This window comes from Molothrus ater, chromosome 6 (genome assembly GCF_012460135.2).
Source record: "Molothrus ater isolate BHLD 08-10-18 breed brown headed cowbird chromosome 6, BPBGC_Mater_1.1, whole genome shotgun sequence".
Lineage (NCBI taxonomy): Eukaryota > Metazoa > Chordata > Aves > Passeriformes > Icteridae > Molothrus > Molothrus ater.
Genome location: NC_050483.2, coordinates 27,081,771 through 27,202,250, shown reverse-complemented (window position 1 = coordinate 27,202,250; position 120,480 = coordinate 27,081,771). Strand labels below are relative to the sequence as shown.

General features: G+C 41.7%; 2 protein-coding genes across 2 annotated transcripts; one reads left to right on the top strand and one right to left on the bottom strand.

Moving 5' to 3' along the window:
- The first annotated feature begins 22,946 nt into the window (after positions 1-22,946).
- PAPLN (papilin, proteoglycan like sulfated glycoprotein) lies at positions 22,947-66,290 on the top strand. The gene is made up of 28 exons (XM_054515312.1): positions 22,947-23,066; positions 28,666-28,728; positions 36,884-36,999; positions 38,362-38,422; positions 38,676-38,778; positions 39,679-39,809; positions 40,131-40,254; positions 40,980-41,060; positions 42,006-42,178; positions 42,719-42,842; positions 43,960-44,086; positions 44,758-44,823; positions 46,776-46,983; positions 48,675-48,851; positions 50,143-50,299; positions 50,927-51,013; positions 51,517-51,817; positions 51,944-52,061; positions 52,752-52,881; positions 54,094-54,721; positions 55,490-55,627; positions 56,989-57,116; positions 57,864-58,002; positions 59,392-59,529; positions 60,181-60,308; positions 60,856-60,964; positions 62,263-62,438; positions 62,959-66,290. Exons 1-28 carry the CDS (start codon positions 22,947-22,949, stop codon positions 63,132-63,134), a joined length of 4,227 nt encoding a protein of 1,408 aa, XP_054371287.1. The 3' UTR covers positions 63,135-66,290.
- Positions 66,291-66,541: 251 nt separating this feature from the next.
- NUMB (NUMB endocytic adaptor protein) lies at positions 66,542-118,524 on the bottom strand. The gene is given in 11 exon segments (XM_036384934.1): positions 66,542-67,896; positions 67,898-68,496; positions 70,491-70,640; positions 72,678-72,980; positions 75,138-75,339; positions 76,787-76,927; positions 78,828-78,902; positions 84,256-84,288; positions 89,491-89,565; positions 101,440-101,583; positions 118,443-118,524. Coding segments are annotated over 10 exon segments (1,827 nt in total). The 5' UTR covers positions 101,566-101,583; positions 118,443-118,524; the 3' UTR covers positions 66,542-67,773.
- Positions 118,525-120,480: the final 1,956 nt, after the last annotated feature.

Below are 120,480 nucleotides of genomic sequence, written 5' to 3'. Positions count from 1 at the left end.
TTGTTTTCTGATCTTGCAGGGATAGTGTTAAGATAGGCCCCTCTAGAATTGCACCTGGCTGGAGATGTAAAAGGCAAGAAGGGAGACTTTTTACAATTATATAATGGGAAAAGGAAGACTTGGGAAATAAAGGTGCTCCTCTCCCCCACCCCTGCTGAGTGGGGCAGGATACCTTGTGACAAAGGACATGGAGAAGGCTGTGGTACTTGTTGCCTTCTTTGCTTCAGTCTTTATTGGTGGGATGGGCTTTTAAGAATCCCATGTTACTGAGACCAGAGGGAAAATCTGGAACAAGGTAGGTCTTGATGGAAGAGGTCAGCTTAGGGAGCTTGCAGACAAACTGGATGTACTTAAGGGTGTGAAGCCTGACAGGTTGCATCCATAAGTGCTAAGGGAGATAAGTGATGTCATTGCAAGGCCACTCTCGATTGTCTTTAAATGGTCATGACAGCTGGAAGAGCCTCCTGGAAACTGGAAGAGAGCCAAATTAAGTCCTATCCTCAAGAGGAGCAGTAAAGAAGAGGGGTAAGCTACAGGTCATTCAGCCTTGCCCCAGTCCCAGGGAAGCTGACATGGAAAATCATGCTGGAAAGCACTTCCAAGTACCTGAAGGACAAGAGGATGATTGGGAGTAACTAGCAGGAATTTATAAAGTGAAAATCATGCTTGACCAACCTCTTTGCCTTCCACAATGTCTTGCTCAATGAGGGGAGAGCAGCTGATGTTGTTTACTTGGACTTGTAAAGATTTTCACACCATTTCCCATAACCTCACCATAGACAAGCAGATGGAAGTATGGGTTAGATAAAGGGATAGTGAAGTGGACTGAAAACTGCCCAGAGGGTTGTGATCAGCAGGACAGAGTCCAGTTGGAGGCAAATAATTTGTGATATATCACAGGGCTCAGTACTGAGGTCAGTGCTGTTCAGTTAATTTATGATTTGAATGATGAAAAGGAGTGTTCCCTCAGCAAGTTTGCAGATAACACAAAAATTGGAAGCAGTGGCTGACAATCCAGGTGACTCTGCAATGATTTAGAGGGACTTCAAAAGGCTGGAGAACTGGATGGAAAGCAATCTCATGAAGTTTAACAAGGGAAATACAAAACCCTCCACCTGGGGAAGAATAGCCTCAGGCATCAGTACCTGCTGGGGTCTGACCAGGATTTATCTTAGGCTAAATGCTCAACTTGGAGCTACAATCTAATATGCTAATTTAATTACCCCTGTGTTTTCTTACTTCTGTTTTTTAATATAATCTTCTGGGAATAGGTAAATAAGATTCCTTTATTGACAGTGTCAGCTCTCATAAAGAGCTCAGCTTGATGTGTAGCAGTTACTGCTAGATTTTTTTTCATTACCAAAAATCTCAAAGTTATATTTAAGGCCACATTCTGGACTGAAATGTCAGGAGTTTGTGGACGCTGTAGAGAAAAGCATCTGCCTTCATTGGCAGGAACTAACAGAACTGAGAACTGGGTAAGGAAACAATCAATGGCTTCCTGAGTTTTACAACCTGTATTTGTTTCTCTTCTCTTTAAATCATGATATGTTGCAGGAAAGATGATTTTAGCTTGGCATCAAGTGACGGTGGTGGTTAGTACCAATGTAATTGGATTCTATTTGATTTTTCTTGGGTTTAAAATATGTTTTTACTCTAAACTGACTGGAATAATGAATAGACTTCTGTGTTCATATTAATTTTCTGATTTCAGTAGTGTTAGATAGGGGTTACCCACTTTGATCTGGGGTAATGCTGCTGTCAGAATTAAACATTGTACTTCTCGCTGGCTTTGTTATACAAGTCAGCATGAATGTACTTGGAGAATGCCTCAGAGCACAGCTGGATGTTCATCGAGTGCAGCAGCTCTATATTTGATTGAATCAATGGTTTATTTAACCATCCTCAGTAACAAAATGCTAATCACTGATTCAATTCATACTCAAGTGAAGAGGTCCAGCAACCATGTAGTTATTGGCACACTTACATCCCGGCCTGGGCCTCACTGATACAGTCTGGTAATGAGATGCGTGACAAATTCTACTTCCAGTAGCTCCTATGAGGGAGGAATTAATTCAGCCTTAGACATAACAGCATACCCGTGGGCATCAAGGGGAACATTTGTAAGGACAAAAATGGCAGCATGGAGCAGATAGAGGCCTGATGAGACTCCACGGTGCAGAGGTGCTGCAAGGGGGTGATTATTGTTTGGTGGCAGTGCCTGTCCTGGTGTCTGCAGCCAGCACCCAGCAATAATCACTTCTAAAGCTGTAATCACGGCCACATGGCAGCACTGTGCCTTTTTTACTGCTTTCTATTCATAGTGCTCGTAACAAGGGATTAAAGAGCACGATAAAAATATATACTTGAAAAAAGTAGACTGTTATAAAATTATTTCTTTTTGGAGGACTGTATTTAGTACATGATGAATCCTGTAGGGGAGGCATGTATGCATTTCCAGTCACTGCTAAGGTTTTGAAACTATTTTAAGAACAGCAGAACCTGGCTGTTGTCATAGTAGCAATAAACCCTTTAATCCCACTTCCTCTGGAGATGAAGCTGTTGTGTACATAATCTGCTTAAAGATTGTCAAGGCTGTTTATGTGACAGGGAGCTAGGGATACAGTACTGAGAAGATGCTACTTGTTGCCCTGGAAAATTTAGTACTTTTTGTCTGCTTTGATAGTGTTTGAGATTTGCTGAGAGATTGATCTTATGACAAGCTGGTAGGAGAACAGTCATCTGGGAAGCCAGCCTTCATCTATACCAGTGTTTTGGCATTGACAACTTGTTATGGTTAAATGAAACTGTTCCTAGGTAGTTCCTCAGCAAGAGCTTGCTGATATCATGCTTCTCCCATAGTTTAAAAGCATCCTCTTTGAGGAAGTCCTTTCATCATTAATGCTTCCATTCCTTCCAGAAGTCTCTGAGGCTTCTGCATCAACATTGAGTCATATTTTTATGTTGCTGAATAGTGAACACAACTAACACTTCCTTGATGTATTTGGATAATGCAGACTGACTTATTCTTAAATGTACAGCAGGTAGTCAAGGCAAATCTGCAGACAACTGAGAAGTTCTTCAGCTGTGTTTTGGAGATTGGTTTAGCTGGGTAACGAGTTTTAAATGTCATGTCATAATAATCATTATAATAGAATTTGTCATCCTGAACCAAAAATGACGTGTTTGTTCACATGTATCTAGAACTAAAAGAGGCCTTTCTTCTCACCAGATCAAGTTTCTCAGTAATTACCAACATCTGCACCACTGCCAGTTTATTTGGTGTAGTCTGGTTACAGGACCAGATTGCATAACCCCCATGTCCTGCAAATAATCAGTGGGCATCTTTTCTTTTATTTGAACCAGTATTTCAGTTCATATGTACTGAATAATTATAAATAAAAGCAACAGTTAGGGAATTTTTACTAGTTTGTTTCCCTGTTTGGGTATCAGTACTTGTTTGTTTTCCTGAAGTCTGCATATTCTGTCAGGATGGACATTCAGTCTTCAGGAAAAAATCACACTGCAGAATAAATGAAAGAATGTTTCTAAGATTATTTATTTGCAAATTAAAAAATATATTTGCCCCTCTATAAAGTTTTGAATATGGATAATTGTTTTTCTGCTCATTCTCCTCCTTTCCAGCAACCCTTAATTCAACATGACATGGAAAGATGTATTAGGCAAACCATTGACTGTTGTGTTGTCATCAGATCTAATTACTCCTCGGGGTGCATTGCTCACTGGTTTACTGAGACCATCATTTGAATCCTGTGCATCTGACCTGCCCTTGCAGGCTCTGGAGATGCTGGCAGGCCCCAGTCTGCTCTAAGGGACAGGGAAGATGTTTCCTTCTTCCTCTTTCCTTCTCACAGCATTGACCTGAGTTTTATGACATGTGGGAACTGTTTCTTCCTCTTCTTAGATGACATCCTAGTAAAGGATTGAAGGGGTTTTTTTTTATTTCAGTTTATATAAAAGTTACATGTCACTACTTGGTATTTTTCTTACCTAGTTGATATCTTGAGGAGAAATCAACCCAGTTTGGGATAATTCTGTTAAAGGTATCGGTTTTTATTTTACTGAGCTGTATTATGCTGAATTGTTTTGATCTGGCTGATGAGCAGACAGAAGCAGAATGGAAAAAGGTACCTCTGTATCCATTAATACCTCTCTCGACACCTACACTATTGAGACATGTTATACTCAGTTGTGTCAAGGATTTTGATCACAATTTTGGTAGGTATCCTTTTGGTGCAGTATTTTAGATCAAAACCTGTAAATCATTTAGTTTTATGTGCAGCTAAATTCGAGCTCTGCCAAATTGCATGAGATATGGCTAATGCTTATAATAGTGGCAAAAATTAAATCTCTTGTTTTTAAGAAGAGCAGATTTTATAAATAGTCTCTAAACTCTACAGGATGAGATCATCATTACATCAATGTCTTACACAGTGCTGAGTATTTGGACACATGGAACAATGGTGTTTGTCTTTGGTTATTAGAAACAAATTGAATAGCTGGGGACAAATGTTTCCCACTCTGGTGTGGGAATGGTCAGTGTCTCCAGGTGCTGCTTCGTCTTTAGAGGGTTTTTATGTTGGTTTAGTTTGGTTTTGTTTTTTCAGGTTTTACTATGAATATAAAGATTAATATAAAGATGAGAGCTCTTAATACTTCATCTTGTAATGATTTTGTGTAAAATGCATTTACCCTAGTAGACTTCCTAGATGGAGGTTGCAAATGCTGCACTGGCTGCTAAACATACCATTGGGGATAAATCAGGGATAAGTGAAATGGCTGCAAGAAAAAACAGATTGGAGGGCTCACTACAGTTAGTGGCATACTATCTGTCTTTTTAAAAAATCAATTGTTAAAATATTTGCCATTGTTAACTGGGGATGATAACCTTAAGCTATCTACTAAGAAACTACAGTGCTGTCTCCCATAAGTGTTGTGTGAACTCTGCATTGTACTTTTGTGTCTGTGACTGGAAAAACTAGTAGATACAGGAATCTAAGTATTTACCTGAGAAGATCAGGTATGTGAAGCTTTATTTTGCAGGGTTTGTACCAAGTGGCTTGGTTTTTCACTCTGAGCAGTTATTTAAAAGCCATTCTTTCAATTTGAAATTCTAGGATAGTGAATTGTCCCTCTTGTGTTGCTGGGAAAACTTCAAAGAGAGAGTGAGGTAGCTTAATAATTTTCTTCTCAAATGTTCCCAGGGCCCCTGTTAAATATACCAGAAGCTGGAACACTCGTGGTCTGCTTTCAGACAGATCCTGAACGAGTATGAGTTTTGTGTCCCCTCCTCAGACTCTCAGAGGTATGAACGTGATGAGAAAGCTGCATTTCTGGCTTGTGTGTGCCTCTGAGTGAGAGAGGAGTAGGTGAATCTCTGGCTCAGAGACCTGTGAAGAAGCACAAGTATGTCTCACATGAACCATCCTTAGCTTGGCAGCCTGATACTGCCATTTGCTTCTAATGCTAAAACCAGCATCGCTGAGTGTGGTGATGTAGTCAGATACTGTAGCTCCCACCCATTATGGAAAAGCACAAGAAGTTTCACTTCTACCAGTGTCACTTTCTACAATTTTCCTGCCATCCACAAGAGCAGGAGAGGGTGTTTCCAGTGGTTGCTCCCCTGTTTTGTTCTTAACTAGTTCTGTGTTTCCTTCTTTCATATATCTCAAACCCATATACAGAGTGAAAGGTGGAATAGAGAAAGAACATGCACAAAAGAGCTGATAAATTTGGCAATGGTGTCTCTCAATGTAGCATGTACTGTAGTGAGAAGTTTAACACTAATTTTTCCTGATTTAATATGGCTATGAAATAACAAGAGAAGCACCATTTGGCTGAGACCACAGAAATCACTGGTGTTTTCAAAATTACAATTGCAGTTAGGCCCTTAGTAATTACAGAAATATTCTTCCAGCTGAGCTGTCTTTCCTAGAACATGTAGAGGATCTGGACATGATTGCAAAACAGTCCTAGAAATACCTTGCCATGTAGTTTTCAATCCTTCTCCTTAAACCTGGTTCACAGAGTTCACATTTTTTGATATTGGCATCTTCTCTGAACACCTGTCTTAAGTTTCAAACTCCTTCTTGGTCCCTTTATGACAAATGTCCAGAACAAAACATTACATTTTCCCTCCAGCAGGGTGGAGGGAGAATCTGGAGCTACCTCATTCCCTTACAGAGCACTGCTTCTACATAATACAATCTAGCAGTGCTTTATTATTTTCCTCTGTTATGTTTTCACTAATTTCTGTCTTAACATGCTATTTCCCCAACACTCCTAAGACTGCTGTTTGCTGTGTGTCCATGTGCACTGAATTCTTGTGGTTTGAATTGTTTTTCTCAGGTATGCTGTTCTGCATTTTTCCCCAACTGAATTCACTATTGGTGTTTGCTTCTTTCTCCAGTTTGTCTGTAACAGTGGAGTCCAGCAGTGACTAAAGGTAAGAAGCTACAGTTCAAGTTAGTCTTGTTGCAGTAGGTCTAGTGATTTTTGCATCATTCTCCCACTGCAATTTTCATGAGCTTTTAATTCCTACTCCTTGCCTCACCAAATAATATTTTAAATCAAACCAAGCAGTAACCAAATAGTAACAATTCCCATATCTTTGTAGAAACTCTTCTCATGCTACTCCTTGTTTTCATTTTACATTGTTATTTCAGTAGTGTCTCTTACCCCCTTTCTGTTGCCAAGATTCTGTCTGTATCCAAGGCAACTTAAATAATTTTGAGAGTAAGACAGTGAGAGATGATGTATCAATTACTAATATCCAAGTAGACGACCTCTGTGGCACTCCCTTTGTACATCATTGTAATTTTGCTTGATTTAAACTGTTTGGGTGCAGCGTGTACAGTTGTGGAGACAGGGAAGATTCCTCACTAATGAAGACCTGCTGTTTTGTAATGCTGCAGCATGTTCCAGCCTATTCCAGTGCCATGTGCATCACGTGGGATCTGGGCTGACAGCCAGTGCAAATGTTTCTTCAAGGACTTTAGGACATATTCTAATTATGTTTAGATTCTCCCACTCTCTTTTCATCTGAAGGATGTCACTCTGCTCATTTCAAAGTGTGGTGCAAAGTGCTCCATCTGCCAGGATGAGAAGGGTCTGCTTGTGCACTTGTGTGAGAGGCAGTAGGATGGCTGGCTTTGTGAGCAACTCTTTAACCTCCAGCTGTGAGAAGTCCCAGGCCTTTGAACACTGTCAGGGCTTGGCCAGCATCCAGCAGTGTTTTCACCAAGTGCTGGAGGAGATGTAAAACTTCCTGGAAGAAAGAGCTTTATTTCTCTGAGCCTAGCAGAGAAAAAGGGGCAATGGGTGGTGGGATGAAGCATCTGAAACTCTCCATAGCTGAAAAAAGCGACATTTTGTGGAGAAAAGTGAAGAAAATATGTATTTGGGGGAGGTCTGCACATGAACACATGTATTCTCTCTCAATCTGGTATTGAATGTATGTGATGGTACCACAGGATCCTTTTAAGGGGAGCTGGAATTGCAAAACAGCGTGCAAGAGTAAAGGCCATTATGCAATACTGTGTACTGGAATGTAATTCTGTGAGGTGAATACAGCGAGCACAGATCCATGCCTATGTGCTGTATGGCAGATGAGAGTCTGCTGTTCTCTGGGTGTGTAGAACAGTTTGAAGGCTTCTGAAAAGTTGCAGACTCAGCCTGAAGGAAATGTTCCTGATGTGGGGAGGAAGGAGAGACACACGCTCTCCTGTCCTTAGTTTGCAAATTCCCCAGGAGCAAACCTGCTTTCTTGCCTCTGCCCTGGTCTGTGCCCCCTGGCCAGACAATCAATGCTAAATAGCATGGGTTCTTTCCTGGAGAGCCACGTGTGATATCACCTCAGACAAATTAATTTCTCAAGGGTGATGTTGTTACATCAGATACTTGGCTAATTAATGATTCTTATTGTCTAGGCAAGTGCATTAATTAACTGGATACATAAGAAAGTCTGGGTCAAACTTCAGAAAGTCGGCCAGACTCACTTAATCCCTTGTGGCTGCTGGGATCACCCTGCTCTGTGATGACCTGAGTAATCAGGGTGTTGAGACTGGCAGATCTCAGTCTGATTCTCACAAGTTCAGTAGTGCTCAGCAGCCATTTGTCACCCTGTTGTGGGTGGCAGGTGTGTACAGGAGTAAATTTTTGTTTGAATTCTGGGGCCAGTGTTACTGATGAAGCTGAAGGGAGGGAAGGGGTACCAGGGTGTAAAATTTCTAGCCTGCATGTTCCTAACAGAGCAGAAGCCACCTTCAAGTGGTACATGGCCCAGTAAATGTGCTTGCCTCTGATATAGATAACCATTGTGACAGCTTTCAAGGGAAGATGAGACTGTTGCAGCATTGAATTTTATATTTTGTTCCTTCCGTCTTGCTGAAATGTAAGATTAAGAGAGAGGAGGAGAAGCTGAGGTTAACTCTCTTTGCCTATACATGATTTGTATTGCTGTAAGCTTGCTTACCTCAATATATGTAAGATCAAAGTCAAGCTGTGCTCTTGGGACTGGGTGCACAGGACTGCACTAGGCATCTGGCTTGAAGAGGTTTCTTTGTACTTTAATGGGTCTTGCAAGGGGCTCCCAAGAGAATTCTTCAGATGAAAGCTGTTTTTCTGTGGATGGGCTGCACAGTCTCATTATTGCTCTGGCTTTTGCTGCACAGCACATATGTTACTGCAGGGCTGTCAGCCCTTCAGTCGATTTCTACAACGCAATAAAAATAAGTAGATTAACCAAGCAAAGAAGATTAGAGACACTTTGGGGAAGGAAAGGGAAGGGAGGAGGATGAGCAGCAGGGAGTATAAAAAGAGACCACAAGAATGTGATTGCCAGACATCCTGGTGCATGTTGCACAGGGTGGCTTTCTTTGTCCCTTTTGGGTTTGGGTTGGGCAGACTGAATAGAACTGATCCTGACACCATGTCCAAAGAGAAGCTGGAGTCACTGGTCAAGAACATGGAGATCATGCTCTCTGAGGTAGAGCAGCTGAAGATCCACTGCACCAAGCAGACGGAGGAGGTGAACCAGGTGGTACAGGAGCTGCGCCGAGAGAACAGGGAGCTGACAGAGAAGTATGAGCTCATCTGTCAGGACCTGAAGGAGGCCAAGGAGGCCATTGCCCAGCTGCAGGACACAAAGTTTGCCTTTGAGGCAAAGGAGCGGCAAGCACAGAAGCTCAACCGGCAGCTGTGAAATGGCAGGAAGGAAAAGCAAGAGATTTCTTACCCCTGATCTAAGAGTAAACAGAAACCTTCAACTGCTGCAACTGGAAATCCCTGGATTGGTAAAAGCAACCCTTTCCCTTTCTCCTCAGACTAAACCTGTGTGCTGGAAAAAAAATCATCTCTGTGGAGGCAAGGTCTCAGGCGCAGCTGGAATTCTACCCCAGAAGGCTCCTTTGTTAGTGACTAAAACCTCATTATGCTGGGAGAGAAATCTCATTCCAGAATCCCTTGTCAGAGATCTGAGCCATGGGCATATGGAAACAGCTGCCAGGATCTGGGCACCTTCTCATGCCCCATAGGGGTTACACAAGGACAGAGCCTGGGAAAAGAACTGTCACTGCCTTGAGCCACTTGAGAGAGCTGTGCCGGGAGGGTCTGCTGAGATGGAGAGAAGGATCATCATCTTGACAGCCCCTGTTGCTCTGGTTTTTTGCTGACTTTTCTCTGCTGGGCAGCAAGGCTGTAATGCTGTCCTTAGTAGGGTGTCAGCTTCCTTGCTGTCTGATCCTGGAAGACATTAGCAGGAGCTTATGTCGTGCCTCATGCTTCCAAGTACTTTCTATCAAGGGCATGTTGTTCCAGAGGATCTGTTAATGCAATTACAGTCGGTGTTGTCCTCTTCCAAGTCCAAAGTAAAGTATAAGAACTGGAAAGGTTTCTGTCTCCATTTCCATTTCAATAGCATTAAATCCTAATGACTCTGTGTTTAGTATGCTAGAGTTAAAACCTCTGCTGAATGTAACAATTTTTTAACCAAAGGGCTATGTTTTGGCACCGGATTTACTTTCCTTTAGCGGAAGTAATGTATATAAATGGACTGGGAATTACAACGGATAAATGTATATGGGCGTGGGGGTGAGAATTGCTTGTCAGAGGTTTTGCTTTCAACTTTTCTCTCTGCTCCTGTATCTTCTAAGCAGCATTTGTGGTAGGCAGTGCCAAGCCCAGCAAAAAGCAGGTGACTTTAGACTCCACAGTGAATAGCATGAAGTCTCTGGGGGGAGTGTGGAAAGAGTGCTGAGAGAAAAAGCCTGAATGTTTAAATGGAGAATAGCTGGAATAGATCCAGGAGGATCTTTCTTCATGTTGGCTGTGATGTAGCCAGCTTCTTTCTTCCATCCAAAGCTTTGCTGTATTGTTATCTCTGCCTGGCAAGCTCCCTGTTTCCAGCAAGGGCTGATGCTTGTGAGAAGCTGTTTCAATTGCCAAGGGCCTCAGGGTGTGTGTGGCACCAGGAGCCCAGGTGCACTCTGTGGGGGGAAGGGAGGGAAGGGAAACCTGCCTGCTTCGGTTTCCCTAAAGGTTTGGACAGGGCAGAATAGTTCAGCAAGACTTTCTCCTAGGACTCAGTCCAATCATGGTGAAAATAACTGTAGTTTTGTCAATCATTACAAAATACTGAGATCAGGCCTAGAATTAGCTGGTTGTTGTTCCTTCTTTGCCCTCCTCTCTGCCACATCAGTCTGTGCCCAGTCCAAAGCCTTTGGAAATTCAGATTTTGACTGAGCTCTGGGCAAGACCTTCTGAGCAAAGAGCTGATGTTTGTGTGGCATCCATGGGGAACAGGTTTTTCGGGTTTTGTTTCATGTGATAACATGTTTTGTTAAATATGCGTGATATAGACGTTCATCTTTTTGCTATTTTGGGTGGAGCAGATTGGATTATCCAGAAAACATTTGGGAGTTTGGAGACTGTCCTTTATGTTTTCAAATGTTATCTGAATACAAATAGCCAGCCTTGACCCTTTGCTCCTTGCTCACCAGTGATAACTTGGGGGGCACAAGAAATCAACATTAATCACTATATTTGTTTGTATAAGAACTAAAAATGTTTTCCCTTGAAATCAGTTCTCTAGCTCAAATCTGCTTACCACCTGTGATTTCATCTACTTTTTATATATCATTAAAATGTAAAACAAAAATAAAAGGAAAACAAACAGCTGAGAGAGTGTCTGCTCTGGATAAGGCATTGCCTCATTTAATGCATGTATATGTTACTTTTTGAGTGTGTGTGTTTATGCTTGCTGAATATAATTATTCCTGTTTAAATCCTGTCTATCAAGGAGTGGACAGAGACCCTCCAGATCTCTCTGTGTTCACATGTTAATCTCACTAAATGAGATTCTCTGTGTGGCTGCCAAGTTTGCCCTACGCAATATTTAAATCCATGGTACAGAAAAAGAAAATGGGATCACGATGTCCTTACGATCAGTTTCTTAATAATTAGCAGGACTCAAAGTGTCTGCTTATAAGGAAAGCTGTTAGAATGATTTCCTGTAAATAACCTAAGATTGGGTTGGGACATCAGAAAAACTAGATGTGCTATTCAATGCTAGAAAAAATTAACACCACTTCCATTCCAATAGACTCAGTTGTGTCCTGGTTTTGCTTTACATGACTTAAAATCAGGAGTAGTAGGGCTGGTTTAAAAACAATGTTCATTCCATTACATGTAGTTTCTCTGGTTTTTTACAGGCAAATCTTTGTGAATCCAAGTATAGTCTTAGCAATGGAATAGTGCCTCCACTTGTATCCTGAGGTGCAGTGTACTGGAGTGCCTTTCACAACAAAGTTTGCACAGAATTAGTCACAGCACTTTGAAGTTGTTTTTTGCTATTTGAACACTGACATTATCATTACATGCTGCTGCTTTTCTTCTTTAAACGGCCTAAGGATGAAGAGCTGAAGCTTGGTGTAGCGCTATCAGCTTGTTTAGAAAGCCGGCCTGAGTAAAAGTCTCGCCTGATTTGGTTGAGAATCAAAATAAATATGAAGTGACAGGCTTGCCATTTCACTCATCTTGGAAATGGATGAAGAGAGGTATCTAATTCTTTGAATACAAAGAATAAATTTATTTGAAGGCTCTCTTGGAGAGCACAGCACAGGAATTGGCTCAGCTGTCAAGAAGGACTAAGAGAAGAGAATCCTGCCAGACCAAGTGCCTGTGAGTTGCTCTGTTCCTGGAGCAGATTATAGCAAAATACTGATGACTGCATTGGTTTCCACAGTTCTGAGCCACATTATGTGAAAGTGTTCAAGAAGGGAGACTAGGTAAGAATGAAGATGATACCTCTTTGTTCTCTTTCATTGCTGACTTCAGTGGCTGCATGCTGGCAAACCACAATAAAATCAGCTCTGCTTGTAGCTGTATCTATACAAAAGTTGGACAGGTCAGCTCCTCTGCAGCAGTCCTCAGCACATGAAAAGGTCCATGTATGGCCAGGCCTCTACAGCAGAGATAAACAAGTGCAAGAGACACTGCAAGAGGATAGCAGGCTTTGGTGCAGTTAACTTGTACAGCAGAATCCATTGGTATGTAATACAATTTCCAGCCTTCCTCGAAGGACTTTGTAATGTCTCCTGAACGTGGAATTGAGCTGCTTTTCCTGAAGGGTTGACAGGATTCATTCTGTATGCTGAGAAGCTGTCATTCAGAGGGCTAAATGACATGCCTAACTTGCAAAGGTAAGAGTCTGGGAAGAATGCAGTTACTGGTGCACTATTCAAGTCTGGAAAAAGCTCAGTTCAGGTTGAATCAAAACTTACTTTACTGTCATTTCTTTAAAAAATCATAAGTTAAAAAATCAGTATGTCAAAAGTCTTATTGTTTTCAGAGTAAGCTGAAGCCTACCATTTTCAGACCCTTGTGCAGCTGATGGAAAGAGAGACATGCCATAATGTCCCCAGTAGCAGTGGACTTGATTTGACTTCCCAGAGGCCCTTATTTCTTTACCTTCTCCCTCAGCCATCAACACACTTGCCTAGGATGTAAGATTACTGTTCAGTATTATCCTGTTCTTGGAAATATTTGAGCATATCCTCTGGGTAAAATGCAAGTAGTAGGCTAAATGTAATGGCTGTCCATTTCCCTTGATTAGGCCATTGCTCTTATCTAAGAAACTGAAAGCAAAGCAAGATACACATCCCATTTTTTATCAATGCGACCCAGCCATAATCACAGCACCCCAGATCCTTGCTCTTTGCCTAAATGGCAAAGTGAGCAATCAAGAACACCAGTTTGTAATGTGACTATGCCACAGTTTCCTGATCACAGCCGCTCCTGGGAGTTCAAATTCTGAAACCAAACTGAACACAGATTCTCCTTTTCCTTGCATGAATGCCCAAGCTTCTCTTCCGGAGGCTTTGTGAGTCTTGCCTGAATTTTTTGGTTGCTGCTCAGCAGGAGAGGACAGGAGGTAGAAGAGTTAGGTGTTAAGTAGCCCCTGAGGAAGAAGCAGGGTGCTTTGGTTTTATTTCTCAGTAACTAATTTCTCTGAAGTCAAGTCTGTTTTGCCCATGACAGCAACCAGTGAGTAATCTTCCTGTATTTATCATGTTTGACAAGTTTTTCCACCAGTTTTTCTCTCACTGTTGTGTTGAGGATGAGGAGTAATAGGGCACCATGGTGAGCATCTGGTGACCAGCTAAGTGCTACAGTGCTGTGTTGGCCATAACTAGTTAGACTGGAGCCCTGTCCAGTAAACATGCAGACCTTTAGACAGTCTTTGGACACAGCCTCTAGCAATAAGGAATCCTGGTAGTTTATTCCCATGAAAAGTATAACAAAAGAGAAGGCAGAAGCCTTACTGCTGACCTCTGGCCATGTAACTGTTGAAATCCCAGTGCTCCTGGGAGGTTGCTCCTTGCCAAAAGCACTGCAGTGATCAGGCTAGAAGGGATATTGTACTCAGCAGTATCCATTCACTGTTTCTTCTTGACCTCATCTGGGACACCCAGATGGCCAGCTAGCCACTGGATAGACCTAGTGGCAAGAGGCAAATGCCTGTGGTCCTGCTGTGTTCATTTCACAGTGACCCGGCAGTGTCTTACCAAGAGATCAGAATGGTCTTGAATTAGTGGATTATCTTGTTTTCACTAAAGGGTAAGTGGTGAAAATAATTTCAACACAAGGATCATGTCCTTTCTCCCAGAGGAAAGGTACATATGCAAAACTTTCTGTGAAACCACAGGGCAAAGGTTTACTTCATATTTGCATTGCCTTTTTCTAGGTAAGCAGAATCCTACTCCAATGGCTCAAATCCTACACTAGCAGCTTCTGATTTTGTCACATCACTGCTGGAACCAGGAAGCATGAGCAGATTATTCTTTCCTTTTTTTAAAATAAAATAAATTTAAGTGATGTTTCATGTTGGTTAGTTTTGGTAAAAGTCTGCTCAGTTCTTTTTTTTTATTTCAGCATCTCAGGAGCTCATCTATTAAGTCTGTATGGGGTTAAAATTAATCCAGATGTGTTTACACAGTATCTGCTTTAATGCAGTAGGCACAGCTGTTTTTTGGATGTATCCTGGCTAGATTCCAACGTGAGCAGTCATATTTTCCCTGTCTCTGTACTCCCTTGTAGCTTATCAACAAGAACACAAGAACTACAAGAACATTATTAAACTTGGTGTTCAAAAAAGAAACATTAATTGAGGATCCCACTGCTATGAGAGGCATTTTAATGATTGGGTATTTATAAATTCATTTGAAGTTGGGGGTGGGGGGGACAGGGTGGGGTTTGCCTTCTAGTTTTTTAACCTTTGGGATTGGATTTCCAGCTTTTTCTTACCAATGGGCTAAAAGCTTTAAACTGATCTGAAAGTTTGGTTTATTCATAGAAAGCCAAGGCTTCAGGTATTGGTTTGACCAAATATCATGAAGGGTTAGGACATAAGGTGACACCTAGCAGCATAGTATTAGCCAGTGGCTAATTGAGAGTACAGGTGGAAAAAGTGCTCACATGCTTATGTAACCACTTTCTGATGCAAAGGGAGGGATCGCAGCTTGGCCCAAAACCCAAACGTATTTTTCTTTAAAGACAACTTGAATCTAAGGAGGCAGGACAATCACTTCTCTATTGTTAATTAAGCATTAACATGTCCAATTTTTGTTTCTCCTGGCAAGGATAACATAGGTAGCCATACACCTGCACCACCATTAGATGTTCTTCTGGTGTGTATTGTGTCACTCATTATCTTGTGGTTCCCCTGCTTGGTGGAGGTGTTGCCATTTTGTGTTGAGTTTCCTGTTAGGGCTTATCCTTGTTTATTGTGGCAGAGTTAGCTTTGACAGGAAAGTACAGGATTGCTTTTGCTTGTGGAAAAGATGTGACTTCTATTTGAACTCTGTCCCCTGTGGGATGAGTAATGGTAGGATTTGAGCACTGTGTACCTTTCATGGCTAGCTGCTAGACAGGGGTTGAGCAGCAGGGAGAAGAGAGCCGTGTCCCTGGAATAAAATTGCTTCTGTGTCTGATGCATTTATGAGTCTGCTAGAAACTTCCATTTGGAGCTGTGCACATCTAGGCTTGTCAACAGTTGGCAAGGATATTGTCCCTTCTGACTATCGAAAGCAGCAGCATGGCCAAGAGGACAGTAGTGATGCCAGTTCTAGAGAATTCATTGCACATCTTGATGTCTTCCATGGAAGATTCAACATGAGGAGTCACCTAAAAGTAGAAGTTTCATCTTTCCTTTGGAAAGCAAGGTTGTCTCTCTTATAGTTACAAATGAACTACTGATGAAAAAGGACTCTAAAATTGGAAGGCAAAACATAAAATACCAACACAAACTTAAAACTTTAAAGCTGTTCTCATAATCTAGGAAATCTCAGTCATAATACTAAATAGGGTTGAAATGCTGATAGCTGTTTTAATAGCTGGACCAGAATCTATTTTTCTCTCTATGGTCCCTGTATTTCATTATTTATTTGTTTTATACTAAGCAGAGGACAAAATCAATGGGGGGGCAGATTTATCTGTTTGCAAAATAAAACAACAGCAACACATAAGTTGTTATGCAATGTTTTCTCTAGTATCCACATGATTAAAACCACAAGTTTTTCCTTGTAATGCATCCAACTAGATTCCTTTTCCTTTAACAGTTTTTATGTTGTTAATTTGTTCCTTCACAGGAGTTTTCAGGGGGTTTCTGAATTGCATGGCATCTGTTAGAGGAAAAAAATAGAGAAACCTGTGCTGCCATTGTCTTTGATTAAATTCAGGTCCGTATCCAAATTACTGCTATTTTCGGCTTTTAAGAGTCTGCTTAACTTTGCCTAGACCCAAATCTAGCTGTGAATTGCATTTAAGTTCAAAGTTTCTTTTGTCAAAAACTTATTTGTGAACTGTGATTCAGGCTGTAGTTTTAAAGTAAATGTGAAGATAAATACTTTTTTTTCAGAGTTAAGAACTTACTGAAAATTAATACTGAATGGATCTGTGGATAGCTGTCTCTCTTTTGATATGGTATGATGCCTACAGCTAAAATAAAACTAGTTACAAAGGGCTCCACCCCTGCAACAATTTTAGGCACAGTTTGGAGCTCGTGTGTGCTCACACACAGACTACAGAAGCTACAGAAACAATTCCATGGCAGGCGTGCCTGTGTGCATGCTTATGGTGCTGGCTCCCCAAAGCAAAAGTGAAAACTTTTGAGAGGAAACTGAGAGGCTGAAGGGGTTAAATGAAACACAACTCTGCTTTTCCTGTGCAGTAAGGATTAGTAACCAAACAGAAGCAGGGGAGAAGAGCACTGAAGTGCCACTGTTTCAACAAGAACGATTGGAAAGGGAGTTCTGGTGCTTGAGTGCAGAGTGTCTCCAACTTTTGTGCTCACCTGTCACAGACACATGCAGAAGGTAGGAGCTGACTTTGTGTTCTGGGCTGCCTCCTGATCCCTCTACCTGGATATCTATTCTCTATTAGTCATTTCAGTGCTGTTCCTGTCCTTTAAACTATTTTTCATTTCCCATAATTTTTCCTTTCAGTTAAAAGAGTACAGGGTAGAGGAGAGACCAGAGTCCTTATGACTGCAGAATTTTATTTCTCAGAAGGGAGGGAAGAAGATGCTCCGTGAGCTTTGTGAACGCGCGTACCTTTGGCACGCAGTTAATCCCGGTGGGACTTCAGCGCTGTTCCTGACGTTGCGGCTGGGGGGAGCAGGAGGTGCCCGGGCGGTGCCGGTGTGGCAGGATGTGGCAGCGTGCGGGGATGCGAGCCCGCCGGGGTCACACACACGCTCCCTTGGCACGGGCTGCGAGGCAAAGGCAGCGGGGCTATTGACGGCAGAAACGGAGCTCTGGCACGCAGGATCAAAGCCTGCCTGGGTGCTACGGCCCCTCTAGCCCCCGGCTGTCAGCCCTGCAGAGCTCCGCTCCTGCTCGGGGGCCAGCAGGTGCTGAGGGCAGGCTGTGGCCCCGCGTCACCCCGTGCTGCCTCAGCGGCGTGAGGGGAGCCGGGAGGGAGGCCCGGCCAGACCGCGCCGCCGGAGACACCAGACCTGTCTGTGAAAGGGGACCGGGTCTCATCCCTGAGGGAGTCTGAGGTGTGAGGCAGGCCAAGGTGGCAGCTCCAGGGATGCAGGGACCTGTCCTGGCACGGAGGTAATGGTCTGGAAGCGATGTGGGAGGGCAGTAGGTTTGCCTGGTGCGCTGGGTGCTCCTTGTGCGTGGGTGGTCAGGTGGAAGTAGAAGAGCGGGTGATTTGAAACTGAGTTTCAAACTTTGATGAAGGAAATGTTAGCTTTGAATGGAGTCTCTAGGACGAGGAATAGCTAGTATTAGTACAGGAGCTTAGGGAGATGGTGTGCTTCTTTAGGTCTCCCTGTAGAGACCTTAAAATGAGTTTGTAAACGCCTTTGTTTGTTACTTTGGAAAGTGTCTACGCAAACACACGTTTACCCTTCCTACATTGTACTTATGAGGCCTTTCAACCGTTCCATTGTAAACTGGCCTGCAGCTTACATTTTTTATCCTGGCTTCCCAGAGATGTACCACACACTTTAATGCCAGAGCATTCCCAGTCTCTGCAGCCATGAAAAGCCATTCTTTCCCAGGTGCAGTGGGAGGATGGGCCAATGTGCTACAAGCCATGTGTGTATTGGGTAGCCTCACTCTGGGCTTGCAGGACAGATGCTCTACCCTTACAGGGAGCAAAGGGAGGTGTTTGTGATGGGCAACAAAGGTGGATAAAGTCCCGAGGTGTCTTTGATATGGCACTAACTTAAACTAATATTTGCTCATGTCAGTGAATTAATTGGTTGGTAAAATGAAAAAAAAATTCAAAAAATTCAAAAAAAATTTAAATTAATTTAAATTAATTAAATTTAATTAATTTTAATTTTTTTTTTTTAATTAAAGCTTCTGTCTCTGGAAGCTTTGTGCTTTTTTTCTGTCCAGTGTGAGATAACTGAGACTTGTATTTTGGGTCTATTTTTAGGTTCTTATACAGTGTGAAGTGTCCTGACACCTTAGGGGTGTTTGGTTTTGAAATATTTTTCTCCATGAGTTTAAGCACTTGATGGAAGCCCAGAAATGCTGGGCTTGGGATAGTTTATTTGTAGCATTTGCCTATTCCAAATCTGGTTGCTAGTAAACAATCCATTCTGAATGTAGTATTTGATAGAACATATGTGATGAGTGATTTGAGGTGATTTTCAAGCAAGGATGTAGAGCTTTGTTTGCTGGTCTCTGTATGCATTTATGTTTAAAAGAATATTAGGCAAAACCCCAAATTGTCTCAATTTTAAGGGAAAGTAGCCATCACTGTATAAAGAACTTAGGGAATGGATGATCTCAAATGTTGCTCTGTTCAGTAAGTGCAGCAACTTCTGATGCAGATCACTCCCCTTTGGCTTTGGGATGGGCTCTCTCAGATCCAGCTGCTTACCAGCTTGGTAAAGAAGAGTGCAGGTAGATCTCACCTAATCTAGCTGCTTCAGGGATTAATTGCTTCTCAAATTAGGCACCAAAATTCTTTTGGAGTCTAGGTGAATGGCCATGTCCAGACTTGCTAAAAGGGTTGAGAAAACTGGAAAGCAGCTATGTTGTTGCCACTGGTTTTCTTGGTAGCACCTTTTGAGTCAAAGGTGCAAAGTTTATTCTTTTTGTTCTGTTGAATAGGAAACCCAAAAAGGGAAAAAAAAAACAAAAAAAGAAACTACCCCAACCTTGATTGTGAACTCTTTCTTCTGAATAGAGAGTAAATAAGGCAAAATACTGTTCTGTGCCTCAGGACATGTAGAGCTTAGGCTACCAGAAGGCTTTCTGTTTGTTCACTGGGGACCTTAAACGTTAATAAGAGGTTCACCATTTTGTTCATTTGTGTATGTACCTAGTGATTTATAATTCGCAGCAAACAAACAGGTTTTTTTTTGTAAGAGGATAGGTGCTCTGTTTTGTAGGATAACAGCACCTAGAAAAGACATGATGCAATTACAGCAGTCCTCACAATTAGCATTACAGGCTCATCATTAGCTGAATAAAGGGGAAGCATTTTCCCAGTGGCATATTGATGTTCAGTGAGCACCAGAGGAAATAGGTTGCTTTGCTCTTAGGTCTGTGGGAAAGATGATGCAGAAGTGCTGTGAGCCCTGCAGTGTACCTGGCACAGCTGCTGAGCCCAGACAGTGACAGATGATTGCTTGGATTCAGAACAGTCATTTGCAGTTATGCCCACTGTATGATGGACTTGTCAAAGGGACTTATTTCTCTCAGAATGATGCTCTGCTGGATGCAGCTTCACAGGCTCATTTTTCAGCACTCCTGGATCTGAACTGTGATTTGTTGTGGTCCAGTCTTGTCTTGGACAAGGAATAATAAGGGTTGCTAGGTATTTGGGAAGGGACTTTTATATTAAAGTACTTGAGTTGGTGTCTACTCATATGCATAGCCTATGATCAAATAATTTGTTTATGCTTTCTCACACAGTAACAAGCTCACCTTCCTGACATGCAGATGTGGTGTATAGAAAACAGGTGCCATCCACAGATTGTTTATTTCTCTGCCTAGCCCTTAAAGCAATAATTGGAGGCTCTGGATTGGGCATCTGTGGGAGAAACCAGCTTCAGAGCAGAGAACCAATTTATTTTTAGATCACACTGTTGTCATTTCGCTGTGATCACACCGTCGAGCATGTGCTTCCTTTGAGAGCTCTCCAGGCACTGCAGTGTGATCACACCCTCCTAAGATCATTTTTTATGAAGTTAATTTTTAGTGACAGATGAAAGATGCTAGGGCCAGTATTCTCAGAGATAGCAGCCCCAATTCCACTAGCACATATTCTCCCTCCTAAATTTGTCAATCTAAAGTTCTGGTTTAGATTGTGATTTTGTTCCATTTTTGTTTCTTTTAGTTCACCTCATGTTACTCATCTTTCTCTTGCACAGTAATGTAAGCAAGCCCACAGATTTCTCTGGGGGAATTTCTGCCTCATACCACTGAAGGTGTGTCTGCATCACAGTCTGTAGGAGCAATTCCTTAGGGAAGAGATGTACCTGTACAAGTGTGGTGTGTTTGGCATGTTTACATATACATATATACAACTGAGTTAGCTTTAAATGAACAATACTATCTTGGCTTCCAGAAACAATGTAGAGGCATCAGCAATCAAAACCCACATGAGGTTCAGGGTAAATAGTCTTGTGTTTCCCTGTCTATTATTAGTCCTCCAGCAAATTTATTTAAAGGTTTTACAGGTGTTCCCTGTGCATATATACTACAAGCATACTGTTGAATGTAGTGCTAACATCCTCTCAGTGAACACAGATGTGAATCTTGCAAAGAGAGGCAGAGAAAAATTTACATGGTTTTAAAATCTCCTCTTGAAATAACCCTCTATTTTTATTTTTAACCCATTGCACAGCACAGAAATTACTGTTTATATTTAGGATGGAATAAATTTAAATAAATTTGAAGCAATCTTCTAGCATGAAAACCCTTTATTTTCCTAAAGAATTCTCAACATTTTGAATTGTAAGAGATTAGTGTCAGCTGGGTAACATGCTCAGGTGGGGGTTGGCAAGTGAAGTCCCTCCCACTGTAAATGAAGAGCAGGTTTGAGACCATCTGTGAAAACTGAATAGGCACAGGTCTGTGGGGCCTGATGAGATGCATGCCAGGGTCCTGAGGGAACTGACTGATCTGGTTGTCAAGCCACTCTCCATAATATTTGAAAAGTCATGGCAGTTAGGCAAACTCCCCAGTGACTGGACAAAGGGAAACATTTTTCCTATTTTTAAAAAGAGGATAAAGGAAGGCCCAGGGAACTAAACACTAGTGCCTGGTGCCCAGAGGGGAGGTTGTGGAGCAGATCCTCCTGGACACAGTGTGGAAACATGCAAGACAAGGAGGTAATGCAAGATAGGCCAGTGTGGCTTCACTAAAGAGCAAATTCTGCCTGCCCACCCTGGTGCCCTTCTGTGGTGGAGTGACTGCAGTGGCTGACTAGGGAGGACTGATGTCAGCTACCTAGAATTCTGTAAGGCTTTTGATGTGGTCCCATATGAAGAACTTGGCAATTCTCCTGGATTAAAAGCTGGACATGAACTGCCAGGATGTTCTCACAACCCAGAAAACCAACCACATCCTGGGCTGCATCCAGAGCAGCATGGCCAGCAGGGGAAGGGAGGGGATTCTCCCCTTCTGCCCTTGTGAGAACCCACCTGGAATAATGTGTCCAGGTCTGGGCACCATAAGAAAGACATGGAGCTGCTGGAGTAGGTCCATAGGAGGCCACAAGATGCTCAGAGGGTTGGAGCACCTCTTCTGTGAAGAAAGGCTGAGAGAGTTGGTTGTTCAGGCTGGAGAAGAGAAGGTTCCAGAGAGACCTTATTGCTGCCTTCTGGTATTGAAAGAGGACTTAAAGATGGTGAGTCACTTTTTATGTCGATGGGTAGTGATAGCACAAGGGGTAATGGTTCTAAACTAAAAGTGGGCAGATTTAGACTAGATATTAGGAGGAAAATCTTTATTCATAAATTGGTAAGGCATGAAACAGGTTGGCCAGGAAAACTGGCAATGTCCCATCCTTGGAAGTGTTCAAGACCAGGTCAGATTGGGCTTTGAACAACCTGTTCTAGCAGAGGTGTCCCTGTCAGGGGGGTTGAACTAAATGATCTTTAAGGTTCCTTCCAACCCAACCCATTCTATTATTTATAAACAGCACCAGTGCTCAGTGTCAGGTGATATTTCAGGTCAGGCTAAATAACTCATAGAAATGAAGCTTAAGCTGTGACAGGACAGTAGTAAAAGACTGTTAGAAATTCCTCTTCAATTATGCTAATGTTTGGAGTATTATATCCTTGTCATGTATTTTCCATAGGCAGTGCGTGGCTTCTTTTAGCAGTGTCTAAATCAGTCTGTGTGCTTGTCATTATCCCTACATGCTCCCAGATTTAATTAACAGCTAAGCACAGAGAGACTACCAAAATAGAAGTCAGAATCCTATCTTTACTCCTTATAATAAATCCCTTGCTGCAAACCTAATAGTGGGAGGCTAGTTGCATAAAATTGAATCTGAGCTGATATTAATAGGTAGACAGAAAATTGCCCTCATGAAATACTGTATTAGCTCCTGCAAAGGGCTGGTATAGTGATTACATTTGCTTGGAAGATGGTGCTTTACTGACCCAAGCCTGAGATACATCACTGTGGATTTTAAAGAGCCAGAAGGAGGCAGGTCTGCATCTTCCCCACCTACTGATAGGGTATGGTGTGAGGCCTTACTAGAATCTCTGTGTGTTGATCTTGCTCTTGAGCCTAATGATTTTTCAGCTACTGTTTTGTGTGATTTCAGTGTTCAGACATTGCTGTGGCTTCCCCAGGTGTTGCTGAACTTTCTTTTGCTGTACAAGTCCTCTGTAAAAAAATGTCAGTCTTTGTCAGCCACATGAAGTGATGGCCTGGTGCAGATTCATGTTAGGAATCAGCCCGAAGGCTGAGTTGAAAGCCATTGATAGAGCAGGCTCAAGGATGATGCTGTGTTACCACTACTCAGTTCTCCAGCCAGCTGGTGCTCTGCTGCTGTGCTTGTTAGTAAGTTTTTAAAACTTTTTTTTAATTTAACAAGGTGAATTTTAAAGATATTCTAGCTGAAAGTTTGTCTTCCATAATATGCATAACATGGCTGAAAGTGTATCCCAGTGGGATTACTTTCTTGATGAGGATTCTTCAACTTCTAACATGTATTTAGAATGAATTATTAAATCTGGACACCAATGGTAAAGACACCACCATAAAACTTATGCTCGGACAACTTGTGTTTTCTTTGTTTTTTGTCTCCTTTCCCATTAAGCCCTTTCAGACAGACCTGTGTTTGCATTCATTTATAAACATTTATCCTTTGCTTTGTATACAAGCAGCTCTTCATGGATGTGGTTCATGGCATGGCCAAGACAAAGGAAGTCCATCATCCTTCTGTTTTAATGGGCACATAGACATTATTTGGCTTATCTGCCCTAACCCAAAGGACATAAGACACATGATTTTCTTTGAAAATTTGTCCAAAAAAGGGATGATTTACTGTGTTTGGGGAAGAAAAGAGGCATATTAAGAAGTATCTTGAATGTGATACCATCTGCCTAAAGTGGTGATTTGTCTCCTGGTTCCTCTAGGCTGTGTGATGTGGTCCTTGTGCTCTCCTCACTCAGCTCACATCCTAAGCAAAGGGACTTTTTTCCCTATCCTTGATTCCTGTTCCATGGAGCCCCTTTGTCTCCCCACCTTCATCTTAGCTTCTTTTTCTGTGTGTATGTTTTTCCTTTTTAATTCTTCCAGCAAAAACTTAAAAGGTGCTTCTCAGTTGTCAAGGCAAACAAAAGCAAGCTGGAACAAAGATATGCTGGATGGTTTTTAGAGCAAAGCAAAAATCATAATGTCTTTAGAAAATGTAGTGACTCTAAAAGCTCAAAGACTGCTCTCAGTCAATGACTCAAAAATTTCTGTCAGTGAATAACAGGATGATGATATGTTGCCCATTCTGGCTTCCCACCTCCTTCAACCAAATTTCTAAAAATAAAACATCAAAGTGAGATCTGATGTGTTAAAGGGGAGTGAGTGCAGGAAAGGGAAGGAATTTCTGAAAACCTGTGAGTAGTGGGATCCCTGTGGCGACATCTGTTTTTGTGCTGCATGTGCTAAGCTTTACAATAAGCCATTTCTGTTGATATTGCAGCAGGTAAATATTTATTGCCAGGGTGGCCAACCTGTATCTCAGAAGCTGTGCATGCAAAGGCAGCATCTGTGTCAAGGTTGCTTCAAACTGAGTAATTCAAATTCCCAAAAGGGAGATGAAATTACTTGTAAGGACCTGCCAAAGTCAGTAATGCTGGGTGGCTTTGCCACTTACCTGCATGTCCAGCTAAATCTCATCTAGATTACACAAGGAGGAACCCTGAAGGGATCTTTTTGCCTTCTGCCTATGAACCACTCCTAGAACAATCCCTGACTCACACATATGATCACGCATGTGATATGTGTTTTTGGCCAAAGATGATTTAGAAATGTGGTTCACAGGCCAAAGAAGGTTGATCTGTCTTGTGTGCTAAACAGAGAATAACACTGGCTGTCCAATTATTTTCAAAAAGAATAGAGAAAACCTGATACATGTGTGAGCAATGGAGCTCATGAAACTTGTTTTATTCTGACTTTGTGATCTGATTCTGTAGTGCCTAAACAGCTTAAGTTCTTGCTTACACAAGGCTAAGTTATTCATAACATTACTTTTAAGTTTGGATTTCCTTCCTGTTGAAAAAGTCATCATCTAAATAGATTAAAAGTTCAACACTTCTCTTCATCCTGGTCCAGTATCTTTTCCTTCAAAATGTAATTTTATTGCTTTTGAGACCCTGAAATTAGACAACTGATTCAAAGTTATTTTTTCATATATACACATATTTTTTCATCTATATACAGGCAATGTATATATGTTTCCCCAAGAACATGGATGTTAAGAGGTGGTTTGAAAAAGTGGCCAAGTTTAAGTAAGCAATTTTATTTGTGCATTGGAAGGCAGGATTTACACACATAAAGTAAATATAGGAGTCATTAAAACTGTCCTTGATTCTAAAACATACTCCTGGTCTTCATGAAGATTTGACTGATCTTGCTAAGCCTGCCTGGCCCTAGATAAGAGTTTCAAACTAAATAAAATATTTTTACAGCAGCACACTGCTGGCTCCACTATAGAGAATTCTCCAAGTCTGCCCATCTGTCTTTTCTAGAACTTCTGTTTGTAAAGGCAGAATCTTCTTTCCTAAGTGGGTTCAGTGTTAAGCCCTGAAACAAGGTGCTTATCCCAGTTTCCAGTGGTAATGGTGTTCTTGTGTTCTGTTCAGTTAGGAAATTCCAGTTATCTCCTCTGTGGTTCTCTCACCCTCCTGTTTTGGAATAGAAGGTTCCTGAGCTGTTAAAGTTAGATCCCAGTTTGAATTTCTCCCAGTGTTTGGAGAAGCTTGGGTCAGCATCTCCTCAAGAAAACAGTCTAGAGCTCAACTCTGAAGCTGATTCTTTCTGACCAAGCTCACAGATGGCTGGAACCACTCCCCACTTCAAGCCTTTTATTCATCTCACCTGAGCACTTATGTCAGATGTGACTGCCTAGACAATTTGAATTTCTTCTGGTGTATGGGCAGAGGTTTCAGCTGGGCACACCTCTATTTCTGGTCAAAGATTCTGCTTGTTCCTTTCTTGTTGTGATCTCATAAACCCTCTCCCTGAGATAACTTCATATTTTAGCACTATGGCAGGAATTCCTCCTTGTGAGCTTTCCAGCAGCTGTTCCATAGCTTGAGCATAAAGTCACCATTTCCCCTCAGGCTCTGCTGCTGTTTCTGGGTGGAGGAGGGGTGGAGAGGCTGTTCTAGCACACAGTGGGAAAAGGGAGCTGGGGAGGGTTGAAGAAAACTGGAGAAGGGCAGGAGGCTCAGGGAGCAGCAGCTGCTGTTGTTACAAGTGAAAGAACTGCAAAACACTGTCCTTTTCATTCCTTCCCCCGCATACTCAGCCTGCAGTGAGAAGAATGGCGAGCAAGCAGAATAAACATAGGCTGCTGTACCCCAGGTCCTACAAGGACTTAAAGGGCCTTGAAATCCAGAAACAGAACTTGACCTTTCTTTAAGGTTTCAGACAGATTCTTCAATCCCATCTATTGTGGTTGAAACTAAGGTGAAAGGAATCAATGCTGAATCCTTCGTCTGAGGAAGCTTTTAAAATAACAAGTTTGTTGATACTCAGTAATCAAATACAGGATCTTTTTTCCAGTGGGGAATTTCACAGGATACAGATGGTCCTGTTCTTCCTTCTGCCAATCCTTCTGGGAATCTCTTGACCAGTTTAATAGGTCTGGATGGTCTAAATATTTTAATGCTAAATTTGGGACATATGATAGAAATTTCCATGCAAGTGCAATGGCACAAAAGTACAAACAAGCATCAGAGCTGTAACCTCTTGCTGCTTTGGTGCACAGGGTTGTCCCATACATTGAGTTCTGACTCTACTTGTCTCCTCAGAGAATCTTTTTCTGCTGCCTGGCTGAAAACATCCAAAATTCTAACTACCTGGAGAATGGAGCACTGCTAGCCCTGGTAACCTGCTCCTCTAGCCTCTTATCACGAGCCTCATGTGGTTTGGTCCCAGCTCCCTCTCTGCCTCTTGGCTCAGATGGTAGAAAGAGCTGAGCAGACAGTTCATTAGCTGCAGAACAAGGATTTGATTTTCAAGGCCATATCTGTGGACCTGAGAGGTGGCTGGAAATGGAATATGTGAGAGAGGAGTGCTGGGGAAAAGGTGATTTTTTTTCCCTCCAGGTAGTAGGAATAGGAGCTGATCTCAAATATTTACCTCTGATGGCAACACCATTCAAGGAAGATGCTGCTTTCACAATGCCTTTTCCTAGTGCTGTGGGTGTTCAGGAGAACTTTGCTGCTTGTGTCCACAGATCTTGTAGCAAAAGGGTGTCTTCTTGCCTGTGTTTCCTCCGAGAAAGGCTAGGATGCTTGGTACAGTTGTTACAGAGATCCAGCCTGACCTGGTCACTGGCCTCTAGAGCACAGAGAGCATTCTTTACATCTTCTGGAAGGTATCCCCAGGTTGTGTCTTCCTTTATTTGAATAGCAAGAGTAGTAGTACCTGTGGGTGATAGAGGATACACAGTCTTCCCTCAGTTTCCTAAGAATTAGTAAACCAAAATTAATGATAGTCTTTTCATATTAAAAAACTCCTATATCTTCATTTTCTTATGAATCTTATGACTCAGTGTTTAGGGAGAGAAGTTTATCAGTGTTTGTTTTCCCAATTCCATTTTCTCTGCTTACTATTATTTTGTACACAGACAGGTGTAACTGATTTTTTTTTTTTTGTAGCTTTTACATCTGAAAGATAAAGTATTTAGGAACAAGCTTTTTATTCTCAGCATGGTGAATGTTGGCAGTGTTAAAATCCATCGTATATACGGACTTGGAGAGTTGTTATGGAATCTGTTCGTTGAGGCCTAAGACTATAAGAAAACTGGTTGCCTATCATAAAGTAACCTGAAATACTCAAATACCAGATGAACTAAATTTCATTTTGGGTATTTCTTGGTTCTGATGTCATATCCTCATGCAACAATGATTTTTTATCAATGTTATCATTGTTAATAGTGATACATATGCTGTATTTTATCTGAATTTAATAGGCCAGGCTAAAGAAGCTATATATGAAGTTTTAATATTAATACAGATATTGTTACAAGGACTGATTAAATAACCATTTCTTCCTTGATGCCTTTGTGTACTGTGAAAGGAAAATTTCTCCTTTTACCTTTCCTTTTTCCAAGTTAGAAAGAAGCCCAAACTAGATAAAACTGTGGTAGGAGCATCTACTCTCTCTTTTTTTTTTTCCCCTGGGCTTAGCTGGTCTCAAGGTCATGAGAAAAGGGTGATGAGAAAGAATCAGTCTGTAGAGGCTGAAGTGTCCCTGTCACAGCTGTGAGCTCTGGTGAGTGGTGGTTGGTGTCACTGCAACTCAAAAAAGAAGGATTAAGTAGCAACAGGGAATGTACCAACAAAGTTTTGTGGTCCCAAGTGTGGGCAATGTCCCAAATTCAGGAACTGTTGTATGCTGCCATACCAGCCTACATGACCTGATTTCCTTTCTAGCTCTGCAGAGGGGATGTAACTGCTCATGGTGGAATCTAGCTATAGCTGTCCATGATGAATTATGGGATTTTAAACAAGCACAACTACACAAGATGAATGGAGGGTACAGAAATCTTAACTGTGGAATTTTTTACCTTGGGTTGGTTGAAGTCATTGCAATCCTCAAGTATTTTATCAGGTGTATACGTAAAGGGGTGGGAGGGCAGACATGCAACAGCATGCACCTTCCACTGTGCCTGGGGATGGTGTTCTCATAATACCAGAGGAAAGTTCAGGGAATTAAGCACTCTCAGTAATTATATCTTGGCTTTATGTGCAGGGTGTTTTCAATCTTTGCAGATGCCTTCATCTCTTCAGGGAGTTTAGTGGTAAAACTGCTTTTCTCCTCTCCTCTTAATTTTACTTCCACCTCCATTTTTACTTCGTGGTATTGTAGCTTTTCCACCAAACAGCAAAGAAGCAAGCAATCTTGATGAGTAATTTTTCTGTTCCCACAGACAGAGATGAAGAACCTGTTCCTTCTGCTCATGCTAGCAACAACGTCACCTTCTGCATTTTCAGTAAGTAAATGCTCTTCTGAGCACTGTTACAAGAAATGAAAGATACTTCTGTTAAGAACTGTCAACATCTGTAATTCAAGTGCTTTGTAGAAAGTATTTCTGAAAGAGCTAATAGGGTCAAGTCATCAGGCCTATTGTGGCACATCTTATGGAAAGTCTAACATGGCAATTAAATAATCGAATTCTGGTAGTGCCTTTGGTTCTAAGGATGTTATCTGCAAAGCAGTAATTGCTGTCTTCTGCTTCAAAGCTAGAGAGAGTTATCACTTGAAATAAAGAGAATGGATTTTTGGTTATTTCATTATTCTCTTTTCTTTGGTCTTAGAAGTATTAGCCATGTGGTTTAGCTTTGCTGGGAGAGGTTGCTTTATGGTAAGCCAATAAGAGATATTATCAGAAAAATAATGCAGCAATTATGAACCGGGATTCATGTTCCTTTCTGAGTGAGAAGCAGGATCTTTCTGAAGTAAATGCAGCTTGAAAACAGTTTGCCTGACTTGAAGTTAAACTTTATTAGTGAGTTGGTCATCTAAGGTAAAAGATGACCTACAGAGTAGAGTGGAAGTATTAACAAAGGAAGACATTACATGGTTGTTAGGTGTAAAGTAAAAGAGAGTGGGGAAAAAAAGAGGCAATTATCACTTGGAGCAAGTGTTTTGCTTTCTAGGCCACCTTTGAAGATCGGGGATGAGACCAGAAATCAAGCCGAGTTTGTTAGTTTCCCTTGCAGATGGAAATTTGCTTAAATGAGTGCCTGCTGTCTCAAAACTAATAAAAAAATCATATTGTATGTTAAAAGAACCAGAAATTGAATTTATTCTATTCAGTTCATCTGTTCACCTGCCTATCTCTAATTTGGAGATATTGGTGATTTTTTTGGGAAGGGATATCACTGAAGTACCCTGAGACTGTGAAGGCTGACATTTCTCTGTAGCATTAGACTCTACCTCCTGCATGCATTCGATAGTTCCTCTTGAAGCCATGCTGAATGAAAGGAGAAATTTTGCTTGGCCACCACTTAAGTTCAGTATGTCAGTTTCCCTGCCATACTGCATCTGTCCAAGTCATACATTTCCTCTGAACACTGTTTCTTCATATGGATCTGCATTTCTAGGTTGAAATGCTGTTTTTTAATTTATTCTGAATAACTCAACATTGTTATTGTTTAAAGTGCTAATCTATTGAATAAACTTTTAGATGCCTTACCCAGCTTTAACAAAGGGCAGAAGGTACACAAGGACATAAAAGTTAAGGTCATACAGAAACAGTAAAAATTACTGTGAGTGCAGAGAAAGAAGAGATTTTACTGTTATTCCTATGGAGGGAAAGGGAGAAAACATGAACAAGAACAATTTTACCAGGTAGAACCAGTTTGTTTTGGCCTATAACCTGTCTACAGCTATGTCACAAACATGTGTCTAGAAAAAAACATTAAAAGGTAGGCAGATACAATTTCCCCCAATAAACTCCAGTTTATGAACCCTTTGAGCTTGAGATATCTCTCTCTCTCTTCCCTGAATTTGGTCAAAGCCTCCTTGAAGCCATAATATCAACATCCTGCTCTTGAGAGCTAAATATCAGCTACAATGTAATGATTTATTAATATTAATTAATAATTAATAAAAAATAGCAATTTGGGACAGGATTTGTGTTTCCCCTGTGTCACTTAAGTTGCCTACATTAAATCTCCACTGTCATTTTAGTGATAAATCGCTAATGCTATAATGCTTTCCCGTGGTTCTTTGCAGTAAGTCTCTGGTTTTCTGTTGTCCTTTATTACCCTGTATTACCCTTATCATCTGCTTTCATTACTTCTGTGGTTTTGGCATTGCTCATAAATGTGCTGAGGCATTCTGGTTCCTTATGGAATTCTGCTGCTAATGTCAGTTCTTGCAGTGGGTGGAGATTTTATTCCTGCTTTTGTCTTTGGACCACCTGCTCATCATCCATTGAAGAATTGTCCTTCTGACTGCTTAACTTCCTTCAGAGCTTTAGGTGAAGGATTTTTTGGAAGTGTTGTGCTAAATCTGAGTGTATCTGGCAGGTTACCTTTGTTGATGTGTTTGTGAATTGAAGAACTGCAATATTCTTAGAAGAATTTGCTTTTAAAAGTCCTATTGACTTTTTCCCAAACATCCTGTATTTATGCAGGTGCCTGCTAGCTCTGTTCTTTGTTATAACTTCTATTAATTTATCAGCTGACATCAGTTTTATGCTCTGTGAATGTACAGTTCCATGGGTTCCCCTGGGATCATTTTGTAAACTGGTGTCAGATTTTCCACTTTCCAATAATCACATATTGAAGTAGATTTAGCTGAGAGGGTTGTTTGCTAGTATGTAACAGTTTATCCATTTCAACCTTGAGTTCCTGTTAGGCCCCTTGGATAAACAACTTCTAGTGACTTCATACTGTGTGATTTGTCCACTTTTCCAAATAAGTTTGGGGTCATAAAGTTTACTTACAATCATCTTCTTTGTAGAGTTTTCTGAATGTGCTCCATTTCCTCCACAAGGATTCCAAGAATTAATTTGACTTCTCTGCAATGGCTGTGTCTTTTAAATTCCCTTCTCATCTCCAGGCCACCTGGAATTTCTGGAAGCCTTTCCATTTCCAAAAAGCAACTGGTACCTGCTCTGCCCACTGCCCCATGGGGCAGCACCTCCCTGGCTGTGCAACGCACCAGGCATGCACCATGTTCTCCCCAGCTGACAGAAAATCAGTGGGTGTGGAAGGAGCTAGCTGTAGGGTGGGACAGCCCAAAGAGAGGTAGCACAGTGAGGAGTGTTGAAGAGTTGAACAGGGAACATGGAAAAGAGCTGGGAACCACAAGGGAGAGGGCTCAGTGATGAAGTGTTTTGAGAAAATGAAGGTGTGGGGGAACTGCTGGATTTTACTGTATTTGTTAGAGGGCATATGCTAACGAGCCATGGCTAGGATGAGAGTGGAATGAAAGGAGATGTACACAGTGAGTGTAAACCACAAGCCATTAAAGCTAACAAAGCCTGGGTTTTTTTCCTCATCTTCGTAGAGCAGCTTGTCTTAATAAGATACTTCTTCTGCATCACTTTGTATTTTGCTTCCTGCTGTCACCATCTTGTTCACTTTCAGTCTTGTTTTTCTAGTTTTACTCAAATACAATTCTTTGATTGCTTATTCATTATTCATAGAAATGGTACTTGGCACTATTCACCTTCAAAGCTCTTCACAAGCCTGCTGAGTCTGAGCAAAGATCAATGGTTAAGACAGAATTATAAAAAAAAATGCTTTGCTGATGTGGTTTGGATTAATTAGCTCATTTTTGGTAACATTTTTGGCTAATATCCTAGCTGGTTGCAGATGGAGCCATCTTGAAAATGCATATTGGCATAGCAGCAGATGTCTAAGTTATAAACATGTAACATATACTGAATGTTTTCAGCTCCCTTTCAATTAAATTTGAGGGTTGGATACTACATGTCATGCAGAGCTTAGCTATGTGAAAATATATTATTGGTGGTCATCATTGTAGTATTGGGTAATTCTTCTGGATATAGAAAGAAGAAGGAAATGGTTCATATACCAAAGAGCACATGGTCTAAGGACACAGTCCATGTGGGTTATTTTGTTAGGGCTCTGAGGGCACTACTAGGCTTTACAGGCCCTGACTGGACTCTCCACACCCAGCCCACTGCCCAGGACACCCTTGTAGGCTCTCCTGCCCCAGTGAGGATCTGCACAACTCTGCTTGGCCAGCCATGGACCCTGATGAGTCAGGCCCACCTGCAGTCCCAACTCCTAGCCTAGTTTCTTGTGGAGGTGCCCAATTCCCAGGGCTGGGGCTGCTCCCTGGCCCGCTATGCTGTCCTGGGACAGTCTCTCACTACTGGCCCACAGTGAGCAGCCAATCTTTGGGGCACCTTGACACTTTTCTTTCTTTTCCCCTTTCTGTTATAAAATTTTCTCTGATCAATTAACTTCTCCCTAAGCACTTATTATTCAATGTTAATGAAGCCTCATTTTTTCACTGAAGAGTTCTTACTTGCCAAGACTTTGGCAATGAAACAATTACAGAAGTGATAGTGGTGATAGTTTTCTTTTGTAAGGTATTTGGTTTTCACCCTTCTCTCCTACATCATGTTTCCTAAATGATGCTACAGTTCAGGGTGTGTCAAAATAAACATTAACCATATTTCAGAAACTATAAACACCAGAAAGTAGATATTTATCCAATAAAATGACGCAGTGTTATTTCAAAAATACTAAGAAAGGTTAAAGAGAGAGAGTCTGATTTTGACTGTAGTTTTATGCCATGGAAACACTATATAAGTGTGACACCACATTACTCATTTTATCATTGTGAGCAATATCTGTTTTCAGTGGGTAACAGCTGGACAGGGCTTTGTCGTCAGCCTCTATTTCTCACCACCTTCTCCCTGTCGGTGCTGAGATTTGTGTCTGATTCCAATGGAACCTAGTAAGCAAGTGAAACAGCCCCAGAAATCACAGTAAGGACGTTTCAGTGTCCAAAACAATGCTTCAGTTGCATCTCAACAGCCAAAGCTGTACAACCTTCTGGGCATAGTGTGGTTATCAGTAACCACATGCTTTGAGCAGCAACTGTTGGGGTGGTGCAACAGGACGTTTTGTTCCTGCTCATCAGTCTGGAAAAGCAGCACCAAACAAACATCACAAAATAATTCAGGGTGACTATCTCTGAGTCCTGAAAGGTGCCCAAGGAGCAAGGGGTAAGAATTTACCTGGGATGTAGGTTGTTTGGATGTGTGACTGCAGAACTTCACTGCTCACTTGGGATTGTATAGTAAATTGATGTTCTCTTTGATAGCTTGCTGGTATTTGAGTTGCAACAAGGCACTAGGAAATTGTTCCCACTGAATCACTTCTCCACAGTTGGTGATATGAACTTTGTGGATCACTGCATGCCTGCAATGCATTTGTCTGGGAAGCACAGCCCTCTTCCCATGCATAGTTTTCTATCCATCTCATCAAACTGACTGGAAAGTCTTTCAAGGACCCCTTTTAAAGTGCTCCTACATAGTGCAAGCATTTTCTGTTTTTCTGAGTCAAGTCCCATTCATAGCTTCTCTTCCAGTGCATGTGTCATACACAAAAATAAACATTACATGGTACATAATAAGCTATCTAGGACACTTTTCCATAATTCTTTTGTTTGCCTGTGATGCATACTGGAATTGTCTTTGCAGATGAGGTCTGGAGGTCTAATGACTCAGAGGCATAGCTCTTTGCTTGCTGATGATATCAGATACAGTTGGCCTGGTAACAGCAGATGCTGCCACTACATCAGCAGTTCGTCTGTCTAGGAACTGATGAAAGCAATGCAGTGTTCATAAAAATGAAATCCCTGGCCTTCTAAACTTGTATACCACAGCTGCCTGTATGTGAATGAGCCCTGAGAGTCCACAGTGCCAGGTCATGGGCAATATCAATATTCCCAGAAAGGATGCATTGCTGGTGTCTCAACTGGTGATAAAACTGGACAGAGCAGTTGGGCACTAACTGTCTGCTCTTTGGGGAGTTTTTACAGGTCAGGAAAGATGGTTGTATGCATTTTCTCACTTCTCTTGAAACATTAAAATATATACTTTATGCAGATAAAGAAACTACATTCTTGTATGAATGTCAGGCTGAAGCAAGAGAAGAACGGAACCGAATGAATTTGTTACAGTAATGAAGACTGTAGATTTTTCATTCTGAAATCCATGAGGGAATGGAATTTAGTTGTCCTGGCTGACATAAGATAAAAGCATTCCAGAGTCTGAAGAGAGGAGAAAGAGGCTTTTGGAGGAGAAACTGGCTGACAGCATCTAAAAATGTCCTGTTATCAGGTTATGTAATAATATATTTATTATTTATTATAAACATGCTGCTTTATCTTTGTCTGCCTACACATGTGCAGTTACTGAAGTAATGAGGACTGTACACAGATTTCCAAATATGGGAGTTGGGCCCCTATTAAAATCTTTCTCTGACACTGTACAGCTTTGGGAGGATTCTTTTGTCTGATGCTCCTTTTGGGGTGTACATAAATGGAGTGATACTGAGAAAAATGATTGTTCCTGAACTCTGTGGATGCATAAGCCTTACAACAAAGAGTCCCTGCAGATTTTACTCTCTATAGAAGGAATAAATAATGCTAGTTCTGTAGGAGGGATATTGGAATATTTATCAGGGTGGTGTGTGTGTGTCAAGGAAGGGCTTTCTATCCTAATTGCCTTCCAGTAATCTGACTTTCAAATGCTCCTCCTTTGGATTTTTATCTACACGTTTCCTTCTCCCTTATGCTGACTGAAAGGTCCCTTGTTTCCAGGGTGAGCTAATACTGCACCTAAATCAGTCAGTTGATACAGAGGAATAAGACTGCCAAGAAAAAATGGTAGCGTATTTTATTCTTTTGAGGGTGAGGGAGGAGGGATTACAGGGGGAGGAATTAGGTGTCTGAAAGAAAAACTTGGGAAAATAAGATTGCTGAAAAAGCCTTGCTGAAAGCTAAAACACTATTGTTGGGATTATGCCCAGAAAGGCAAATGAGAATGCAGAAGACACACAGTGACCTGAATATCTGAAGTGAAAGAATGGGAGAAGGGTTTGGCACAGGATCGGGGAGATGTTGACTTGGCCAAGAGGAGCTATGTAGAAGTGGCTGTAACCTGGGCAGTGCCACCGAACGAGCAGGATGAAGACAAACAGAGTTAGTCTGAACCAGAGGTATTAGAAAAAATTGTGTGAAGAAAAGTAAGTAGCCGAGCTAGGAAGAAAGTGTTTCTCATTAGAGAAATACAGGTGGTAATTTGGGGGTGACTCTACAGCTAGACAGTTGTGGGTAATTCTGTAGTAAATGCATAGATATGATTGGCTAATATTTCTGACTGTTGCTCTGCCAGCAGCAGGAAATTATTTCCTTAAAAAAGGGTGAAGTAAAGAAACAAGACTAACTTGGACATACAGTAAGGCAGAGAGTGTGTGTGAAAAACTATAAAGCCTGTCTAAATGACAAGGGAGGATTAACCCATGCATCTTGCCTGAGTTGGACTCACTGGATGATTTATTAGACTAGCTCCTATTTCTAGCAGAGGTTTGGATGTTTGTGTGTGGAGGCAAGTTAGGTCACATCACAATAATTTTTTTCCTTTTTTTTCTCTGCCTGCCCACTCTTCACTACAGCAAATGTCTCAGTGCCCAAATGACCTGCACTACCTTCTCAGTGGTACAATTGTATACATAAACTGCCCTTCAGTTTGCAGCTGCCCTGCAAACCCTGTTTTTACAGTGTCATTCACCAGGTAACCCTGCACTTACCTTCTTTTTTCAAGCAGAATTAGTCCTACTGCATCTTGCAAATATTACTTTTTTCCTTAAGATATTGCCATTCTTCCCACTAACCACACATGTCCTGCTGTATGTGGATCCCATCAGCTTGCAGAAGGCCTTTTTTTTTTGAAAGTATGATATTTCATGCATTTCCAAGACAATGTATTTTGGTTAGTTCCATCTCACTTGTAAATTTCTGTCTATATTATCATAGTTATTTCTCTTAATGTCAGTAATCAAACTTTCTAAATACAAAATTAATAAGGGTTTTGCTAATGATGGCCCAGACCTTGACACTGTCATTGGACACATTTGGGTAAGGGGAATGAAGCTCCATATATGGAACTCTGTTGCAGTAAAAAGTGTGTTCTGGGGCATTTCTTTCTGCTTCCTTTACTTCTCTTAAGTATTGTACTTAGAGCCAAGGATTTGGGTTTAAGTGGCTGTATTGATCTGGTGTGGAGTGACAGTGCTTAGAGTCCCTGAAGTAATTATTTGCCTTTGCTGCCTTGCTGAGAGGAAGATGTTATCTTCTTTTAGATCGTTATTCAAAAGTGCTGAAATTCTATGAATAGAAAAACAGTAGCTGTTAAGAGAGATTATGAGGCTGGATGTGCTATGTGGCTTCAGCAAGCTAATACTCCTGGATACTAGAGACCTGATCTTTCTGTTGTACTACTGTGTGCCACTTTTCATGTTAGGAATACAGCACAGCAAGACAGCCTTTTTTTGCAAGGGAGCACATAGGATCTCTGCTTCATTTTCTTTTTTTTTTTTTCCCTGTGTTGCCATGTCTTTTTGCTATGTCTGTGGGGTTTTTATTCCCAGGGCAGCCGGATGAAAAGGCAGGTTGATGTCTGGGGGAGCTGGGGTGAATGGAGCAAGTGCAGTCGGAGCTGTGGCGGTGGAGTCAGCTTTCGGCAGCGGCGCTGCTATTCCCAAAGGTGAGGGCTAACCCTTTTTTTTTTTTTTTTCCTTTCTTTTCTTTAAATGTGTTGTACTGTTACTGAGCTCGTGCAGTTATGTTCCAATATACATCCAGAAAAAAACACTTAGTGTTTGATCCCAGGGGAATGAGTCCACTTTGAGATGAACCTCAGTTTCAGTCTTGTCACTGCTGTTTTGTGTAGTCCCCTCTTCAACATGCGCTTGCTTTGGCTCCTTTGATAGATCATAGCAGTTTCTCTGTGAGATCTGAGGCTGTGCAATCAGGGGATTGGCATGGTAGCAGCTGCTCAATCAGGTCTAGTGTGGCAAGCCCTGAGGGAGATGGAGAAGAAGCCAGAGCAGTTGGTTTCTCTCCTGAGAGCTGGTGACAGCACTGAGGTTTCCTCAGGTTTATGATTCCCAGGACAGTAAATTGCCCCAGAAGAAATGGAAGAGTGAATTTGGCTCAAGCAGCGGTAGCGCTGTGCCACCTCATTTGCAGCTGGGTCAGCTGCATCCTAATGAGGATGATGACTGGTACTGCACCTTTTGGGAATGATGGACTGTAGAGATCTTGTTGTGGATGAAAACAAAGCAAAGGAGGGAAAAAAAGCCAGACTCTCAATAATATCCTGAGAAAAACAGGCCTCTCTCTGTTTAGAGAAATGAGAGGAGGTTTTGTAATAGAAGAAAGACAGAGTTATGAAGCTGCTGCTTCCCACAGAGAATAAAGAAAGGTCTCTTTTGAAGGCTGCCCATTATGGTTTATACCTGCCAGAATCCCTGAAGGCCTGTCTCTCCATTTTAGGAACACTGAAGTGTTAGGCATTGATTGGTGTTTTAGATCAATTTCCTCCATAATTTTTACTCTCCATAATTCTCAGCTAGGGTCATTTGACTGGACTAAGGCTATTGCACACTCTCCATAGGCATGTTTCGCTCTTCCTAATAAGGGACCTATTGGGCACAAAAAAATCAAGATAAATGATGCACAAAGATATTCTGAATTGGCCACTATCCTCGTGCTGCACATAACATGTTTCTGTTTCTTGTATGGACAACTGGACTGTTTGCTGGTGGATGATGGACTAAAATCTCAGCTTCCATTATTTAGTTGAAACGTGACCCTGAAGAGCTGTACTGCAGTTTTTCATGATGCATGTCTCATTCATGCCAGAACATAAACCATAGCATAAAATGCCACTAGAAAATGCCAGCTGGCTTTAATGGTGAAGAAGTGCATATTAGTTATTTTGCTATTTCAGGGAACTCTGTGAGGGTGATATGCTTGGTGTGAAGGTGATTTGTAACGTCTGCTATGAGATGACTTTTGCATGCGTATTCTTCAGAGAGCTCCATGTATTTTTTCTGTCTTCCAGGACAGAAGGTCCTTCTAGTTGTGTTGGACCAACACGAAGCTATCGGTCATGTAATGTTCAGGTATGGTTGCTCTGGTTTTAGTTTTTCTTTCCTGCTGCTCCTTTTCCCCAGACAAACATCATTCTTATTCAGAAATAAGATGTGATTATTAGTTCCTGTTTCTGTGATGTTACTAGTGGATGCAGTTCATTACCAGTATCCATTCAAAAGTATGTAGAAATTATGCCCCAGTTTGAAGGGGCATTTTTATTGTACACTTTATTTTCCTCCTTTTTTATAATACTCCAATACAAACACTTTCTCTTCCAAACAGAACTGCCCGGAAGGTTCCCGGGATTTCCGGGCAGAGCAGTGTGCAGAGTTTGATGGGACAGAATTCCAAGGCAAGAAATATAAGTGGCTTCCATATTATGGAGGTAATGATAGACCTGTGGGGTTACAGTTCATCACTCCCTATCAACAATATGTTTTGAAGTGAGTGTAATGATTTTTACTGTAGTATCCTTGCAGGGTACTTCTTTAGTTGGAGTGGGGGGCAGGAGTTGGCATGGAAAAAAATCCTTTTGCCAGCAGCAAAACATTGCTGTCCTGAAGACACTGTATGGGCCAAGAGACAGTATTGCAGCAATATGTACTTGTTTCTTGTAACAACCATTCCTTCAGAAACATTGCTCAAGGAAATCTGGAACTGGTTGCACCTAAGTTCCAAAGTATTAGAGGGGCAGAAGTTCTGCTGTATTTTCCAATATGGTCAAAAGAAAATTAGCAGGGCACAAGAGCAGCAAATGTATGTAATTAATGAGTGCTTCAGAAAATACAACATCTCTTTCATCAGACCACAGCTTTCTTGAGGAACCAGCTCAGAAGACAGTTGTGGGAACCAGGGGTCCTTGCTCTGAGCTTTGATATGGTATCATTCACAGTTGGTTAACAAATTATGAGGGATTTTAATTATGAGGAATTTTAAGATAGATTTAAAAGGGTTTTTTGTTGCTTGTTAAAATAACAGTTCTGTATCAGCACTTGGTCTCATTCTAGAAAGCCCTGTACTCCAAGGGAGTATAAGAGCAATCCTACTAAGGAATAACCAAATATCCACTTAGACCAATGTCCTCTGAGGAAATATTTGTGTACAGTGAGATTTTACTAGAATATTTTTCCAGCCTCCAGCAGTTTGTGACCGAGAAAATAATTTAATATCTGCCACTTAGTATCAGTAGACCCCTCTGTTTCTGCTCCTGTGATCTAGAACTAGGCTCCTGATCCAGTATCAAGTTATTATATTATATAATGTTTCTTTTTTTTTCTCCTGCCAGCAACTAATAAGTGTGAGTTAAACTGTATTCCCAAGGGAGAAAACTTCTACTACAGGCACAAGGAAGCAGTGGTAGATGGGACTACCTGTGAACCTGGCAAGCGAGATATCTGTGTAGAGGGAGTTTGTCAGGTTAGTCATCTCAGTACTTCCTTCATTCTTCATTGGGTCTGTCAGTCTTTCTGTTGTCTCCCTTTGTTCTACTTGACCTTTCATCATAGCATCAGAAAAGGTGAATCACTCAGTTTCAAGGTGCTAAGGAGCATCTGGATAGCATTTATCTGGCTCTGGCTGTGAAATAGTAGATAACAGCTTTGTTGTTTTCTCTGCCCTATCCTGTCTTTCCAGGCTCCCTAGATTCAGGCTTTCTCAAAAGATCTGTCCAGCATTTGGCCTTTTTTCCCCCTTCTGTCATCACATTTTATTCCTACTAATGCTCCTGTGCTCTGATAGGCCGTTGGCTGTGATAATATGCTGGAATCTGCCAAGAAGGAGGACAAGTGCCTGCAGTGTGGAGGAGATGGCAGCACCTGCTATGGTGTGAAGGGCACTTTTGATGTGGCCAGCCTCCCTAAAGGTACAGATGATCCTAGGTAGTCTGGGCAGGTGAGAAGGAGAGAGTTAAACCAAAAATCAACTGCTACAAGGGCTAGTTGGGACACCTGCTCCCATGATTGTTATAGGCATGCTTGGATGGTCACTTGAAATATCTGTACAGTGTGTGGCCTTAGCATCAGAAAAGATACTCTTGGCCTTATCCTGGGAATCACTTTGTTAATCTGTATCCACACTGGAGTACTTGCCATGATGCTGATGGCTTTCCCCACTGCCTCTCCAGCAGGTGCTATAAATGCACCACAATAACATCACCACACACCGCCTTTGTAAGGCTGTCCAGTGTTTTGATAGCCCCACCAGGACATGTGCAGGGCTAGAAACAGGGACTGCATCTTCTGCATTTGGCCGATTTTGAAAAATTCCAAGATGTCATCTGCACTTGTGGTCACATCTCTCTATGTTGAACTCCAGTATGATTCTTGCTGAAATTCCAAAGACTTCAAAATGTAGCAAATGGACTTTTCTGAGGTGTCATTGGAATTTTTTATGCATGGACTGATCTGTGGATAATGTAGGGTGAGGTTATTCAGCATGCAGTTAAAGGGATGATGGAAATGCTTCATGTCACCATCAAAAACTCACCTAGTTGTTCAGGCACAAATGAAGCCATGAGCATCTTTGGCACAGGGGAGTGGCTGTATGGCACCCACAGTCAGATATTGAATAATCCCCTTTTTTTTTCAGGTTACAATCAAATCTTTATTATCCCTGTGGGAGCCACAAGCATCCAAATTAAGGAGGTTAAGCCTAGCAGGAACTTCCTAGGTATGATTGATGTCAGAATCTCTGTATCAGTCCATTTGGATTTCAGCCATTACGCTAAAATCTGGTTTTAATGTATGGGTTTACCTTGAGGGCTTGGTATGGCAGAGTGAAAAAATGAATATCAGGATATTGAGTATCCTTGAAATGTGAGTGATGCACAAACAACTCTGGGCTCCACATTTAGTTCATTTTTTGTCCTATGGAGATCTTGCTGTTCACACTGAGACTTCCTGCCTGTAACTTACAAGGAATCTAGCTGATCTAGCCAAATTTGGCTGTGAGCTCTGTTTAGTGAATGCAAACCCTACCTACTCCTGCCATCTAGAAGTTTGGAGTGGGCATCTTTTCTCCATAGATTTCTTTGGAGCATTTGTACAGCCTAAAACTCTGGTCATTCTGCAGAGGGGGAAAAGGAGGGAGAAAAGGCCTTGCCTAGATGTCTGGACAGGGCTGAGGAAATTCCAGTGGAGAAAGCAAATGCTCTTCTGCTTTCTGAGTGCTCTATCATTGAGTGCTTAGGACAAATCAGTCTGGTCACATTTTCCTTTGTAGAAAACTGGATTCAGAACATATCTTGCTTTCTGAATAGAGTATCTAATGAACCAGATAGTGGTGTAAAGTCAGTGGAGTGTGAATCCCACATCTTAGTGGTAAGAAGGACAGAGGCTGGCATTGGCTGTGCTCCAGCAACTAACAGTGGGGAATGCAGAGGCAGGGCAGGAATATGCTGGAGGCATTTGGCTGTGCAGCAAAAGTTCTTGATCTGCAGCAAAGCTGGCATGAACTACTGTTTGAATGTGGTTTAGCAGCTTCTGCTAAAAAAGCCATACAGGGAGGACAGCACTGATGGAGGATGGGCGGTCAGTCTCATTTGCCTGTGACACAGTATTGCGTGGAAACAGGAGCAACCTTGTGATCCTTTCTCTGGCATGTGGGTTTGTCCAGCTGTCAAGAATGTGCGAGGGGAGTATTACCTGAACGGGCACTGGACGATTGACTTCAGCCGGGCACTGCAGGTGGCCAGCACGGTGCTGCATTATGACCGCGGCTCCGAGGGTGATGTGGCCCCAGAGCTCCTCCATGCCCGGGGTCCCACCACAGAACCCCTCGTCATTGAGGTGAGAGGCTGTGCCTTCCCCTGCTGACACTCTGCTCTTGCTTTTCATGGTGGGAGTACGCTGGGAAAAACTGGAGACGAGATGGGAACCCCAGGAATCTTATAAGGCTGTGGGCCTTCAAGCTAGACCACAGAAACAGCTCTTTTTGCTGCTCTGGTCCTATTGCCCAGAAATAAGCAATGTTGGTTTCCTGCCTATTCCTTTGGACACTGACTTTAGGGGAGGTAAGAGTCAGCACCAAATGGTGTTGGGGCAGGGACAGGCTCCAGGACACTGCTTGTTATGCTGTGCTGTAGGGTGGGCTCTACTTGCTATGACAGGAACAGCTGGATCTTCTAAAGCCAAGAGGGATGAATGCACCCTTCTTTGAAAAATAATGCTCTCCAGAACATGATAGAAGGCAAGGAGAAAATCCAGTGCAGAGAATTAGTGCTTCTTGAATAGGAGGGGTGCAAGTCAGCTGGAACCCTCAGACATGGTGGGGAAATGCTGTGAAGATGAAAAGTGTAATTTCCTTGATTTCCTCCCATTCTTTTGCAGCTCATCAGCCAGGAGCCAAACACCGGGGTACAGTATGAGTATTACGTGCCCCTGCAAGGACAGACCTTGGGTTATAGCTGGAGCTACAGTTCCTGGAGTGAGTGCAGCTCCGAATGTGGAGGAGGTAAGGGGAGAGGACCTGATCCCTGGTGGCTGGTGGGGGGTTTATATCCACCTGCAGGCAGTGTGACAGTGTGCTGCCCTCTGCAGCAGCTTCCCAGCAGTCTCCTTCTGGAAGGCAGCACAGGGATCCACAGGGTGTTGCTCAAGTTTTGTCAAGAGAGGGTCATGCATGGAGTCACAACAGGATTAGCCCATGCCAACGTGTGGCCTATGCCTTGTTCTTATTTTCCATTCCTTAGCCCTCAGTCTTATTTCTAAGACCTGTTAAGAATCTTCATAGATGGCCTTTGTTTTGATTTGCTTCAGGTCTTCATAGTCTTTTCAACCACTTGAGAAGTCCTCTCCAGAGAGACCTGGCCTACATAAGTGAATCGCATCATTCTCCTCTGCCACAGCCTGGAAGATTCCCCCTCTCCAAGAGGACTGTCAGATCTCCTAGGGTGTCCCATTATATTCAGTTTACAGATTCCTCCATGAGCAATATCTTGGATTTTAAGCTTAAAAGAAAAACAAACCAAAAAACTTCAGTCACTCAAACAAAAAAACCCTCACCAACTGATTAGTATATAGAGTTCTTATCAGCCTCTTCTGGGCTTCCATCCTGATGGCCATTTTGGCAACTTTTGCCATATTGTGATGGTAGGTGCTAAAATGGTCTTTGGCTGGGCACTCATAACCTGTAGGAAGCATGAAGAGTTGCAAGTTTTACTCCCATATCCAGTCCTCACAAGACTGACCTTTTGAGTCTAACAGGAGACCCCCAGCTCTGCTGTACACTGCACAAATCTTGCAGGGCTCCTTCATGAGCAACTTACGGGTAGGGCACTCCCCTCATGAGTCTCGATCCATGATATAACAGGAAAGTTCCCTTCAGCTACACAGAACTGTACTGTCTCGCTTGCTCTTCCAGCAGACTCCTATACTGTGGGAAGGCATCATTTGTCCATGTAGTGAGAGACAGAGACCTGCCCCTGTCTCTTTTCTGGAATGGTTGGGACAGGTGTGGATTCTACACAACTTCTTGACAGACAAGAAACTTGTCTTGCCAACCCCAGTGTATTGCTAACTTAGTGCTGGGTGGCTTGTGTTGATCAGATACTCTCTTGCTTGTCCCCCAGGTTTCCAGTCCCGCTTGGTGTTTTGTACCATAGACAATGAAATTTATCCAGACTATATGTGCAGGAATAAGCCACAACCAGACAACAACCGGACGTGTGGCCATCAGCCTTGTCCCCAGACAAAACGGTGCGATTTCTTTCCTTCTTCTGGGGTCTGACTTCTTCCTGAAGTGCTTTTGGAACTGAGAAAAAAGTGACACTCTCACATCAGCCCTCCAGCATGGTTCTCTCCAAGGAGGTGCTTCACTTCTAAGAGAAAACCAAAGACAAAAGATTGGGATGATAACACAGTGATGAGTGAGGACATTTGTGTGTGCACAAGGAAAGGGCTTAATACAACCTGTGTTCATTTTATTGACCAATTAAATTTGCCTTCCAAAATAGCATTGTGGAAGACAGTTGCCTAGCCCATGTAGGAGATATGAAACAGATTCTCTCATTTTTCTTCTCTTGAGCTGGAGCCTACAGAGTAGAAGATCTGAGTTGGTGTCATTTTATGTCATTTCTGCATTCCCAGTGTGTTCCTTTAGAAGGGATGAATCCTGGAGTCTTTTCATTCTCCAGCATTTTCAAACCCCTTCACCCAGCCATTTCCACCTTGTTCCTTACAGCTGGCTTGACTTGGCTCTTATGGGCATCCAGGGCTGTAACATGAGCATTAGCTCCGTGTGTCTGTGTACCAGTGGAGGCCTCTGAGAGCACTTGTGTGTGAGAGGGCACCTGGGAACATTTCTGAATACATGTTAGCCTGTAGCTACTTGTTTTAAGTTCTTTAAAACCTTTGTTCTGTACATAAAGGACTTCTTACATCTACCTGCCACAAGCCTGGAGTCACAGCAGTGCACGGAGCTCTCAGATGAAGAGGTAACAAGCAGAAGGAAGTTACAGAAAGCACAGGAAGGCAGCTGCTCTCTTCTGCTCTGCACCTAGTTGTTCGCTGAAATCACGGGGGCTTTCCTCTTTGGCACAGGTGGTAGAAGTGGGTGTTGCTTTGCTTTTGATGCTTGCCAGTGAAAATGGCGGTGGAGGGTGCTGGCTGGCAGCTTTGCTTAGGTGGCTGCACGTGCCTCTGGTAACTTGATTCTTAGAGATTGAGAAGGGGATGATTTCTTCATAGCTTCTGGCTGCTTATTCTCAGGTTCTCTCTGGAAACAGGGTAAAGAAGTTCTGGAAGATTCGTTTTTTTAATTTACTTATCAAGATAAAGAAAAGAACACAAAAGAAAAGAGAGCGTGATTGTTTGGGCAATTGTAACTTTGGCCAGCATGGCATAGAGAAAGATTTGGAGTTTCTTAAAAGCTCTTCTTTTTGGCATGGGCCCTATAGCAGGCATAAAACAACATGTAAGATGTGAGAGATACAATAATGTACACTAAGATAGGAGAAGTTAAAAGTATCAAAAGCAAAACAATTGTCCCCCAGCAAGCTGCTAATAGCTTAGGACTGGCAATTTTTGTCCTCTGATGAGGGTCCCAGCCTTATGGCTGACCTTGTCTTACAAAGGAAATGAACCAAGGGTCAGAGAAGTCTTGATCCACAACTGAAGGAAGCTCTAAGTGATCCCATCTGGTTGATACAGCCTTTCCAAAACAGTACATTTGCTTTACAGGAGGCAGAATACAGTATTTGGGGGGGGGGGGGGGGGAGTTATTCCCTTTGGAGCTTTTGAAAAAACTTGATTAATAATTTGTTATAAGCCCTGCAACCACACCACTGTAAATGGCTAAGGAGTGGGAAGAGCCAGGCTAGGGAAGTAGCTGGAATGCTGGGAGAGAAAACATGAACAGTTTTCATTCCCTGGCTGGGCCTTACCTGGCCAAAAGGGTACATAGCAGATGGCAAGCAGATCACCATGATGCTCCCCCTCCACAACTAGTGCCTTTGGACTACACTGCATGCTGGATTTGGGGATGAAACATTATATTGTCACTGAAGCCAGGCCATGCAAGGTGTGGTTTGAGCTACCCAGCTAGTTCTGAGAAGCTGGGGTGGCCAAGGGCAGAGATTTTAGTATCTGGACAGATTGTTTTGTGGATACATTCCCCTACTTAGCAAGGGTGTATCATTTCTGCAGCAGCTTTAGCAACAAAAGACAGGAAAAGATCTATTTACATTTTTGTGGGCTTTTTGTATGTGTGCTGCAGTTAGAGAATTTGACTGATGGGAGGAATAAACCAGCTTTCTACTGGCCGTCAGTGAAAAGTTAAGCACTTCTGAGAGTGCCTGGCATGGTTTGTGGGCAGAATGAGGACTTGGCTTGGTTTTACTGTTTCTGATAATATCTGGAGTGTAATGTGTGGATTAGGCTCTTGTGGTAGTTTTTTTTTGTTTGTTTGGTTGGTTGGTTGATTTTTTGTTTTGTTTTGTTTTTTTTTTTTGTTGTTGTTGTTGTTTGGGTTTTTTGGGTTTTTTGGTGTTTTTTTTTTATTTTATTTTTTTCTGATCTGGATTGTTTTCTTTGAGCTTTTTCTTTCCTTTTTTTTTTTTTTTTTCTGATGTTCTGTTCCAGGCATGACATTTTTACAGACATTAGGAGACCAAAAGCCATGGAGAGGGATCTTCCCCTTCTGGAGGGGCTTTGCATTTCCAGAGAAACAAGTGTTTTTTAGCTGGAGATATGTCTCTGGAGTAGGACTAATGCTCTGCATTGCCAATTAAGCTGGGCACGCTTGGTCAAATGGGAACTCGCCTCTGATTCTATTCTGCAAAGGGACATCATCTCTTTTGATTTCTACAGGGATGTGGCACTGACTCCTCTGTGCCTCCAAGCAGTTTGGCTTACTTTTTTTTTTTGTGCTTGATTCTGTGACTTGCAGGTGGAAAACGGGGGAGTGGGGACCCTGCTCAGCCACCTGTGGCAGGGGCACCCAGACCCGCTCGGTGTACTGTGTGGCGTTTGACGGGCAGAGCCTGCAGGGCGTGGTGGATGACACCGAGTGCATGGCCTTCGCCCAGCAGCCGCGCCACAGCCAGCCCTGCAACCTCCGGCAGTGTGCCACCTGGAGCACGGGGCCCTGGTCCCAGGTCAGTGCCCCCAGGCAGACAATGGCCTCCTGGCACCTCCAGGAGGAGCATCTGCCAAAGCTTAGGGAGAAAGAGCCAGGCTCCTCTTCTGGGACTACAAAAAGCACGTGTCCCTGGACAGGAGGCGTGCAGAGGTGTAGAACTTCTCCCTGCAGCCCTCCGATGCCCTCCTATGAACATATCCCTGTTCCTCAAAGCTGTGCATGTCCCTGCACCTCTGCTCTTCTCATGCATGTCCACTCTTCCCTGGTCTGCCAATCCTTTCTCCACATCTGTGTTTTTATCAGACCCCCCCCCCCCACCTGGCACTGACTTGGTTTCTGAGCCAGGCCTAGTGAAGTCGGAGCACTGGCAGGAGAGCCTCTGTCCATCAGCTGAGGACAGCCTCTGTGAAACAGGAGCTCATGGCTTCTGCCTGTGCTAGTTATTTCTATGTATTTTCTACCTTGCATCACCAGCCAGGACAGCAAAACTCTTGAAATACTGGTGACCTGCTGTTTGCTGTATGTCTGCACAGGGCTTCTCCAAACACAGCCATGTGGTGCATTTTTGATGCTTGTGTGCATTTATGTCTGCAGGAGTGGAAACAGCTCAAACTGTACACACTCAGTTCAGCCAGACAGCTTTTAGAAGGCATCTTACATTCCAAGGACTTAGAAAGTAAAGAGAATGTCTACTCAGTCCCTAAAGTACAAGTGAATTTTCCTCTATTAGAAGAAGTGCACACATGCTTGCAACACTTGATTTACAATCTTGTGGTTGCACTTAGCCTGAGTTGTGCAACAGCACAAAATGCAACTTTGAGGCATGATCACCCAGACTGGAGAGTCCTTCCACCCACTCTTTCCCCCCACTTTGTGAGATGTGAGGTGTGAACTTTGGGGTTGTGGAGTAAGAGTGCTGTTTGGGCACCAAGGGTCATGTTCTTACAAACTGATGCCTGAGTAATTCATTCCAGTGTTCTCAGAAGCAACTGTGTTTTGTGTACTCTGAGTTAAAAGGTTACTCCGGTAAATGAATGGCTGAAGCTCAGCTGGGAAGCTCATCTGAAGTGATTCAGACTGTCCCCAAGTTAATGCTCTCTGTAAGACACCTTGGTAATTCACGTAGAAGTAGGTTGGATTCCAGGAAACACCACTGTGAATTTAAGAGGGTGTTGAAAATGTCACAAACTAGTTACTGGTATAGAAGTTGTCACAGCTCCAGGCTGTAAAAATAGAGCACAAGTCTTCAAACAAAAGACATAAGTAATATAAGAACCTAACCGTTTACTTTCCCTAAAATTCTTTACCTTGCATTGATTTTAATCAGATGTAAATAACATGAGTTTACAGATATTTTCTACCATGCCTTGTTCTCAATGTATTTTGCAGTGTCTGGCTTTTTTCTGATATTTTTCTAAATTCATCCTCCACATCTCCTTTCGGGAGACATCAAGAGTAAGTATATGAATAGGCCAAAATCATCCAGTGACCTCCAGATCTTCTAGACCCTATCCCATGCTCCCATGCCTTATTTTCTACTCTGCAGCATAAACAGCTACTCTGCTAAATCCCACCCCAGAAAATTATTTTAATGATAGCTGGTTGTTCCAGGCAGTCTCAAAATGGTGCTCTGCTCTAATGATAGGGAGCTCAGCCTGCAAGAGGAAACCAGGTGCTTCTTTGTAATTGTTGGGTCCCTTTCTGCAGTGCTCAGCCAGCTGTGGAGAAGGAGTGCAGACCCGGACTGTCACCTGCAGGACACAGCAGGGCTCCCAGGCTCAGGACTTCGCTTGTCTAATGGAGCCAAAGCCATCGGCCACCCGGCCCTGCCTTAAGGAAAACTGCATCCAGGAAATCGGCTGGCACGTTGGAGACTGGGGTCTGGTGAGCACCTCGCTGTCATGGCTCCAAAATTACTGATTGTATTGCTGTGCTCCTCACAAACAAGCTTTGATCCATGCAGTCTGCACATAGACTGAGGCTGGGAGCAAGGACTGCTTCATTACCAGCCTCTTGGCTCACAGTTGTGTTGTAACTGGCACTAGTAATGCTCCAGTTAATCTGATGCCCGCTTTGTGTGCAGCTGCTACAAAAATAAATCCTTCTGAGGGGAGATTATCGTTTCAGTGACAGTGGCAAAATGCAGCCAATAAGCTGAAACAATCCACTCTTGCTGCTTATTCTCAATTCTTTGCTCCATCGCTGTGATCAGCAGAACAGCTCTTAGCCCAAGTTTGGCTCAGAGCTGGAGGCTTCAGAACTGGTAATTGCACTTTGTGATATGCTTTAATCTATCTGAAGCACAGTTTATCTGAATAATTTTAAAAAATGTACTTTAATCTTGTCTTTATGATGGAAGCCAGACTGTCTTCAACCTGGGAAAAGTGTCAGGGGGTAGAGATATGGGTATATCAATTGCATCAGGTAACTTCCAAACACACTTTTTCACTTCTGTGCTTGTCAGACCAGCTTGTTCTGGGCTAAAACATGTTACATATGCTTCTTCATGAGATGTGGGCCAAGTTTTAGTTACAGCTAAAGAAGTTTCATATCTTAATCTGATCTTTCTCCTGACTTTCTGATATCAGAAGGTCTCCTATCTGCCTCTCTAAATTAGAGGGAAATACTCTCCAAATGTTTATAGAACTTGCCATGAGCCGTGTGGGTTGCAAAGACACCTCATCCTATCCCCTCCTCTGAGCCTCTGGTCCCTCTCATCCACAGCTTCCAGTAAGGCAAACTCCAGTTAGCTGCTTACAAGAAAGCCCCTCATTTGCTTTCCAGTTGTAATTTGTTGTTCTTGAATGCAAACTGACCCACCCACAGCTGGTGGATCCCCAGAGAATTGAGGTGCCTTTCTGCCTTCAGGCTGAAATGATTCTCTCCTGCCCCCTGAAACACCGCTGTGGGTAACAGCAGCTCATCTGGATGTTACAGGCTGAGTGTGGCACAGAGCCTAATGCTTCAGGGCTGGGTGGAACATCTGGTAAAATAGTTTAAAGTATGGTTTTCTAATTGTTCAGATGATTCCAGCTGAAATATTATTTGCTTTGTCTTGGTGGAGGAAGCTGTGCTCAGCCTGCAGCTAATCATGCAGCTGTTCCCCACTTGTGATCCGTGGGGTTTCTGCATTCAGCCTTTGCTGCCTGCTCAGTGCCTTGTCTCTGTGCCCAAGTGTTCCAAGAGCTGCGATTCAGGCATCCGGACACGCCAGGTCATCTGTGCTGACGGCGACTCCAAAGTCTACAGTGCTGAGACATGCAGAGCCATCCAGCCACAAAAACCAGCCACCCTGGGCAGCTGCAACACACAGCCCTGCTACCTGCCACAGCGTGAGTGGTATTGCTGCACACCCAGCTTTTCCCAGCATGCTTTTGCTTAGGAGTAGAAACTCCCAGCTCTGCACCAACTTATGTTCTCAGCTTTTTGCCTGGCTATCTCCATCCTGTGATTTTGCCAAGGTTATGTGCACAAAGCATCTTTAGAGTCCCAGTACCTGTGCTGTTTGAAATATATGCAACAGGCTTGGGAACAACATTGGTGTGTGTCCGTTTTGAATCCAGTGTTCTATGATCCAGTGTGTGTGTGCTGCAGATGGATCCCAGACATCCCAGTCCAGAAGGATGATAGCTTGGGCAGGCTCAGTAGCAAAAACTATAGCCAACTCTCATCCCTCTGTGGACTGGCTCTAAAGGAGTCACAAGTTTTCAGAACATTTTGCTTCTTGTCTGTGTCTATTCCCCATGTCAGAGCTGCAAGGCTGACTTTTGCCTGCCTGTTGTAGGTCGCTTGTCCTGACAATCCAATTGAATCCAATTGCTGCTCAGCAGCTATTGCACAAGAGGAACAGGAACATTTTCATCAACTGTTGTCTCCTGCTGACTGCTAGATGTATTTGCAATTATTAGAGCACAGTGCTGGACTAACTGCATCCATTTTGTGTATGTGTCTCTTTGCAGAGGTCCCCAGCATGCAGGACACTATGGGATACAATGTCACTCGCCAGTCCTTGCTGACACGTTACAATCCAAACAGCCCTGCCCCAGGTTTGGAAGAATTTTTTTAATTTGGGGGTTGATGATGGGATACTTGGAATAGGCTGTGATAGGGACTGGGATCATTCTTTTCTTCATTTCTCTCATTTTTTTTCATGGGCTCCTATAAACTCAAGGAGCCAGGGACAAAATGCAGATCCTTTACACCAACAGTGAGCAGTATTTGAATCTATCCATGCAGAAGACTGTACAGGAGATGGATCCCAGGTTCTGTCAGCATGACTTAAGTGCTGGCTGGAAGAAATTATGCCCAAAGCAGATCATAGGAACAAGAAAGGATGATGTGAAGGGACCACAGCAATGTGGTTTCTCATGGAACAGCAGGAAGAATGGTCAAGGCAATGAGCAAAGTACCTCAGCCAGATGAGAAGGGTGGGCCAGATGACACCCCTAGATGTGATTCAGAAAATCCTGCCAGGTAGCCTTGGGCAGGTGAAAGAGAGCAGAGAGGAGGAAAGTTGGCCAGATTTTCATGCTCACCTTCATACCTTGAGTTCTCTCCCCAGATTCTGATGATGCAAGAATGCACCCTGGGAACATCATGACCCATAGTGCTTCAGGGAACCAGCACATTCCATCCACCAAAGACCAGGGCATCAACTTGTTTGCTGTGCACTGGGAGCCCCAGTCCCGCTCCCCAGGTTCCCATCGGCTCAGCTTCTCTCAGGACCCCCCTGCAGGGACTGGCTCCCAGGACTGCCACCAGAGCCCACATGGCTGCTGTCCAGATGGGCGCACTCTGGCATCGGGCCCTCTCGGGAGAGGTTGCCCTTTCAGCACCTGCCACCAAAACAGGTAGCTGGAAGTAGATAGGCCTGAGCAGGGAGGCATTGCCTTTCCTGGCAATGCCCTTCCTGAATCTTGTAGCCCATGTCTGTTGACCAGGCAGGTCAGGTGTCACTGCAGCCCTTCTGTCTGCAGGTATGGCTGCTGCCCCGATGGAGTATCAGCTGCCCAGGGTCCAAACAACACTGGATGCCCACAATATTACCATGACATTCAAACGAGACAAAATCATCCCACTACAACCACTCCAGCAGTAAGTACAAGAGCTTTTTGCATTTTAGGAGAAGATCAGATACAAAGAATCAGATTTGACCCTGCTGACTCACGTTGTGGATTCCATTGGGCTTCATCTCCACCAGTAATGCTGAGGAACCAATACTTGAGGCATGGCATCAAGCCCTTTGGCTCCCCTTGCTCCTGCTCAGTCTGGAGTGTTCACCTGCAATCCTCTACAAGCAGGGCACAGAGCAGGTGGTGGGGAGATGTCTGAGAAGTAGAAAGCCATCCTATGTAGACCTGATTGAATAATCCTGAGTAATTAAATTTCTGTTGGTCAGAAGATTGCTATCCAGTTTCTAGGGGAAAATAAAGGGAAAAGCATGGCTTCTATTAATTGCTTTTGTTTGTCAACTCTGCAGATTATTTCAAGGTGGGGAGGTGATCCCTCCTATAGGTTGGGGTGCATGTTAGTGGCAGCAATAAGAGCTGGCCTGCTGTTGGGCTGCTTAGCTGTGCCTTGCAGAGAAGTGCAGCCCTGGCTCCATGGCTGACAGCCAAGTTTCCCACCCCTTCCCAGGACAAAAGCCTCTAGGAGGCAAACAAGCAAACAGTGGTGCCTCTAGCAGCTGGCTGTGTGCAGCTGACAGCTTGCACACTGTGCTTTGCATGTGCTGCTGTCCTCATGCGTGAGGATAACTCTTGACTTTCCATTCCTGTCCCCAAGGCAAGCCAAGCCTTGTCCCAGCAGCAGCCCTCGGGCGAGTGCCGCGGCTCCATGTACGGCTGCTGTTTTGACAACATCGCCTCAGCCAAAGGTCCTCGAGGGGAAGGATGTCTCAATAGGCCCAACTACCGTAAGTGATGCTTTGCCTTATTGGTTTAGATACACAAAAAGAGTCCAGTAGCATATAGAAGTTTCCTGTGTCTGCTCTCTGTAAAATGTAGTAAATAATCTCTCTGAAGAGAATCTCTACCTGGCAGTTGGGGCAGCAGAAGCTTGGAGTGTAGAAAAGCAGCTTGAGGATTCAGTTCTACCAGCTGCCGCAAAAATTATTGTTGTCCTCTGCTGATAGTTGGACAGAAGTGTGTTTGTGTGATCTTTGTCAGTCTGTAGGACTACTCAGGAGTTGTTTGTCCCTGAGAAGACGCTTTGATGCAGCCTGGAGTGCTCTGAACTAATTACCCACGTCAAAGTAGGGATCTCCTGTGGAATCAGGATAGTACTCGGTCTTCAGACAGCCTGTGGACAGGGGAGAAATGAGAACTACGTGGGGAAGGAGGGATTGCTTAGGGCTGCATGGATGCCCTTAGCCAGCAAAGTTCAATCAAGTGCCTGCTGTGCTATGAGGACACTAGGGCTGGTGGGCAAAAGCATCTTTGCTCCTTTAGTGCCCAGCTGTACCCTCTGCAGGCACATTGCTGCTGCAGGGCCTTGCCCTCCTGCTGCAGCACAGAGATTGCTCAGTGGCTGTCCCTGTGGTGCAGCCTTGGGGAAGGGGAAAACTCTCTGGATTCTCTCAGCTGAGCCACAGCTTGACAAAGCACCTTGCAGCCAGAGCTCTGCATCCAGTGTTTGTCAGCATGTGGCTGATACCCATGGCTCTGGGTTTGTAAACACCTTGGGCCATGCTCCTCTTTATATCAGTGTGTAGGGGTATTCTGTAATGCATGAGTCTTCTTCACAGCTGGGTCTAAGCCACTTGCTTTGTGAGCTGGAAATGTACAAGTGGCAGCCACGTGTCCCTTGCAGGAGAGGAAGCTCCAGAGCCTGCTTTGCAGTTGCGGAATTCTCCAAGCAAGGCTGTAAAGCATCTGTCTAGTATCTAGATTCAGAAATGTCTCTGAGAATGGTTCTTCCATCAGAGGCAAAACTGAGGCAAAAAGAAACATATGAGCAGTTTCTCAGTTTCAAAGCACAGCTGGGTAGAACACCTAGGTGTCCTACTTTCCCACCTGCCCTTTGCCCACAGGGCCATCAGATAACTCATCTAGGTGGTGGTGTGAAGCCCCTGGACCTTTGTGCTTTGTGACCCTCACATCTCCCTCTGTTCCACTCTTTTTGGTAGCATACCCTGTCATGTGCCTGCTGCCCAGTGCCCACGGCCCCTGCACCAACTGGACCACTCGCTGGTACTTTGTGGGAGTTGTTGGCAAGTGCAACCGGTTTTGGTATGGTGGCTGTCATGGTAATAAAAACAGCTTTGCCTCGGAGGAGGAGTGCATGAGAGCGTGCCACAGCTCTGTGGGGGCCAGCCATCTGGAGCTCCAGCCCTCTTCTGGCACAGAAGCCCTGCAACACCAGCAGACTGCCTCCAGTTCTCACATAGGACGTGCTCAGGGTCAGCAGCAGTCACCCACAAGAGAGACTGCAAGTCACGGCCAAGAAGGAAGAACCTATGGGGCTTCACTCCCCAGGCAAGACAGCCGCAGCTGGAGGAGGGACGTGCTGCCAGAGGCCTTGCCAAGGACTGGGGTGCTGGAGAGCCAGAGAAGCAGACTGGATAGGCTGGGCCAGCTGCGCTCCTGGGACACGGCCCTGCCTGGGTCCTCGGATAGGCAGAGCAGCGGTGGCCAGCAGGGCCTGTCCCGGGAAGGCAAGCAGTGGCGTGAAGCTTTCGGAGCAGATGTTTCTGTGACAGAGGGATTTGGGCACCAGGAGTCTGCAGACCTGTTCCCAGCACAGGCTCTGCACAGGTGATGATTTCCATCTATCCCTCCCCCCTGTTCTGCCAGCTCATTATGAAGCATCAGTGGAACTTTCTCTGGAGTGAAAATGTTGCCTCAGCTGGGACTAGCTAACTGGGGATACCGTGTGATGGATTAGCTACACATGTGGCCCCTTGGTTAATCAAGTTACTGGTATTCAGGCCCTGGCATTACCTGCGGTCTCTTTCCTCACATACTCCCTGGTCTCTGACAGAACTGAAGTATCATGTATGAAAAGACTGCAGAATCCTGAGGTCTCTGTCTGGGAGGCCTTCTAACACTGTAAATGAGAATCCATAGGTGTTGTTCTTGTTCTGACCAACAAATTTAGCTGGCACTCTGACTTCAGAGCCTTTATCTCAGCACTGCATGGAGCAGGGTTGTTCTAGGGAAGACTTGTAAGATGCAGACTTTGGGTCAAGATCCGGACAGTGTTACTCTGAAAATCAGGAGTGTGTAGAGCTAGATCTAAACATATCTGCACTGGATCTATCTGTCAGCTGAGCTATACCTTGTTCCTTCAGAAGAGAGGGGTTACAGGGCTTTCTTCCAGGAGATATTGTAGCATTCACTCTGTCCACAGCAGCCTTTGCTGTACAGGAGAGGGCTCCCCATGCTGCCCAGTGCATCTGCTCAAAGCTGCATTGGCAGCTGGTCCTGCTTTGCCTTGTGGTTGTAACTCATCCAGAGTCACATGAGAGGACACAGAGGTGAGGAGGGCAGCAGAAGTGCCAATGGAATCACTTTCTCTTTCAGAACAATCCTGGAGGAAGGCAAGCCCCATCTTGTGACAGCAGCTGTGGGACAAAACATCCAGCTGCTCTGCAAGACAGGCGTGTCCCCACTCTCCAGAGTGGAGTGGATGAAGAACAGCCGACCCATCTCCTCTGACAGGTGAGCTCAGATCCCTTCATTGTAGAGCAGATGGGCTCCTTGCTGGGCAGAGTGCCAAATATGCAGTCCAAAAAAGACTGTTGTGGTTTCACCCCAGCTGGCAACTCAGCCCCACAGAGCTGCTCACTCACCCCTGATGGGATGGGAGAGAGAATCAGAAGGGTAAAACTGAGAAAATCCAGGGACTGAGATAAAGACAGTTGAAAAGCTAAAACAAAAGCCGTGGGTGCAAGCAAAACAAAACAAGGGATTCATTCATCACTTCCCATGGGCAGGCAGGTGTTCAGCTGTCTCCAGAAGAGCAGGGCCCCATCACATGTAATAGTGACTTGGGAAGACAAATGCCATCACTCTGAACTCCCCCCTGCTCCTCTTCCTTTCCCCAGCTTTACATGCTGAGCATGATGCCATATGGTATGGAATATCCCTGTGGTCTGTCAGGGTCAGCTGTCCCAGCTGTGTCCCCTCCAGCTTCTTGTGCACCCGCAGCCCGCTGGTGGGTGGGGTGAGTAGCAGAAAAGGCCTTGACTTGGTGTAAACACTTCTCAGCAGTAGTGAAAATATCAACACTGTTTTCAGCACAAATCCAAAGCACAGCCACATACCAGCTAGTGTGAAAAAATATTAACACTACACCAGCCACAACCAGCGCACTTTTTTTTTTTAAAGAAATAAAGAAACTCCCATATTCATCTACTGTCCACCTGCTCTGTGCATAGCAGAAACAGGTACGGTCTGCACCATAATGAGGTGTTGGCTAGAATTATGGGGCAGAGCAAGTGTTATGCTGTCCCATAACACTGGTGGAAGCTGACGTGGGTAATGATGCAGAAAAATATTGCTTGTCTTGGGTTCATCTTGGGGCAGCACAAAGCCAGTAGCTGGGGGTGAAACTTGCAGCCTAATAACCCAGAATTCCTCTGGCTGAAAATCTCTAGCACAATTGTTTTTTAAACTACTTTAAACCTGTTTTTCCTGGGAAGTCTGTTTCCAGCAAGTCTGTCCGGAGCCAGCCAGTCCTTTTGTGTTATGAAAATCACAGTTATGCTTTTCTGTTTGCAGTTGACTGCTGGGACTCAATCTCCCCCCTGGAAGGGCAGTTTGCCCCCTTATGGGAGAGTTACTGAAAGCAGTTCCCTGTTTTCCATCTCAGTTTTCCTCTCTGTTCCTGACCTCCTTTCTGCTGCAGTTTTTCCCCCTGCCTGTGACCCGTCTGTGGTCAGCAGGGTTTTGTTTCTTTCTGAGCCAGGGAGGGCCCCACATGGGGATGGTTTGTGTAACACCAGCCCGGGCTGGCCGCTGTGCCCTGGCGGGTTGCTGTGGGTGCCCGGGCAGGCGGCAGCGCTCCCCCCGTGTTGCAGGCACACCTACCAGTCCGACAGCTCCCTGGTGATCAGCCACGTCGGGCCCGAGGACGCTGGCACCTACACGTGCCTCACTTCTGACGGGAGGAGGACCGAGAGCCGACAGATTCAGCTGCAGATAACAGGTGAATTATCTTCTACTCGGGGCTCCTCATTAATGGTTACTGAGCACAGGCTCAATAAAGCGGGCTGGAGGAGGAAACTTCCTCTGCTGCCAAGAGGGAGTGTGGAGGCAGCAGGGCCTCTTTTGGTGTTACCTCATGATCAAGCCTTAGCCCTAAAATACTTTCTCCCCTGCAGTGTCACCCCATTAATGGAGTTGTGTCTTGCCTGTAACCCACCCGGTTTCTATCACGGCAAGTATGTCTTCCTCCCTGAGAGCCATCAGCTGCCTCCTGATCCAAAACAAAACTGCTGGTGCATTTTTATGTTTTGTGTTTTGCCCAAAAAGGTCCTGCTGGGTAACAAATAATTTCCTGTTCTGAAAAATATGCCTTATTTCAGAAACAAAACCAAAAAAATGAAAGACTAATCTCAAAAGATGGGCCAGAAAGGCACCCTGTAGCCTTCAATCTCTGAAGTGTGCTTTGTCACAGCAATGGCACATGGGGCAGAAGGCACTGTGGCCTAAGGGATGTTGCAACATGTTCACGGACAGAGGAGGAAAAGGAGTCTAAAATTGCTTGCCTGCAGGTCTATGAGTCTCATTAGTAGACAGCGCAGGTTTACTGCACTAGTCAGCCAAAAAGCAGATGGCTGAAGGGCTCTTTGGCTCTGGTTCAGCAAGCTCTCCCAGGCTCACAGAAACCCTATGCAATAGGTCACAGTAAGAACTGTCCTTTTATTCACATATGGCATTTTGTTTTGAATAGAGTACAAGAGCAGTGTTGTGGCTGAGGGTGAGAGAGGCCAGGTCCTTCAGGAGGCAGATCAGCAGCGCCGAGCATTATCCAGAGGCAGGCAGCTTGGGCAGGCAGCTGGCTCCTCCATGCCTCAGCAGCTCATATACAGGTACGTTCACCTACAGCAACAGTTTGTCCATGGAGCCCAGGTGATGAACCATATGGCATCTCTTCATGTAGAAAAGCCAAAGACTGGAAAGGTCCTGGGTCAACTGTTCCAGGGCACAGTTGGGAAGCTTGCAGTACTGAACTGCTGACAACGGGAACGGGAGAAGATCCCAGTCGCAAGCTGTCTTCTGTCCTCCCCAAGGATCTCTTGAAAGAAGCATGCTCTGAGCAAAGATGCACAGGCAAGCTGGCAGCAAAGCAGCTGGGCTCAAACAAAAGAAGTCTTGAGGCAGCATCCTTAGCTGTTCATGTTAGTGCAGGCAGAAAGAGAAACCTGTTCTGAAAAAAAGCAAAGCAAATAGGAGCTGCTTAACTAGCACAAAATAGACATATGTGCATTGAAGAAAACTTCAGCTCCTCCAGCCTCCACTAACTAATTTAAAATGTTTTGAGAACAAATCAGTTTGAGCCAAAACTGTCTCATCATATACTGGTATTTTTGTTGCTTCTTGCATAGTTTTTTATTGCTTCTAGGCCCCACAGAAATAAAGGGGGACAAATTATTTTTGCCTTAAATGAAGCATGTTGGGATTCCAGATTAAATAGGGCCATGATCTGATCTCTCTCTTTTTTTGAGTTTACAGCCTAAAACCCAGCCAATTTGCTGAACTCTGCAGCAATCTCCTTAGCTGCTTCTGCTAAAGGCAGTAATAAGTGATTCATTGAATTAAGGCTCTTTGGTTTTATTTTTTGAGATCAAGAATTCAGGTCACAGAATGGGGGTAGGGTAGATGACGTTTTGTTTAAGTGTGGGAACACATGGTTTAGTTCCCTTCTAAGACAGTGTTTAGCTGTAGTTATAAGAGAGCAAAGAACATGAGATGAGTGATGTGAGGACATGACCTCAACCTTTCTGCTGCATGAAGTGGACGAGCAGCTCCTGGACCTGGTGCAGTCAGGTGATTGCAATAGGCTCTTCACACCCTAAAAAGGCTCATTTTTGCATGCCAGAGAAGCACCTAAGGGGAATCTTGCTCAGTGTCCTCTTTAGGACTTTGTACTGTTTGCCATGTGTTCACATTGTTAATGCATCTTCAGCTGTTATCCACAGAGTTGTTATAAGGGTTGCTGTCTGTAAATTAAGCTGGCTGACAGGAGCGCAGCACCATGCTGTACTGAACTAGAGCGGGATTTTATAGAGGCTGCTCTTTTCTGAATGTTCGGAGTGAATGTTGGTAATGGCAAGCATCAGAGCTCTCATGGGAGTAGAGGCCTCCCTTTGCCATTGGAGGCAAAAAATAAGGCCTGTGATTGCTAAAGCCTTGTGCTGAAGGTCAAATGCTGAGCAAGGAAGTTTCTACCTCTTTTGCTGTGCTTGTGAACTTTGCAGGTTGAAAATGGATAAGAGCGAGCCCACAGTAGTGGAGGCCAATGTGGGTGAGAGAGTCAGACTTCCCTGCACAGTGGAAGCATCACCAGCTCTCACCATTGAGTGGCAGAAAGATGGGCAGCCCCTCTCCTCTCCCAGGTGAGCTCCCAGGTGGTTCCAGCTGTTCATGAGAAGAGCCTCCTCCTTGCTTTTCCTTCCCTGTCTCCTCTCTGAGAGAACAGAGCTGTTGGCCATGCAGTGAGGGCCTGTCTGGCTTTATGCTGTCCAGCCTCCTCCATCAGGGCCAGGCCATACTGCTGACCTGTCCTGTCCTCCCTCCCTCACAGATGGAAGTTTGAATGTTGAACCCTTGAGGGAACAGCTGTGACACAGGGTCTATGAGTGAACCAGGGTTCAAATTTATTCAGTTATAAGGTTAGCAGAAAAAGAACACATGGCTAGCAAATTTACCAAAAACCAGCTGGTCAGTGAGCAAGGGCAGAGGTTCTCAGCCGAGAGACATCAGAGCATCTTCAGTGAACTTCCACAGCTACTTCTACAGCTGCTCTCCCCTCTCTCTGCTCCCAGAAATCTGCTCTAGCAGCAAGTTTTTCCAGACTGTTACAGCATCAGTGCTGGGATTTGAGGACTAAGGGTTGCATTACAACCCCTGCAGCATCTGAGCTGCTAAGTCTTTGCTCAGTGGTACTACAAAGTTGTACACGAGGCTTAGCTTCACCTCTGCTGGCTCCCAGGAGTGCCATCCTGACCCAAGCACAGGCTGAGGGACACGCTGGCTTTGTTCCCCAGGCACAGGCAGCAGTCGGACGGGGCCCTGCTGATCAGCAGGGTCAGCTCTGAGGACATTGGCTTCTTCACCTGCCTTGCCTCCAATGGACGTGACCGCGACCAGCGCCAGGTCCTGCTCCGGCCTCTAGGTATGGGGTGGGTAGCAGCACACCCAGCTCATGGGCACAGGAGGGGGAAACAGGGCCCTGTGCAGGGCCAGCGTGGGTTCCATTGCTGGCTGTGCCTCTTTGCTTCACACCTAGAGTTTGCCAGGCATCCTTAGGGCAAGGGAAGAATGAGTTGTTTTACCCAGCAGTCATCTGCATGTGTCCAGTGCTCCAGGCAGCTGGGAAAAGGGGATTGACAGCACAGTAAGAGTGACTCTCAGGGCCTTGTTTCTGGGACACTGGTGTGGGATAAGAGCAAGAGAAACTAAAGAGATAGTTCTTCTGTGTATGTGACATGCATGTGTCCAGCTTTGAGACCTCTGTTACTTGTCCTTTCTTGGGCCAAAGTCCTAGGAAATCCACATTCCCCAGAGCAACAACAGCACAGCCTCAAACATGCTGTTTCAAGGCCCAGGGGCTTGTAGCTCGTTATGGGATGTGTTGGACTTTTCCCATGAGGGAATGCTCCTACTCCCAGGGAGAGGGTGGCATTGTCCCCCTGCTAGTGATGATTTCCCTTCTGGTCCAGGAGAGTTGAGGATCACTGGTCTTCTGCCAAGCATCACGGTACCTGAAGGAGGGACTGCTCAGCTTCATTGTACAGTGACTGGCAACAATGTGAATATAAGGTGGTCAAGGTAAGCAAAAATGAGATGGAACTTCTCTTTCCTTCTCTTCCTAAACCTCATCATTTACCCTCCAAATGTTAATGCAGGGTGCTTGCCAGGTATGGCAGAGACCACAGTTATCAGCCCCAACTAGTATCACCTACCCTTTCTTAAAACAACTTGGATATTACCCAAAAATCCTGAACAAGATCCCTGTGGAGTGTGGGGGTCATCAAGTTCATGTTCCACCCAAATAAGGAGAAAATCAGACATTAAACTAAGATTTTATGGAGTTCAGAAGGGCTCTGTGCTGGAAAACTAGTGACATGAAAATAACATGAATGAAAATAAGTAATCAGAGAAAAAGCTTTAGTTGCTTTTCAAAAAACCCTCTCTGCCTAATTGTGACAGACATTTTGGACCCTCTTCTCCCAGCTTCCTGTTGCAACAGTTCTATTTACTGTCTGGGAGCAAAGGAGATTTAGAAGCATTTAAAAGTGAAAAGCTGTGTCCTCTTATCCTGATAGTTTACCAGGAAACTGAATTTGTGCAAGTGTTTAGTGAGGATTGTTTTTCCTGTTTGAAAATAATCAGTTCTGCTTTGGAGCGTTCTTACAAACTATCCAAAGAGATGGATGTGTAAATGTTGAAATTCCAAGGGTTCGGACTGAAGTTGAAGTGGGCCATCTCACACACAGAGCTTTTCTTCTATACATAAGTTTGGTATTTGACCTAACAAAAAAATGCATGTTTCAGAGTTGGAACGAAGCCCTTTTCAGTGAAACCAATTTCATTTCATTGGTAACCAGGAGTTCACAATTCAGACAGTTTTCCTGCTGGGCACAGATTATTCTAGGAAGAACTGAACAGAGACACAATATTGCTGGTTTTTTTAACAAATTTTTAAAAAGGGAGAGGAAAGAGGGCACATTGTTCACTACCCTATATGCTCATCAAGCAATATGTGCTGCTATCAATGCCAGCCAAACAAGTACTGACAGACCACAACCTGGAGAGAGGGAAAGGCACACTGGATTTTCTCTTAGTTCCTCAAACCTCAAGAATGTGTGCTAGCAGAAAGGGCAATATCTTTGCACAGAGCACACAGACTCAGCTACCTCCCACGCAGACACTGGGCAACGGATACAGACTGACTCAGGCTCATGTTACCACCCAACTGCAGGGGCAGGTTGTGCAAAAGATTTCTTCCTTCCTGCTGAACTTGTAAAAAATCACCCCTTTCACAGAACATCATTTTCCAAAGAGCACAGGAAGCTCCTTTAGCACCCAAGGGTGGCAATAGTGAAATATTTTGTTTTTCACCACAGGAATGGAGTTCCCATGTGGGGGGATGGCCACCACATCCACCTGTCCCAGGATGGAAGCCTGACTATCATCAACGTCCAAGAGGCTGATGAGGGATCCTACACATGCAGTGCCTACAGAGGCAGCAGCTCAGTCAGCGCCAGCTCGGAGGTGAAGATGCTGAGGAGCCGGCCTAGCAGTGAGTCCAGCCCAGCCTTCCTGCTTCTCCCAGCACAGTGCCCGGCCCCTGGCCACTATCACACCCATTGTGTGTGCCAGTCCAGCACCAGCCTCGGGCTTTGGGAGCAGCAGGAGCCTCTGGGTCATGCTGCCTCAGGAGCCCATGGACGGAAAAGCAGGATGCTGGAAACACCCCCTGACCAGGGCACTGGGAGCCTAATTAACTTCCTGAAGCCAAAATGCCATAGTTGCTTGACCAAATAGTTGGTTGCATGATTTGTAGTTGGACTTTAGACACCATCCAGCTATCTTTATATAGAGGGTAGATAGAGTGGTCTCTCCTCTCCCTGGAAACTGCATTTTCCTCCTGTATCTCACCAGAGGTATCTGTTTCATCTTGAAACTCATCTCTCCTTCTTGATGTTGGACTAAATTTAGAGCTGGTGGGGTGGAGGAAGCAGGAACATGCTGTGTCTTTTGGGATGGAATAGCAATCTGAGGATAAATTTACAGCCGGTTCACCCTTTGTTTGGCTGCAGCTACTGTGAATCATGTTGTGGACCTGAGCAGAGAGTGCGTGGACCAGCCCCACCTTGCCAACTGTGACCTGATCCTGCAGGCCCAGCTCTGTGGTAACGAGTACTATTCCAGCTTCTGCTGCGCCAGCTGTGCCCGCCACCGCCCCCAGGGCAGCCCCCCGCACCCCCGCGGGTGACAGCCACTACCACAGTGACCGATGACAAGACTGGAGGTCTCAACTCTGTTCTTTTACTGCATGGGACAGTTCTAGGAACTCTGCCCTGCTGGAAAGCCCACGAGGGTGAACTGAACAGCGTGTAGTGAGTGTAAATGTTCAAAGGTGGGAGACCCACCACCCTCAGGTGTATTGTAAACTCCTTTTCCCCTGTATGCCTTGCTGTACCTAATCCATCTCTTAAGAGTAGTTGCTGTCATTCACAGAAACCAGATGATAATAGGGATGTAAGGATGATGTGACTAGAGAAGGCAGATGACCAGCATGAAAGAGGGAGACTTCATACAAGCAAGAGAGAAGTGCCCTTAAAAACATAATCTCTGAAGTGTTTGAAGATGGGCCTGAACCATTTCAACTGAAGCACTAATGAGCCATGAACCTTTGTTCCTCCAATGAGTTTTGCTGAACAAGTGCTCCTGGGGAGCACTTTCCATCTAAATGCAAAGGACTCTGGCCATGAGAAACAGCTTGATGCATACAAAATTAGTGTTCAGGTCCTAGGAGATTACTGGCTCTGGGGATGCAGCTGTAATGTCATGACACTGTAACTGTTTTATTCCAGCAGACCTTAGACAAATTTCTAATAGGGTGACTTTGGTTTCTTCTTGACTGCAATCAGCTTTGGAGTGAAATGCAGAAGCAAGGCTTCACAGAAAGCTTAAGACAAAACAGAAAACTACTTTTAGCCCTTCCTGAATGCTAGGGGTAATTTAGATGAATATACCAACACTGTTACCTGTTCTGAGATGCTGCAGTTTAAATAGCACTCATTCTAGGAAGGCTTAGCAGGTAATCTTTTTCCCCTGAGCTGGAACTGTGCTGTTCTGACGTTGTGCTGAGTTTGGGCAGGGGCTAATAATAAACACATAGAAATACGTGTGTAGGGGTATTTCACTTGCCAGAACACACCTCCCAAGAATCTGCTCTAGTCTCAGTTAAATTCAGGAAAGCCTGGCTCTGCATGTGGCCTGAGCTGATGCCTGCTGCTACAGGCTAACAAGTTAGGACTTCCAGATGCAGAGCAGCTGTAGCTGAAAAGCATCCTTCATTTCAAGACCAACATGGAGTGGCAGCAAGTGTTGCCACTCCCCCTTATCTGGGGCTCTGAAAATCTCAGGCATTAGGGGTGGGGAGGTGAGATTATATTGATTATATCATGTTAAACCAGAAAAGACCTTGAGTATCTTCAGTATCTCAAAATTGAATTACTTTTGAGCAAAAGGATTCTTTTACAGCCTTCACACTACTGTCCTACCCTAGCATCAGCCCTGACAGTCCCCTTCTTCCTCATTCTAGACTTAGATGGGTTGATCATAATTATTAGCAACATTACCCATGTATTATTTGCATAGATGTAGGTATAAAGGAGGTTGTTGGTATTTTGGTTTGGGGGATGGAGGATTGGGTTTTTCTACTTCTGTTTTCTTCTTGTGTTACTTTAAGGCTTTTAAGAAATGCAGCTAAATCAGCACGGGTATGGTTCAGGACTGAACACACTGCTCTAGGATGCCAACGAACAGCAAAGTCTACAAGCAATCCATTACAGGAGAGACAGGTGACAGTCACAGCTATTTGGGGCTGGCTCCTTCTTTGGTCTGATAGATTCTGTTTGCTAGGAGAGACAAAAGAACTTATTTTGCATTTAAGACCCTTTAATTTGATTAGGGAAAAAATCCTCTGCTGGAATGCAGGGCAGGCATTACAATATAAGGTTTGAAATTATTGCATATTTAAGAACAATGAGATGGTCCTGAAAACATCCACTTGTGTTTGTACATGTTTTTCCATTTAACATCTCAGAGCAGCACCTTTTTCTCTGTGTGTCTGTATGGGATATTTTACCATTTTAGTAAATGGTATGATTTTTGCCTTTGGAGATCAGGGACTAATCAGAGACTCTGTAAATTCCAGTCATTTTGAAGCCCTCTCTGTTCCATGTGTGACATCAAGGGGTAGTCAGGCTCTGCTCAGGAGCATGGTTGGAAGTGGATTGTGGACGTGTCAGACCCTTTTGTCCCAGAGTAAGTAACCAGTTCTGTAAAATCCCCTTCTAAGATGCCAGAGGCCTTGTTTTTAGAATATTTAAATATTCTGTGTAGTTACCTGTCATTTAAACTCTGTGGTTATGTAAGATGGGGCCAGGAAGTGCTTTCTCCAGACTCCTTAGGGCTGTAGCAGCCCCCTGCCTTGATGATGGGAAGGACTTTAACATTGGAAGTGCTCTGGCTAGTGCAGAGTTGATGCTGACCTCCTTTCAGCTGCACAACCATGGCAGTAAAGGTGGGATTGACAGGCATGCAGCTCCCTGCTGTAAATCCATGCCATCAAGTTAACTAAAGGATCTTTGCATTTCTTCTGACAAGATCAGCTGCTCCCTCTCTGTAGTACCACTTAATCACCTACTCAAGGTTTACTTTTTTATCTGAGAATCAAGATGTTAATTTTTTTTCTCTAAACAATGGGTTGTAGGAGGTGCTTATCTCCAGGGCAGGAGAAGGGTGTAACTATACTGGGCTATTTTCAGCTTGATCTTGGGGCCCTTACTGTGAAAGATACATAACTAGCTGCTTTCTTTCCTACTATAAATGTCTATAAATACTTGTTTGCTTTTTGAAAACTGAAAAAACCATTGACACCAACTCAAATCCCACAGGGAGTGTTTGCATTACTATTCATACCATACTGAACACAGGTAAGAATTTGTAGTGTCACAAGTTGTAATTTTCCAGACTGTCACTGTAAGACTCACTGTACTTGCCTGGAAATGGAAACTGCTGGCAAGCTCAAATTGGAGGGCTAACAAAGGCAGTGTTTATTCCCCTTCAGGTTATGGAGTCTGACTTTTTTCCTTGGTCTAACCTGACGTGGTGCCCATAAGAATGTGGTAAGAACCAGTCACACAAACAGGGTAGATATTAACTCAGTGGAAGAATGGAGAAGAGGTGAACATACATCATTATCTCATATGTCTCTTTCTAATAGTAGGGGAAGAAAAGAGGTTTCCTTTTTGCCATTACTGAATGTTACTGAATTGTCTCTTTGTAAATATTTAGTGATAGAAAATACAGCCCTGCAAACCCAGAATCTGATGTTTTCAATAAAGACCTCTATTTCAGAGCTTTAAGTGTTTATGCATCACAAGGATATTTTGAAATTCAGTTTTAAAGTTCAACTCAACCTAACAGGTTGTAGAAAATGAGAGGTGTTAAGATATTATTCTTAGGCTGCTAGGTAAGCAAGCAGCCTAAGCAGCCTGTCTTGTAAGGTGGATGTGCTGATCCACATCCACCTGACAAGACAGAAGATACCCAGAAGGGCAAATGCTGAAACTGAATTACTGTGGGAAATAAGTCTCTCACAGGCAGTGCTTCTACCACCAACATTTATTTCTGTTAAAGCAGATTATAAATCATCAGTACAAATATATATAACTTACATTTGCTTGTAAGGCCAAAGTTTAAAAGTAAAGTTAAAATGAGATGGTTTTCACAAGTCACCAGAGGCAGAACCTGGACCAGCTGCAGCCTTAACCACAAGGTTTCACAATCAGTGGGAAAAAATAAAACCAAAGTTAAAAACCTCTAAGAACTATTGACAGACAAACATAAAAATGGTTTCCCAGGCAGCCCCAGGATGTAGATATGATGACAGTAAGTTGTCACAGTAGTGTTAGAACCAATAGATTAAGACAAAGAAACTGCAGCAATATATGAAAGGAAAAAAATCCATACTATATAGAATATGTAGACTGATTCCAATAAAAAACAGTAAATTCTCCCCATGGTTCTCAAACCATGACAATACTATTCTTTAGTTTTCTTTATTTAAAACTACGATATAATGACTTATTGGTTGTGATTGTTGTTGCAATATGCTACTTACAATGAACAGATACAAGAACAAGCTAGAGCCCCTTTTTCCACCCCCCCCAATATTACTTACTATAAGAATCAGCGATAAATCAATCTTATGTACAATTTCTTACATCCAACCCCCTTGTTTTTTAACCTTTGGCAAGATTACTTACAACTCATACAGCTTTTAATATCCAACTATTTAAAATATTCTAAATGCATAAAAATAAAGATTTTGGCTTTACTTTATTCTTTACATATAATATTCACTTTGTTACTCAAAATGGAAGCTCAGCTTTTTCCACAAACCTAGCTTTTGCTAAGGTGACAACATCCCACCCATATCCACCCCCCACCCTATCCAATTTTTCCCTGAGGGGGAACATCCAGGGCTTCCAGGGCATCAGGAGGACACAGGTACAAACATCTGCCTTCCTTTCTGTGAGATGATTGATGTTTCTGCAGAACAGGCTTTGGGACTGGGTGCCTTCCTTTGCTCCATTTGACTTACAGCTTTCCAAGAGACGAGGGAATGCAGACTGGGGTGGCTCCAGGATTCCTTTTAAGAACTGCACATTAAATTCTCTGTGTGTTTCCATCCTCCCCAAAATTGCTCCCTCCCAAACCCATTTTTGTTTGAAGGGACCATTGTTGGGATTATCAAAGCAAACTGATCAGAAACAGTCCCCTCCGCTCCCTTTATCCCTCTAGCCTAATGTACAATTTATCGGCCCCCCCAGGAGTGCTCAGAGTTCGATCTCGAATGTTTTCTGTAGGTCACTGGAGAAGGGGTTGGTGGGGGAGGGGTTGGTGCGCTGCTTGGCCTTGCCCTCCAGAGCCGCCCACTGCGCCTCGAAGGGGTCGAGCTGTGGGCCGGGTGCAGGGGGGCTGCGCGTGCCTGTCCTCGGCAGCCCACTTGCCGCCCTCCACGCCGTTGAAGGCGGCGGAGCCGTTGTGCTGCGCGGGCGGGTGGAAGAAGGGGCTGGCGGTGGCGCTGCTGCTGCCGCTGTCGTACTGAGGGACCGACTGCTGCTTCACCAGGCTGGGGGACTGGTGCGGGTGGGCCGCTGGAGTGTGGCTGGCAGTACCAAAGACGTTGGCCACCATCTGGGAAGGTGTGATCCCGACCACAGGGACGCTTGGGGCTGCATAGGTCATCCCATTCGCTACAGCGTAGGGCTGAGCTGGAATAAATGCTGGCTGCATGGGCGGTACCACGCCCACCGGCACAGGCTGAGGCGCGATGAAGGTGCTGACTGGGAAGGCTGGTGCCGACTGGGAGGCTGGAGCTGCTGGAGGAGGCTGGAGCAGTGGCTGTGGGGCTGGGGCTGAGGTTGGCTGCTGTTGGGCTCTGACAGTCTTTGAGACCTCTTCCAACCAGCGGTCTGCCTCTGAGGGAGTACGTCTGTGATTTCCTTGGAAGAGACTCGGTGAGGCCGCACCTGAGGAGGTGCTGCTCCATTCAGTGCCTGAGAAGGAAAGCATGGGCAAGTCACTAATATTTCCACTCCTCATCCTTTTATTGGTTAGAAAGACTGGAGGGTGTACACAAGAACACACAGTGACATGACTGAAAGATGCTCCCACTATTGGAAGCATCTTTATGCATCCACTGTACTGTTCTGTTCTAGGAAGACATTCTTCAAGATGAGGTAGGTAAGTGCTTCTTCACTAAAGCAGAGATTTATGGCGTTTTTTTCTTCTTAGCAGACATCTAAGACTTTAGGGTACACAGGAAAGCTGCTGCCTGCACTCATAACTTGGTGGCAATGATCTGGTCCATAATCACTAATCCCCCTAACTGGGAAGTATCAGTTTCTGAATGCACAGCTCAGGACTGGTGGACTTGGAACACAAAGGTCTAAGAAACTGTTTTACAGACAAAGTCCGGTGCTCTTACAAGGCCAAGCAGAACCTACTGTTTCACTAGCGAAGTTTCTCTCGTGGAGTGGCGCTTACACCATGACATGAAGTAACTCAGACTACAGCCTTCTAGCCTCTTTGCCCACATGGATGACTATTTCACCTTACACAGTGCAGACAGGGCCTGGAGGGACACACTAAACTTACTAAACAGAAGAAATGAACCTCTAAGCCTTTAGGCAACACACTTAATCCCTCCTTATGTACATTAGTGAAAAGAACACATAAAATTATTTTGGGTACACACAGACTCCTTCCCTTTTATACACACAAATTTGCATACAACTTCATTACTTCCTTTTTAAGCACTGATTTTATAAAATGCTGCCAAAATAAGAATCAGTCCAGGTTACAGACCTAGCACCAGCAAGTTCATCGCTTCCCTCTATCCACTCGCACAAAACACTACTACTTCCAGCTTTTGTTCCTGTTCCTTCCACTTGCCATTAAGTGGCACTGACAATTGTCTCAAGGGCTCAATTATGCTTTTGATCCAAGTTCTTATAGCAATGCACTGGATCTACTTCCACTCTTACCAGTGACCACGGCCGCAGCTCCAGTATTAGCAGCAGGAGCATGAGCCCAAGGATTGGTTTCACGAACTGGCATAGCTGTGGACACTACAGCAGCTTGGGATGGTTTAGCAGCAAGCACACAGAAGGCAGAGGCAGTGCCATTAACTAAAATGGGAGCAGACAACATCAGTGCGATTAATTCATGCAAGGCATGCACGTGACTGGAGTATTAGTGGGCCGGGTCATACCTATCCACATACAACACTTTTAGACACTTCCACATGACAGGAGTTCGTGTAAGTAGCCAAACTGGACTGACAGCCAATACAGAGAGTAAATTTCATTTCACCAAGCCAACACTTGTTAAAAGAATCATGGGATGGTGGATTTTGATGTCTGTTAGGAGGCCTTGAGTTCTGACAACTGACTGAAGTTAAATTTGTTGTTTCTAAAAGGAAGAGATATGGCACACCAGTAGTTATTGTACAGTTAATTTTAGATTAAAAAGAACAACACTTTGTAAATACAAAGTAACAATAACTACATTTAACACGGAGAGGTTCTTTTTTCACACAACTTCTATAAAAGCATAGCAGTGAAAGGAATACCAATGGCTGCTATGAGTTCTAGAGCTGGCATTTTCCCACAACTTATCTAAGAATTTGTGTAAAAACCAGTATGGTTTTACAGTTTTTATGGTTTTACCAGTATGGTAGCACAAAATCCCTTCCCTTGCGAGATTTGGTTCCTATGACACACTCCTATGCAGTTCAGGAGGCAGAATGATAAAGTAGCCATTACCTCAAAGCCTGTTCCTTTTAGAGGTAACTATCGTTTGGTAGGTGCATGAACTTATTGTTAAAAACAAAACCACAGAAAAATTAAACAGACAAGATGAATAAAGCAGGATGCATTCACCCAAAATACTGGTAACAGGACTTGCACAAGAAATTAAGACCATGTGTTACTAGAAAGCAACATTATGTGCATTCAAGCCTCATCCAGCACCCAAAGAAATCACAAACCTTGAAAGGCAGGAGACTGTGGTGCAACTACTGTCACTGGTTTTGTCATGGGGGCCGAAGAGAAAGGATCTTCTGATGGTGTGCTGAAAGCACTGGTGATCTGAGAGCACAGGGCACTAATGCTGTCTGTTTCCCCTTCTACCTCTGGGACTAAAATGTAAACAGAATTCATTAAATTGAAAGTTTAAAGGATACAGAAACAATTTACAACTACCAATGTGAAATTGAAATATAATTAGTTCCCTTATGTCCTACATGTTCTTGCTACTGATTTGCATGACAGCTTTTTTTTTTTACATTAGTGTTGAAGATCTGGCCTGAAATAGAACACCACATTAATGTATTTTGTGATTAAGTCAAGAGGGCAAGGAGATCACTGTTCCAGATTTAAAGGATGCTGGTATCAGAAAATAAAAAGGGTTTTCTACAGTTTAAGTAGAGATCTAAATCTTTCAGTATTAAAGTGCTAAACTTCTCAAAGGTTTGGCTCTAAGATTTGGCATTCTGTGAAATGAAAATACTTATTATAGAGTTAAGTGTTCCAACAACATACTTGTACAGAAACTAGATGAACTTTAAATGTACTGACAGTAATGCACAGCGGCAAGTTCAGTCTAGAGTTAGCGTTGGTTGTTCCAGTTCAGTGGTAGCTGAAATCCCCAGTTCTTGTGCTAGAATCATAAAAGCAAAAGCTGAATGCTCAGATAAAATGGATGCTCAGTTTTAAACGAAGCATCAGTATCATGTGGATAATGTAACATCTGGAGTAAAGCTGCCAGCTTACCAGATGTTCCCATTATTACTAATGGCAGTGTTTTCCAAAAGTACCAATCATCAGTCTGTCATTGCACAGAACTGACATGAGCAGGCATAATCAAGCACAAAATAGTGTAAGAAACATAAAATGTCTGCACACAACATGCACCAGATCTAAAATTCAGGGGGAGGCATGCCCAAAAATTGCTTCTTTGAGGGATATTCCAACACAGTGCATGCAGTGGGACAGTAAGCAGCACTGGCAGTGGCATATATGGGAACATGCATCAGAAATGTTCTGAATCATGAAAAATTGGGATTGTGCTGTGCTCAGTGACTATCACTACTGAGCAGTGCACTATTGCTGTAAAACTGATTGGCTCAGTGCTGGTCCTTAAGCACAGGTCACTAAACAAGGATTATGAAAGAAGTCAGACTAAGTATTTTTGTTGGGTTTGTCTTTGCCACACTAATTTTTACTTCAAAGCTCATAACCCTAAAACCAGCTCTGTTGCCAACTGATAGTACAGCTGGCCTGAAGGATAACACCTAGCTAAGGGAACTCCAGGACATTATGCAACATAAAGAGGACCCCAGGAGTTTATGTTAGGATGACTTTTAGAAAACCCCACTATCATCATGTGAAAACTGTACCACGTAATACTGATACAGCCAGCTGTACCACCTAAACAGGTAGATTTTCTCTTAATGAAATGTGAAGAGCAATTTCTTTGCTCTCAAAAAGAATTCAGACAGACAGAAAGACAGACTACAGAAGAGCATTACATGATCCCAAGACAAGTGGTTAAGGCCTTGAAGGGATTTGTGTCTCAGGATGCCCTGACAGTAAGTGGAAGAACTGGTTCAGTGACTCAGAGGGAAGAGCCAAAGCTACTAATTCACCAACACCCATTCCTGGAACACTGCAAGCTGTGCTCCAACACTTCAGATAGCAATTAGAACTGTTTTCTGCATGTGAACCCCACAATTGAAATTCTTGCCTATTCCCAAAGCAGAAATTTTCTGACATGGTGATGTTCGTTCATGATAAATACGAGGCAGGATGAAGGATTTACTAGAAAATAAGGAGTTACTTGAAACCACAGAGAAAGGAAAGGGGAAAGGAGGGAGGGAGGGAGGGAGGGAGGGAGGGAGGGAGGGAGGGAGGGAGGGAGGGAGGGAGGGAGGGAGGAAGGAAGGAAGGAAGGAAGGAAGGAAGGAAGGAAGGAAGGAAGGAAGGAAGGAAGGAAGGAAGGAAGGAAGGAAGGAAGGAAGGAAGGAAGGAAGGAAGGAAGGAAGGAAGGAAGGAAGGAAGGAAGGAAGAAAGAAAGAAAGAAAGAAAGAAAGAAAGAAAGAAAGAAAGAAAGAAAGAAAGAAAAAGAAAGAAGAGACGATTTAAGGCAATGTTTCACTGGAACCATTTAATTTTACCTGAGTTTTTCATGGGGAAATCAGTCTTCCTTTGCACTGTTGAAGGCAGCTCATTTATTCGCAAAGACAACTGGCGTTTAAAAGGAGACATCTTTTGGCTCAGGGCGGGGAAGCCCCTGAAAGAGCCCTGCCTGGCAAGCTGCTCTATGGGGGCGTGCCGCCGCGGGATAGCGTGGGGGTTGCTCGTTTCCTTATCCAGAGAGGCAGCAACTTCAGCAGTAGGAGAGGTCGGTGAGCCAGAAGAGGGGGCAGTATTGTTTGGTGCAGCACCTGGTGCTACTGTTTTCACTTCTGTTTCAACTGCTGGAGGAAACAGGGTGAGGTTAGAAGAGTAAAGCAAAGTACTGTTCAGCTGCCTACCTGTATTCCCATTTGTTTTGAAAAGAGAAATTGTAGAAATTTGCATAACTAGTACTCTTGCAAATGAGTTTCTAATAGCACAGCAGAAACACAATTTCTGTATACCTCCATTGTCTTCACCACATCACCTGACACATATCAAAGTCCCACAGCTTTCTAAGGCAAGCCACTTCCTAGAAAGAATGGCCTTACATCTGTATTCTTTCTAGCTGCTCCTGAGATCCCACCTCCAGAAATACTTGCAATTCACTTATGGTTAAGACTGAAAAATATACTATGTATTTGAGAGCTTTACTTTGTCTCATACAGAACCATGGACAAAATATTACCACCAACTGTATTAAGTGACTTAGAGCAGCACAACTTAGCAGCAGCAGAGAACAGAATGCAGCTCCAGGATCCTCTTTTAAAAATCACCCTCCCAGCCCTGCAGAATTAGCAGCAGCAGCTAAACACACTGCACAAGCTTTAGCAGGACAAAGGTAGCACCAGCACTTAACAGGCCGGGCTGCAGCTCTCAGCTCCTCCAGGAAATACATCACAGGTAGAGGGGAATGTGCTGCAAGGCAGATTCAGCCTCTGAGCTGACAGGCCTTGCTAACACCAAACACATTTGCAAGGAGTTCCTGTGTCACTCCTGTACTGAATTTAGCTGCAATGTTATTACTCAATCATGAGTTAGTTGCAGTGGAAAATCCTCCAACTTAAAGTCAGCTGCTTCATTTTGCAGGGCTTTGCACAGCACCACAATGCTCCTGTCAGACAGGCCTAATGGCAGAAATGTAGGATTAAGATTTGTTTAAATCATGACACTTATGATTAGAATTGCAATGGGGAGATTTTTCCACCTCTAGGAAAACTCTATCTCACTCATAAATGAATTGGCTTTGGGGGCAACAAACACAGCTCCACCAACACAGAAGGACAATATCCTGGTATGAGCTCTCATTTTGCCTATACTGTTTTCCAAATATTTTAGAAAAGCAATGACTTTTTCTTTGACACATCAGCAGAATAACTAGAAGTCTGGTAAAGAGAGGAGTCAGACTAGAGATTTCTGAGGAGCTGGAATAGTAGGAGGAACTAATTATGATGTCTTGTAAGCTTCAGTACCCATGAGTTGCAGCTGCTCATTCAAGTGAAACTTTTCTAATCAGTCTTTCTTGGAAAGGATTTCACACACCTTCATTGAGTCAAGACTTTGACTCATGCCCTCAAGTAACAAAGGCCTTGTGTTTAAGCTTCATTTAGCACATTCTGAAACTAACGTATGGAAACAAGCAGATGGATGATGAAAACCAAGATAAAAGTTTTACAACCAAGAGGCAGCATAAAACTTGCTGTGAAATCCTCTGAAACAAAAGTCTGACTTCACTGTGAAGTAGGTTATAAACAGTATTTATAATACTTTATTTTTTGTTAGCTGTAGAACTCCAGGCTCTGTAATAAAACTTGAGTAAGAAGTTCTAATTTCACCTAATTTCAGAACACTTTATCTCCTCTCAAATCAGTTAGTCACTAATTTTGAATGTAATTATTAGTCCAACACCTGTGTGTTTTATGGGGAGGGAGTGGATATTCTGGATTATTTTGGAAAGCACTCTGTAATTGATCTGTTCTTCCCTCATGCAGTACAGCTGTACATACACTCTGTAACCTACCTTAAAAATCAAGATAAAAATACATTCTTTTCTAAGAAAAATGCATATAATTTTCGGTTAATTTACCACAAGGACTAGACTGCATAAATGATTACTTTGTGTCTGGCAAGCTTGTTGTATTTTTTAAACAATTTCCTAATAAGGACTTTTAGAATGGTACCTACCGTGTTCTCTGCCATAAAGCAGTCTGACAAAACAAAGCAGAAGCAGCTTTCACATATGAAGCCACCTGCACCTTTTCTAGAAGACGTGGGAAAATACTGAGTGAATCTGGGAACATTTTCCATCTTGTGAGCTGACAATGGTCTGGGAATATGATTAGAATTTATTAAGGTTCAAGAGAGGGAATGCTGTAAGGACGTTGCTCAGCTTCAATCCTCGCAGAGCCTTAGTGCTGGCTCTGCTCACTGCAGATGATTGTTTAAATTGCATCCCGTACCTTTAGCATCCGGCATCTGTCTCATAATTTCCTCTCTCTCTGCTTGTTCAGTAGCTGTAGTGACCCTGAATGACCCCTCTCTAGTGAATGTGGTTCTGCTGGCATCAAAGGTGGCAGTCACTCCACACTCCTTCTCTCGCTTCTGCTTTCGCTCCAGGCACGCTGCAAATGCACAGCCCACGGCGTGACTCAACCTTTCCCCCTGCACAAGACAGCATTGCATCACAGTGACTGAACAGAAACACACATGTGCTTCAAGCATCACAAACTGAAACCTGCCTTTACAGAACAAATTAATTAGGGCATTAAAGAAAACTATTTTAATTGTATTTCAGCCTTAAACCTGGCACACAAAGACTCCCAGCTACTAATGCACAAGCCATGTTCAAGAAGGCCATCCAGGAATGAACGAGATTGTTGCACGATCTGTTTAGTTCAAACTTCTGCTACTAAGATGCCAGTGCAATAACGTGCCTGCACCTATCCCTTGCCTCTAGATACATCTGTGCACACAGAAACTCTCATGAAGCTGTCTTAAGGTGTAAGTCCTAAAGCACAGGTAAGTGCTATTATTGGAGAAAGTTTACAGAGAGGGCTCAGGGAGACTCTACTCTTGCAGCTGTGAAAGTTAGAAGTACAGTGGCGACTACTCACACCTCTTAATGGTCCTGACCAAGTGCACATGTTAGATTTAGGAGTGCCTAATGAAAAGCACTTCCATTATTCACCAGGTCAAAAGAATCCACTATCCAATAACTGTAAAAAAGGAAATTCAAGTCTGAGGAAGTCCAGCAACCCAGCTGATACAGCTGCCACAGTTGAATCAGAGGCACTATTGCTACCAGCAGCTCAACTCATCTGTCATCATCAGTAAGTGAATTGACCTGTTATTCACAGATGAAAACAGAAATGTTCCAGCTCTAACATAAGTTTTACTGGGAATTTCTGACTTCATTGTCTAAAGAAAGATGATAAATTATCAAGCACCATTGCTCTGAACATGCAGCTCTGGGGAGTTCACGCAGTGAATTTGCATGAGGTTTCAAGCACTTTGTACAATATAGGCAGGATTCAACAAACAGCAGAGAGAAGAAAAATCAGGGAGTTAAATAACTTATCTAAGTCTACACAGCAAGAAACTGATTTTAATCCTACTCAAAATATTGTTGTCACTCAGAAGCAAATAGAATGCTAATTTAATTCAGTTTAGCTCCATCTCTTAACATTCAGATGACTTTTCATTCAAGATAACACTCATGTACAAGACACTGCATTCACAACCAGTCTGTATTTACTCACTATGATTTTATCCTGGAAAAAACTGTCATTGCTGTTTCAGTTTTTGGCTGTAAACATTTTCAAATGAGAAAATTTTCTGTCTATTCTTAGAAGAGTAGTTCCCTTCTGCTAGAGGCTGACTGCACTCCTTTTACACACAGGCTGAGCAGCATTTTTCTCCATAAGATGGCATGACAGAGGGATGGCAAATATTTCAGATGCAGGGAATTAGAATTAAAATAATTTACAAGGTCTAAGTAATATCTCAGTTGGAGTCACAACATACAGCACTATTCCAGGTAGTCACATTTTCTGCCCTTTATTTCTAGCTAAGAGCTGGGAGAGCTGGCCACAGACCATCCTGAACTCACCGTGTCCTTCACAGCCATAAAGCAGTGGCAGATCCAGCGCCTCGTTGTGCCATCTCGGCAGATGTATGAGAACGCCCGGTCAAAGTTCCTGTCTGGTGCGCAGAAAGAAACCTTCTCTATTGTCTGATCAACTATAAGATCCTAGAGGGAAAAAATCCCCCCCCAGCATACAAGAAATGTGAGGAAATACAGCGCCAAACACTTGAACTCAAGTCATTGTCAGGTGTAACTGCACAAAAATGAGTTATACTAAAAAGGGGATAACCCGATGAGGCTGTAATTATTTGTCATCAGTTGTCATTCAAAATCTGTTCCCAGTACAAAACAAAAAGAAGAGATGACATTCTCCACCACCCATCTTTGGGAGAGGTGTGCTAAGACACCACTGAAGAATTTAGGGACCCAGTGAATTCCTATGACCTCTCTTCTAGACTATGGAGGCACATGTTATTTTATTTGCATAGCAGCTCCATAGTCTTGTAACCAGAAAGTCTTCACTGTCGTTAAAACACAATGCTGAAACCTGGGGGAGAGGTCTGCAAGAGTGAAAAGTCTTGCAGCTGCTACACAAAGAGCAAAACTCCTCTCCCAGTCAGCTAAGCAGGGATGCAAGAGAAAGCACCAGCAGCACCGGTAGCACCAAATGCTCCCTATTTAATCCCATAGATGGGAGAAGTATTTCTAAAAAGGAACTGTACCTTCTAAAAGGTACAGTTAAAGATTATGTCATCCTCATCAAAAACTAGGTTTTTAGTATTTTTTCCAAATTATTTCATTTGCTTGGTGACTAGTACTTGGCACCTCTACTGAAGTATTCAACCACCAGGAGGCAATAGTTTATTTTCTTTTTAAATCCTATACTTTTAATTACCTCCAGAGTCTGCACAACTTATTAAAAATCAATTTGAAAATATTACATATATGCAACAACATTTCTAAAAATAATACATGTATTATTACTTTTACATGAGGCAATCAGTAGACTGAATTTATTCACATCAGTATGTTTGTATTAGAAAGTGAATTCTTTAGAGGCAGCAACTTTAGCTCTGATGAGCCATACCACTGCAGCAGCCCTGGAGAAGTCTAACCACAAGCAGATATCTGACAGGCAGTTGTGCTCCAGAGGGATATGAATTACATCTGTTTGTCAGTGTTGGCTCGGAGAAATCATCTTTTAGGTTGACCAAAGTAAGTGTCAATTAATATGAACATAAAACAAATTATTTCACACTGACAAGAGTTAAAACTGTTCTCATAGCCATGCCATCTTTCAAAATTCTAGTGCACTTGTAAGCTTAAAGCTCTTATTTCTAATTGTCTACATCTATATAAAACCAAGAATCATTTGCTCTTACTTGGACACAGGCGCCTTGGTGGTAACACCACGTGCTAATTCATAATAAAAAATTGCAATTTCACAATAAAAATGTAAAACAATCTAGAATCTTGCCACAAATATATTAGTTTTCCACTTCAGACCAACATTTTCGATATTAAAGATTATTAAATTTGATATATGCAGTTACTATTTAGTTTGAGTCTGAAGCTACAATCTCCCTATTTAATTTACTCTCTTCATTGCATTTTTGGAAGCTCTTGTTCATTCAGATCCATTCTAGGATTTGGATGCACTGAAAATGACATTGATTGAAATATATATGAGAATTTGCTTATGCATTACTATTGCAACCTTTTGCAATGGTGCAGAACGAAGTTCAGGGACACTTCAAGTTCACTGCCAACAGAACTTATCAGGAAAACCAATGCTTGTTGCAGTAGATGCAACAAAAAATATTTCAAGCTTGTGCTACACCTGCCACATTTTACAAAATGTGTCTTGAGAGTAGTGTGGAATTAACTGGGAAAAAAATTAGCAGGTGTACATATGTTTACAAAACAAGAAATTATTAAACTAAACTACGCACTTCAGTCTTCCTTTCAAATACCAACATTTGCAGTAACCAAGATTGCTGTCCATTTAAAGATACAGCACATACATTATTATAGAGATTTAAACTTTTGCCCAGGGAAATCTAACCTTTGTTTTCTCATCTACAACTCGGAGTCCATCCGCTGAAACCCACAGGACTGCTTTGACGGCTTTCTTCCCAGACTTTCAAGAAAAAAAAAAAAAAAAAAAGGAAAGAAAGAAAAGAAAAGAAAACAGTTTTATGCCAACAGCCAATTGCCTCCCGCTTCCCCTCTTCAAGAACTATAACATTAAGTGTAGATGAAGTCCATGGTCAGTAGGGTGCCCAAAGCTCAATCCAAGTTGCAAAACATTAAGAGAACCAAGCCAAAGCCAGTATTTCAGAAACAGCACGTCGTGGGGATGGGGAGAGGGCACAGGACAGGTGAGGCAGAAATAAGGTGTACATCCACTGACAGTAAAGAATTCAAGACTGACCAAGTGGGTGAAGAATTCCACTAGAGTCAGAAGACACTCATTCATAAGGAGTTACACCACAGGTAGCTTCTTCAGCACAAGTTTAAATATAGGAAAATTCTTACCTGATATTTCCACCAGCCCTACCCTCTGCCCCAACAGTCCCATGGCAGAATCATGGCATCACCTTAAATCAGTGTTAAAAGCACCCCAAAATCATCAGTTACTGTGTAGCTTATTAAGCTCATAAGCTTAATGCTAAGATCAATCACCCAAATATGTTTCACTAATTTATTAAGACCTAAATGTCTTATCTTGGGAGAGAGGTATAAAAATAGGATTTCTTAACCCTTGGGTGTGTATCTGGAAAAGCAGTGGTGTGTGGCAGGCGGGTGCAGCGGAGAGTGGTCTGGCTCCTATCCAAAACCTGACTGTGGGAACTTTCAGCTGCTGCAAGCTGAGGCTGAGTAAAAGTGGGAAACACAGGAAGGCTTCAGGAGCCATTTAAACTACAGATTCTTTCCAGGCTGTTTACTTTTCAAGGGAAAGTTACAGAAAACAGTACAAACACAATATTCTTCTGAAGCTAATTCATTGAAAAGAAAATAGGTCAACGTAATTTTACTGGTTGTTACAGAGAACTACTACTAGAAAACTAATACAGTTTCTTTTAGCCTGTCACTTTAATTCACAATCCCCCTATTTTAGCCAGTTATTAAAATACTCTCTTTATGCGTTTTGAAGCACTGGGTTTACACAGTTTGTGGCTGCTAATGGCACCCACCAGAAAACCACTGCAGGGAGTGAAGAAAGCAACAGGGGAGGGGGAAAAAATATGAAGGGATTTCAGCTAAGTGGCTTCAAACTAGAATTGAAACTATTTTATAATTTTTTAATAGTTTATTGCAGATGCATATACTTTATATTCTTACAGCAAGTAATGGAACAAGAATACATTGTGGCATAAGCTACTGCATGTTCCAAGTCTGCAATACCAATTTTAACACTGTAAGAATGAAATATCTGGGAGTGAAAACTCTCCAATTATATCACATTGGTTTCATTCTCAGAGAAAGCAGCGAGTGTGAACAAAAAGGTGCTGGCAGAACTTCTGTTTGTTTTTTGGGGAGGAACTATCTGTCCCAATTTCGGAAGCAGCAATGACATCCTGAGCATTTTCAAAAAGCTTGGTAGGAACAGAGAATGGCACTGACTTGCACAGAAGAGCATTTAAAGAAAAAAAGAGAGAAAATAAGCACAGCATGAAAGCAAGCTACAGAGAAGTGCTTGCAGAAGCAAGTTTCTAAATGACCATCCAACTTGTTGGATACCCCAGAGAATGTTTAATTTAGATTCTGGAATGCCTAACAGAAAGAGTGCAACTCATAACAGAAGATACACTTAAATTTACCATCATATATGTTAGAAAATATTGCAGCATATAAAAGGCACTTCTAATATTTTGTTTTAAAAGGCAGTATCAATACCCACAAAATATAGTCTGTATTTTCAATGCTCAGCTAGCTTCCACAGCCTGAAAGTCCCTATTAATTCCAGAACAAATGGTCTGTCTCCTTGAACTGTTTTAAAAAGAGTATTGGTTGTTTGTAAGCCATAAGTCTTAAAAATCTTTATTTCAAGCAAATACAAACAATGAAGAGAAGATAATGCCTGCAGGTAACTGTTTTGTTTAGACTGCCATCATTAGATTAAGAGATACACATCTTTCCCCAGCAAACAATAAAAACCTTGTCCCTACAGAAACTGTGGACAATTCCTGGAGTTTGTATTAAAGCCAAGTTTAACTGAGCTGGGTACTTCATAAAGCAATGCTGATCTTCAGCAGAGCTACTCCTCACTTGCTATTTTACCAAATGAGGATTTAGAAATAGTTAACACATGAACTTCATGTTTCTCAGAATAAAATGAGAAGGCTGAAGAGTTTCCTACGCCCCTTTTCCCACTGAAACATTAGGTTCCACATGCAAGATAACCAAAGAATTTTCTTTTTTTCTTAGTGTTGCAAACTCACTTTAATCTCCCAATTCCTTCTTCTGTATTTATGGTGGATGCAGGGCTTTGAAAGGGCTTATCCTTAGAGTCTATACCCCAAACCCACTGCTACTACTGCTGGACAACGAGTGATTTTTACATTTTCTGAATTCTCAGCTTATCTGTGCCTACCAGTGATGTATAAAGGAACATACTCTTCCAATCCAGTTCCTATTGGACATACAAATCAAAGTACTACTCCATTCAGGGTGGGATATGCCAAGTAAACTGTGATTACAGAGCAGATAGGAGCGTTGCACTATTGGCACATACTGGACAAAGATCAGAGCAGCTGCAAGATACTGCATGGGAAGTGAACTCCAACACAGGATCACAGCTTGTGTAACAAATCCTGGGAGGTAAAGGCAACTCCAAACAGAACTGTCTAAAGCAAGTGGCCAATATCCACTGGAACAAGATGCTCTGAAATGTTGCTACCAAGGGACTCATCTAGACATCCAGATCTGTAACTTGTCTTTATATTCTACAGCTTTTAGATGACACCACTGCCTGAGGAGAGCCACATCTGGCATCGACTCCTGGGAGCCTGATTTGCCAGTGCTGAGTCAGCACTCCTAGAAACCTCACTGCTCAGCCCTTCTGGGAAGGTCAGTTATCTGCTCCAGCATGAGAGTCATTATCTGGACTCATTTCAGAGTCCTCAGAGGTCTCCAGGAGGGCAGATGGGCACTTATCCTAACACACAACGAGGCTGGAGAACAAAGCAGGTCCATGGCAGGCCAGGCATGACAGAAACCTCACTGACAAACTGGCAGTGCCCTAGAGATGGGCATCAACCCAGCAAAAAGCAGCTACTTTGATACCTTGCTCTACTGTAAGGTGGAAAACAAAGTATTAAGGATGTCAGAACAGAAGTTGCCCAATAACACATTGTTAAAATACTTTAACTTTGTTTCTAGTTTTTCTGCCTATTATATTTTATCCTATCCTGGGACTTTGACACGGCTCTAAGATATATCTGGAGCCTGAGGTATATATAAAGAAAAGTCTTCATTTGAGACTCTGTATAAAACATTGTGTGATGAGACATACACACGCTCCGTGGAGGCAAAACATGACAAAGATCATCAATACTCATTTACAAGAGAAAAGTTTGAGTTTTCAAAGGAGCTGCCTAAAAAGCAGCTTATTTGATAAGCCTAGACAAAAGCCTATCCTGGAGCTATCAAGAGACATTTCATTTTTATTTAAAATTTTAAAAAAGCATTTTCAATACTAACCACTTGAATATTTCCAGAACAAATCCATCGTATTTACATTTTACAAGGAGAAAAATATGGACAGGGAAAGTGGCAGACATGTCTAGACTGACTTTCTGAAAGCTGCTGGTGTGTTTTAAATAGCTCGGCAGTTTGGAATATTATATTAATCCCAATGCAAGGCACTTGGGGAGAAATTATAGATGAGACAGCCAAAAGATATTAGAGTTATTAGTATTTCTCAATTATTAATAAGAGAACAGCTGTCCCTTTTTCTGCAGATTTCCCTAGATGTGGGCTCCTGTTGTAGGCCAAAGCTGTAATAAAGGTACTGCCACACTGCTACTGTGGGGATATCTAAACACTATGGATTTAAGTGGTTTCAGTGCTAATTAATGAAATTCACAGGCTGAAGTAGAAGTAGGTCCTTCTTTGTCAAAATCTTATAAAACAGGAGAAAGGAAATCTAAAATGCTGTGGTTAAGTACCAGACGTCATTAAATATCAACCAAGATGTAATAGGGAAGATGGCATATTTAATAATTTAAAAAGTCAAAGAAAGATTTTTACCTAAGTGCTATGCAAATACCTTTCCTTTTACATCTTTGCTTTCTTATGTACCCTAATGTAAGTTAGTACCAACAAGCAGAGAGAAAACTAACATATCTAATCAGGTTGAGGTGGGGGCTTTCTGTTTGTTTCCAATTTAGCACTTTGGGTTTGGTCTTTCTAGATTGCAGCTCTAGGATTTGATTTGCACACAGGACTGTTCTCATTAATCTGACAGATCTGCCATCTTCTGTATGCCATCTTCTCACCACCACCACCACTACACTTTAGATGTGTGCTCTCCTACATCATAGATAGAGACCACAACTGGAGAAACAGATGTCTCTGCGTGACATCTATCACTATCTGAGTGAATGGTGAAAAAGGATCAGCTGAAAAAACCTTACTTACTCCCCAAGTAAAGCCCAAACCGATTCATGACCAGAGAATAATCTGCTTCAAAAGACTTCAGCATGTACATGAACATTACAAACCTGCTCATTTCTATTTAAGCAAAGTTTCATTTTATAACAAGATACTTCAGAAGCCATTATCTTAGATTAACTCCATATGAAATCTGGATTAAAAGGTTTTACAGGAATTTTAAACACAGAGGTAGGAAACAGATGAGAGGTAAAAGAACAAAACCACCCAGCCACCAGCGCAGCACATTCTGAATAAGGACAGAGCTGCTTCCCCCTTCTTATCTAAGACGTTGTCCTTGTGAAAACAAGAGCAATAACAGAAACTGGAGATTTTTCTGAGCTGAAATTAGGAAAACATAGTAAGTGAACGCCTGATCTCATCTTCATATGCCTTTGAATTGGGACTGTGCTCAAAAAAGGAAGGTTTAAGAGATGGCACACTGCTTTCTCCCAGTGCTAACATTTGGGTATCAACTCATGCTGCCGGGCAGCTGGGCATGAAACACTTACACAGCACAGACCTCAACTGTTCTGTAGGTATTTGCCCAAGTGATGTAGGTTGGCACAAGTTTAAGGGTTAAGATTTTAATTTTTTATTCAGGAATGCCAAAGCACTTCAGAACACTGGATTTCTGATACAGTCCACAGATATCTAAGTTTCTGCTTCAGATTACTTTTGAAACCACATTCTTTGATCAAAATATTTCCAAGCCTGTTTTAGAAGCAAATATTCTGAAATGGATTAAGGCACTCTCAACACCCTAATTTTATGGCAGTGCTATACCAGGGATGTAACTCCTTATAGTGCAAGCACAAACAACGCATTAAACTTACTTTTCCAAAGAAGCCTTTGAAGAACTTCCTTTCCTGGAGGAACAGGGGGGACAAGTCGAGCGCTATTACTGTAGGTAGCTAAAATGTCCCAGGGTTTCAAACCAACAAGCACACACAAGAATAGGGTTTGGAGGGAAAGGAAGGGGTTTTAAGAGTTATCCATGAGAAGGTGCGACAGGCAAACGTGAAAATAATCCTATGAAGATGCAGATCAAAGGGCACACACACAATTCTAACAAGCTACTGCCCTGAAATTGGTGGAAAGAAGAAAACCTCAGCCCCAATTTCATGCAAAGTGGTTACTTTATTTTCACTCTCCCTTGTTTAGTCCCTTTTGGTTAGGTTATAAACCAAACTTGGCAGCAGACATGGTGGTTAAACAAGTAAAATACTGCACAGGCTCTTGTGAAATGCAAGGTTCTAACTCCAGAATTGCAGGCTAATTTGCTCTGTATTGATCACTCTTCCCCAGAGCTAATGTTCTGTATGTTGGAGAAGCATGTATGGCTGATATAAAGCAGGGGTAAGTACTGCTGCATTTTATTCCATTTGTTTATTGCTCTGGCTTAAATGCTACTATTATGCTTCACATCTTATGCAGTCTTCTCTGAAAAGCAAGGAATTTCACAGTAACCTTGTGGTAGAACTCAAATACAAATGAGACCTCTTTCTCTAAAGCCTTCCAAGGCTTTATGCAATAGTTACACAAATACTAGTTATTCATTCTACAACTCTGAATTGATAGGTTGAACAGCCTTTAAAACCAGCTCAGGCAGGCAGAGACAGTTAGGCAAGGGCAAAGATACCAAAGGCTGAACTACAATTTCCTAAATTTCTTCAGGAAAGCAATTATACCGATTGCCCAATTCACATTAAGAAAAAGCCAGCACACAATTTTAAGCATATTTGCATGCAGTTTAGTTTACTAACTGTATTTTGTTACCCGACTGTGGAAAGTAAACTACATGAGAGGACACTTCACCAGGCCTGCTGCTCTGTGAGCACAGCCACATGTTGCTCTGCGTGTGAGGGAAGCCGCCGTGAAGCACAGAGCTGCTCCTGCTGTCTTTCCAGATTACTTCCCTTTTAAGAAAGCTCTGGTATAGCAGTAGTGAGGAGGAGGTGGAGAATTGCAGAAGAGACAGGGAGTGTCTCTGTGACAGCCCCTGACCTCACGTTTACACTGTGCAATTCCAACCTGTTCATCACTGATACTACTATATTAAAGTATTGCCGCAAATACCCTGAGGCAGTGTCTGAAGAACTGATTGATAAACAAGGTTATATTTAACTCAAAGCTATGGTTCTGATGCAAGGCAACAACTGCCAGGAAATACCAAGTTAAGGAGGGACTGTCCATCCCAGCTTTGCATTTCCTGGCCCTGCTGGTGTGTCCCTCTCTGCCCCATGTTCTTCCACAGAACGTTTTACCAAGTATCTGTGACATATTTACATCAACTCAGACACTGTATAAAGAACATCTCCAAGCTCAGTCAGCTGAAAAGCTTAAGCACTTTTGGAGGCAGGAACAGTTATGTATTTGGACAGGATATGGTGAACACTAGGAGGGGAACTAATGGATTAATCACAATGTAGAGCACATAATGAGAAGGGTGGATGCTGCTGCCAAGTTGAGCGATGACTATTGCATTACACTAAATAACAGCTTTTTAAAGACAGCAAAAGCTAAAGAGATTCACCAGAAGCTACCTCATTTTTAGGTGATGGTTAATTTTGCTCTCAGAAAAAAGCTTGTTAAACAAGATTATTTTTTTAAATAAACTAGACAAGGTTAATGGAAAAGGCGTCATGCAAAATGGATTTTAAACAACACTAAGTTAATGTAATTTAGAGGTAACTAATGCATTTTTAAAAATATTAAATTATGTCTCTTTACCTGCTAAAACAAGAACATATATTAAAACAAATGCATAATTTAAAACAAAAAGTGGCAAGTTAGAAACCAACACTACAAGCTAAAGCTGATTTAAAATCAAAATATGACATGAGAGAGTACACTTTTGTCTTTGATGATGTTCCCACACCTGAGTCAAATACACTTAAACAAGGCCCTTAAAGCTACTTTCCAGTTGGCACTAAATATTTTAAATTCAGTTAAATGGTTGTGAAGAAACCATTTAGAACTTCATGTCCATCTACAAGAATCTTATCAGATATTAAATGTATATAAAGCTAGCAATGTATCTCTACTAAAGGAATAATGCAAAACTACATTGGTAATACTCTACTAAGGAAAAATACAAGTTCTGTTGATAATATAAACCCATGTTAATAATAAACTAGCTAAATATGAGGGGTTTTTAATCTATTATTGAGACTGTGATGCCATTTCATCAGACAGAAAGTTACAGTATTGCTGGTGTGCAGTTTCAGAGCTATGAAACTGTAGCAACAGAGTACAGTGTGGATGAGGGATTCTTGAGCTAAAAGTGGCTTCTTGTACTCCGTTGTCAATTAAGCAATGTCTGCATAAAATTCTCACTATCACTTGTTTACAAGCTCTGCAAGATGCAGCGCTGAAAAACAATTACACCCATTAAAGGAGCAAGTAATAAAAAAATCCCTGAAAGGTTATTTCCCATAATAAAGAGACTGAGATACTTGTTTGCACCTTTCAAAAAGTAAAGCAGTAATTAAACTATTCCTTAAGTCAAGATTAACACTGTTCTATATTCTTCTTAGCAAATCCCACAAAATCTTTTAAAACCCAGTAGTCAGTCCTATAAAAGAATAGTCTTCAGTTCCCCAAATAAATTGCCAGCTGTTGTACAGCAAGAATTAAGAGGTGAAAATATATCTATTAGAATAAGAAAAGACAGACAGAACTTAATTTTTGGAAGCTACAGGATACAAATATTTCAACAATTCTAATTTTTATTGACTGGATTTATAAAACCTACACCTTACATGCAGAGAATAAAGTTTAAAATAGCCCACATACACTTCAATGTCATTTAACCACATTAAAAGTGAAGTCCAATTTCCCTAAGCCAGTCTTTCAGTTTGAGCACTGCAGCTCAAACTTGTAATTCTCTCAAAACCAAGAGAAAGCCCATCAAAATAACTAAGTAATGTGAAAGCAAGGGACTACCAGAAGAACAAACTGTTTTCTCATCACATTCCTCACATGCTGAGATATCACCCAGTGTTTGGCTTCTGCTAAATTAAGAGTGTCTTGTACAGAACAGAACTTCCAGTAATGGTGATGTCCTAAAGAAATGCCCCTGGTTTAAAACCCACATAGTGGGGGTGAGGGGCAGGGGTTGAATTGCAGTGAGCAGCTCCAAATGGACCTTGCATCTGATAGAGTCTAGCAACTAAAGCACACAAAGTAATTTTGGTAATCTGAATCTTCCTCCTGGGGCACAAAGAGAATTTCACCTTCACTTCTCAACTTCCAACACTGACAAAGGAGACAAATAGCAATTTTAAGAGATGCACATTTGTATTTGGGGTACACATAGATATCAAACAGCAGAAGAAATCAAAACTATCTGAAGAAAAATGTTAATTTAAGAAAATGGATAAATTCATGCCATGCACAATTTGGAATAATGACATAACATGAATTAAGGAAATCTAACTATTTACTTTCAGAAAATGCTGACTAACTGTAAAAGTTAGATATCCAAGTCTGATGTTTGAATCAGTAATTCATGTGATCAAAAATCACAGTCCTAGAAATCTAGATTCCAGAAGAAACTGGGTGCTATGGTTTTAGTATGTCTCATTAATTATAAGCTTAGCTACACTTAGCTGGCTCGTGGACTTGTAAGATTTTATAAACTAGAGAACAGCTACTTCACAGTATAGCTCCCCAGGGAAGAGAATGAGAGAAGTAGCACAAAGTAGATACTGCAGTGCTATTTGGTGTGCTAACAGAAAGTATTCTGAGAAAATCAGAAAAAAATCAGAGACAAAAACGGATGCAATTGATTATGCGGTCAGTACTTGCACTTTTAGGTACGTAAACTAAATCCACAGAACAAAGACACTCATTTATATTTTGTGTGGCCCTTTTTAATAAAAATCAATCACTAATCACTGCAGACTGAATAGGAACAGATGGGATGCAGCTTGAACAGGTTACTATACATTAGCTGAGAAAGAAAAGAATGAAAAGACTTGATTTTAATCAGAGCATTAAACCAATTCACAAACTTTACAGCACAACAGAAGGCAGAAAAGATAACCTGTAATGCTCTGCTGTGTGCTAGAAAGAAGGGAAAAAACAGGTTTAGATGGAAACCGTTTGAGCTCTCAGACTTGATGAGGAAAGGGACGTCCAGTGGCACATATTTTAAGCCAGTAGAAGGGTTTGATGGACCTGTTTGATGGATTTTGTTGCTTCAAGAATACAAGGGTTTCTTCCACTGCATGCATACTGAAGAATGTATGTAGATAAAACACGTAAGAGAAGTGATGACAAGGACTGCAGTTCTCTCTCTCTATTAAAAATCCAATTTTTTCATGTCCTTTCTCCTGTGCTTTTCAATGATGTTAAAGCCTCAGTTCCTTGACAGACTGATCACTGCCTTTCTGGAGTTTCCTATTTCCACAGGATTCTGTGGTATTATTACTGCAGGAAAGAGATGACAAGACCTCTTCAAATGAGCCACAGAAATACAAAGAGCTTTGAACGAGTGCCATTTACAGGAGCAAACGTTCACAGAAGCCAAACTAAGAGCAGCCCACTTCATGACATGTCAGAATTAGGCAGCCTTCAGGCCACTTTGAGCAAATGCAAGCCAGATTATTTCATGCATGACTACAATGCTGCAGTGCATTAGAAAAAAAAGCATCCTAAAACAAGTAATATTTTGTATAATAATGGCGAATTAAGTCACTATTAAAGTGGCAGGCAACAGAGGGAAAGAGAGAGAGGGGGAGAAGAAAAGAGAGAGAGGGAGAAGCTGTTAAAAAACAATGGCTGAAGTCCCATGTGGGTACCAACTTAGCCTGAAAGGTCACAGAGAATTTTTACACATTTGTTTTGCAAATAGTTTCTGCAAGTAGAAAGAACAGCTGTAACTCTCCCTCTCATCATCAGATTAGCACGTCCCCCCAAGAGCAGCAGTGCTCTCAAACCGGCCAACTGTTCTCCTAACATGGGTCAAAAGTTCACTTTTTAGCTGGAGCACAGCTCCGAACAGACCTCTTCCAGTAACACTTACAGCCCCAAAGCCAACGTTCCCAGTAAACAAATATACATACAGATTTCAGCCTCTTCACAGCATCTTCACAGATATGCATTCCTCTGGATTCATCCACTTCGACGTGGCCCAAGTACTGCAGGAAAGAGTATGGGGAGAAAAGGTTAATAGCAGCTCCTTAAACTCCTGGGAGTTTGATGAATCCAAGATCTGAATTCATCTCAGTACAGCTGATGCAATAGACATTACCAGCACTTTGCCAGCCTCCTTTTAAACCTGCATTTGGGGATTTGACTGTGTATATCTATGGGGGCACCAGCATCAGCAGAAAAGCACAATACAACTAGAAATTTGGAGGAAAAGACAGACTTTCCTTACTCAGGGGAAAATACGTAATTGGAAGATATTGAAAACTGTGCTTTCCTGCTTATTCATCATCAGCTTTAGTCATTTTTTTACTAGCATAGCAAGAAAACCTTACATCAATATAGAGACAATAGTGAATAATTAATTTTTTAATAATGATAAATGTATTTATTATTGAAAACCAAATTACACTACACAGTAAGATGACCAAATATATTTGCATGGTAATGTCCAAATATGAGAAATTTGCCCACCCATTTTTCAAAACTGTAAACCAAAATTGTTTCTCTTCACTACAACAACAGGCTGTTATGTGGACACTGAGACATTCATCGCTCTTACAAAGAGGGGTTGAAAAAAAAAATCTGTTTTCCACAGATTCATCTTACCAAGCACTACTTAAACCCCCTAGAAACACAACAGTGAATAGAAACATCAAGCTTCAAAGTCTTTGAATTTATAACCTAGAATAATATTAGTCTATAGAGAAACCAGTTGCAAGACATATATGTCAAGAATGTAGTGTTCAGGGTACCATGGATAATTTTACACTCAAACTTTTAGCTTTAATTTTTCCAAATTCCCTGCTTTTTCCAATCATAGAGAGGTTTTTTTTATAGTGAAAGGAAGTGTTCTCTCAGAAAAATTCATATCCTTTTTCAAAGTACTTAACTCTTGAATAAAATCAGAGAAACTATGAAAACCTTTCTGAAGTTTTGTAGTAAGAGCTATAGGTGAAAGAAACTTGCAGCAATTTACTTGCCATTGTAAGAGTTGTATGCAATTCAGCCTTTAGATTCTAGGCTAGCTAGAGAGCGAATGAGTGGTTTTAAAATACGATACAAGAATCAATGCTTGTGTCACTTAATGCAGTAGTAAACACAAGTTTAATAACGTTTTAATAAGTTGCACTTCGTAACAGACTATTCTGTCATGAGTTATTTGAAATCTCCTAGATTTTCTTTCATTAATTAGGATACTAGACTTGGACAAAAAACCATTTCACTCACAGTACCATACTGAAGCACCCTCAGATTCAGAGATTCAACTATATGGAAAAAATCAAGATTGTTTCAAAGATTTAATAGAAATTGGAAAGCTGAGGTTTTTCATGCAAGGCAAGATGCTGCACAAGAGGAAGCTCTAAATATCATTAAACTGCTGAAAGATTTACAATATCTTAAGTGACAGAGAGCTTTAGCATTAAAGCTCACTATGTGGCATTTTTTTAAACAGAGTTAAATGTGGATTGAACAATTTGGGAAGAATTTCATTTAAATCAGCCCTCACAGCTGGAGAACAGCTTGAAAAATAAATTGCACTGAAATTAGAAGGTAAATAAAAGATCTGACTCTTTAGAGCTTTTTCAAAATGAGCTCTGTGAGGCTGAAGCCTTATAATTGAATGCTGGAGCTGCCAAAACAGCAACTGTACTCCCTCAGTTGAGCTTGCTGAACACTTGCACAAGATCTTCATTTCTCTAGAGCACGAAGCAGAACATTTTAATCCTAAAAATACACAAACAGTAACAACTAAAGATGCAATTAGTGTGTGTCTGGAAGTACATATGTACATCATCAGCTACTCAGTTGACTTTTCCATGACTTTTCTGGGAGAAGTTCCAGATGCAGAAATTCTGTTATACATTTGTCATGAGAAAGTTTTGGGTTTAGCAACTTCTCTTTAAGAAGAGAGTGATATAGACAGGAGCAAGCCTGAGGTGTGTACTGGACAGAAAAAAAATATGTGTAAGGAACAAACCATCTAGTTTGCATGACCATTTGTATCACCCATATAGAGGGCAACTTTCAGATTTCCTGATCTATCTGCACATCTCATTTACTTCAGTGTAGCCAGAATGTTTCCAACTGAAGATTCAAACCATTCAGCCCCTGTACTTGGCAACCTGCCTTTTGCTTGGAAAAGGGAGAAATGGAACAGGGTAAATATTGCCTCATGTCACACTGCAAAACAGACAACCATTCTCCCCTGTGTTGCCAAACCTCTATTCAAGTCCCATGTTCCAACTTCCAGCAATCAGTCATGCCACTGCTGCTGGAGACAGCAAGTTTAGCTGCAGTTTTCAATACTGCTTCCACTCCTGTGAATGGAGACATTATTACACATATCAAGCGCATCTATCCACACCAAAGGGGTATAATCCACAGACCTCATTGAGCATCAATCAATTCTGAATTTTAAAATAAATTACACTCTCACACAATACTTCTTTATGATATAGAGGACAAAAGGTACTTTGTTTGCATTTACATGTTACACTTCTAGCTCTTCATACAAAGAGAAAAGAAACTTTTTCTTGCTGTTGCAGAAGCCAGTTCTGCAGAAGCCAAAAGTTCATCATTAGCACTGGTGCTGAACATCTTACAGCAATTTCAAAATTCTTCTTGCTTTGGTTTCTAATTTTTCTGGGATGGAGTGGTGGTGTGTTAATTGCTTACACATGCCAATATACTTTTCTTTCCTGTAAAAACAAATTTTAATTCTATAACCAGAATGCTGTGGTCCTCTTCATAGCCAAATGCCCCTTAAGCAGCAGGTTCCCTTCCAAGTCTTCAAGCTTCTTTCATCAGTCTAAGAGTAGATATACACAGCTGCTGTATTTTACCAGTGCTGCAATATGGTTTTTAATGGACTGTAATCAAAGACAAAAATGGTTTTTAATGGACTGTAATCAAAGACAAAAATATTTCCTCAAGAAGACTGGCAAGAGACTGTCAAAACTGAAACCTCTTCTAAAGTTTCTATTTTAAACAGAAGTGCTAAATTGTAAATCTATCTCAACTTAGCCTTAAATTTGAAATATTAGCTCAACTTACTAATGCCGCAGCATTTTATGAATGGCATTTCAAAATTTAATAAAGGAAATGCAGCTACTAGTTAGAGCCAGAAATGAAAGTTAAACACCAGAATTCAGGACTTCAGAAAAATTAACTATTGTTAAACTCTGTTGTTACATCACTAGAAAAGGATTACATGGAAACCACTTTAAAGCAGACACACAAATCCCACACTTCTATACACAACCTTTCAGGATCTTTGAAAGGAACTTCCCTTTCAAACTAAAGGAGAAGAAACATACTGTTGAAGTTGTGGGCAGCAACTGGGCAGCAAGTGTCCTATGTAAGTAAAAACTCATGCAAATCCATGACAGCACACTATCACAAACACACTCAAGGACTGGGGCACGTAAGTGCTGGGTACACAGAAATCCACAGAACTGCCCAAGCCATACTGTGGTGGATGATGACTTTGAGAACAGTAAGGAAAGGAGTACCTCTGACATATTTTCAAAGAGCATTTCTTGTCACAGGGATTGTAGCATTCCTGGAGAAAGTGAGTACTTTTCCATCAGGAAAATGCACATAGCAGGAATGCAGTATTAATATTGAATGTACTCCTACTTAATTTCCATAGCAACCAGTGAATGATAGTCATGACATCAGCAATTCTCGGACAGAAGTTGTTCTGTAAGAGATTTAATCGTTATACCAGAAATTACCCACCAGTGCTTTTACAGAAAGCTAAAATCCATGTGGGCAGAGCCCACATACAGAGTAACATAACATAAAAGCTCTAATCCAAATAAAATACTTTCAGGGGCTGTTGGAGAAAAGTCCTTAATGCGAACATTATTAAATAGAAGCACTGCTTATATTAACATTTTTAGCAATAAGAAGATGAGATTATGATACAGCAAATAAACAGAAACAAAAAAACTTTCCCTCTTCATCACTGATTTTCATGTTCTCTTTCGCTGAAGATGCTGTTTGCTCCCAATCTCAAACCAAACAAAGCAATCGACACAGAAACAAGTTAAACTGGCACACAGCAAAGTATGCTTAGAATTTGAAAAGTGCTTGAGAAAATTTATTCTTTTTCAAAATTTTAAACTTTTTCCAACTTCATCTAAAAACCAACCACTCAAGTTACCATATCAAGTGTTTCTGGTGAAGTTTTCCTACTCTCTTCTCACAATACATGCTATTGAAATTGCTCTTACTAAAACATCAAGAGCTGATACACCAGGTCAGAAATAAAACAGCATCTGTGTCCTAGTACAAGCAATACTGCTCTGATCTTCTTTGTTTTCATTTCTCTCTCAAATACTCACTGACTCAGTTCTCAAAATTTCAAAGTTCAACAATAACAGCTGGCAAAAAAGATCCTTCACCAGAGCTCCTTCAACCTGGACAACTCAAGCCAGTTCTGTTTGCTCAAGTCTGGTAATATGCTTTTACAGTTTCTATTTGAAACAGACTCAGCTACACAAATAATTGAAATTCCCTCTGTATCAGCAGATGTTCACATGCACTGTTTTATTTGCAGTAACAGATTAGGTTCTTTGGATTACATTTGAAACTAGATGGACACAGGAAATGAGCTTACTTGAAGTCTTGGCCAAGGTGTCCTGTGCTGGGAAACAAGCTGCCATAAAGAGAAGCACACCAGCATTTCTTGGTATTTTTCCTAGAGGCAACGACATTCCTCTTTCTTCCTCTGTAAAAGTTCTGGTGTACTATTTGCAACAGTAAGACTGACTACTTGACATCTGCATGTGCAGATATGCTTCTAGAATTGGCATTGCTCAAGAACTAAAGCCTGAGCACCAAAGTTTCAGAGTGAAATGCTGTCTTGCAAGCAGACATAAGCTTAAATCCAGAAATCCTGAATACGTCTTAAAGCTGAGCTACTTTTCCACTGACTTCTAAGATTTACATTCCAATGTTCAATATTTTCTCTCCTCTCACACTCATGCTCCTGCTTTCTAAATTTATTAGTTTGAAACAAATGTTTGCTCAGACAAAGCTGTAGAAGCATAGACAACAGAAACTCTATAATTAAGCATCAACAAAGTTTAATTTTGCTTAGTCAAAGCAATAGGTTAGTTAGGATGCTACACACATCGCCAGAAATCAAAATGTCTCACCAACCTGTTAAATTCCTCAAAACAAGGAACTGTAGAAGCTATGACTGCTAAATGGGTCTGATTAATGAGGATCAAAAGAATCTAAAGCAGTACCTATACCAGTAGTTCTCTCTATTTTTTACATCACACCCACCTAAGAGCCACACTGAGCATTTCACATACTGGTTCCCACATGACCTTTATCATTACCAACAGAAAAATCATTTTGAGTCAGGAATATTGAAGATGCAATAAAGAAGCTCAATACAGGATATACAAATGCTATATTCTTCATTTTCTTATAAATCCCTAAAATGAGGCAGAGAGGGAACTCAGAAGGTTATGTAGGACAGCACTTGCTTCAGGGCAAGATCTACTTCCACATCTACATCAGAGAAGTCAGCCTTGAAGTATTATGACATTTCTGTAACTGGAGATCAGAAGGCTGGACCTTCTACCCTGTAGTTTACATGTCTCACTGTAGAAAGGGATATTATTTTGCTGAGTTGTTATTGCAAATGCACATCCTAAATTTCCCTTGATGCAGCTAAACACACTATTTCTCCTAATCCCTCACAGCTTCATATATGTACTGTCAGACTTCGGTTTTCAACTCTGTGCTCTGATGTGCAATTCCTATTTTTCCAGGAACAGACAACCATTTAAAACTTTCTTTAAAAAAAGGAAAATATAAAGGAAAATCAAGTGTTGATAGCATGAAGTGTTATACACACACTGCACAGGTGTCCACCGTATCTCTTCTTCAACTCCTGCAAAAAATTCAGTTTCCATGTACAACACTGGGGATCTCCTAATTTTAAAAAACAGAATAAAAAAGTATAACCCAATGAGAACTTTTTGATTTCCAACACCTAAATAACATTTAAAATAAATATTTCTGCAAGGAAATCCAAACCATTTTAATTGTCCCATCTTTAAAACAACCTGAAGTTTATAAAACTATTTAAGAATTTCACCTTTGCCAAAGACAGGAGTTTTTTTAAAACTCAGCAACAGGCTTCATTTAAAACTTTTTGTTCACAAGGCCATTCAAACAAAACTAAGGGTTGGACACTAGGGTAAAAAGCTTAAAAATTAGGGATCACCTTACATTCCTTTTAGCCATGACAAAAATGCATAGGAATATATTGGAGGTAAGCGTCACACCTTGCATTATAATCACCACTTTTTATAATTAGCTGACTTCCAGCCTTTTTCCTGTGATGTTAAATGCTGCAGGATTTTTTAAGTGTACCATTGCTTTCTGAGGGTTAGCATTCAATAGGCATGATTACTGCTCATTGCTAACATGAGTTCATGCCTTCAGAGGTAGAGATTTCTAGTGTTTAACGTGTAAGGCTGCACAACATTTCAGAAATCAGCAGCTTTGTCACATTGATTTCTTAAAAATACTTAACATAGTTTCCAAAGACTATTCAAGTATCTCAGGCTTTCGCAGTGAAAAATATCACATGCTTAACTTAAAGGCACTTCAGCATCACGCTGGTAAATTCTTTCACAGCTATTATGTCAAACTAGAAGTGCATTGAAGACAAAACAAAAGCCACAGTCACCTGTGCTGGTACCAATCTTTCTGACCTGGAGAAACAGAATGCAAGCTTTCTTTATAAACTTATTAAATATAAGAAGTTATTTTTAATATGAGATTTATAAATTTCACATGAAGCAATAAAGTTCAATATGCAAATTCCAAAACCAAACAGGACACCTGGGCAGCCACGAAGGGTGTGAGAACACAAAGCAAAGTGACTGAAATGGCCTAGCTCCTATTGATGGTGGTTTCAGCAGTGCCATGTATGGCCCAACAACCTAAACACAGGGACCCCAGGGATGAGAACTGACATTCACAGGTCCCAGTGAGGATACTCCACAGGGCTTGTGCCAGATGTTCCCTTTCCTTCTGCCTCTTCTTGAACACAAAACAATGCAGTGTCTTCCAAACATCTCCCATAAAAGCAAGGGTTAGACAGGAAACAGTTCAAGAGTACTTGTTCTGAAAAATCAATTCTTTTATATACAAAAGTACAACTGTATCCATACAATTGTTATTGTCAACACTAACATAGAAATCAAATTCAGTGTAAAGGCTAACTCCAATGATACCAGGTACTCAGCAGCAAACCCTGGATGCCAGAGATAGAAATGTGGTTTGTTACTCTTCCACACCAGCTTTTTCATTGACATCTTTAGCCTTCTAGGTTGAATTAAAAAACACATGTATACCTGCAGGTGATATACAACAGCAGCCTTGGATGCCTTAAGGTCAAAAGAGACTGACCACCAAGAACATAGAAGTGACAGAACTAAACTAATTAAATAATCCAAGATACACAGAACTGCTGCATCTTCTAGAACACCAGGTAGTAGCCAGCTGTTAATATTCTGTTTAACACATCCTTTTACTCAGAACCACCAAGAATTTGCAAATGTTTTATTTGTTTAGTTCTCTTAGGTAAAAGGAAATGACCTAATTTTTCTGATATAAATTTCACAGACCAGTTACTCCAAAGAGCATTTGTATGAATGAAAACCACTTACCCAGAGGGACACTGGAAAAGGCTTTTCACACAAAAGAAGCCCTAGCGTCAAATACTTTAGTCATTATACCACAGAACAGCTGCATGTTTTCAGTGAGGTAGTGTCTGGAGCAAGAAAGCAAGTTTGAAAAGGTGTATGTCAATGAAATTCATTTGTTACAATTCTAATGTATAAAATTGTGTATAAATAAATTATAGTGCTGATAAGCACAGCTATAATGTCTGTTAGAACATTCAACTTCTAAATACTTTTAAATACAGTCTCTTCATCTAACACCCCTATGTACTGAATGTATCTGGTACTGTTTTTCTCTCAGAGGAAGGATTCACCATTGAAACACAGTATTTACCTTTCAGTTTGTTAGGACAGTGGAAAAGAATTTGTCCCTGAAAACAGACTTATGCACAGACTGCAACAGATGTACCAGTGCCACGTTTTATAATGGGGCAACTCTTGATGAACACCTATAAAAGCTGCAAGGTATTATGCCTCCACAACACCAAAGTTAGGAGAGCAACACCATTCAAGTTCCCAATGGAATATCAAAAGTCTGCAAGTCACTTTTCTAAACACAAGTTTAACATCCTTTCCATACCTCTGCAGACAGACAGGACCTGTCTCTCCTTGGCCCTTCTTTCAATCTAACTTTAGCAGATTCAAAGCAGTTTACACAGAAGAGCACTACAGGAAAGCCAGCAGCCATTGCACAGCCCTATCTTTGAGTGTCAGGTTACCACCTCAGGTGTGGTTAGATTTCCAACACAGAGAAAATATGAGCAATACCTGGCTACCTGTAACACAGCCCCACCAACTAGCAGAAAAACACAGACTATTAACAAAAAGGAATGCTACTGACTAGAAGGAACAGTATTTATTCATGATTATCACCACCTCCAAATTTATGAGCACAGCACTGGGGAGAACCAATTGTGGATCAAATCTACTCCCCTGAATTTTAAAGCAACATAAAGGAACGTTAAAGGGATTTTGCCTGTACTTTCCACAGAGCATCTTCTCTCTCAAAGGGAAGATGATCCATAGATCTATCAGATTTGCTCAAAATCCAACAGAACACTTAATGACTTTAACAATAAGGATCATCTGTGGACATAGCACAGGAAGAGCTTCAAGAAACATGCCAACATAGAAAACCTTTCATTAACATTAAATCCATTTGCAGTACAGCATCCTCCAAGCACAATGAATAAGCAGCTACTGGAGTCCCTGTCCAACACTAACAGAGTGAAGCCTGAAGGCAGGATGAAATCCTATTTGCAACATGACTTTCAAAGTGCTTCCACATGCTCTGTAATGTCTAAAAAAGGATAAATCTGTGGTAGCACTCTACAAAGACCCAAGCTCTGGGCAAAATATAAATGCCCAAAGGCAAGAAGTTAAAAACCAAACCAATTTAAGAGATCTTTTTTTTTTTTTTTACAAGAAAAACCAAGAACAAGTGTTCCTTTACGTGCTTGCACTAGTCTCCTGTCTCTATCTCAAAAAAAAAAAAAGTATATTAGCATTTTACCTATATCAAATAGCAAGCATTAGAGGTAACAAAACCCACAGCTTGACTGCTACCACACTAGTCTCATATATTTTACTTTCAAACAGAAAATCCTACAGACAGCTGCAGCAACATTTATTAAGAATTCTCAGGTCTTCACTAAGTACAGATGAAGTCTTCATCACCCTGAAAGCAAGACCAGATTCTGGTCTTGCTACTCAGTTATGCTTTGAACTCCAAAGAATTTCAGGCGACTTTTAGAGAGCAGGCAAAGCAGATCATAAGAACAGGCTAATCTTGTGCACCCCCTCCCCAGCTCCCCCAACATATTCAGGTGTGGTTGAGCAGTTACACTACAGACAACAGACCAATTTGGAATTCCCACTGCAAAACTTAAAGAAAACTCAGGTATATTCATCATCTTTCCTATTTGAATGCATTCCTATTCATTAACCATTCTTCCCAAAATATCTCGCTTTGTCCTGCTCCACTGAGGAGTATCAGGAAGAAAAGTCACCCCATCAGATATTTAAGCACATAGGAGACTGCATACTTTTTCCTGGAATGTATGAATTCCCAAAAAATACCCAAGACAGGCGTAACAGGATACTCTCCTTCAATAGCACAAAGTTCTATTCTTTCTGTGAGCAAAATACAGTACCACCCACTAGAGCGATGACTCTGCATCTGGTTTATCTTGTTCCCTCACAATGGCATACTTCCTGTCTCTATCTATTCAACACCAGTTAACACCCACTCTGCATCTCAAGCCTTAAAAAAAATTCCACTTTGTCCATTTCAAGGCACACTACATTGGAAAATAAATTCTAATCAAGTAAGATAAAACACCTCATAATATTAAATTGTTCTGAATTTAAGTTTTCACCTAATTGCAAGTTCTTTAGATATTAATACTCTACCATTCTGACCAAATCAAGGAATGTCCCTTACATTTACCTTAAAAGCATTTTTTCCCAAAGAACAAATTAAATTAATTCTGTGATTTCCAATCAAAAGCAGACTAAGGAGTGCACCTAGGTCCCACTTTGATGACAAGGATGCAAAGATTCATCCCTTTCTATGCCGTTTCAGCACAGAATAGGCCAAAACCTTTTTTGACTTTGGGTACATGTGCCCAGAATAGATGAATGGTTCATTTAAATACAGGAAGCACTTGTCATTAGAAGTGCAAGTCCTGACTGAGAGTTTAAAAAAAGTCAGTCTTTTAACAGTGTGGAGTGGTTCACACCCTTTGTGTTCAGTAAAGGATTGAAAAGTCTGAATAAAACTAAATGCCTATAAATTGAGCACTCTGCTTTTCAACCTGTGTAATGCCTAAGTTATGAAAAAATCACCATCCTCAAACTTACAGCTCTGTTCTCTCCTAGACAGTGTTAAACCTTAATCTTAGTTTGAGCTTTCCCAGAGCAATTGCTTTCAAAGCTTTGGCAAAACACCATCTCTGTTCAGGACTGAATTACAGTTCCTTCCTCTTAGCAGAAAAATAACTCAAGACAAAAATATGCCAGCAGCCATGAACTAGAAATGTTGTATACACTTGAGTATATGTAAAAGGACAAAAGCAACTCTAGTAGGGTAAAGCAGGGCATTAACCTCATGTGAAAGTTACCTCATACTTACCAATCCACAACTTCACAAAAACATGCAAGTCAGTTTAAAGAATTCCACCTAGCAACATCACATGTTTGACTATCAGACAGAATTACTTTAAGCATAATACAGAGAAATACCTAATGGAAGGCCCGCCCATAGGTGTCAGAACCATAGACTGTGTTCCTTGTACATTGATATTTAACCCATTAGCTTTCCTCAAACATCATCTGCTTCCAACCTATTGTAGATTTACTATTAGTGTACCTTGAGGAAGAAAGGGGAGCATATGCAAGAAGCCACCCTAAATTTTGTATTTATTTTTATTCTGGTATTTATTAATAGTAAATAGTATTCTGAAGTATTAAATTATTGTTTCTTAAATAAAGAGGAAGGAGAATTGGACACAAAAAAGAAAATATCTATTTATAATACTCTGATAATCTGGAATGAGTTACCAGAATTTTAAAAGGTAATTTCAGTTTCATATGCATTAATAGTCAATAATATACACACATAAGATCATAGCACAGAGGCATTCTCAGAAGTTAGCAGGTGCTTCTAACCTCATGCACTGGTTGAAATCCCAGGTGTTACTTGAAAATATTTTCAATTATTGAGAGGGAGGAAGGATTGCTTTCAAGCACAGCTCACCACTTACCTTACAAGTCAAACTGTAACCACAACTACACTTTTAACAGAGAGAACTGAGTACCTTTTCATGCAATCCAAGAGGTCTATCATTTCTGATCTTCCAGAAAAATGAAGACAAATATTGTATTACTCCTCTACCAAGCTACATGACTTATTTCAACTAGATAATAATGTAGGATATCTCGGACTGGTTTTCCAAGGCATTTGTTACATGAGCCATCTGGTTTTAAGAAAAAAGCCACATCCTTTGCAATGAGAGCCAACTGTAAAATAGGTCAGTGTGTAATGAAGCATGTCTCTGGTTTATGCTTGCCAAAAGAAACCGAAAAAACAATTCATGGCAAGAGCACCTCATGGATATCCAAAAGAAGGGCAGTAACTCTTACCTTAACAGGAAAGCTACACTTGCCAGTACGAACGCCTTCTTCGTCAGTCTGCCACTGATGGGGCCTGCTGGCCTCTGGGACATAGACATCTTTCTTTCTCCTAAAGCTTTGCCGTAGTTTGTTCATCTCTCAGATTTTCACGTCCTAGAAGAAGAAATAAAGAATACTGCCAATAGGCACCAAACACACATTTAGCCACTTTGGGTCAACCACTCTCACGACAAATGACACTGTGGAAAACCTGAGCTTTTGCAAAGATGAATGGAAGGGCTTGTGAGAGGAAAATATTTTGGACAAAGATTCAGAGAAAGATGGGAATTCACTTCAAAATGGAAAACACAAATCCACATTACTTGTTTAACATCTTTCCACAGCAACTGAAGCATTACACCCAGGAATAAGTATTAGTGGGAGCATACAGTTACATAAAATAGCTGACAGAGAAGCTCTGAAGAGTGATGCACATGAAATCCTGACTCCCCAAATTTAAACACCTACCTAAAGCAACCAAGCAGAACACCAACAGCAAATGCTTCCAAGGCACTAATGCAAGGCAAGGATTCATAGCTCAAAAACTGATCCTAAAATAAGGCGCTTGCAGTGTTCATTAAGTACGAGAGATAGGTTCATGCCTTTTACTGAGGGGAACAGTCCAGCCCTTGCTTAGTCTGGTAGAATTCTTGTGGTTAAATGAGAAATGCCCTTCTTCAAAAGGGGAAGACAGTGCTGCAAATATACTTCTGAAGCCTAGAATTCAAAACGTATACACTGTGCCTTCGTGTATCAATTTCTATATACAATCCAATCTATGCTTTAGACTTGCTCACCTTTACTAGATTCAAACTACAGTTAGCCAAGAAGCTACCAGCAAAATTACTACTAACCAAAAGACTCAATATTCACCTAAAGAAGTAAAATCATATGGGATACAAAGTGGGGAATACTTGGAAGACATACTGAAAGGCTTCTTGAGACTTGGTCATCATTCCTGAAAAAGAAGCCTTCTCACAACCATGACATCTCATTTTGACTGAAAAAAAAAGATGCTGCAGAATGCAAGGCAGCAAAATCTAATTGGATTACATACACTTATTTCCCATTAGACTGAATAAACTACAGAATATAGATATTTACAGGTGTCAATGGCTGGCCTTTGAACAAAAGCTGCTTTAAAAGCAGTTGGAACACCACTTTAAACCTTGAAAAGAACTAGTATCTTCCACTGAAAACTGTATTATATAGGTGAGAAAAATCAACACATTCCTGTTTGTGGTATCTGACATTTAAGAAGTTTAAAGTCAAAATGCAACAATTTCAAAGCTGAACAAAAGTCAGAAATTAAAAGCACTATAGAAAATCACTGCCCATCACTAACTACACATACTAAATTGTTTTGTATCTCACAAAACATGGCACACTTTAGCCATGCTAAATAACAAAAAGCTGCATGTTTTCTTAGTGACTCCCTAAAACTTCCTTCAGCAACTGTTACTTTCTTCCTCAAGCAGCAGATAATGAAAGAAGTCAGTTCCCACTGTATCTTCATGGCATGATACTGGCTGATTTCTCTAGAATCTTACATCTTTCCATCATTTATTAAAAGAACTATTGTAAGATAAGTAATAATTCAAAGACATACCCATGGATAAAGAAAACACCACTGTATCACTAGGACTGGGTGATTTAAGCATGGTGATGTTAATTGTTTAAGTGCAAATAAGCATAACAGTCACATGCACAAGTTCAGTGGCACCTGAATTCCAACACTCCTGGGTCTTGCAGTATTCTGGGTCCTTTCAGCATACGGGATAATTCCTGCAGTATTTCTACACTAGAAAACAGCCACACCAAAGACCACTTTTACAGCAAACACTGTGCTCAAAGTTACTTGATGAGCATTTGAAAGCAACAAGGTGGGACACTCCAAGCAGCCCAAATCCAAATGCAAATTAAGTGAAGGGTTGGGATGTCTGCTGAAGGCTGTAGGCAACTGTTCCTAGTAGGTACCTAGAACAGCCAGGAGGTCTAACAAGCAGTATAAGTGCAGGGATGGGAAATTGCTGAAGGATTCTCAATCACAATTATCTGTTTATAAAGAAGTGTTAACTTCATTCCTTCATAGCTACAAAATGCTTGTCATATCTAGGAAGATAAAATACTTGAGTGGATTCAGAGATTAGAACCTATGTGCAAAATAAAAACCATGCGCATTTCATATCACTCGGTGAGTTGAAGCAGCTCTGTTCTGCTTTCAGCTGGGACAGAGTTAATTTTCTTCCCAGTAGCTGATACAGTGCTGTGTTTTGGATTTAGGCTGAGAAAAATGTTGATAACACATCGGTTTAGTTGTTGCTAAGGAGTGTTTACACTAAATCAAGGTCTTTTCTGCTTCTCACCCCACCCTACCACTGAGCTGGCTCCAGGGCACAAACAGTTGTGAGGGGGACACAGCTGAGAGAATGATCCCAGCTGACCACAGGCATGTCCCACAGCATATGGCATCACACTCAGCACGTAAAACCGGGGGAGGGAAGGAAAGACGGAAGGAAGGACAAAAGGGTAACATTCAGAGTGACAGTGTCCTCCCAAGTAACTGCTGTGAGTGATAGAGCCCTGCTCTCCTGGCAATGGCCAAACACCTGCCTGCCCATGGGAAGCATTAAATTAACTTCTTGCTTTGCTTGCCTGTGTGGCATTTATCTATCTTTATCTCAACCCATGAAGTTTTCACTTTTGCTCTTCTGATTCCCTTGCCCATCCCACCGGGAAGAGTGAGCAAGCAGCTGAAGGGGGCTTAGTTGCCATCTCGGGCTAAATCATAACACTCTTCTATAAACATTGTGTATTTTACAAGCTATAAGCCATTTCAAAATCTCTGAATGTGCAAAGGCAATTCTCAAAGTTTTAAGAGGAGCTGCAAAGCTTCTACTCTCCATCAAGGCTTAGAGAGGCATCACAGCAATATTAATTATGTATTTTGTCTTACAAAGTGCAGATGGAGGACTCTGTGCATCTGTCTGAAGGAATCAGAATTTCAAGGGATGCCATTCAATCACCTTGGGCAGGTGAAACATAATGCAGCAATTCTCTGCATGGCATCTCAGCTCATAAGGACAGACACCCACTCTTGTCCCTGCTGCAGACTGGCAGTGCCAGAGCAAAACCACCGCTCCAGCTGCTTCAGTGTAAAGTGCAGAAATCTGGTCAGCACATGGCTTACAGCCCAGCTGCCAGACCTTGCACTCCAGCGAGGGACAAATGGACATAGATACTCTACTCTGCCAAAAGGGGCAACAGACTTTTAAGGAAATACAATTGGATGCCGTAAGGTTCGTGTCAGCTTTGAAGATCTCAAGGTAACTCTGGATCTCAAAAACTCAAGCGAATAGCAGAGCAAGAATGAGGACAGCACACAAGCACTGTGCCACTTGTGAAAAATCGCAGTCTAATTGCCTTATCATAACATTTGCTTATGCGAGCATTCTGTTGGACTTCTCCCTCCCGGGCGTTACTGGTGCCCAAGAGACTGGCGCCTTATCTGACATTTATTCTGACCAGGAATCTCAGTCCCCAGGGGAGGATAAGAATAAGAGCTCCTCAACTACATTTTGTATGAGAAACTGAAGTGGCACTTTGCCCAAAGTACTTCCTTTTCACCAAAAACCAAACCCATTTTCCTACATGTTCTGATTTTGAGGTCATGTTGGCAACAAACAGTTTAAAAATAGCTTATTCTATCTGATAGAAATGCTGACAAACAGCAAAATTAATTTCTTGTCAGGCAACGAGCAAGCTCTCTCCAATGGCCACACTTTCATTTTCTGAAATATCAGACTTACAAGTAGTCTGCAAAACAGTATGTCCTATAAATACCTAATTTGCTGGTAACATGGATGTCAGGACAACATAACTAGAGTTGTCACCCTATGGGAAAGTGTTAAATAGAACAATTCACACAGGCTGCATATTTGAGGATTCAGAAGAGAAGCACAGTGAATCGCTCCAATTAAGTGCTGAAATTTTTACTAATTTTGTCTGGAACTCAGAAAACCTAGTGAAAAGTCAAGAGAGGGAACTCAAAATCTAATTAAATCACAAAACATAACATTGCATCGGAGACAAACTGTAAACAAAGGCTCAAAGTCCTGAGCCTTATGGAGAAATAAGGAAACAGCCACATTGGGTCCTGGTAGATTTCAAGGCTATCTTACTGCAGACAGATGAGTATCTAAATGGTCATTCCCACTGGAGATAAAAAAAAGGCAAAAGAAACCCCAACAAAGCAAAAAAAAAACCACCTACACAACATTTATATCTCTACCACTTTTGTAATTCAAGAGATTTCAACATGAGGCTAGACATTAGACCATTTCTCAAATCACCCACCTACAAAAGGTATCAAAAAGACAAATGAGTTTTAAAATTTATGTTACCATTTATTTTTAGGTAAATTTATGTATTTTGGAAACAGAGCTCCAAAGGCAATTTAAGAAGAGCTGGAGCATCATTATTCTTCTGACCAACAGAAAAACTACCATTTACACCTCTATCAGTCCATTGACAACTTGGGGTAGAGTTGTCAGAAACAACAGAGACAGAAACAACACTGTCATGGATAAAAGTGCATGTTGAAGCACTCAGCTTCGCTGCCTTGTGCATCATCAGGGTATGGCTGCAGAACAAATTACTGCAAGATAAACCAGCATGTTAATTTTCATGTCTTGTCAGCTGCTCTGCTGTACAATTGTGTTCACTTTTACCCTTCAGTGAGCACAAGCCAGCAATTTACCCTTCAGTGGGAGATGGGTAAGCTTTCATATTAACTGGAGTTAGATCAGGAGGAAGCTGCTGATGATGCAAATTTGGAGCTTAGCTTTGCAAGAGTTTACCCATGTAGCCATACCTTTAGATAAGCAATTCATTTACACTGTGGAGAGCTGCTTCTTGCAGAGCAGTTGTTGCTCCTGGGTAATCCAAACTAGAGAATCTGCAGGGCAGAAGGACAATATGGATACCTGGGGACCTGAATTGCATGCACAACTTCAACTGGTTAGATTGTAAGCTAGGGTGTACTACGTATTTCACACTAAGCAACCACTTAGAGTTTCAACTCGGGACAAAGAAACAGCACAAACATTTTTTATCTCTCTTATGAACTCTAGCCTTCACAAAGGTTGTTTAATCTGCATTCAATTATCTATTATCTTTTCTGTTTGCAATGAAAAAGGATAAAAATGGGTATTAAGTCATCAGTCAGCTTTTTAAAGCCATTCAGCAGGTTTGGGATTACTCTCCGTTTTCTTTCGGAATTTAATACTGTTTCCTATTTATTAATTTAGGAAAAAAAAAAGAAAGTCGTGGGTCAAACAAGGGCAAAGTACTCTCTGCAGCCTGCAACAAATGCAGAGTATCCGGGGGCAGGAGGGAACACCCCCTGCCCCACCCACACCCACCCACTCCCGGTGCCATCCTCCTGATCTGTAGTACAAAGTCCTCCTAGGAGCGTGAACCACCGGGCGCAGTACTGACACAGGAACAAAATTCCTAGAGCTATGCACTTCAAACAGCAGGGAAATACAGTTTTAAGAAAAATGTGTTATAGGGATCATTCTGAAATTTACAAGCCTCCATATAAAACAAATTCAATTAACTTGATACTATCAGGGTAAGTAATTTAAAAGAAAAAAAAAAGGTCTCATTCATACCAGTACTGCCTGCTGGCCACACACAGGTGAGGGCTAAGCAGCTGCACAACCATCTGCTCCCTGCTCCCTTATGTGCTCTTCCCCAGTGAAATACACCTAATACTGCTGAAGGGCCAAGCCAAAGACTCTGAAACCTAGAGCAAAAACCTCATCCATCTCTAATATGTTTTTCTCACACTTTTGACATCAAAGCTTTCTGAATCAGGATGCATTCTTCCTGCCAAAGTTACCTGATATTTCACACCTAAGAGGAAATGCAAATAATCTTAATCTTGTTGAAAAAAATGTGTTTACCTAACCTACTTACTACGAAAACACTCCAGAGACATTCCTCCACATGGCTGTGAAGATCTGTATTCTTAGAAAGCTCAGTGGCTCTGAGTTCTTGTGCAAGTAGAAGCTGGTCACACTTGTCCACAGACTAATGTTTAATAGCTATCTTTTGAGCATTATGAAAACCTCAATCATACTATGAAATGCACCAGGAAATGTGAACAGCCCACACTTCCATATTCCAGAAGAGTATTTCACATTGCTTTTTCCAATAAAATACAGTTCACTGCCGACACTTGAACATTATTGTAAATCTTGGCTATAACCAGGACACGAGGACATCAGTGAGGAAATATGCTTGCTTCAAGTCATTCTCTTAGGATGAGGTTTGGGTTTGGCAGGCTTACCTGCAGTACAAACACAAGTAGAAGCAGTTTAAAACATTTAGATCTCTTCTGCTCTCTAATGTAAAATTTGAGTCCCTAAATTTAAGATGACAATGTAAGAACATTTCATTTATAAAAAAGAGGCAAGCTAGGAAAGCAAGCTGAGTGCTGCCAAGGTAAATAGTCTGTCCCTGTCTATTATGAAGCTGCTAGGATGAAGCTTTACTTCTCTGAAAAATCCTTATTAAGCATTGCTGCTAAGCAAACACTCTCCCCTCCTCTCCCACTTATACAGTACAAAAACATGTAATGTCCTATCTCTCCAAGCCTACTGCAAAGGTTAGCCAAAACTTGCTGCAATTGCCATGCAACAGCTTCTCTGCAATTATTCACCAGCACAAGCACACAGAGTACCCTTATCTTCTAAGGAAGAAAAGGTCACCCCATGTGTCAGATTCTGAATGCAGAACTTTGAGCCTTTTTGTAAGTTTAGACCCCATAAAATCTAATTAAATCCAGCACTGTCACACTGAAGCAAATGAAGGCAAGTAACCGTATGAGCATGCTCACTAAAACGTTAACAGCCCTGTTTCGCAATACAGGCTGACTAACCACATTATTCACCACACGGCTTTCCAACCCAGGCACCCTTTCATTACCCAATTAACATCTCATCATACAATACTACAAGTAAGCATCCTATCAAAATATGCATAAAAGTGAAGCATTTATTCATTTGTTCAGCCACCAAACACATTTTGTTGCTGTTGTTGTTATTATTATTTAGAGTTCAAATTAAGGGGATTTTCCTTGCTGAAGATAAATGATTGGATACATAACTAAAAGTCTACTGAAGCTGTAGAAAACTCACCTTTCAGCAGTGAAAGTACTATTTAGATCTTACTTTGAAAATAGAGCAGAAATGACAACCTTAAACTCTTTATGTAAGACCAAAGAGATCAGAGCTGTGACAATAACATCTCTGACAGCATTCTTTGAAATTGTGATGCATTTTTATCATATGATGTGAAGTACAAGACATCCTCAAATCCATCAGATCTCTTGCTGTCTTATACCTGAACTAAGGTATCATGTGAGCACGCCACAATTCTTTCCAGAACACTCGACAATTCTATCTGCACCACAGATGAGGGTGGAAGAAGGGGGGAAAACAATGTTATGACAGCAACATTTTACTGGCAAAAGCCAGACTTAAACAAAAATTGCAAACACCTTATGAAATATCAGGAAATGAAATAATGAACTGTACTCCAACACATTGTTAACAATTATGTGGCTAACACATTCAACTACCAGAGGCTCTGTCCTAAAGCTTAGGATTTTGTAAAACACACTTTTCAAACATAAATACCTCCAGACTGCAGCAATTAACATAGAAGTCAGTATTCCACAATGTTATGTTACAGAAGTATCACCAAAATAAACATTCAGACTCTTACACTGTCACAAAAATATAAGTTTGATCATTGCAAGGCAGAAGTTATTCCTAAGGATATGCAATGCCCCTTCTGGTAGGTGTAAGATAAATAATTTGCCTCTCACAAACCTGTGAAATTCAGCAAATAAAAGAAACCAAGCCTCATTTTCTCCATTAATAACTATTATAAAGCAAATGTCCCAATTCATCAGACACCACAGCAACTGCAAACTCCGACTATGGTCCTAAACAATATGCTAAGAGGTTTAAGAGCAGAGATATAAGGCAGTAATCCCCTTGTTTTGTAGGCTGACTCTAAAAATACCCTGCAGACTGTCAGTCAATGGTGGAAAGCAGGTCTCCTAAACACTTGATGTCAGAGAAAGTGAGTTGAATTATATTATCTATAATAACCAAAAATAAGCAGAAGTTTAGTAAGAAACACTAGCTATGTGCCTTGTGGAAAGCAGTTCAAGTAATTCTGCTTTACAGATCATCTGCACACATGTGAATAATTTTAACTAACCAAGTCATGTCATTTCCAAGTGAATTATTTACATTTAGGGCAGCTAAATATCAGACAACTCAACCGTTTTCAAACATGAACATCTGTCACAGACATCTTTTATGAAAAATCCTTTCCTTAGGATTTTTCCTCTTGAGAAGCTGAGAGGCCTCAATAACAAAATGTAAACAATGGTTATCTGCTGCTGTGGAATGCAACAGGTAGATGTGTGATTAGTCTCATAGAGTTATTTGTAATTAATGGCAAATCACAGCCCAGCTGGCTCAGACAGAGAGCCAAGCCACAAACCTTTCTTATCATTCTTTGCTATTCTATTCTTAGCTAGCCTTCTAATGAAACCTTTTCTTATATTCTTTTAGTATAGTTTTAATGTAATATATATAATAAAATAATAAATCAAGCCTTCTAAAATATAGAGTCAGATCCTCATCTCTTCCCCAATGCGAAAACCCCTGTGAACACAGTCACAAACATCTCGGTTTAAAAGGTATCTTTACAAATACATGCTGAATTTCAAAATGAAATTAGATAGAAAAGAAAGTACATAAAGAGCTGAAACAGCCAAAAAGTACATTCTTCAATCACCCAATTCCACAAACTGCAGCTTGAAGTTATGTATGTCAAATCCCACAAAAATAAATGCATTTTCAAAATTTAAAAAATATTCTTTTACAAGTAAAATAAGAATATTTTACCAGTAGATCAATCATAAACCTTAGGGTTTACTTCCGTAGGACCTATGAGTATTTTATAAGCAAATAACCAGTGTTGACTAAACAAGGCCTAACATCTGCTGCTTAGTAACAGAGAGAGTCGAATATAAATCAGTCAATCATACCTTTGTGCTGTTGACCTGATCACGCCCTGCTTACTGGGAGTCCAGAACCATATGAACACACACTGAATTTTTGGTTCCAGCTCTTAGGTAAGAGCAGACAGAGCAGACAAAATGAGCTACAAATCCAGAGCATGCCTTGCAGGAACCAACTGCACTCGAAACCAGTTTACTACGAGGATATATTTTAGCAAGACATTAAAAAATATTCATAGTGAATATGAATATTCATAGTGTAGCGTCATAGTGAAGCTTTACCCTTGGTTCTTATACAATGTGTCACAACTCTCATTTTGGCCAGCTGCTCCTGCAACACTGCTCTACACCAGTCCACAGCATGGTCCAGCCCAACAGCCCACCTGGCCCACATTCTGGAAACATTTGGAACAACAAGCCATACATTTCTATCAGCCTCATGGGAACCTCCACTGGGAATGAACAGTAGTGCTGCCGAGTCTGTCAGCAAGCAGGATTCAAGTACAGAGAAACTAGGCAAATCCACAAGAGTAGTAGAGTGCTCAGATACAAAACAGGGACATAAAGAGGCTCTCCACCACAACCAGCAATGTTTCATTCATTCATGAATGCTCTCATGTTCGACAACTGTTTGCAGGTGATGCAAAATGTTCCAGAGTAGATTAAACTGATTTTAAAAATACAAGATCATCTCACAAGAAGAAATTATTCTGCAATAAAAACAGCAGAGAAAAGCATATGGAAGAAGGGTAAAAAAGCCACTGTAATTATAAATAGCAATGCATATGAATTCAGTCATTATTACTGTCTAGGAAAGGTCTTAACTCATGTTTAGTCCTCCAAAAATTTAATTGTCAAATAAGCAAACAGTAGTAAGAATTATTATGATATTATTATTAAATTCTTTATATTTCAACATTAATTATTATTAAATTACTATGAAAGAATTATTATGAAAGGAGCAGTGCAAAGCAAGCAGGATGCTGCAGCATAAGACCAGACTGCACTCAGCTTCAATACCATATAGTAGCTGTAGTTCATATATCCTCCCTGAAATGAAACTGGAAGGTGCAGGAAAAAGAAGCAAGGATAAGGATGATGGCAAGGACTACTTAATACTTTCAGCTCAAGGACAGATTAGATACATCAAAGGTCACCTCAGAAAACCAATTTTCCTGGGGGGGAAGCTACAACAATTACAATATCATAATGTTAGAAAATAAAAAGGGAATGATAATTTTCCAATTCTTATATTGTAGGAACTGTGAAAAAGCCATAGAATCCCCCAGCAGTCCAGATTTTAATAAAATAGTGCTTCTCTTCATGATACAAAATCAAGCAGCACAATTCCTAGGTCTGGGAAAGTTTAACAACTAAAAATAGAAAGGAACTTTTAAAAACAAATCCCCAAACCACCCAGATTAATTATTTGATCGAAACTTCCTAAAGGTATTGGAACCTATAGTGGCAGTGGTGAAACCATCCATTTAGGAAATCACCCAGTCCCATCTGACCAGCTGGGAAGTCTTGCTTCACGTCCTAATCTTCTATTCTTGCCAGGATCCAACACTGACTGTATCAGAGAGAATTACTGTGCTGTGACGCCTTTGTTGTGAAGCAGCCCAACTCCCAGGCTGGTGTCCCTTCAGGGCCAGTCCAGCTGGCCACACCTCCGTGTGGCAGCTGTCACAGCACCACGGCAGAGCTGCTCACACCCAACCGCCGCAGCACCACCGACAGCTGCCTCACTACACTGAAAGGATCTCCCTTTCCAAAAAACACACAGAAGCAGGAGTTTTTAGAGCTCAAGACATTTAAATTAAATCAATCTGTATATTCCAGATAGCTCACAAAATTTGAATTACTGTGGTAACAAGCCATGGGTGCACTTAGTCAATCTCAATTACAAAATGAAAATTAGCTTAAGTGCCACGAAGTGTGTCACTCACAGGATGACAGATGACTCCCGGTGACACCGTCACTGCGCTGGGCCCAAGCACTCCAGTCAGTCACTGCCTGGCAGCTGTTACATGGCAGCTCAAGACACTTCAATCGCTCCCATCCTCCACAGCTAAATATAATTAAGGCCCTCTTATCTGTGCGTTTTCTTCAGCTTGTTCATGCTAAATCAACCACACTTTTGACTGCAGCCAATGCAAAGAAGGAGGAGCGAGAGTGACAGAAAAGGCATTTTTAATATTAATTTAGAAGTCAAATGAAATTGTGAAGCGTTGCACCAAGCTTTTGTGAAAAAGTGGCGGGTTTTAATAATAAAAATGAGCCCAGAGAAAAGATAGAGTAATTTTTTCTGGCTTACACGATATCAGAAAATCATTTGATCATCCCTCATTAAGCCCAACAACAGAAAAAGTTCACTTTCATGTAAAATATAGGCAGAATGTTTTTAGGAACCCACTCTGGTGTCCAGCACTGCAACTGTGGTTGACTTCTAAGAACATAAATTTTTCTTTACACGAATCTTATTTATTATAGTAGGAATTAATGTATACATTTGTACACCTATCCAGTGCAAGTTTTGAATTTTTCCGGTAACACTTTTCTCATAATAACTCTTTACAAAGCACTACAAGGAACTAACAGAATTTCCAAGTCCATTGGCTTTACACAAATGTAAGCAAATCAGAAGCTAGCTTAACAAAGTCAGACACAAGCTGTAAATACTTCTAAGCACACAGAATGCAATGCTTTCTGAACTCCCTCACCAGTTAAATACCTTTTAAAATATTTTGCATCCTCTCTAGACTCTAATACGAGCCACGTGTTTCATCATCCACACAACTCACAAAACATTTAAGGAATCTGTCACCATACTCCCTGTGAGAGGTGTCTAAACAGAGAATTCCAACACAATTCCAGCTTTCTGGTACCATTTTGTATATAGACAACTAGCATTCCTTATGATGACACAGCATGTAAAACCTCACTTCATCCCTAATGCTTCCCATGTCTGCTTACTGCAAAGCCTTGAGATCTAAGCAAACTTCAGTGATTTTAAAAATTATATATAGCAACATAACTGAAAAAATATCTTTTATAGGCATTTACCTTCATAAAATCCTGATGTATGAAATGTTGGGAAAAAAACATTCCCCAAACCCAAGTGTAGTACAATCAGTTACCAGAACAATGTTCATATGACAGCAGCAAGAACTCGTTCACTTGGTGACTTACTGTCCCACCCCCCATCTCAGATTCTCCTATGGTACTTTTCTTAAAAATCCCTCTCTCTTGAAGCTATAACCATGATTCCATGGATATTTAAAAAAAATTTAAAAGGAATCTATGGCCTGAAATAAAGGGGAGATGATAAAGTGATTTGGTCAAGTCCAATATGGGTGATAAAAGGTTTCATGTGGGAACTCAATGTCATTTTCTCTCTGTACCTCACAACATAATGGTTTTTTAGATAATTTCAGTGTTTCTGTTAAAGAACAACCCTACTACCTGGAATTAGTACTCCATTAAACAAATTTGCCACAACTCCAGTCAAGGCTGGATTTTTCTTTATTCATGGCAACAGACCTGAAGTTTCTCAGACTGTTGGCAAAACCTTTCATCTTACTAATTTCAATGTTTGCATATTTTGATTTGGGGTAAGAGGTGAGAGGAGGGAAGGGGTGAACTCTATGGAATTAATAAAAGGATGCATCGATCAGTCTGCATTCAAGTTTGAGGTTTTATGGAAGAATTCCAAGTAAAGTTTTTCATGTCTGCTCTTATAAAAAGATGTATACTTCCCTCCCCCACTCCTTCTTCCTATCACTTGGCATTTAAAGCCTTTGCTTGTAAGGATAGTAATGCTGGACTTTATGGAGGCTGTAGATAGGAATTCAACTGCTACAAAATTTCACAGGCACTGTTTTCTTAAACACTGATAATAATCTCTCAGACATTTCCTTCCACAGAAGTTACCAGATTTCATGATGGTCATTAAAATTAGTAAGACATTATTTTTGACCAGCAATGAGATTTATGAATCCACAACCACATGCTCAGCGAGAATTATCACATAAAGCTTCAGACATCAATAAATCCCACAGTTCCTCTCCAGATTGTTTTTTTTTTTTTTTTACTGCCATTAAACTCAGTGAAGAGAAAAGAAAGTTCACTTTAAGTATATGTAACAATGAAAATATATTTCTCTAAATAAGTAACTCGGTATACATCCAAAGAGATGGTTACTCCTTTCACCTAAAATCAAATTAATGATTACAAAATTCCTTCATGATAATGAAGTTTTTTAATGAAAGCTTTAATTAAGAAATGGAAGCAATATGTTAATTTCTCTAACAATCTAGTCAAAATATTTGGTCTTTCCAAGACCACAACAGGATTTTAATTCCAGCCTGTAAACAATATTTAAACCAGTTCATCTAATATAACACTGGGGGGGGAAGTATATTATGTGAATTTCATGTTGCTACCTGAGACAGACTGCTCCAAACTGGTAAAACTGCTTTACCTACCAAACCAACTGCAAGAACTCACATCAGCATTTTACCTTCTAGTCAAAACTAAGTCTATGGTAATTCAGAAGGTCAAGTCTTAGAATATAATGGACTAGAATATAATAGATTCAGACTTACTGCACCACCTTCCTGGTGATAAAATATAGGGATCTTAATTCAACTTTTTTCTGTTACCTTTCTCTTCCCCATATTAATTTTGCTAGCATGCAGATTTTATCTCTTTCAAGATCAGCACAGAATTTCTGCTACAAAAAACAAACATGCATTAAAAGCCAAGAACAAGCCTTTGCATGTGTGCTTTCTCCACAAGCTACACTCAGATGTCAAAATTATTATTATTATTAATAAGAAAAGGCCAGAAAGCACATTCTAACGCAAACAGTTTAAAATAACCTTCACGTAATAATGAAAAACCTCCACTGAAAATGTCTGTAGAATTTAGAAATTAAGATCAAAAAAAATTGTTCCCATACTCTTAGTGCAGTAAGACACAGAATACTTAGAGAGATGAAGTTAAACCAACCACTTTAAAAGTTAACCAATCATACATTAAAAGACAAAGTTAAGACATGCACCTCAAAATGCCAGTGCTGCCTCTCAGGGTCCCAGTTTACCTATACAAGGAGCTAAGACTATCACCCTCTTCCATAAATACCAAAATCCTATAAATATTCACAAAACTGTCTCACTATTCCTCATTAACAGTTCTCCCACCACCTAACTGATTCTAAACTATTTTTTATTTTTATAAAATAAAAATATTTAATTTAATTAAAATATATGTTTATTTTAGCCCCAATATGGAAATAAATGGTTAATTTAATATTATGAGCATGAAAAGGTGTTTTTATTTCAAAAGCTTCAAATGAAGATATAATTACAAGCAGTATATACTGAATTAAGTCAGGAACATCTCAAGCCATCAGTAAAACATTCTGTTAGCTAGGGCTGATAAGAACTACAGAAATATTGCATATTGCACCCATTAATTCTCTTTTAAAATAAGCTGCCATCTGAGACATGGACAAAAAGACCATGTTCATTATTCAAACATTATTCAGATGTTCATTATTCAAACAAATTGAGCTTTTGACCATCTTGTTACAGTTGTTCAAACCCAGAAAAAAAGTTCAATATTAACATCACCCCAAACTAGAGAGGTATGTAGTTTTTTTCCTGGTATAGAAATTAACATTCCTCACCCCCATCATGATCTTGAGCAAAGTAGGATGCTGCCTATCGTATGTGTGATCACAACTCTGTTTCCTTGAGAAGGTGAAATGCATTCCACAGCAGCATGGCAGGTCATGCTCTCCCAGAGGGAGATCAGGCTGCCCACAAGTCAGTACAGGACCACAGGCAGGGCTGCCAGCAACAGTGGCAATTCAGCAGCTCCAGTGATGCCAAACAGCCCTCACCAACACACCAGTCTGACTGGATGACCTCAGCTAGGCTAGAACTGTGAAACCCACAGATGTCTCTCACCTTTCTAAATCAAGTGTTGTTCACAGTAAAACAATGATCTGCTGCAACACACAGAGTTTGGTGGCAGGAAGAGAGAGTCACAGAAAGTGCACTGCCCATAAGTAACACATGCTGGAAAACCACATTGCTGCAATAGCCTCTTGAATCATACAATACCTGTCATCTTCCTAACTTTAAACTGCTTTGCAAAAGAACAAGAAAAGTCAAACAGGAAATAATGAGGAAAATTTGTCTTCATTCTCAAGTCCATCAGAGCAATCAATGAAGCCTCAAGCTCAGCAAAGACAGAAATATCACCTGATGACCCTGAAATCCTGCACCCAAAGGCAGCCTTTCCACATCTGCAGCACATGCACTTCTACAAGTCACTCCTCACAAACCAGACACAGCACAGAGCAAGTGGCAGAAGGTAACCAAAGCATCACTCACATTAATTTTCCCTGAATAATTCATATTCTACCATTGCCATATTCTGCATTACCTACTGATGGATGTGGACAGTGGCAAGCAACAAATTTCTCTCCTCATATGAGTGAGTTTGACATAAAAGCAGTATGAGCTCTACAGGTGGGGCAAGTAGGAAATTGTGCTGCTGCTACTGCCCAGGCTTACAGATGAAATCATGTCCCTTCTGTTGCCATCTTGGTAGGGAGAACACCACCCTGCTTTCATAAAAGACAGCTGCTTCCTGGGGTGGCAACTGAGCTGGGCAGAGACAGAAGACAGGATGAAGAGGAAGGCAGTCTAAAAATGCCTGCAGTGGAACAGCTGGCACGTGGCATCAAGGCAGGCACAACAGGGACTCAGTGAAAAGGACGCTGAACATTGTGCTGCCAGATTCACACAACCATAAAAGTCACAACTGTTATCTTCACCAGCAACTAGTCATAGAGTCCACTGATTTGAACAGCACCTCCATTATTCTGGCAGGTGACTGTAGCACAATTACTCCATTCATATATCACCATCCTTAACAGTATGCCCTGCCTTCCCTTTCTAAGTTTTCTCTTATACAACAGGCAGCTTATAGGACACTGACAAATATAGATAACACCATTTAGAATGCCATTAAAATTAGGTGGGAGACAACACCATCTTTCTTCACAAGGAATCAATTATACATTCCTTAACTACAATTCCTCTACATATATTAATCTTCACCTTATTTACTTAGTGACTTGGTGACATAGGTACTGAACTGAGGTAGAAAGTGAGCTTATTCCACTCTAGGAAATCACATCTCCTAAGAAGTTCGCATACTCTGCCACTGAGATGAGCTCAGTTGGCTGGAGTGTGGTACCAATAATGCCAAGGCTGTGGGTTCAACTCCTATATGGGCCATTCACCTAAGAGCTGGTCTTGATGATCCTTGTGAGTTCCTTTCAACTCAGAATCTTGGGATAATCCCTTCTTGCTGGCAAGTTCTGGAAGAGTCAATCTTGACCACAGCCCCTGGAGGACCAAGCATCACCTTATGTCACTTTGAGATTACCAAAGGCACACATTTCACTTGGCCAGAAAACATCAGTGCACATGGCAGAACTTAAAGTCCGCTCAAACAGCACCATTCCTCTGGCAGCTTTAGCAATCTTCACACCTGGTTAGCTAATGACAATTGGTGTCTTGCAAAAATACATCAGCAAAACTATAGGAAACCAAAGGCTGTCCACAGCAGAATGGCTAAGGCTCCCTACTCGCATCATCAAGCACTTGCTCGTACTTCCCATTAATTCTCAAAGGTCAGATTTCATTCCAAAGGCTGATTGTCCATCAGGTGCACTGCAATTATCTATGTTACAGCAACAACGTTCTACTCTGCTTTTGGTTTGCACTACATCTTCCCAGCTCTAACTCCACCCCCTGAGATCATCTACACAACAGCATCTTACCTGCAGCTCTCTGAAGCTGCACGCATCACACCAAACAACCAGCACGACTAAAGGCAGTGGTCTCCTTCAGTGGTGTTACTTCCTGGAAAAGGAAAGAATTCTCAGACAAGAACTACAAAACTCATCTCTCTACAAGAGATTTTTTTCAACATTATAGCAGTCTAATCACTGCAGGTAAGAGGTGCTGAAAGCTTTTATAGAAAGCCTTGCTACAAGCATAAATACACAGCTTTGCCAGCACTGAGACTTGAAAAGTTGGATTCCTACATCACAAACTTAACCTATAAAGTAGGAGCAGAAACAGCCAAGTAGCTATTGCATATGTTTCTCTGACCACCTTAGTCTCATGACAGTGAAATTGTGCAAGTGTCTATGGGCAATTGAATCACATGCCTCAAAGAGGGCTGTTGCAAGCCACAAACCACTTTTTCTCAAATTTCACACTAACCAGATTTAAGAGTAACACCAAATTGATATTTTTCAGTGGTAAGGCAAAGTTGATGAACTCACAAGTATCACCAAAAAAGATCAATCATCAATGCAGTAACATGTTCTTCAGTTATTTACACTCAGTATTTTACATAAAGAAGGCTTCTTCAATGAAATCTATCAATTTGCAAATGTAATAGCTATTTTCAAGGGCAGCCTACTAAATGACTCCTTTTTAATTAAGGATAAATTAAGTATTTAATGAATTCAGACTTCTTAATATTGTTCCCTCACTGTCTGTAAGAAAATACTCTACAAAGGACGGGGCAAAAATCATGTTCTCCTTTTGCACTTCTGTCTATTGTGAAATACACCCTCTGAGGTTGACCACCAGCACTGTTTACACAGGGATTATATAGAAACATCTTTATAAAGTACACAGTGTCTGACTACACAAACCAACAGAACTTCCTCAGCCCTTCCAAGTCTCGAGTCTGAGCAATGACAACACGATTAAGTGACAACAGTTTCCAGGACACTCATATTCACATTGCCTATTGGAAGTTCCTTATCACCAGAAAGGGTTGCAGTCCATGCATCATGGCTGACAGCTACTGTGGGTTTTTCCATGTTCAGTTTCTTTCCTGTACTTGATCCTTCTGTTTTCAAGTTTAACTCAAGGCTGAGTCCTTTCTTGGTCCATCAACTTGAATTTTAGAAGTTTCTTAAGATTAAACATTACAGTCATTCTGACTGGAAGTAAACTTATTAGTGGTACAAGATGAAACCTCCAAAACCCTGAAACTACAGCAGAAAGAATGGGATGAAATTCAGTGTGCCCTGGATTCTAAACCCCAAAGCTGACAAGCAATCACAACTACATAAATTTTTATTCCCAATATTTTGAAATATCAAGTTAGTGATCTACATAGGCCTTTTTTATCATCATAGAACTTCTCTCTCCCTGCATTCTTACAAAAAAAAGAAGAACTAAAGATGAAAGTGACAGAGTAACTTCAGAGTCTGGAACTGAATGTTTTTCATAGCCTCTAACATGAACTTCTAAAATGCAACAGGCTGTTGTAACAAAGCCAAGATAACTGAGGTTATCTTGGATTGTCCTCCAGCCACACCCAGGAATGCAATGCATGCCAAAACTCCACAGTTGGTCACAGACATGGGCGCAGGAGAAATCGCAGTGTGCTCTGAGTCAGTTTCTCACTGCTGGAATCAGGCATTTAGGCGGGCTTGCTATAAATATCCAGTGCTGGAGATACAGGAGGAGATTGGAGCCATATGTGGGAGGCCCAAATACCAATTACACACTGAGCAAAGTTCCAGCAACACAAAATTAAGGAAGAAGAGGAGATTCAGGAAATGGCCTCCTCTAAGGCGTACAGTCTGCATGTTCTGAACTCTCACAGAAACAAAGCAATCAAGAAATAAGGCAGGGAAAGAAATCAGAAGTTTGGGCTACAGAAAAATCCCCCTTGTATATTATCATACACTCCTGTTATTGAATTTATGTTTTCTACATAGAAAAAGTAAAATTTGTGTGAAAAACCAGATTAACTAGTAAGGCAAAAATTCCAAAAGATGTGAGTGACCA

What these genes read in the sequence shown, in the direction of transcription:
- PAPLN (XM_054515312.1), top strand. Translation starts at nt 22,947, where the DNA reads ATGTTAGGAATCAGCCCGAAGGCTGAGTTGAAAGCCATTGATAGAGCA. An exon ending in CTCTGCTGCTGTGCTTGTTA is followed by an intron (nt 23,067 to 28,665) that starts GTAAGTTTTTAA and finishes CTGTTCCCACAG; the next exon opens with ACAGAGATGAAGAACCTGTT. An exon ending in CAGCCCCTCTCCTCTCCCAG is followed by an intron (nt 59,530 to 60,180) that starts GTGAGCTCCCAG and finishes TTTGTTCCCCAG; the next exon opens with GCACAGGCAGCAGTCGGACG.